This window comes from Lithobates pipiens, unplaced genomic scaffold (assembly GCF_037356315.1).
Source record: "Lithobates pipiens isolate NorthernLeopardFrog02 unplaced genomic scaffold, aLitPip1_a1.2 Scaffold_1, whole genome shotgun sequence".
Lineage (NCBI taxonomy): Eukaryota > Metazoa > Chordata > Amphibia > Anura > Ranidae > Lithobates > Lithobates pipiens.
This window is the reverse complement of record NW_027507685.1, coordinates 201,571,827-201,709,683: the sequence shown is the minus strand read 5'-3', so window position 1 is coordinate 201,709,683 and position 137,857 is coordinate 201,571,827. Positions and strand designations below refer to the sequence as shown.

Here is a 137,857-nt window from a genome sequence, read left to right as displayed (position 1 = left end):
ACAGTGGGGAACTCTGCAATCCCAACATGGGTTTCTCTCTACATACACAGTTAAATGTATACAACCCCCTCCCCTATACCAAAAAACAAACAAACACGCACACACACACACACACACACACACACACACACCTCATCTCCCACAAGACATAAGCACTTACCAGGCTTCACACCAACTACTTCTAGTTCTCGAGCATTGCTCTCATCTCCCACGGGCTGTTACGGGAATATGAAATAATCTACATTAGACATTGTGATGACCCAAAAATACTGGAAATTAAAGTTATTTTAAACAAAAAAAAAAAAATACATGTTACACCGTATTTATCGGCGTATAACACACACTTTTTTCCCCCTTAAAAGCAGGGGAAAATCGTGGGTGCGTGTTATACGCCGATCCCCCAAAATTATTTTCGCCCGCCTTCGGCCGTTCTTGGCAGCTTTCGGCCTGCCTTCGGCCGTTCTTGGCAGCCGAAAGCTACCGAGAAAGGCCGAAGGCGGCCGGAGACAGGGCTGCAATGGGGGACAAGACTGCATAAGGCTGCAACGGTGGACAAGGCTGCAACGGTGGACAAGGCTGCAACGGTGGACAAGGCTGCAACGGTGGACAAGGCTGCAGATGACACTGATGGGCATATAAATGTAAGTTTTTTTTTCCCCTTAAACTTCCCTCCTAAAAGTTTTTTTCCTTAAAATTCCCTCCTAAACTTGGGGTGCGTGTTATATGCCGGCGCGTGTTATACGCCGATAAATACGGTACTTACCTGCAAAACACCCGCACAGAGCAGGTAACTCCTGCTGGCACTCCTGGCCCCTCGCCCTCCTACACCTAAGTCGAGCTGCTGCTCAGTGTATCCATTCAGACACAGAGCCGTGGCTCAGCCCTGCCCCCTCTCTCTCCTCATTGGCTCACTGACAGGAGTGGGATTCAATGGCATCCGCTGTTGTGTCTCAGCCAATCAAGATGGAGAGTCCCGGACAGCCAAGACTCTCATGCAACATCGCTGGAGCTAGATGGGGCTCAGATAAGTATAAGTGGGGCTGCTACACACAGAAGGGTTTTTTATTGACAATTTTTATTACATTTTGATCATTTCAAAACAAAAAAATATAAGACACAAGTACAAGAGGGGGTGATGAAATAAAACACAGATAGAGAGGGGGAGGGAAATAGAAAGTAATGGTGTTTTTTTTTTATCTTAATGCATAGGCTGAATTAGGATAAATAAAATGTTCTGCCTTTAGAACCATTTAAAGAGTAGCACAATTCCTACCCTTATTTGGGTGTGAGAAGCCATGAACTTCAGATATGCTCTCCTTTACCATCTGAGGGCCACTAGTGAATTGGCAGAAGCTCATGAAGGAGACAGGGGAAGACATTGCATTTTTTAGTTCATCGATATGGAGATCTGACAGTATGCTACTCTGCACTGCAATTCACCACAGTCTGCAAAAACCTAAAAGTAGACAGGTCTATAGACATCTATAGACATCCACGGATGGCTGTCAGGAGTTGGCAAAGGAGAATTGCAATAAGGAGAGATAATACAGAAGGGCAACCAAAAATACTTAAAAATGTGATATCAGAACTAGGGCTGAAACAACTAATCTATTACGAAATTAATCGGCCAGTAACATAATGGGGTTAAAAAAATAAATTAAAAAAATAAAAATAAAATGAGCCGTTTATAGTACAAAAATATAATCACTACTACAAATATTACTTTCACTGTTCTACAGTAAAAAAAAAAATGAACCCCTTCCAGTAGTGATTATCTGCTTTTTTTGTACTATAAAGGGCTAATTTTAGTCTTTTTAAACCCATTGTTACTAAACGTCTTAGACCTGGTTCACATCTATATGTTTATTGGTGCTTTTTGTAGAAACGCACTACAGTTCATTTACATGGTTTCCTATGAGACACGTTCATATAAGTGCTTTTTTCAGCCGCTGCATATTTGGAAAGGGTCAGGGACTTAACGCAAAACTGCTTTTTTGGTTCAATATACTTCAATGGAGAAGCTGCAGAAAAGGATGTAATGTGTTTTTGCAGTAATTTGTGTTTTTTTTTTTTGGGCAGATTAAAAAAGGCAAAAATATGTAAATTGAAGTAAAATCATGTGCGCAAAAATCAAAACGCACAGCAAAAAGCACTGCAGAAACAGATCAAAAGCAAAAACTGCATAGGTGTGTACCGAGCCTTATGCTGGCCTCGAGGATCAATTTTCTGGTGAGAATATTCAGATGAAAAATCTTTGTACATTCACTGAATGAAAGAATTCTATTTCCAAATTTTCCCGTCACTGTGGTTGAAAATGAACGTAAATTTGACCGACATTTTTTTTAAGGTTATCAACCGATTAATCGAAACAATAAATCGGCCAACTAATCGATTATGAAAATAATTGTAAGTTGCAGCCCTAATCAGAACGCTCATAAAAAGGTGAGGAATGAGGACGTTTAACTTTACCAGGCAAGGTCAAGATTTACATTTTAAGGTGTTACTAAGCCCAGGACCCTGCATTCACTATATCTGGTCTCCCACAGTACACAACATGGAAATGCAATCATTTTTGTAAATATAAACTGCCAAATACCTTTTCTCATCAGCAGTATATAGCAGGCTTATGACTTCTATAAGTCTCTGGCTGAGAACTGGTTAAAGCTTGTAGGAAGAGTTTTCATTCTCCTCTGACTGTCCTGAGGCTGCATGACCCCTGACCCTCTGTCTGGACAGTGCTGATTGGCCCTGTGCTGATCACATGCACCCTCTCAAAAAAAAAAAAAAAAAAAAAAAAAAACCTCTCTAGCAATACACACCAAACTGAGCATGTGCAGAGTGCCTTCAATGCTCTGTTCTATATGATGAACTGGAGACTGTGGAAGAAGGGAAGGATCAGAGAAGACAGGATCAAACAGCCTTTTTACACCATGTGGAGGTCTAACCCCTTAGATTTCATAACAAGCAAGCTTTGCTGCATATACATTTGCATTTATTTTTTTACCACCCCCCCTTTTTGTTTTTACCACCCCCTCCCCCCCCCCTTTTATTTTTTATTTTTTCTCTTCCCCCTTCCCCTTTTTTATACAATAGTATGTTCCCTCTAGAGAGTATTGGGACAGAAAGAGGTTTGTATATACTCACGTATATACATGCGTTTGTTGCACATGTACATGTTGTACATGATGTTTTGGTCATGATATAACTTAGAAACTTAATATTATACCTAGCATAGAGTCCTCTCTTTCCTCCATTCTCACCATTTTATTAATTCATTATAATAATCAATTGATTTCCAAATTGCTAATAATTTTCTTAATTCATTTTTTAGTTAATTTACTTATAAAAATGTATTCATTTTAAATTTGAGGTATATTTATACATTTTATATTTATGTATTTAATCAATTAGTGAATTGATCGATTTCTGCAAACGTTATAAACTTATCTTCCACTATTAATCAGCAAGCTTCTTACTCATATTTACATTCTCTTCGGTCTCCAGCCATCTACAGGTCCTTCTCAAAAAATTAGCATATTGTGATAAAGTTCATTATTTTCTGTAATGTACTGATAAACATTAGACTTTCATATATTTTAGATTCATTACACACAACTGAAGTAGTTCAAGCCTTTTCTTGTTTTAATATTGATGATTTTGGCATACAGCTCCTGAAAACCCAAAAATCCTATCTCAAAAAATTAGTATATTTCATCCGACCAATAAAAGAAAAGTGTTTTTAATACAAAAAAAGTCAACCTTCAAATAATTATGTTCAGTTATGCACTCAATACTTGGTCGGGAATCCTTTTGCAGAAATGACTGCTTCAATGCGGCGTGGCATGGAGGCAACCAGCCTGTGGCACTGCTGAGGTGTTATGGAGGCCCAGGATGCTTCGATAGCGGCCTTAAGCTCATCCAGAGTGTTGGGCCTTGCGCCTCTCAACTTTCTCTTCCCAATATCCCACAGATTCTCTATGGGGTTCAGGTCAGGAGAGTTGGCAGGCCAATTGAGCACAGTAATACCATGGTCAGTAAACCATTTACCAGTGGTTTTGGCACTGTGTGCAGGTGCCAGGTCGTGCTGAAAAATGAAATCTTCATCTCCATAAAGCTTTTCAGCAGATGGAAGCATGAAGTGCTCCAAAATCTCCTGATAGCTAGCTGCATTGACCCTGCCCTTGATAAAACACAGAGGACCAACACCAGCAGCTGACATGGCACCCCAGACCATCACTGACTGTGGGTACTTGACACTGGACCTCAGGCATTTTGGCATTTTCCTCTCCCCAGTCTTCCTCCAGACTCTGGCACCTTGATTTCCGAATGACATGCAAAATTTGCTTTCATCCGAAAAAAGTACTTTGGACCACTGAGCAACAGTCCAGTGCTGCTTCTCTGTAGCCCAGGTCAGGCGCTTCTGCTGCTGTTTCTGGTTCAAAAGTGGCTTGACCTGGGGAATGCGGCACCTGTAGCCCATTTTCTGCACACGCCTGTTCACGGTGGCTCTGGATGTTTCTACTCCAGACTCAGTCCACTGCTTCCGCAGGTCCTCCAAGGTCTGGAATCGGTCCTTCTCCACAATCTTCTTTAGGGTCCAGTCACCTCTTCTCGTTGTGCAGCGTTTTCTGCCACACTTTTTCCTTCCCACAGGCTTCCCACTGAGGTGCCTTGATACAGCACTCTGGGAACAGCCTATTCGTTCAGAAATTTCTTTCTGTGTCTTACCCTCTTGCTTGAGGGTGTCAATGATGGCCTTCTGGACAGCAGTCAGGTCGGCAGTCTTACCCATGATTGCGGTTTTGAGTAATGAACCAGGCTGGGAGTTTTTAAAAGCCTCAGGAATCTTTTGCAGGTGTTTAGAGTTAATTAGTTGATTCAGATGATTAGGTTAATAGCTTGTTTAGAGAACCTTTTCATGATATGCTAATTTTTTGAGATAGGAATTTGGGGTTTTCATGAGCTGTATGCCAAAATCATCAATATTAAAACAAGAAAAGGCTTGAACTACTTCAGTTGTGTGTAATGAATCTAAAATATATGAAAGTCTAATGTTTATCAGTACATTACAGAAAATAATGAACTTTATCACAATATGCTAATTTTTTGAGAAGGACCTGTACCTCTTTGAATCTGTGTATTTGATTGACGGGCTGGCCAGCCCATCAGATCTCTCTGTTTCTATTTCCTCTGTAATATAAGACTGCCAGGTTTGCCAGCTAATCATGGTCTGATGAAGAAGCTGTAGCTTCGAAATGCATTACCATTCCTTGCCACTGTGAATAATCACACTTCCTGTTCCTGTGAAGTCACGACCAGCTGCTTCTTGTTTCCTGCCTCCTGGTTCCCAGCATTTTCTGGATCCCTGTAAGATCACACCAGTGCCCCAGGCTGCAAAGGGAAGACATTTATGAGACTCCAGGACTGGCGATTTTCACTGCATACTGAACTCATCTAATTTAACCTGTGAGTTACTACTTGTTTTTATTAAATATATGATTTATACTGCACTCAGTCTGGCGCCCCTCTGTTCCCATTTCTACACAGAGCTCATCGCTTCACTCTAAGGGAGCTGCCTCCAGGTGCTAATCATACAAGATCTCGGATCATTTATGGACATTATGTTTTAAACAAATGTTTTAATATCATGTGTGCTTATTCACACACATTTTATGTATACCTATATTCCAGTTGTTATATAATTTTATGTTATCACCATATCTAGCGCCGCTGTTCACCCTTGTTTTTACTGCATATACAGACTGATTTTACTGTTGTGGGTTTAGTAACGCTTTAATTATACCTAAAGCCAAAGTTCTTTTTTTTTTAATTTAGAAGTTTTGAATTACAAAAGGAATTGGGTTTATTTCAACTGGGGGAGATTTTTCTTCACACTCTGTCCAGAGACACAACAGGAAGTGAGAGGAAATCTCTCTCAAGTGCAGCAACTCCTCTTTTGAACAACTCTCACATGAAAGGTATCCCTATTGCAAGATCTGCACTTTAGTGACACCTATAATATATTCGATCAAACCATCATCTCCTGTGCTAATGACAATAGGAACCAGGACAAAAAAGACTGTCTTCAATAAAAGTGACCATCATATATTTTGACTTGTGCTTAAAGCAGAACTTCACCCAAATCGGGAAGTTCTGCTATTTCCCAATCTCCTTCACATTTGGCACTTTATTTTTTCTGGGGGGAGTACCTGGAATTGGCAGCTACCCGCTACCCCACTTTCAGTTGAATTGCTGCAGCAATTCAAGCAAAGCTTGGCCCTCCTTCCCCCGCAGCCTTCTGGGGCACGTCACAGGTCCCAGAAAGCTGCAGGACAATTCAGATAGCACAGCATGGCTCGGCTGGGGCATGTGCAGCGAGCAGCTGGCTGTAATGCCGCAAGCAGTTACAGGCAGCTGCCCACAGTTAGTATGACAGTGCCAGGGACCGAATCCCAGTAAAGAAACTGGCTGGGTGAGAAAAGCACTGGATCCCTGGACAGGCGAGTGTTTTTTTTTTATTAAAAAGCAGCAGCTACAGTTTTTGTAGCTGCTGACTTTTAATTTTTTAAAAGAGGACTGAAGAACTGTTTTAAAGTGGAAGTTCAGTCTAAAACTAAAATCTCTAAATCTACTCGCAGCCAACTTCTAAGACATACCTATCTAACCCTGTAAAGGAAAAAAAAAAAAAAAATAATTAAAAATCGCTAAACATACCTTTTCTGAAGCTGGACCAGTCAAATCTCCAGCGGCGGAAGATGTGTGCAGGAGACAAAGTCGACAATGGCTGGGAGGTGAATGGGAAGTGACGTCACCCATAGAGTTACTGTGGGTCTTCCGTTGTCAGCTGCCTCTTCTGCACACTCCTACACACAGAATCCGCTGCTGACAGCTCAGCGCAGAACCGGACCAGCTTCAGAAAAAGGTATGTATAGCAATTTTTGCTTTACAGGGCTAGATGAGTTAGTCTTAGAATGTGGCTGCAAGTAGATTTAGAGATTTTAGTTTTAAGCTAAACTTCTGCTTTAAATTTAAACTGCCCCGATTTGTAACAGGATTATCTTAAAGCGGGAGTCCGCCGGGACTCCGCGTTTTTTTTTTTTTATTTTTTTTTTAAAGTCAGCAGCTACAAATACTGCAGCTGCTGACTTTTAAAATAGTGACACTTACCTGTCCAGCGCGCCCGCGATGTCGGCACCCGAAGCCGATCTCTAGATCGACACTCGAGTGCTGCCGCCGCCATCTTGGGTATGGGAATCAGGAAATGGAGCCTTTAGGCTTCATTTCCCAGTTCCCTACTGCGCATGCGCGAGCCGCGCTGCGCAATGAGGACGGTCCCCACTGCCTCTGGGATCTGTGTGTTTCCCAGCAGGCAGCGGGGCACTTGCGGAAGGGGGCGGGCACTTGCGGAAAGGGGCGTAATGTACGCCCCTTTCAGCAGAGAGCTAGCCCGGAAGTGGGTGCAGTTACCTGGATTATCCAGGTAACTGCACCCCCTCCCCCCTGAAAGGTGCCAATTGTGGCGCCGGAGGGGGGGGAGGAATCCGATGAGCGGAAGGTCCATTTTAGGGTGGACCTCCGCTTTAAGGGGGATCTGTCAAACTGATAATGGAAGCCTCTTCTGTCAACTTGTTGGTACAGTGGAGTTCGGCTTAAAAAAAAATAAAAAATTTAAGTCAGCAGCTACAAATATTGCAGCTGCTGACTTTTAATAATCAGACACTTAGCTGTCCCAGGTTCCAACGATTCTGGGGATTGAAGCCCCGCTGGTCTCCCCCCTACGCTCAGCAGCACTGGCAATTTAACTGTGGGCGCCCAGCTGTGGCTTCACTGCGAATGCGCGAGCCGTGACTGGACGAGCAATCATCTGGGACCTGTGACGTGTCCCTGATGATTTCCTAGAGGGAGGGGGAAGAGGCGATCTTCCTTCCGGCGCTGAGGGTGTGCCAGAAGCAAGTGGGAGCTGGAACCCACGAGAGGGTATCCGCTCCCACCCCCCCCAAAAAAAAAAAAAAAAAAAAAAAAGCACACGACGTGCCAAATGTGGTATGTCAGGGAGTCACCTCTTAAAGCAGATTAGATTTTTGGGGGGGAACTCCGATTTAAAGTGGATCTTTACTGCATCTGAGCACCAAAAACAATATTTAATTCATTTTTAATATTCAAAGCAAGCTTCCCCCATTCATCCATGTCTCTATGCTCTATTTTAGTGAAAAATCTTTGAAAAACGCCCCCTAGCATTTCTGGCCCTGGCCATCTTGAGTAAGGGCAAATTATTCATGTAGCATTTACTTCCTGCCCTCAGCTCAAGTATGCATGCAGGGGAGTGTGTCATCTCTGAGAAAACCCCTACTGAATACTTCTGGGATGTATGACCTAATTTGCCTAGGCAGGAAGTAACTGAAGAAATGTAAAAAAAAAAAAAAGTTATGAGACGATAGAGATTAATATAAATTATGGACTTACTAATGCTAGCAGCAGAGTATTAAAAAAAACTATCAATGTTGATTGGGAGAGTGAATTTTCATTTTAAAAGTGCAAGCTTTGTAGCAGTCATCTGCATACTTAGTTATTTATTGTGCAGCTAAGCACTGAGGAAAAGACAAAGCCCGAAGCTTGCACCTGCCAAAAATCAATGACTGCTTTGGACTATTTATCCTGACAGGTTCGCTTAAATGAAATGAACACTTTTCCACTATAGAATACATCACATCAATTAAATCTAGAGAAATGTAGGAGGCCAAATTTGGCAACAGCTATCATTTCTTCCCCAAGAAGGATATTAGAAACTACTGAGGTCTGGTACTCACCGTGCCTGGGTGGGTTCTGTTTGGCAGCTTTAGTGCCCTGAGGTAGAAGGAATCCTCTAGAGCAGTCTCCTGCTGGTACAAAGTAGTAAGCTGTTGGCGGATTTCCTTTCCACGATTCCGCATGGACTGGAAGCTGGGAAGCTAAGACATAGGTAACATCAAGACAAGCTAATACTTTCCAGCAAATGCTGCAGCTGTGCTAAGATCAGAAAATGTCTTAAATTCACCTTAATTCAGAGTTTATTGTTAACAAATACCATGCACATACAGCTATATTAGTACTTTCTAACTCCTGTGGTTTTATACTCAATTCCTTGGCTTTCTGCATTTGCAATCGCATTCAAAATGCAAAGTTAGGTTTGAATCTAACAGTTGGCATCTTGTTAATTTTTCTAAGTGAAAGGTAGCAATAGGTCTGCAGGTTGTGCCCCAGCACCACAAACAGTTCACGATAGATCCATTCCACCCACGTACTTCTTTGGACTAGTATATTTTTGTGCATGCATGACACACACTGGTGATAGGATGATGTAAGCACCCTAGTTGAAGGAACAATTCACAACTAATCATTATGCAAAAAAATAAAATAAAATAAAAATCCTAAGCTAAAAGCTGTGCTGGGTCCAGAGTCTATTCTTCCTCATTGCAGAAGAGGAGGGTCCTTAAAGTGTCCATAATGCCTGGGTGACCTGGACACTTCCTATTGGCTGTTTAGCAGCGGGATCTCTCAGGCTCTAGAAGACTGCACACTGTTTTATAAAATGTTATAAATGGGATGATGCCCAGGTATAAGATTTAAATACATAGCGTGAGCAGTCAAAAAGTGGAAACAATATGAAAAACATGTAAATAACTGCCTATACCCCAGAAATTATAGATTAATTAAAAAAATATTATGAAACTTTGTATAGCTCCCAGAACCAAGAGGTAGAGATGTGGGATTTCTTTCTGGATTTGGAGATTCCTCGTCTCTCCAATGAGGATAGAGAGATGTTAGAGGCCCCCATAGAGCTAGAAGAACTCTGGCAGGCAGTGGCAGCATTAGCAAATCAAAAATCTCCAGGGCCAGATAGCCTGCCAGCAGAGATTTACAAAAAAATATGGATACGGACGTTTATGCCGTTAAAGGTTTTTAACAAACCAAAAGAAGAGGGAGGGTTACCTGCTTTGATGATGGTGTTTACTATTATAGTGCCACCAAAGGAGGGAAAGAATTCACTTAACCCTTCTTCCAACAGGCCAATATCCCTGCTGGGAGAAGATGTTAAGATCCTAGTGGGGATACTGGCCTCTAGGTTATGAAGGGTGATAACAAAATGTGTACATCCTGATCAATCAGGTTTTGTACCAGGTAGGGCAACTAGTATTAACATAAGAAGAGTATGCCTAAATGTACAAGTCCTGACAATTAATACAGGGTCAAGAGCTATATTATCATTGGATGCAACAAAGACTTTTGATAGCCTGGGGTGGCACTATTTATGTCAAGTTTTAGCGGTGTACCGATTTGGTCCAGAGTTAGTCAACTGCATGAAATTGCTATATAGGGAACCAAGGGCAAAAGTTAAAATAAATAACGAATGTTCAGAAACATTTCCGCTGATGAGAGGGAAGAGGCAGGGGTGCCCCTCTATCACCCTTGCTCTTCGCCTTAGCAATAGAACCATTAGCCATAGCTGTTAGAGCATCAAAAAGAATTCAAGGGTTTAAAACAGGAGAGGAGCAAAACTGCATTATACGCAGACGACATACTTTTATTTTTAGTGAATACTCAATCATCTTTACGTGCAGCAATGGAGGTGATAACGGAGTTTGGACGATTTTCAGGCTTAAGCATAAATTGATCTAAAACAATGCTCTTACCAGTGGATCCTATAGAAACCTCCCTATCTGCTGGATTTTCACAGGCAGGGATAGTTAAAATAAAAAAATTATCGGAGGATAGAAACAATCTTCCAAGAGTTAATATGGAAGAGAAAACAAGCTAAATAGGCTCGAGGGTGCTGCAGCGGCCAAAAGAGGAAGGAGGGCTGGCAGTGCCACATCCTTGGAGTTATGAGGGGGGGGGGGGGGGGGGGGGGATATGAATAGGGAAATTATGCTTTTTAGGAACAAAACAAAACTCATTAATAGAGACTTTGGACATTTTTGTTTAAGACCTCCACTTTTATGTTGATTAAAAAAACATGGAAAATAAGTAAAAAGATGTTAGGATGCCGGGGCTATACCGAATTTAGCCCTATATGGAATAACAAACGTTTAAAGGAAGTGGGAAATGTAGAGAGGAGCAAGGAATAGAAAGATGCTTTGAGGCGACTAGCCCAACTGTATAAAGATACAAATTGCAGAGAATCTCGCATTTGATGTTGCTTCACAGATCATAGTATACACTCCGAAAGTTATTTCAATATGGGAGATCAGATGCTAACTGTCCATGTTGAGAGATCAAAGTGGAGATCTTATCCATATGCTATGGAGACGGCCAAAACTATTTTGATATTGGGGGGATATTTTGGAAACTATAAAACAGACTTTTGGTGTGGCCCTTAAAGTAGATATAATATTGTGTATATTGGATAATATAGGGGGGGGGGGGGGTATTAGAAAAAGGTGGATGGCAACAATTAGATGTCCGTTTTTAGCAAGGAAACTAATAGTGAAGAGATGGTCAGCAAGGAGCCCACCGACACATACAGAATGGTTAAAAGTAGATGATATCACAATTAAGAGAGAGAGTGCTGTATATACAAAAGAGAAGAATAACGATGGATTTAAGATGATATGAGGAGAAGGAGGAGAAGAAAGAGGAGAAGGAGGAGAAGGAGGAGGAGAAGGAGGAGAAGGAGGAGGAGAAGGAGGAGAAGGAGGAGGAGAAGAAGGAGGAGAAGGAGGAGAAGGAGGAGAAGGAGAAGAGGCATCCACTTAAAATGTTTCTGGAGTTTCTCCAAAAAAAGCAAAGGACAGTTATTGTTCCTTCAACTGATGTGCTGTCGTCGTCGTCTTATTTCCAGCATCACAAGACGCTGTGCACGAGGTTCATCTGATTACCAGAGTGTGGTGGATTAAAGTACAATGATCATTCAGAATTTGTCTGCACTAGTTCAGTTATTTCAGTTCATCATTTTGATGAAAATATAGCGACTAGTCTGACCAGATCAGCTTCCACCACAACCTTTTATTGTGTCAAACAATTGGCTTCTATAGAAAGATTGTTCGAAACTATCTAATTTAGGATTGATTTAGTAAATTAATGCTTTCAATCTATCATTAATTACCGTATATACTCGAGTATAGGCCGACCCGAATATAAGCCGAGGCCCCCAATTTACCCCCAAAAAAACTGGCAAACTTATTGACTCGTGTATAAGCCGAGGGTGAGACATGCCCGTCCATCCCTGTGTGTGTGTCCGTCCATCCCTGTGTGTCCGTCCATCCCTGTGTGTCCGTCCATCCATCCCTGTGTGTGTGTGTGTCCATCCATCCATCCATCCCTGTGTGTGTGTGTCTCCATCCATCCATCCATCCATCCATCCCTGTGTGTGTGTGTCTCCATCCATCCATCCATCCATCCCTGTGTGTGTGTGTCTCCATCCATCCATCCCTGTGTGTGTGTGTGTCTCCATCCATCCATCCATCCGTGTGTGTGTGTCTCCATCCGTGTGTGTGTGTGTGTGTGTGTGTGTGTGTGTGTGTGTGTGTGTGTGTGTGTGTGTGTGTGTGTGTGTCCAGCCTACCTGCACCTACACCCGCAGCAGATCGCAAAACGCAGTGCGGAAATGAATAGGGTTTGCAGTGTTAGCTGCATGGCAATATAGTGTGAACCAGGGCTGAGGACCCATTCACTTTGGCAGGGAAAAGGGAATAGTTGAGTCGCAGATTTATTCCCGCTGGCCACCCACACAGAGAAGACCATCCAGCAGCCACTTTGCGTCATAGCCACGACAAAAATCCCATCATGTTTAGTGGGCAGTACAGGTGTGTGTGTGTGTGTGTGTGTGTGTGTGTGTGTGTGTGTGTCCAGCCTACCTGTGTCCCGAGCCTTTGTCCCGAGCCTCCGTGTCGTGCCTTGCCTTCGTCCCGTCCCGTCCCGTCCCGTGCCGTGCCTTGCCTTGCCTCCGTCCCGTGCCCTCTTCGTCGGCGGCCATTGTAAAATTCAAAAGCCGCGCCTCCTCCTTCGCCTGTGATAGGCGGAACACTGAATTTCCCAGCAGCCTGTGTTCCGCCTATCACGGACGTCGTATCATCCTCGTCCGTAGTACGAGGATGAGACGATGCCCGTGATAGGCGGAACACAGGCTGCTGAGAAATTCAGTGTTCCGCCTATCACAGGCGAAGGCGGAGCCGGAGGCGCGGCTTTTGAATCATAGAATGGCCGCTGTCTGTCTGCTCGACACGCTGATCGAGCGGGCAGACAGCGATGACTCGAGTATAAGCCGAGGGGGGCACTTTCAGCCTCAAAAAAGAGGCTGAAAATCTCGGCTTATACTCGAGTATATACGGTAGGTGGAAAACCGTACTACACTACAATTGTTGGTAAAGTGAAAGTAGATTTTATTTGTAACTGGAATGAAAATTGATTTTACCATGATATTGTAATAATGTGTGTCCAGCCTTCCTAAGGTATTTTCCCTAATCATAACGTTTTCCGCACAAAAATAATTCAAAATTATACCAGGACTTACCGATTGCAGACTCTGGCGATCATGTGTGAGCTGTGGGAGACGCACAATTAGAAAAATAAATATGAAATAGTTTACAAATATTTACATGGTTTAAAAACCATGATATTCTATGTACACACACTATATTGTCAAAAGTACCAGGACACCAGCCTTTACACACACATGAACTTTAATGGCATCCCAGTTTTAGACCGTAGGGTTCAATATCGAGTGTATTTACATTGTGATCAGCTGTGACTGGATGCAAACAGGTAATTATTCTCCTTCATTGATGTACGCTGATGAGGCGGCAGTGATGGGCACCGATAGGTGGCAGTGATGGGCACTGATCAGCACCACTGTTGGGCATTGATAGGTGGCACTGGTGGGAAATGGCAGGGGGTACTGGTGGCACAGATGAGGCAGAATTGCCTCTTCCTCTTCGGGACCGATGTCCCTTGCACATAAGCCGGTGATCGGCTTTAATTTCTCCTCAGCACGAGGAGAAAATAAATAAATGATTACCAAGCTTTTGTTTACATCATGTGATCAGCTGTCATTGGCAAGGGGCCAGGATTGCTCCCTTACTTGGATGTGTGATCACCTGAGTCTCAGTGACTCAGTGATCACAGCACAGGGAGCACGGGGTGCCTGCAAAGGGGAGGACGTCATACGACAGCCTCCTGGAAATTCAGGTCCGCTGTGTGGCCGTCATTCGGCTATAGTGCGGACACCAAGAGGTTAAGGTAAAAAAAAACACCTGGCAGCCCCCCCCCCCCCCATTTTACTTACCTGAGCACCAGTACTTGACCCAGCAGGGACACGCTGCCTCTCTGCAGGGGGTTCTTGGCTCTTGATTGGATAGATTGATAGCAGCGCATCCATTGGCGCCCGCTGCTTTCAATCCAATCATGTGGGCACTGGGGGGGCAGGGCCGAGTCATACATTCAGCGTCTATGGACTCGGGAGCACGCCCACAAGGTAACCCCCTTGGGAGAGCGCTTCTCCTGGGGGGTTATCTGATGTGGGGAGGAGCCCCGAGAGCGACGACATGGTTCAGGGCCACTCTGTGCAAAACAAGCTACACAGTGGAGGTAAGTACGATAGGTTTGTTATTTATAAAAAAAAAAGAAACAAACCCTTACAATCACTTTAAAGGTCAGTAGAAGCTTACTCTGTATGCCAAGCAGAAAAGCGCCTCTAAGTGTAGTACCTTCACACAATTTACTGACACACTAATGAGGGGCAACTCACATGTAATAAAAGATGATAAGGCCATTCCCTTCCTGTATCACGGTTCCAGATTTGAGGACCTTAGTCGTTCTACATCTTTGATGTTGACCAGTGTTGATAAGCATTAACCTCTTGTATGCCATGTGAGTTGCCCCTCGTTAGCGTGTCAATAAATTGTATAAAAGGTATTACACTTGGAGGCACTTGTCTGCTTTTTATTTCCTTGTTGGACTTAACCTTTAACTCTTGAGCCCCAGCTCCGCTGCATGACCTACAATAATGCAGAGCATTTCACAATAATTTGCCAAGACCAAACATTTAAGCAATGTAATGCGTTGAAAATGAAAAGCAATATGCTCATAGCACCCCCAAGTGACAGAGTACTCACTGCCAGTTCCTTGACCTTGCTGGCTATTTGCATTTTCTCCTCTTCCAGGCTGTGGATATCCCGCTTCACCCTCTGCAGTTGCTCCCATGAGCTCACCTGTGAAATCAACAAGATAGAAAATCCCTTTACATCGTTTTCCTCTGATAGGACAAAACACTCCTAAAGTTCGCACTGTCGCTGAATGAAACCTGACCCTGACCCCTTCTGTATCTGATTGGAATGGAGATCAGTCTTGTCTTCTGTAATTAATCTGTCTTTGAAATGTGCAAACTGTTATGCCCTGTACACAGTCGGACTTTCCGGCGAGCAAAATCCAGCGGATTTTTTCCGATGGATTTTGGCCCAATCTTGTCTTGCATACACACGGTCGCACAAAGTCGTTGGAAAAATCCAATTGTTCTGAACGTGGTGACGTAGAACACGTACGAGGGGACTATAAACGGGCCAGTAGCCAATAGCTTTCGTCTTGTAATTCATTCTGAGCATGCGTGACACTTTGTCCGTCGGAACGGTCTACACACGATCGGAATTTAAACGATTGGATTTTGTCGCAAAATTTCAGATCCTGCTCTCAAACTTTGTGTGTAGGAAATTCAGATGGAAAAAGTCAGATGGAGCGCACACACAATCGGAATTTCCGACAACGCGATCCGATCGCATATTTTCTGTCGGAAAGTCTGACCGTGTGTAGAGGGCATTACACTTGGCTGCCCAGGAACGCAGACACACAGCTCTGCGAACTCGTCAGAGACTTTGGGGAAGGAGGCGCAGCCTGATTTGGGACCAATTGGGTTGCTAATTTACTAAAAAGGAAAAAAAAAAAAAAGAAAAGAAAAAAGAAGTCTCCCCTCAATCTTCACTGATTGGTTATGCTGCAAAGAAAGGCTTCATACAAAAAAGGGGGAGCAAAGAAACAATAACATCAGGTGAGCAATTACATTTATTTTTTCCTAATAGGAGGGTTCATAATATTGCAAATCCAGACTGGTCATAGTTGCATAGAAGAGCAGGTAGGTACACAATATCAATCAGTGATTTTTTGCAGAAGTAAAAGTGTCAGTGAGGTAATTTACTGAAATTGGAGAGTGTGAAACTTGGTGCACTGTGTCTGGTAGCCAATCAGCTTATCTTCAGCTTGTTCAATAAAACTTGGACAATAATCCCTCGCTCACACTGAGGGCTGGTGTGAAGTTCTGACAGTTCAGCTGAACTCACACGATGTCACACCGGAGTTTCAGTGCTACTTCGGGGCGATTAGACAGCGATCTGTGCGGGTTCAGGCACAGACGTCTCTTCATATCACCCCCAAAGTCACCAAAAGTACTGCAGGGACTACTTTTAGGAGTCGGCGTGGGCCGCAAAGCTGATGATCATCGATTTGACTCTGGAGGAAGAGGGTCCTCCCTTGAAACACGTTAGCCACCCTGCAATACCGCCTGGTCCTCCGACATCTTTGGTTTGCACTATAGACCCAGAGATACCATTCCCTATCGCTGTAGCCCTGACATGCTGGCATATCACGCTTCTATGTGAGTATAGCCATTGCCGTGTTACTTTTATTAAAATGCTCTTTATACTGCACAAGGTCAGTACACCCTCCCTTCTTTTCTGTATGTGTCAGTCTGTGCCAGGTGTCAGTAAGGTGTAAGTGGCAAGTGTCAGTAACAATCAGTAAGAAATGTGTGTCAGTAAGCACCACGGGTAAGTGCTGTGTGTCAGTCAGTGGTGTGCTGAGTAGTCAGTACAGTGTCAGTAAGGGTTGGGTGTCAGTCAGTAAGGTGTCAGCCATGAGGTAGGCAGTGGTGGTGTATGGGTTAGTCAGTAAGTGTTGTGTGTCAGTCAGTAAAGTGTGTCAGTCAGTAAGATGTCAGAAGGTGCTCCGTATCAGTCAGTAAGATGTCAGTAATAATGTGTCAGTCAGTAAGTGCTGTGTGTCAGTCAGTGAAGTGTTGGGTGTTAGCGGTCAGTAAGTGTTGTGTGTCAGTCAGTAAAGTGTGTCAGATGTGAGCAAGTGTTGGGTGTCAGTCAGTAAGGAGTAAGTGCTGCTTGTCAGTAAGTGCAGTGTCAGTCAGTAAGGTGTACTGTGTGTCAGTCAGTGTTGGGCATCAGTCAGTAAGGTGTCATTAAGTGCTGTGCCAGTCAGTAAAGTGTCAGTCAGTAAGTGTTGGGACATCAGTCAGTAAAGTGTGTGTCAGTAAGGTGTCAGTAAGTGCTGCGTGTCAGTAAGTAAAGTGTCAGTAAGCTTGCAATCAGTAGTGTCAGTAAGTGTTGTGCGTCAGTCAGTGACGGGTCGGTCAGTAAATTGTCAGATGTCAGTCAGTAAGTTGCCAGTAAGTGTTGCATGTCAACAAGTGCTGTCAGTAAGTGCTGTATGTCAGTCAGTAAGTGCTGCGTGTTGGTAAGGTGTCAGTCAGTAAGTTGTCAGTAAGTGCTGTATGTCAGTACATTTCAGGTGTCAGTCTGTAAAGGGTCAGTAAGTGCTGTGTGTCAGATGTCAGTAAGTTTTGGGGGTCAGTCAGTAAGGCGTCAGTAATTGCTGTGTCAGTGTGTGTCAGTCAGTAAATTGACAGTGAGTACTGTGTGTGTCAGTAAAGTGTCAGTAAGTACTGTGTCAGTAAGTGATGTGTGTCAGTAAGTGTGTGTCAGCCAGTAAGGTGTCATTAAGTGCTGTATGTCAGTCAGATGTCAGTATGTTCCAGGTGTCAGTCAGATGTCAGTAAGTGTTGGGTGTCAGTAATTGCTGTATCAGTGTGTGTCAGTCAGTAAATTGACAATGAGTACTGTGTCAGTCAGTAAAGCGTCAGTAAGTACTGTGTGTCAGCCAGTAAGGTGTCAGTAAGTGATGTGTCAGTAAGTGCTGTGAGTCAGTAAGTGTGTGTCAGCCAGTAAGGTGTCATTAAGTGCTGTATGTCAGTACATTTCGGGTGTCAGTAAGATGTCAGTACGTGTTGGGTGTCAGGAATTGTTGTCAGTGTGTGTCAGTCAGTAAATTGACAGTGAGTGCTGTGTCAGTCAGTAGAGTGTCAGTAAGTACTGTGTGTCAGTCAGTAAGGTGTCAGTAAGTACTGTGTGTCAGTCAGTAAGGTGTCAGTAAGTGTTGCACATCAGTCAGTGTTATGTGTCAGTAAAGTGTCAGTCGGTAAGGCGTCAGTAAGTGCTGTATGTCAGTCAGCTGTCAATATGTTTTGGGTGTCAGTAAGTGCTGTTTGTCAGTCAGATATCAGTGTTAGGTGTCAGTCAGTAAGGTGTCAGTAAATTGACAGTGCGTACTGTGTGTCAGTCAATAAAGTGTCAGTAAGTGCTGTGTGTCAGCCAGTAAGGTGTCAGTAAGTACTGCGCACCAGTCTGCAAGGTGTCAGTAAGTATCAGTAAGCGTTGGGTGTCAGTCAGATATCAGTACGTTTCGGGTGTATGTCAGTAAGTGCTGTGTGTCTGTCAGATGTCAGTAAGTGTAAGGTGTCAGTAATTGCTGTGTCAGCCAGTAAATTGACAGTGAGTACTGTGCGTCAGTCAGTAAAGTGCCAGTAAGTACTGTGTGTCAGTCAGTAAGGTGTCAATAAGCATATGGCAGTCAATGAGGTGCCAGTAAGTGTTGTGTGTCAGTCAGTAAGGTGTCAGTAAGTACTGTGTCAGTAAGTGTGGCATGTCAGTGAGCAAAGTGTCAATAAGTGTTGGGTGTCAGTCAGTAAGGTGTCATAAGGTGTCGGTAAATGTTGGCGGTCAGGCAGTCAGTGTTGGGTGGCAGTCAGTGCTATGTTTCAGTCAGTAAGGTGTCAGTAAGTGTTGGCACAGTCAGTGCTGTGTGTCAGTGAGATGTCAGTAAAATATCAGTGTTGGGTTTCAGTCATTGGTGGTGTGTCAGTGAGATGTCAGTAAAATGTCCGTCAGTGGCGGGGTGTCAGTGAGATGTCAGTAAAATGTCCGTCAGTGGCGGGGTGTCAGTGAGATGTCAGTAAAGTGTCAGTGATCGGCGCCCCTCACCAGAGCTCTCAATTCCCCCTCCGGAGCTCTCCCGGGTCTCCTCTCTCTCAGCTCCCGCTCCGCCTCCTCCAGCTCCCGGCTCAGTCTCTCCATGTCCAGCTGAGGCCGCCCGCTGTATCCCTCCTTCACATGTCCGTAGAGGCGGCTCGCCGGTTCCCCCCCACTCAGTGCCCGGCTCCCCGCCGCTCCCCTCCACACAGACCGGGCACACAGCCTGACCAGCATGCGGGCTGCCATCTTCTCCGGGAACCCCGAAACTGACCAATCACAACGCGAACCGGACTCTCTGGCACTGCCATCGGCCAATCGTGGAACGTCCTAGAATTCTTCAATTGCTCTACCCAATCACAGGCAATCTGTATGCCTGCCGCACACACTGCGCCAATCATGGAACAAAAACTTGAAAACCTTGTAGCAGGCTTTTTAGTAGTGGACTGTCATTGGCGAAGAGACGTCTAGTTGCTTATTAGAGGGGCGAGGCTTCAATTATGTGATTGGGCGAGAGGAAAAGCTCCGCCCGGTATTGCTGTGACCCGGAAGTAGCCGCTCATGGTGTACTGAGTGTGTGGGTCGGGTGTTGGGGGTTCTTCAAGGTGAGTGAGAATCAGCAAGGCATGCTGGGACTTCTAGTGTGATAATGAAGTATATGACTATACAGCGAGGAAGATTGTAATCCCCAATGATAGAAGTACACGGGGAGCTCCGCTTCATGCTGGTAAAGGAGCTCCCTGTGTGTTGACTGTCCCCTTATGTGCAGCACATGAATGTCAGCATGGAGTCCTCCTCCCCGGAGAGACGCCATACACCGATTCCCCATAGTCTTCCTTTTAGTTGTGAGTCAGATTTATCAGCACAATTTTATACAGTATGAGAGATACAATCTGTATAATATATATGAATGAAATACTTGTATAGCGCACAATGCGAACTGAATCGCCTCTAGGCGCTGTGGCGAGCTTTGATCATCTGGTAAAAGAGGAAGGTCGAGTTTTTTCCTAAAAGCCAGGTGATTTTCTTCCAGGCGGATGTTGATTGGTAGAGCATTCCATAGCCGAGGCCCTTGGACAGCGAATCTCCGATCACCCTTGGATTTATACCGGGCTTTGGGCACGAGGGGGAGGTTTTTGTTGGCTGATTAAAGACTGCGGTTTGGTGTGTAATGATTTATTTTCTCCATTAGGTATTGCGGAGCTTCTCTATGCACGCATTTGTGGGTGAGGCAAAGGGTCTTGAACGTGATCCGATTTTTTACGGTTAGCCAATGTAAGCTCCTCAGCGAAGGAGAAATGGATTCCCAGGGTTTTTTTCCTGTTATCAGCCTTGCCGCCGTGTTTTGGATCAGTTGTAATCGCGCAAGTTGATATTGTGGTAATCCTATGTAAAGCGAGTTTGCGTAGTCCAGTCGTGAATTAATGATTGTTCCAACTACCACTGCTTTGTCATTCTTTGGGATAAAAGGGATGAGTCTGCGAAGCATGCGCAGCAGGTGGTGAGATCCACTGACTACTGCTCCTATTTGCGCATCCATTGACATTTGTGCGTCTAAAATAACCCCAAGACTCTTCGCTTTGGTCTTTGGGGAGATAGTCTGCCCAAAGACGGTTGGTGGAGACCAGGAGGTTTTGGTTGCGGGCTTATGATTTGGGTGTAAGATAAGAAGCTTTGTCTTTGATTCGTTCAGCTGGAGGGAGTTAGTGGTCATCCAGTCCTCTATTGATTTGAGGCAGTTTTCAAGTTGTTGTTGGTGATCTTTTTTTTTTCCATTGATCTGGAAATAAAGTTGCGTGTCGTCAGCGTAAGAGTGGAAGCAGAGATCTGAGCATCTGATGATTTGAAGGAGTGGGGAATGTAAATGTTGAAGAGACTGGGTGATAAAGGAGAGCCTTGAGGGACTTCGCAGGTGACTGCCCGAGTTTCGGAGAGGAATTTTCCTAGTTTCACTGTCTGTGACCGATTTCCTAGGAAGGACGCGAACCAATGGAGATCTATGTCTTGGACTCCGGCTACTTCTGTGAGGCGGACGAGTAGAGTATTGTGATCTACTGTATCAAACGCTGCACTTAGGTCTAGCAGTACGAGGAGACACGGCTCTCCGTCATCTGCTGCTTCGAGGGCGTCATCCCAAATCTTGAGGAGAGCGGTTTCTGTTCCATGACTCGGGCGGAAGCCTGATTGCAGCGGGTCCAGGAGTTTGTGAGTATCCAGGTGAAGTTGTAGCTGATTTACTACAGCTTTCTCCATGATCTTAGAAATGGTGTTGAGGCTTGTAATTGGCCTACGGTTGTTTGGATCCTGAGGGTCCAGGTTTGGTTTCTTGAGTAGAGGTTTGACGATGTATGCTGGGAACAATCCCTTCGTGGAATGATCGGTTTATGAGGTGGGTTATGGTTGGAGCCACGATGTCGGAGCATTCTTTCAGTAGTTTTGTGGGGATGATGTCAATAGGTGAGGTACTGTCGCGCAGTTTATTAATGATGTTTTTTGCGGTGTCTACGGTAATTGGGGATAGTGAAAATTTCGGCGGTTGCGGTATGTTGGTGCAGACATCCTCTTTATGTATTTGCTGGCTGAGGTCGGATGTTTTCTTCTGACAAATTGTTTCCCTGATGGTTTTGACTTTATCGATGAAAAAATCCGACAGTTTGTCACAGTAATCCTGGGATTCGCTTTCTGGGGGTTCTAGGCACACCGGATTCATTGATTAACCAGTTTAAACAGTTCCCGCGGTTGGTTTGCAGCCGTTGAGATTGTATATGAGAAGTGGTCCTTTTTGGCTTTGAAGATTGCTTTCCGATAATTCTCTGTGAGACCTTTGTAGTTAAAGTGGTTTTCCTCAGTGGGATTTCTTCTCCATGTTCTTTCCGCTCTTCTGCTTTCTTGCTTTAGTACGGCGAGGAAGCTATTAAACCATCCAGAGTTTTTCTTCCTGATGAGAGCCCTGCGTTTTGGTGCTACCGAGTCTGCTGATTGCAGTAATGCCTTGTTCAGGGAGTTGAGTGTTTCCTCCGTAGAGTGGTTTAAGGTTATTGTAGTTATCTTGTTGGACAGAGTGGATTTGAAGGATTCAGTGTACAGTTTTTTTATGTGATCTGGTCCAGTGCGTTGTTACAGGTTTCAGAGTTATGTTGTCGAGTATGTTGACATCAATGTTCTGTTTGAAAATGAGGTCCAGGGTGTGTCCTGACCCATGCGTGGGAGTCTTTATCAGTTGCTGGAGACCCAGTTCTTCTAGTTGATTGATGCAGGCAGTCGCGATGGGGTCTTTAGGCTCGTTTGCCCAAAGGTTGAAATCTGAGTGCCAGGAAATTTTTGAATTTTAGGGTGGGCATTGCAAAGGATTCCGTGAGGGGTGAAAGAAGATTGGACTTTGGTCCCGGTGGTCTGTAGCACAGTAGAATATGAGTGGTGTCATGGGGTGTTGGTTGAAGATGTAGCGTCAGGGTTTCCATAAAAGGCACTGGGTCTGAGATGATGGTTTAGTGAAATCCAGGTGACCTTTAAAGATCACTGCTAGGCCTCCTCCTTTTTTCCCTATCCGGTGTTCGGTTAGGATCCTGTAGTTTTCCGGCACCAATTCGGTGAGCATGGTGTTGCAGTCAGAGGTTAACCAGCTTTCGGTGATGAAGAGGCAGTCTACATTGTTCTCGATGATGAAGTTGTGTACTTCCAGTCTGTTTGACTGCAGACCTGGCGTTAATCAAGGCGCAATCTAATTGTAGTGGTCGAGTAGATGTCTTCCTGTGGTTGGGAGCTGCTTGTCGTCCGGTTTTTAATAGTTGTTCTCTTTGAAGAATTTTTTGTATGGAAGATGGCAATGTGGTGTTGATGTTCCTTAGTCTGTGCAGAACTTCAGCTGAGTATTTGAAGTAGCACATGGTTTGTGGATGCTGTTGATGGTACTATGGGCCTAAGATGATGATCCTGATCAGGGTATTGATCCTGAGGAGGGGCTAGGTATCAGACTTGCCGCCGTGCTTGAGGCTATTAGCGCGCAAGTTGATCAGGGGATGCCTATATGGATGCGGAAGGAGTTGTTGTATTCGGTTGCTGGCTGTTCCGGCTACCTTTACTTAAGGTGAAGGTCTCCGCTTAGAAAAGAAGTCTGGCTGTGATCTGGAGTAGTCGTCCTAGGATATCGTGAAAAATGGAATGGAGGCCGGAGGTAGGGGTATGCTAACCTACGGTTGTTCCTGATTGTTCCAAAGGAAGGCGAAAAATAGGGAGGTGGGTATATATATATATTTGTAAGGATGCGCCAAAATTTCGGCCTTTTTGGCAATTTGCCGAAAGAAAAAAAAGGCAGATATTGGAGCCGAAAATTGGGCGGGCAGAGCACCACCCCTGGTGCCACCCATCATGGGGGGGTGTATAGCGCAGTAGAGCAACCTCTGCTGCCTGGTTGATTAGAGAGCCGGGAATATCACAGCTTTAATTTCAATAGCTGTGTGTTCCCCGCCATCACATACAGCCCTTCCTCCTTGTCCGGGGAACTTTGATAGACAGATCCCCCATCCCAGGATTGGATCTAGACAGATCACCCGTCCCAGGATTGGAGGGTGATCTGTCTATCAAAGGGCCCGGAGAAAGAGGAGGGGCTGTATGTGACGGTGAGTGGTGGGGAACACACAGCTTAAAGCTGTGATGTTCTCAGCGCACTACTTGGGACACAGGCTGGCTGCATTTATGTCTTGTACCATGTCCCCGGTCTCTGACCACTTCCTGTATAAAAATATTTTTTTTAAATAAGTTTTGGTATCAGTGATGTTCGATATCAGTTTTCGACCTAGTGTATTTTTCATTTTCGGTATCGGTTTTGGCACAAAAAAACCCATTTGGTGCACCCCTAGTTATTTGAGTTACTGTTGCCTTTCTATCTTCTTGAACCAGTCTGCCCATTCTCCTCTGACATCAACAAGGCATTTTCCTCCACACGACTGCCGCTCACTGGATATTTTCTCTTTTTTCGGACCATTCTCTGTAGACCCTAGAGATGGTTCTGTGAAAATCCCAGTACCGTATATACTCGAGTATAGACCGACCCGAATATAAGCCGAGGCCCCCAATTTACCACAAAAAAACTGGGAAACTTATTGACTCGTGTATAAGCCGAGGGTGAGACATCCCTGTGTCCCGTCCGTCGCTGTGTCCCGTCCGTCCCTGTGTCCATCGCTGTGTCCCGTCCGTCGCTGTGTCCCGTCCATCCCTGCCTACCTGTGCCGATCTGCAGCCTCTGTGTGCCATGCTCTCCTCGTCTGACAGACGGCGGCCATTCCTCTGTTCAAAAGCCGCGCCTCCCTGTCTGTGATAGGCGGAACACTCAATTTCCCAGCAGTCAGTGTTCCGCCTATCACGGACATCCTCTCATCCTCGTCCGTAGTATGAGAATGAGCGGATGTCCGTGATAGGCGGAACACTGACTGCTGGGAAATTTTGTGTTCCGCCTATCACAGACAGGGAGGCGCGGCTTTTGAATAGTAGAATGGCCGCCGTCTGTCTGCTCGACACGCTGATCGGGCAGGCAGACGGCGATGACTGGAGTATAAGCCGAGGGGGGCACTTTCAGCCTCAAAAAAGAGGCTGAAAATCTCGGCTTATACTCGAGTATATACGGTAAATCAGCAGTTTTTGAAATACTCAGACCAACCCGCCTGGCACCAACAACCATGCCACGTTCAAAGTTACTTAAATCCCCTTTCTTCCCTATTACGATTCTCCATTTGAACTTCAACAAATCATCTTGACCTCGTCTAGATGCTTAAATGCATTGACTTGCTGCCATGTGATTGGCTGATTAACAATTTGTGTTACCAAACAATTGAACAGGTGTACCTAATAAAGTGATCAGTGAGAGTGTATATGTGTGTGTGTGCGTATATATTATATACATTTTTTTATTTTTTTTATTACACATACACCTCCTTGTAAAATAAGTATTGAACATGTCACCTTTCTTTCTTTCTATATATTTCTAAAGGTGCTTTCGACATGAAATTTTCACCACATGTCGGTAACAACCCATGCAATCCATACATACAAAGAAACCAAAGCAAATGAATGACACAGTGAAAAGGTATTGAACACATGAAGAAATGGAGGTGCAAAAAAGGTATGGAGTGTAAGGATGAGCTCAGGCTGGTTCGTAAGCCGCACGTGCCGAACCCGTCAGGAAATCGGCTCTGCGATAATCACAAGTAGTGAGACATTGTCCCGATCTCTGCAGTCGCACATCGGGACAATGTCTCACTGCCTGTGATTAGCGCTGTGCAGCGCCTACTTCCTGGCGGGCTTGGCACATGCAGCTTGCAAAACGCCTGAGCTCAGCCTTAATGGAGAGCCAAGCGCTTACTTGTTCATTCCACTAACTTAGTTGGGGTACGTGGAACACTTTGGTTGGGGTGGGTCACACGCTTTTGATCTCTGGGGAACAGTCTGCTGACCTTTGACCTTTTGAAGGAGGTTCCTATTCCAATCCCTGAGTCCTAACCTTGTTCTTTCAGGGGAAACCCTAACCCTATCAGTCTCAACTGATGGCCTATAAAAAGGGGTCTCATTACCAAGATGTCACACACACCTCATGATGGATAAAAGCAAAGAGCTCTCTCCATACCTTTGCAACCTTATTGTTGCAAAAGATAGTGATGGCATTGGTTACAGAAGGATTTATAAAGTCTGAATGTTCAGGTGAGCACTGTTGGGGCCATAATCTGGAAGTGGAAAGAACATAATTTCATCATAAACCAGCTATGACCAGGTGCTCTTCGCAAGATTTCCGACATGGTGAAAAAAATTATCAGAAGAGTTGTCCAGGAGCCAAGAGCCACTTGTGGAGAGCTTCAGAAAGACCTGGAATTAGCAGGTACAATTGTTTCAAAGAAAACGATAAGTAATGCACTCAACCACCATGACCTGTATGCACGCCCGCCATGCAAGACTTCATTGCTAAAGAAAAAGCATGTTGAAGCTTGTTTTAAAGTTTTCTGCACAACATTTAGACAAGCCTTGGAAATACTGGGAGAATATAGTCTGGTCAGATGAGACCAAATTTGAACTCTTTGGAAGCCATAATACACACCATGTTTGGAGGTCAAATGGCACATCACCCCAAAAACACCCCCCATACCAACAGTGAAGTTTGGAGGTGGGGACATCATGATGTGGGGCTGTTTTTCAGCATACAGTACTGACAAACTTCATATTATTGAAGGAAGGATGAATGGAAAAATATACTAAGACAATTGTTGATAAAGATCTGCTGCCATCTACCAGGATGATGAAGATGAAATGAGGGTGGACATTTCACCAAGACCATGTCCCCAAACACAAAGCCAAAGAAACTCTGTTGGTTTCAAACAAAAGAAAATAGCTAGAATAGCCCAGCCAATCATCTGACTTGAATCCAATAGAAAATCTATGGAAAGAACTAAAGATCAGAGTTCATAGAAGAGGCCCACAGAACCTTCAAGATTTGAAGACTGTGTGGAAAAGTGGGGCAAAAATCACACCTAAGTAATGCAGGCGACTAGTTTCTCCATATAAGAGGCATCTTGAAGCTGTCATTACCAATGAAGGATTTTGTACCAAGTATTTTAAATTTTAGTTAGCGTGTTTAATACTTTTCCCTGTATAATTCCATTTTATTATACATAACTTCATTTCTGACCGTAATTTGTTTTGGTTTCTTTGTATGTATGAGTTATTATCGACATGTGGTGAAAAATGTCATGTAATTGATTCACCTAGAAAAATGGTGACACGTGTTCAATACTTATTTTACCTGCTGTGTGTGTTTAAAAAAAAAAAAATGTGTGTGTGTGTGTGTATATATGTATATGTATGTATGTGTGTGTATGTGTGTGTATATATATATATATACCGTATATACTCGAGTATAGGCCGACCCGAATATAAGCCGAGGCCCCCAATTTACCCCCAAAAAAACTGGCAAACTTATTGACTCGTGTATAAGCCGAGGGTGAGACATGCCTGTCCATCCCTGTGTGTGTGTCCGTCCATCCCTGTGTGTCCGTCCATCCCTGTGTGTCCGTCCATCCCTGTGTGTCCGTCCATCCATCCCTGTGTGTGTGTGTGTCCATCCATCCATCCATCCCTGTGTGTGTGTGTCTCCATCCATCCATCCATCCATCCCTGTGTGTGTGTGTCTCCATCCATCCATCCATCCCTGTGTGTGTCTCCATCCATCCACCCATCCCTGTGTGTGTCTCCATCCATCCACCCATCCCTGTGTGTGTGTGTATCCGTGTGTGTGTGTGTGTGTGTGTGTGTGTGTGTGTGTGTCCAGCCTACCTTTGTCCCGAGCCTCCGTCCCGTGCCTTGCCTCCTTGCCTCCGTTCCGTCCCGTGCCTTGCCTCCTTGCCTCCGTTCCGTCCCGTGCCGTGCCGTGCCTTGCCGTCGTGTCGTGCCTTGCCTTGCCTCCGTCCCGTCCCGTGCCGTGCCTTGCCTTGCCTTGCCTTGCCTCCGTCCCGTGCCCTCTTCGGCGGCCATTGTAAAATTCAAAAGCCGCGCCTCCTCCTTCGCCTGTGATAGGCGGAACACTGAATTTCCCAGCAGCCTGTGTTCCGCCTATCACTGACGTCGTATCATCCTCGTCCGTAGTACGAGGATGATACGATGTCCGTGATAGGCGGAACACAGGCTGCTGGGAAATTCAGTGTTCCGCCTATCACAGGCGAAGGCGGAGCCGGAGGCGCGGCTTTTGAATAGAATGGCCGCTGTCTGTCTGCTCGACACGCTGATCGAGCGGGCAGACAGCGATGACTCGAGTATAAGCCGAGGGGGGCACTTTCAGCCTCAAAAAAGAGGCTGAAAATCTCGGCTTATACTCGAGTATATACGGTATATATAATATATATATATATTACACACACACACACACAATTTTTTTTTAATTAGAATGTAGCACTGTCACAGGACTTCTTCTGTAACCAAGGGAGCAGAGATCGTCTGACCTGGTCTTCTAAGGGTTTTCCCCTGGAAAAAGCTTCCAGAGTTTGGGGTAGGAGATTTAAAAAAAAAAAAAGCCTGAATATTTATCAGGCTCTCACTAATCCTAGGAGAGGAATGTCCAGAAGGGGGCTGGAATGATAATAAATAGTCTGAAACAGCAGGGTTCCTTCTCCCTAGGAGGATTTCAGAGCCAGAAGGGCTACTGCCCATGGAGCTGCTCTATAAGCACATTTCTGTCAGGGCTGAGGGCCTGGATGGATCTGCTTGGATGCTGATTGCAAAACCTCACAAGGGAGCTGGTGTGAAGAGGTGCCCGCTCACTTATTGGACTATGTCCAGAGTAAGCTACCAGGTGGCAGCTGTCCTGAGGATTTGTGAGTACAGACCCAAAACTGATCCCTGTGACTGTGTAGTGTTCTGGAAACTGCACCGAGTATCAGTAGGTGTGCAGAGGTGCCAAGGTAAGGTAACCAGATGCCAAAAATGTGCCCCATGGTCTTCAGCTGTGACTATACCAATCATTTTAGAGTATTCCATGCCCTAGCCCCTCTTCTGTTAAAGTTACTCTAGGCAATAAATTACTAAAGACATCCCCCTAGACTGTTTATTGGAGCCAGAACATGTAGACAGATAGCGTCTGCACTTTGGTGCAACTTTGATGTGACTTTGGCTTTGACTAGTGATAATAGACAACTGATGCATTGTATAACATTTTGAGGGTTTACATTGAAGTCTATGGTCCTGAAGTTGTGTGAAAGTCGGACCAAAGTAGTGCATGAACTACTTTGAAGTCACTGCAACTTTAGGGCACACATATACTATTCTACAAAAAGTATTGAGACGTCTACCTTTAAGACTGCAATGCCATTAAAGTTCATGTGCGTGTAGTCTGTAGGGTTCAATATTGAGTTGGCAGCTATAACGGCTTCAACTCTTCTGGGAAGACTGTCCACAAGGTTTAGGAGTGTGTCTATGGGAGTGTTTGACCGTTCTTCCAGAAGCGTATTTGTGAAGTTAGACACTGATGTTGGATGAGAAGGCCTGGCTTTAATTCATCCCAAAGGTGTTCTATCTTTGCAAAGGGTGGACCAACTCAATATTGACCCCTACGGACAGACTGGGATGTCATTAAAGTGTGTGTGTGTGTATGTATGTGTGGATAGAAAGATAATATTTTGATCCTAGCTGACTAATAATTGTTTAAAATTTTATATATATTATGTGTAATATATATACTGGTAAAACATGATGCTGGGCAATAATCCCAGGTCACAGGCTATCTATCCTTCTGTCTTGACAGATAGCATCTACCTGAGCCAGAATGGTCTTTGCTGGAATTCGGAGCCTGGTCTCTGCACCTTGGACATGGGGTAAGTCTGTTCTTCAGCATTGTCCATTGACACAGAGCCTAAGCACAATCAATGCTTGTACACAGAAGGGTTACTTAATACAGTGGAACTAAACTTTCTCAGTCAACATGAACTAGTTGTAATCCTTATGCTGCTAGCCTTAGAAAATACTGTAGATAAGAAGGTATTTTATATTTGCTTGTCATAAAATGTTTTTTTTTTTTTTTTTATATATTTCTTCGTTTCTTCCTGGTTTCTGGCCCAGGCCAAAATGATTTAATACATCCCTGGAGTCTTTATAGGCTTTCCCACCCCCCATCTGGAGGCGGGAAAAAAAATATATAAATGCACATCTATTTGCAGGTAAAAAAAAAAATATACATTTATTATTCTTTGTATAAGGAGCCTGTAAAGCATTACACCAGTGATCCGCAGATAGCTGATATCATGCAGGTCTCCCTCACGCTGGCAGTGTATGGGGGTTACCCATACATCCCGTAGGGCAAGCCAGTACTTATTGACAGGAAGATTTATTGAACTTCCACAGCAGCGGCTGCAGCACTCGGAACATGTAACATGTTACCAAAGGTGAACTTATCCTTTAAAGTAAAAAAATGTGAGTGGTGGCCCTCCGCACATCTTTCTGCAGGTAAAAAGGAAAAAATGTGCCTTGCATTATTTTTTTATTGTGCAGCTTATAAGGCATTGCACCCGCGATCTGCTGATCATGGGTGCAATGCCTTACTTACAAGCTACAGAGTAAAAAAAAAATTGCTGCACTTTTTTTTTTTTATTATTTTTTAGCTGCAAAAAGATGTGCATCTTATTTATTTATTTTTTGTAAAAGGTAAACTTGGCCTTTTTAAACTGCACCTGCAAAAAAGCATTTAATCTTCTCTCCTGCTGCCATGTTTTCTTCAGTGAAGAGAAATTGTCCGCGAGGAGTCTTCATAAACCAACACTTCAGCAGTGTGAACCTCCAGGTCCCCCCGAGCTCTGTGGTTCCTCCTGCCAACTCCTACATCACTAAAAGGCCGACACAGAGGTTGTTTTAGTGCTTTTTTCATTTTGCAGATTTGCACTACTGTCCATTTAGCATGGTTTCCTATGGAACACATTCTGTAGTGCAAATCTGGAAAATGCAAAAAGCACTAAAACTGCATTGGTGTGAATTCAGCCTTACTAAGCGCTGGCGCAACTGCACTTGCAGTGCACAGTATATTTTGGCTTCATTAAATCGACCCCATAGTATTGATGTAGAGGTTGGTGGAAAGAACCAATGAGCGCAGCAGGACCAGTAGTTCGTTTTGCTTTAGCAGCACAGAATTCTCAATGAAAATCTTTACTGGTAATGTTTTCTTTTCCTCATCGAAAGAGAGCACTCACTACTTGTATCCTTTTTTTTTTTCATCCTGAATATTTACAACATTTTGGTTATAGGATCCTCCTTCTTTCGGACAGTTGTACCAAATTACTCCGCTCTTCCACTCATAGCGTCCCGAAGCATGGCCACCTTAAATCAGATGCATCGAGCTGGCAAACCCAAGCTTCCTCCTCCCAAAGTGGGACCTTTAGGTGGCTGTCCTCAGTTGAAGGGTGTTGTCCTGAAGACCATGATCCGCAAACCCAAGAAACCCAACTCCGCAAACCGCAAGTGTGCCCGTGTGCGGCTTAGCAATGGCAAAGAAGTGGTGGTTTTTATTCCAGGAGAAGGACATAATCTGCAGGAGCACAGCATTGTCCTGGTGGAAGGTGGCCGCACGCAGGACCTTCCCGGGGTGAAACTCAAAGTGGTGCGGGGAAAATATGACTGTGCCCATGTGAAGAAAAAGTAGTAATGGACATTGGGCAACTTATCATTAACTCTCCACTAATTCCTGAACCAGAGGAGTATACGAAAACGTACAGCAAGATCAGAGATTTTATTTTATTTGGGGGCATCACGTGTCTCAACCAGCAAAATTTCTCTCAGCCAGTTATTTTGTGTTCTTGGAGTCTGACTGTTTGGTGCTGCAATCTCTGACATTAAGAATAAAACCTAACAGAAGCAGCAAGACTCTTATAATGGTTGGAGAAGATGGCCAAATGGGAAAATAGGGGGCAGAGATCTGACCTCTGGAACTACTAGAGATAGTAGGAGGCTGATGGGATGATTTAACCCACCTACATCCATCCAAGATCAGTTATGGACAAAGTGGCCCTTAGGTTTTCATGGACTTGAGGATTCAGTCTCTTGTGCACTTCTGTTTTCATGCAATTTCTGCTATTAAAATATGTGTATTTTGTAAATGTGTTTTATTTCAAACACACATTTTTGGGGAAAGAAAATTATATTTTGGGGAATATGATGGTGTATTTGGAGTGATTTCCATTTGAAAATTCACTTTCCCTATGTTTCCAGTATGGCGCTATGTTGCCAGACACTTGGCACTACCATATTATAGTATCAGTGTCATTTTATCAGCAATGTAACCTGGTTCCATGCTACTAGCTTCATTTGGGAAATGTTGCCATTCTACTCAATAACAATAAGGTTTGTACCATCCTCACTATCATCTTAGGCATTCTGCTTCCCTTGGTTATAGTTCTCTGGGGTGGTATTTCAAGTGAAAGAGGAACTGCAGTCTGCTCACATAATTTGTAATTAAAACATCTTTGCCATGCTGAAGCTTCCCTCCAACCACTTTTGCATATTATTTTATATATACTGTGATTCTGTACTTGCAAAGTATGCTGCAGGAATCTCCCTTCACTGAGACTGGCTCCATCCATTTTAACTGTGGGCAGCTGAAGCTGCTGCCTGTTCACTTCCTGGACTTACACAGACACGCACCTGCAGCTCTCATTAGCCCTCTTGTGACTCATTTCTATGCCCCCACCCTTCCTGGCAAACACTCAGGAGGGAGGGAGAGAGCTGTGCATGATGTCATAAGCCTTGGCTTTTTACCAGACAAGAAACAGGAAGTGGACTGTATAAGGTATGTACTGGCAGAAATTTTTTTTTTTTTACTGTCCTAATTTAACCACTTCACACAAAACGACATACCCATACGTCGGTACTTTGACGCTAAATACCGGGGTTATGGCACTAGCTAGCTGCCATACCCTGGTATTTTTGGGAAAATCGTGCGTTTCTCTAACTGCTTGCCAACCAGCACGCGACAATATATGTCGGCACGGCTGGGCAAATGGTTGAACCTGTTATCCCCTTTTTAAGACGTGGCTTAGTGGGCACGCATGCGCCACATACTCCATGAGCGTGCCATGGAGTGGCAGAACGGGGAGATGTAAACAAGGCTTTTCCCTGTTCTGCCTAACAACATGACAGGGATCTATTGATCCCTGTCATCAATAGAAGTGATCTCTGCCATGTTGCAGTGAGCCCATCCCACCCCCACAGTTAGAATCACTCCCTAGGGCACACTTAACCCCTTGATAGTCCCCTAGTGTTTAACCCTTCCCATGCCAGTCATTTACACAGTAATCAGTGCATTTTTATAGCACCGATCACTATATTAGTGTCAAAAGTGACCGATGTGTCCGCCGCAATGTTGTAGTCACGATAAAAATTGCAGATCGCTGCCATTACTAATACAAAAAATAAATAATAATAAAAATGCCATATATATATATATATATATATATATATATATATATATATAATTTATTTTTCCCCAATCGTCTTTCAGGACAGCCACCTTTGAGAGACACTGGCTCCTCCCCTCTTAGGAAACACCGCCTTCATTTTCATGATTTAAGCCTCCTCCTCCCTTCGTTCCTCAGTTATGGTGTTTCCTCCGGTGGGGAGACATCGCTAAGGAACCTTAGCTGAATTCGGTTGGTGAGACTGAAGCTATCCGAGCGGAGCCCCGGCCCCACTCGGTTACCCGACCGTCTATCGGTCGGCCCTTGACAGTCGGATCAGCGGGGAGCTGAAGCGTTCGTACTGTCTATACACCCTAAACTTCGCTTGGGGAAAGCAGGAAGTTTTACAGGGTCGTCCGTCCGTTCACCCGCGGGTGTTTTAACGGAACAGGCAGTCCGGTCGGCTGGGGAAGCTGAACTTTTGACTGACCTTTTTCTATATACGCACTCCAATCTTCGCTTGGGGAAAGCAGGAAGTTTTTGGGGAGGTTCATCCCTGCGTTTCGCCCAGTGGGGCGCTGCAACGAGGACGTCCAAGGCCCCCCGGTGTATCCAGTCGGCTGGGAGCCAGAGGCCGGACCGGTTGGCGGGCGACGTCAATTCCGGTGGGGGCGGACCTCTTCGTTGGATCCGCGTCTTCCGGTTCCGGACGCGGCACGTGGAGGGGAACCTAGCGTTCGGCTGGTGCAGCCTCTCTTTCTACAGTTGCACAGGTAGCTGTTGGAGGCACGTTCGTACCACTCTTCCTCAACAGGAGAATGTCCAAAGCAGTGGCTTCGGGAGCTCCAGGAGTAACGGCACCAGCCACTCAAAGGTAAAAGCCCTGGCGAGGGGTTCCCTTACCTTACAACCAGTAGCTCCACTGGTGTTTTTTCCCCCTAGGTGGTCGGGGGGAAGGGCAGTGCGTCTGGGATCCAGATGGAGATTGATCCTAGGGGAGGGCACTCCCGGTGGTCCTCTTAAGTAGTGCTGGTGTTTCTTTTTTTTAGGATTTTATGCTGCTCTTTTATCTCTAGGTCTCTGAAGGACATGAGCAAGTCTCCCCTTGGTTCTAGGAGGGAGCGTCCTTCATATAGAGCCTCTTTGGGGAATCCCTGGTTCAAAGGCACTTGGTAAAGAGTGTATTGAAGCACCGGATAGCTCAGTCAGACCTTTAACCTAAGGTTCCAGTGGCCTCAGAGGGTTCAGGTCCCTGTTTGAGCGCCATCAGGAAACAGGCAGCAGAACACGGTGCATATCTGGCGGCTTCTGGGAAGGTTCCAGTGGCCTCAGCTCCAGAGCACTCTTTCACCAGCACAGCAGAGTGTTCCACCTAACCCGATGGATGTTCCTCCTGCAGGTTAAGGGAGAGTCTAGAGGGTTCCAGAGAGGAAGTTGAGGAAGAAGTTGACAGTGCCGTCTCAGACTCCCAAGGGAATCTGATAAAGGTGAGGGCTTGGGTGGGGAACCCAAAAGAACCCCTCGATATAAACTTCCCCCTGGATGAAGTGGATAAGCTCTTGAGAGCTATTCATACCACTTTAGGAAGAAGGCATTGTCGCCCCACGATCAGATGTACTAGGACCTGGGGGAAGCGGGTGTTCTCGGTTCATGATGTCTTGATCGATGCCATCAGGAATGGCGGGGTCCCGAAGGAAAACCTTTCTTTTCTGGTGCATTAAAGCAAAGGTTTTTTCTTGGGCGGAAGAGGAAGCTCTTGTCTGGAATAGAATCTCCCAGGTTAGAGACTACCTTTCTTCAGACGTCCAGGCATACTGACCTGTCCTCAGGGACATGGGAATGCTTTCAGACCCTATGTTTGAAATGATGGACTCACTTCTGAAGGATGCATGGGCTTTTTCTCTTAAGAAAATATCTAAGCCTGCCATAGCGGCCACAGTGGTGGCTCATAATATGAAGTGTCGGCTTAGCCAGATTAATGCATGAAGCAATGACGGCAGAGGAGACTTTCTATCCTCCTTTCCCATGCTGCTTAAGGTGTTGGCATACGCTGCTTCGATTCAATCCAGGCGAATGTATGCAAGATCTTCGGCTCTGACCAACTCAGCCTGGAGGGCCTCAAGGCTGAAGACATGGCAGGGGGTCAAGGCATGGCAGGGGGACAAGGCGTCCAAAGCAAAGCTCTGGAATCCTTTTTACAGGAGGCTGCTGTTACTGCTACTGTTTACTGCTGTTTGGGCCAGGTCTTGAAGCAGGGCTAGATCGCACGGCTGATAAGAAAAAGGCCTTTCCCCTTAAGAAGAAATATGGGGAGCAGTAAAAAAGAGGCCTTCCTCCCCCAGTGGGAGATGATCACCTCCAATCAGTTTGTGTTGGGGATCATCGTAAGAGGTTACCGTTTGGAGTTTTCAGAACTCTCCTCTTTTGAGACTCCTTGTCACTGAGCTGCCAAAATGTGCCCTTCTTTCCTCTTCAGGAGTTAGAGGAACAGGAAGTGGTAATACAGGTCCCAGCAGGATATATAGAAAGGGCTCCTATTCTCACATTTTTGTGGTTCACAAGCCTTTGGGAAAAAAGTTCAGGCTCATCCTGAACCTGAAACGTCTGTGTGTCTTAGTCACCTACAGATGGCTTTCGTTGGTTTTGGTCACTGGGTGAGGGCACCTCTTCCACCAAAACTGTTTCAGGGCATGGATAGTATGGATGCATACCTGCATATTCCCATTGCAGAGAACCACCAGCGTTTCCTTAGGCTGGCAGTGATAACTTCTGTAGGGGTGCTACACATTCAGTTCAAAGCACTTCCCTTTTGGGCTATCCCTTTCCTCCTCCTATCTTCACCAAAGTGATGGTAGAAGTTCTGGCATTCCTGCGTCTCAGGGGAGTCTCGGTGATCGTGTGTCCTGAAGATCTTCTCCGGTTTGTACCTTCTCTGACGCAGTCGATTTGGGATCAACAGGTAACAAAAGACCTGTTAGTGAGCCTGGGTTGGCCTCTGAACCTAGAGAAACCCAACTGAAATTCCTTACCAGGGGGTCACCTTCCTGGGGTAGGTGCTGGGCTCAACAGAACAAAAGGTCTTCCCTCCTTGGAGAAGATCCAGAAGATAGACAGAGCACTGTTGTTTCTCCAGGGCAACTGTCAAAAACTCAGTTAGGCAGGTTGAGTTTACTGACAGCCACGCTCCTAGCAGTTCAGTGGACGGGGTCATGTTACCGTCCTCTGTAAACTATTCATCTTGAAGCTTTGGGACCACAGTCAGGGGTCTTGGGACTCTTTGGTTCCAACTCAGGTAAAGAGGTCCCTTTGGGAAAGGGAGCACGTTTGTTACAAGACCTAGAATGGAGTTTCCCAGTATCCAGGGTGGTTACAACCGATACGAACGGCTTAGGTTGGGGTACACACCTAGACTCCTGTTTGGTACAGGAAGGAATCTAAGAGATCCTCAAATTGGAGGGAGTTGAGAACAGTAGATCTGGTTCTCAGGACCTCTCAGAGTTCTCTGGAGACTTCATGTAAGAGTCATGGAAACAATCCCTTGGCAGTGGCTTGCGTCGACAGGACGGGGACTCCTGGAGCGGATCCTTATGGGTCCTGGCGAAGGCCATCCTCAGATGGGCCGAATATTAAAATCCTGTCTTTTCAGTGATCTGTCTTGAAGGAGAGCAAATCCTGATATTAGATTTCCTCAGAGCAACCAGGTTCTCAAGCAGGAGGTTCTTCGAATGGATCACCCAGAGTTGGGGGATTCCTTGCATAGACCTCTCTTTTTCTCAAGGGAAAACGCAAAGGAAGCCATCTCCTGTTCCATGAACAGGGGAGATGGGAGGTCGGGAGCAGACACACTAAAGCACAGAGTTAGGGTTTCTCTAAGTGCTATGCTTTCTCCCCTCCCGTTCTGATTCCTGCAGGGTCAGGGAAGTTTTCAGGTGGAGATTACTACCTATTTTCTAATCACACCTCTTGGGCCCAGGAGGCCGTGGTTCTCCATTCTGAAGGGCCTGTCAGTAGAACCCCCCCCCCCGGGTTTTCCCGGTCTAGGAGTGTCCCTTCTCCCAGGGTCCAGTCTGCGGTCCCCAGGTGGATTCTTGCAGCTTGGCTACTGAGAAGGAATTGCTGAAGGGCAAAGAGGTCTCAGACTGTTTAATAGCCACTCTTCTGAATTGCAGGTAAATAGAAACTCAGACCATTTTCTTGAAGGTATGGAGACGGTTCAACAGCTGATGCTCAGAGAACTCCTTCAATGTGCACAGCCTTGTAGCCGTTCTAGAGTTCCTGCAGTCAGGGGCAGATAAAGGTTTAGCCCCATAAACATTGAAGAGTCAGGTTTTCGCTTTTAGCGTATTCCTGGAAGGGCATCTAACATCAGACCTTGGTATAGTAAGGTTCCTAGAGCCTTAAGTAGGCAAAGACCAAGCCTTTGGTCGCCCCCTTCCCAGTCGGGGTCACTCATTAGTTTTACAGGTTCCCACAAAGGAACCTTTTTCAGCAATTGGAATCTGGCTGGTTATGGTTGATCACTCTCAAAACTGTGTTTTTTGTGGCGATCACTGCGGCAAGGAAAGTGAGTAAACTCGAAACCCTTTCTGTTAAGGCACTCCCTTTCCAGACCATTCAGTTTTTAAGATCATTCTGGCCTTTTTACCTAATGGTAGTCTCTAATCCTCAGAGAGTCCGAGAGATTATGCTGCCTATTTTTCGTTCAAAACCAGTGAGCGAACAGGAACACATCTTCTTGGACGTGTCCTTCATTATTTTGGTTACACAAAGCCAGTTCAGGAAGTCTGATTTACCTTTGGTGTTACTTCCAGGGGCTAGGAAGGGTTCCAAAGCCTTTAGACGTACGCTAACCAGATGATTAAGGTCAGCCATTGGGCAGACTTGCGCGGTTGGGGTATTAAAGCCTCCAGTTAGAATTAAAGCACACTCAGCCAGGACAGCGGCAACTCCGCAGACAATGTGGGCTGGTGTGTCTCCTGAACAGATCTGTAGAGCCGCAACGTGGTTCAAGTTTTCTACGTTCGTGAAGCACTATAGATTGGATCTTCTCTCAGCCAAAGACCAAGCCCTTTGGTCACAAGGTGCTGCAAGCAGTAGGTCCCACCCTAAGACAGGGTACTCGCTTATCCTCTCAAAGGTGGCTGTCCTGAAAGACGATTGGGGAAAAATGGAATTACGTACCGGTAATGTCCTTTTCCAGGAGTCTTTCAGGACAGCACCGGTTCCCACCCAAGTTTTTTGCAGATCATCGGGAACTCATTACATGAGGCCGTCAGGTAAGACTTAAAGGTTTGTTTATTTGACGTGTTCTTGTGTCTCCCCAGTTGGCCGGAGGTACTCTGGAAGAACTGAGGAACGAAGGGAGGAGGAGGCTTAAATCATGAAAATGAAGGCGGTGTTTCCTAAGAGGGGAGGAGCCAGTGTCTCTCAAAGGTGGCTGTCCTGAAAGACTCCTGGAAAAGGACATTACCGGTACGTAATTCCATTTTTTCCCCAAAAATATGTAGAAGATTACATATCGGCCTAAACGGAGAGAGACATTTTATTTATTTTTTTATAAATTTATTATACGAAAAAAAAAGTAAAAAATATAGCTGTTGCTTTCCCCCCCCCCCCCCCCCCCCCAAAAAAAAGGTGATCAAGTCTGTGGGAAATAGACGCATGAGTGTTGCCAGCATTGCTGCAGAGGTTGAACGGGTGTCAAGACTGTCAGTGCTCAGACCATAAGCCGCACACTGCATCAAATTGGTCTGCATTGTTGTCCCAGAAGGAAGCCTCTTCTAAAGATGATGCACAAGAAAGCCCAAAAACTGTTTGCTGAAGACAAGCAGACTAAGGACATGGATTACTAGAACCATGTCCTGTGGACTGATGAGACCAAGATAAACTTATTTGGTTCAGATGGTGTCAAGTGTGTGTGGCAGCAACCAGGTGAGGAGTACAAAGACAAGTGTGTCTTACCTACAGTCAAGCATGGTGGTGGGAGTGTGATGGTCTGGGGCTGCATGAGTGCTGCCAGCACTGGGGAGCTACAGATCATTGAGGGAACCATGAATGCCAACATGTACTGTGACATACTGAAGCAGAGCATGATTCTCTCCCCTTTGGAGACTGGGCTGCAGGGCAACATTCCAACATAATGGCCCCAAAAACACCTCCAAGACGACCGCTGCCTTTCTAAAGAAGCTGAGGGTAAAGGTGATGGACTGGCCAAGCATGTCTCCAGACCTAAACTCTATCGAGCATCTGTGAGGCATCCTCAAACGGAAGGTGGAGGAGCGCAAGGTCTCTAACATCCACCAGCTTCATGATGTCATCATGGCGGAGTGGATGTGGACTCCAGTGGCAACCTGTGAAGCTCTTGTGAACTCCATGACCGAGAGGGTTATGGCAATGCTGGAAAATAATGGTGGCCACCCAAAATATTGACACTTTGGGCCCAATTTGGATATTTTCACTTAGGGGTGTACTCACTTTTGTTGCAAGCGGTTTAGACATAGATGGCTGTGTGTTGAGGGATTTTGAGGGGACAGCAAATTTACACTGTTATACAAGCTGTACACTCACTACTTTACATTGTAGCAAAGTGTAATTTCTTCAGTGTTGTCACATGAAAAGATATAAAAAAAAAAAAGGTTTACAAAAATGTGAGGGGTGTACTCACTTTTGTGAGATACTGTGTGTGTGTGTGTGTGTGTGTGTGTGTGTATATATATATATATATATATATATATATATATATATAAATTTACACACAAAGGGGATGATTGGCTACCATGGACAGCTGCACCAGATTTTTACTCTCCCATTTTAGTTAATCATCCACATAATATATATAGTATAATGAAAAATGCAAGAAAAAAAAAACCAAGTCAATGGGGCATCTTTTTTTTTTTTTTTTTTAGCAAAACACTGATAACACTATTTTCAGCCGATTATATATCTCGGTGCATCCCCAAATGTGACAGTTCGTATTCCTGGGAAGAGAGCAGTTTTTTTTTTTAAACTGTTAAATGTATGGATTTAGTTCTGCTTTACTGACAGACAAGTATGCAGCTTGGAAATCAGAATTGCAGCTTGATCCGGGGCTTCGCAAAAAGGTATTTTGTTTTTGGGCGTATTCGCCACATATCCAAACATCAGAGGTATGCATTATTTCTTTTATTTTATTTTTTGTAGAAAAATGCATTTTAGATTTCCCATAAGATATTTCAGTGATATGCACTATAAGTAGAACAAAATACCACTATTTTTTAAAAATTTTGGATTAAAGAAGGATTTTTTTGCCATCTGTGTCCCATTGGGTAGGTTTTCTTTCACTTCCTGTCCCATAGCCAGAATGGTCACTGGGTCAAAAAAGAGAAGGTTGAATCTCCTTTACCGGGACAGAGAAAGCAATAAAAACCTGACGTGGGTTCTATGCCCTCTCCTCTAAGCCCTTGTACACACGGTCGGAGAATCTGTCGGAATGTGTCTCCTATCGGACCGTGTTGTCGGATAATCCGACTGTGTGTGGTATGCATCGGACTGATTCCGTCGGACCCAATTTTCCAACTTGGAAATATTTTCCGACCAACTGGTTCGATCGGACATACTCCGATCATGTGTAGAGAATTTTGATCGGACCAAGTGCCACGCATGCTCAGATCAAATTCCTACATCAAAGCTATTGGCTACTAGCCTGAACGTAGTCCCATCGTAACGAAATTACGTCATAACGTTCTGAATGATCAGATTTTTTGACAACTTAGTCCGACCGTGTGTATGCAACAGTTTCGGACAAGAGCCGACGGATTTGGTTGTCGAAATCTCTGACCGTGTGTACAGGGGCTAAAATGGTTCAACCAACTTTTTCCTGCCTGGCTCCTTTAATCTCTCAATTGATGTAGTGAGCCAGGTGGTGTCGGCAGGGCCACCCATGGCTAAAAAAGTTCACAATAACGGTCTGCAATTCAAGTCATGTATGTGCAGTTTCAGTTGGGTAGCTGGGAACACCCCCCCCCCCCCCCATGGCACTTCAAGGTCAGTTGGGGTGAATGCCCCATTCTGCTGAATGACACATCAGCATACAGTATAGAAATCACAATTACAATATTGACCTGAGGTTTCTCACAGAGGCTTTTTTGTGACATAACATTGGCAAAACAAATCAGGATCACACTTCGTTTTTGTGTGGAAAAATAATAAAAAAAAAATTTGTCATAAAATATTTAGTGGTATTAATCCCTTTAACATTAACTACATATCTACAGTACAATTACAAACAGTATTTACACCTTGAAAAGGTGACCCAGACAACACCACAATTATTTTATGAGCCGTATTGCTGGTACAAGGAGGAAATAATAAAACAAATGTGGCTCAAGGTGTATGTCTAGTCAGGAGAGGGCCGATTACTTATCACAGCCATTGTTTACTACTGTGATTTGTTCACATTGATTACAAGGCACAGAGCCACTCTGATTGGCTCTTTTAGATTTGGCCTGTGATCTGCACTGTCTAATGATCAGCATTGTAAGTACACAGTGAAACCAACATCCTCTCAGAACTGGTGTCCTGACTGGCTGTTAGACCCCTTTCACACTGGGGTGCTTTGCAAGCGCTACAGAGCTAAAAATAGCGCCCTGAAAGAGTCGCTGCTGTGTCTTCAGTGTGAAAGCCCCAAGGGCTTTCACACTGGAGTGGTGCGCTGGCAAGACAGTAAAAAAAGTACTCCTAGCAGCATCTTTGGAGCTGTGTATACACCGGTCCTGCCCATTAAAATCAGTGGGACAGTGCAACTATATCAACGGCATAGCGCTGCTGCAGTGGTTTTAACCCTTGGCCGCTAGGGAGGGGTAAAAGCGCCCCGGGCTCGGCCCACTAGCGCTGCAAATTGGTGGTAACGCGTCGCTAAAAATATTGGCGTTTTGCCGCCCCCGACCCAATGTGAAAGGGGTCTAAATTAAAACAGTCGGTCATGGGGCAGTTAAATAGTATATGAAAAACAAACCCTATAGCAAGAATCAAAACTGAATTAAGATTATAATTCCTCTTAAATTAACAGGTAGAAGTTGCATTAGTATTGTGAAAAAAGCTTTATTAAAAACAGCATTCAAAAACCAATCATCTGCGATAGCCATGTACTAATGATCAAATTATTATATCAACAATACTCCTTACTGTATATGTAAGCTGTGACCAGCCAGTTACATTGGTATTCTATCATATCTAATAATGTATGTATTTATATCAATAAATGCATGATAAAAGACCACAGATTTTTTTTTGTTTGTTTACAAACTATTTTTATTGGGTACAAAAAGCTTTTGTCATGTGCCATAAAAAGTACAATACAGGTAGTTTACACATAAAGATTATCAAAATGTGATAGAAATATATATAATTTTTTTCTTTTTCTACTTTTTATTTTTTTGGTAAATCAACAAATTAACAATAAACTCTGATTTATATATACACATATACATATATTATATTGTTCTTCGGACTTGGTAAAGTCATTCAGGGTTGAAAAAGATTGGCATGGTTAAGCCAAGGGTCCCGTTTTTAATTTTTTTTTATTGTAAAAATGATTAGTATTCTGTAGAGAGTATTTTATCCATAAGACCCCTTTCACACTGGAGAGTTTTTCAGGCACTATAGCATTAAAAATAGCACCTACAAAATGCCCTAAAACAGCTGCTCCATTCACGAGGGCTTTCACACTGGAGCAGTGCGCTGGCAGGGCGTCTGAAAAAGTCCTTCTTTGGAGCGCCCATTGAAATCAATGAGGCAGTGCTGCGATGCGGAGCAGCGTTTTAGCGGCAGATTTAACCCCTTTTCGGTCACTAGCGGGGGGGTTAAAACCGCCCTGCTAGCGGCCAAATAGCGCTGATAAAACGATGGCAAAGCGGCGCTAAAAAAACCATGTGCAGTGGGGAGTCGGATGTGATTCCTCAGGAAGTCAGTCACTCCCATATCCAAAATGGTGGCATGGGGACCCACAGCAGTAAGAAAAACCAGCTGCGGGAAGGCACCACTGGACCCCTGGCACTAGTAAGTACCTTACTGTAAAGTCAGCAAAAAAAAAATGGTTTTAATTTCTCTTTAACCGCTCAAGGACCAGCTCCTGCACATTTACATCGGCAGAATGGCACAGCTGGGCACAATCGCGTACCTGTATGTGGCTCTTTAAGTGCCCAGCTTTGGGTCAAGAGCGCTCGCGACCCGGTCCTAAGCTCCGTGACCGCGGGACCATGCGGACCCGATCGCCACCGGTGTCCCGTGATCAGGTCACAGAGCTGAAGAAGGAGAAGAGGTCTGTGTAAACAAACCTCTCCCCGTGCTTCCTACTGAGCCTGTCACTGATAGTCTGTTCCCTGATATAGGGAAAGAAGATCCGTAACGTCACATGCCAGGTCACACCCCCTACAATAAAAAACAAAAACAAACACATAACGTCACACAAACCCCTCCCCGCCCCCTAGTGGTTAACTCCTTCACTGCCAATGTCGTTTACACAGGAATCAGTGCATTTAAATAGCACTGATTGCTGTATAAATGACAATGGTCCCAAAAATGTCCGATGTGTCCACCATAATGTCGCAGTCACAATAAAAAAAAAAAGTCGCTGATCGCCGCCATTACTAGTAAAAAAATTTTTTTTTAAAAACTATCCCCTATTTTGTAAACTCTATAACTTTTGCGCAAACCAATCAATAATTGCAATTTTTTTTTTTTAACAAAAATATGTAGAAGAATACGTATCGGCCTAAACTGAGGAAAAAACATTTTTTTATATATTTTTTGGGGATATTTATTATAGCAAAAAGTAAAAATTATTGCATTTTTTTCAAAATTGTCGCTCTATTTTTGTTTATAGCGCAAAAAATAAAAACCACAGAGGTGATCAAATACATCAAAATAAAGCCTTATTTGTGGTTAAAAAAAGGACGCCAATTTTGTTTGGGAGCCAGGTCGCACGACCTCACAATTGTCAGTTAAAGCAACGCAGTGCCAAATCGCAAAAAGGAGCTTGGTCCTTTGGCTGCAAATTGGTCCAGTGGTTAAGAGGAAAGCAATGACTTAAAGAGTAACTCCACTTTTGTTGAGAAAAAAAAAACATTCCCTATGGGTAATCTATGTACATTGCAAGGATTTTAACAAACTTTGTTGCAGATTCCTGCCTTTGTTAATCTGAAGGAATAGCTGGTAGTCTGTGTCCATGTGCTCAGTGATCCTGTATGGGAGTGGTTTTATATTTAGTAATCAGCTGCTGCACCTGCAGAGCTTTAAAGAAGCAAGTTGCAGGGTCTGTAATCCTTTATACGGGAACTCCCTTTGAGCGTATCTCATCAAAAAGGACATTTTTGATGCAGGGGATGCTCAAAATCTGATTTGTATCGTGTAGACTTCTGGGAAAATCAGTGAGCTGATCACAAAAGCAGAAAATTACATTTCTGGGGGGCGTCCTGTACACATTCTGTATACAGCATTGCGTTTTACATAAAATTACAGAGCTGCAGATTGAAAGGGAAAGATAATTTTTAACAACATTCAATTAGAATATGACTTGTTGTTGTAATTGTATATGCTCTATATTTTTTTTTTTTTTTTTTTTTTTGCAATATTTTTTTTTTTTTCCGCACGAAAGTGGAGTTACCCTTTAAAGGGCAAGTTCACTGTTTCAGAAAAAAATTAAAAGGTGAACTAACTCCAAATTTAGCTGTTAGTGAACGTAACGAATATGAATTCATACAAAGTTACGAATTATCTGACAAATCAGTAAGAATAAATAATTTTTTTTATTATTATTAATTTGTTAAGTTCCATTCGTTTAGATGTGGCATTCGTTATTTCAGATAATTTGTAACTTTGGGTAAATTTGTATTTGTTACATTCACTTAACAGCCAAATTTGAAAGGAAATTCCAATACCTTTAATTGAATTGTTAGTTAGTTGTTATTTCAGATTTTCGTTCTTATTTATTTTTGGATTTTTGAAGTTTGGATTTTTACGAATGATCAAAATAACGAATACCGCATCTAAACGAATAAAAAGTAACGAGTCTGAATTTATTCGAAAATAACGAATTTTCGATAACGAATGACCCAAAAAAAGAAAGAAAGAATGAAATGAAAACTAACAAATTTTTCGGCAGTGCACATGTCTTTAGGGTGGTATTATATGCAGCAGGGTCCAGAGGGGTGGCCAAGATATTTGAAGTTAGCTCACCATTTCAAATGTGTACTTACCCTTTAACATATTAAAGTGGAGGTCCACCCTAAAATAAAAAATTACATTAACATTCTCCAAAAAAAAATCTATGAAAAAAAAACTGACCAGAAACGCCTGTTGCTAGGCAGTCTTCCTAATCTGCCTCTTCCTATTCCACGGAGCTGTTCGGTTACTTCCTCCTCTTTGGCAAGCTGCCCCGTTGTCTTCTGGGACCTGGGTGTGTCCCAGAATAAGACATGGCCATTCACAAAGCTCCGCGTGACTTGTGCATGCACAATAGGAAACGGGCAGTGAAGCTGCAAAGCTCCACTGCCTGTTTCCCTTAGTTAGGATGGTGGTGGCGGCACCCGATCCGATGGAAGGATCGGCCTCAGGGGGCCGACATTGTGGGCTCTCTGGACAGGTAAGTGTCCTTATTAAAAGTTAGCAGCTACAGTGTTTGCAGTTGCTGATTTAAAAAAACAAAACAAAACAAAAAAAACAGCTGGAACCACTTTAAATGTCATAGCCCTTGTAGACACGGTCGGACATTCCGACCACAAAATCCATTGTATTTTGTCCGAAACTGGTGTTACATACACACGGTCAGACAAAGTTGTCGGAAAATCCGATCGTTCGGAACGTGATGACATTCGTTCGTTATGACAGGACTACGTTCAGGCTAGTAGCCAATAGCTTTGGTCTCGTAATTTGATCTGAGTATGCGTGGCACTTTGCACTTTCCAATCGGAATTCTTTACAAACGATCGGACAAAGTCCGATCGGATCATGTTGTTGGAAAATTTTATATCCAGCTCTCAAACTTTGTTGGTCGGACATTCCGATGGAAAAAGTCCAATGGAGCCCACACACGGTCGGATTATCTGACAACATGGTTCGATCGGACGTTTTCCGTCGGAATGTCCGACCGCGTGTACAAGGGCTTACACATTCTCAGGTCACAGTTTCATATAGAGAATGTATTGACATTATAATGACCGTGTAGCTAATGATTTGTTTTTTGTTCCTAATGCAGATTTTCCTTGTCGCTAAAGGAATTATAATTTTGATTCAACTTTTTTTGTAGTCGGTTTTGAGCCTTAATATGGGGGTTGGTTTAATTTGAGGAGAATTTTTTAAAACAGATCCTGGTTAAAAAATAAATAATTTATTAATAGTAGAACAAGGAAACACCCTAAGTAAAAATGGCTATATAAATTTTAAGCGATCTTGGGTTTACTGAGTACAACAAAGTGCAGAAATCCACAACGGCCTATCCAGAATTCATCATTCACTGAAGAGACTTTATTAGGATAAAGCCAGATTGCTCTCTTTGCATGTACTTTACACACCATCATTGCTCCATGGCACAGTAGATGGAGGACCACAGGTAATGTCAGTCTGAAGCCAGTAAGAGTGGCATGATTATGAGCAGCATGGTTCAATGCCATCATACTTTATTATTACAGAAGAGTTGGTGATTCGGGCGCCGTACCGTCCCTTCCAGATCTGCGAATCCTTTCCTTTGTGCATAAACTTCACATAGCGTACCCCGGGTCCATACCCACGAAACTCATGAGAAACCTGTAAAGAGACAGTATTGTGTCAAAGCTTGTATGAACAAGTGTATGGCTACTGCATATATGTCTGAACTGTAGCATCATGTGTGCTACCATCAGAAAGTCAGAGTCGCATTTCCTGTGATCTATGCAATGTATGAATGTCTATCTGTAACCTCTGTATCATGTGGCATAGAGACTCTGACGCCAAAGCCTTTCTTATATACAGTGCCTTGAAAAAGTATTCATACCCCTTGAAATTTTACCAAAAACATAAATGTGTTTTTATTTTGATTTTATGTGATAGACCAACACAAAGTGGCACAAATTATAATTGTGAGGCGGAAGGAAAATGATCAATGGTTTTCCAATTTTTTTACAAATAAATATGTGAAAAGTGTGGTGTGCATTTGTATTCAGCCCCCCTGAGTCAATACTTTGTAGAACCGCCTTTCACTGCAATTAGAGACATTTGGGATGTCTCTACCAGCTTTGTACAATTCTAGAGAGAAAGTTTTGCCCATTCTTTTTTCGCAAAATAGCTAAAGCTCTGTCAGATTGGATGGAGAGCGTCTGAACAGCAATTTTCTAGTCTTGCCATGAATTCTCAATTGGATTTAGGTCTGGACTTTGGGAGATTCTAACACATGAATATGCTTTGATCTAAACCATTCCATTGTCGCTTTGGCTGTATGTTTAGGGTCTTTGTCCTTCTGGAAGGGGAACCTCCACCCCAGTCTCAAGTCAGACTCCAACAGGTTTTCTTTTAATATTGCCTGTATTTGGCTCCACCCAGCTTACCATCAACTTTAACCAGCTTCTCTGCTAAAGAAAAAAATTCCCACAACATGATGCTGCCACCACCATGTTTCACGGTGGGGATATTGTGTTAAGGGAAATGTGCATTGTGTTCATTTTCTGCCACACATGGCCTTTTGCTTTCAGGTCAAAAAGTTCAAATTTAGTCTCATCTGACCAGAGCACCTACTTCGCCATGTTTCCTGTGTCCCCCGCATGGCTTCTGGCAAACTGCTAATGGGATTTCTTATGGCTTTCTTCTTGCCACTCTTCTATAAAGGCCAGATTTGTGGAGAGCAGAACTAATAACTCTCCTGACAGATTCTCCCATCTGGGGTGCGGATCTCTGCAGCTCCTCCAGAGTTACCATGGGCCTCTTAGCTGCTTCTCTGATTAATGATCTCCTTGCCTGGCCTGTCAGTTTAGGTGGACGGCCATGTCTTGGTAGATTTGCAGTTGTGCCATACTCTTTCCATTTTCGGATGATGGATTGATCAGTGCTCTGTGAGATGTTCAAAGCTTGGGATACTTTTTTTATAACTTAACCCTGCTTTAAATTTCTCCACAACTTTATCCCGGATCTGTCTGGTGTGTTCCTTGGCTTTCACTATATATACATACATACATATATATATATATATATATATATATATATATATATATATATATATATGTGTATGTATTGCAAGCTGGTTCTTAAATGGTTAAGGTAATTATTTCAAGTAGCAAACTTTATCCCTAATCATTGTATCACATGTTAAATATTGCTTTGCAAACCAGCATTCTTGATATAGCGGACACTAAGACCCCTTTCACACCACACCGCTGCTAGTGTGGCGGTAAAACGCTGCCATTTTTATCGGCGTTTTAACGCCGGATTTGCGGCGCATTTTCGGCCGCTAGCGGGGCGCTTTTACCCCCGCAATAGCGGCGTTTTGCCGGCGGGATTACATCGCTGCCCCATTGATTTCAATGGGGAGCAGCGGTGGAGGAGCAGTAAACACACCGCTCCTTCACCGCTCCAAAGAAGCTGCTGGCAGGACTTTTTTCTGACGTCCTGCCAGCGCATCTGCCAGCGCACCGTTGTAGTGAGAAAGCCCTTTAGGGCGTTTTGCAGGCGCTATTTCTAACGCTATAGCGCCTGCAAAACGCCCTGGTGTGAAAGGGGTCTAAATGTAGGTTTTGGTCTGGGTAGCCATTCTTTTGGGCTGTATTAGCAGCACCACCATTTTCTGCCATCACAATTCAGGAGAGCACACTGGATTTGGAATCCTCCGGCGTCATCAGTATCCCCGTCCCATCAACAGAGCTCAGCCAACAGCATTGTACATGCCTGTGTCATTACTGAGTGTGGTCACATATCCATTTTCCTCCCAGGGTCATGTGACCAAGTCACATTTTACTAACTCCAAATCCAATGCCTCCTTCTACAAAGCATATTTTATAAAAAAGATGCACCACTATGAGGCCATATAACCCATACAAATACAACATTTCAGAAGTATAATTTCATGCACGGACCTGAGTGTATTTTTCATCATTCCACTGTGGAATAGGATCTGGTCTTATGGCGAACTCTTGGAGCACAGCTATCTTATCAACAGCCAGCAGTTGGACCTTTAGACTATACACACAGCCACAGTCATGTCGCCCACCATACCTACAGAAAAAAAGCATTCCAAACGCAATTAATTTTTTTGGAGAAAATACACTTTCATGAACTAAACAAAACAAAAAAAACAAACAGTAAAGTTAGCCCAATTGTATTATATATGTAAGATCACATATATGTAAGATGATGTTACGCTGAGTAAATAGATACCTAACAAGTCATGCTTTAAAATTCCGCACACTTGTGGAATGGCGACAAACTACAGTACTTAAAAACCTTCAAAGGGGACACTTTAAAAACTTCTACAGGTTGCCAGTTTAGAGTTACAGAGGAGGTCTTGTGCTAGAATTATTGCTCTCGCTCCACAGCGATACCTCACGTGTGGTTTGAACACTGTTTACATTTGCGGTCCAGACTTACGTATGTGTTCACTTCTGCACGCGACCAAGGAAGAATGGGGCGCTTTAAAAAAAGATTTTTTAAATATTTAGTTATTTTACACTGTCCCTTTGAAAAAAAAATGTCTAATCACTTTTATTGCTGTCAGAAGAAATGTAAACATGCATTGTGACAGTAATAGGCAGTGACAGGTACTCTTTATGGAAGGATCTGGGGTCTACAAGACTCCAAATCCCTCCTTTGCACTTAAAAGCATTCAGAATGACAAGGTTGGCTGTTTTGAATACTGTTGTTTTTTTTTCATTTTGGCACCTTTAAGTCTTCTGTAGACCGAAAGTGATGTCATGACATTGCTTCTGGGTGTCAGTACTAGAATCCCTTTAGGACCCAGCACAACTCACCTGACACAGCCTGTGTCTGGGAAACAACAGTGATTGGCCAGCTCACGTTTAAATCACCTGTATCAGCATTCAGTCAGCGCTCGTGTTAGAGTTCACTCGTGTTTGATCCAGCTGATATTTGCTCTGTGACTTTCTTGTTTGACCCGGCTTGTTTGACCTTCCTTGCTTGCTTCTGATTCTGTACCGTTTGGATTCTGATCTACCTGTGTATGACCCAGCTTGCCTAGACTACGCTTTGCCTGATTCTACTAGTACCCACATCTGCAGCAGTGAACCACAAGGTCCAGCAATCATCTATCCTCATCTACAACAGTGAACTACAAGGTCCAGCACTCATCTACCCTCATCTACAGCAGTGAACTACAAGGTCCAGCAATCACCTACCTTCGTCTGCAGCGGTGTACTACAAGTCCCAGCTGACCTGCTCTGCTTAGACCTGCTCATGGTATGTGCTTTGAACTCTTTGTATAATCAGCACACCTGAACTGTTACCTGTTATCTGCTCCTAGCCTGACATTAACACGAGCCAATACATAAAGGGATTGCTGACACTTTACCTCCTCATCGCAGTTATGATTGTCCCATTGACCTCTTGCCTGACACTACACCTCCTCGAGGGAGAGTCTTTCCACTGTCTGAACCAGAGAATCTTGCTTTGCAAGAATACATCCAGGAAAACCTAGCTAAGGGTTTCATCCGTCCCTCCACTTCTCCCGCAGGAGCAGGATGCTTCTTTGTCCCGAAGAAGGATGGAGGACTGCGACTTTGTGTTGATTACAGAGGTCTAAATAAAATAACCATTCCCAATCGGTATCCTCTCCCTCTCATCACAGAGTTGTTCTCTCAAATCCAGGGAGCCAAAATCTTCTCCAAACTGGATTTAAGGGGAGCCTATAATCTGGTGCGAATCCGTGCGGGCGATGAATGGAAGACGGCCTTTAACACCAAGGATGGTCATTACGAATGTCTTGTCATGCCTTTCGGCCTCAGGAATGCACCAGCCGTCTTTCAGAACTTCATGAATGACATTTTCCGTGACATGATGGGTCGCTTCATGCTTGTTTATTTAGACGATATTTTGATTTACTCTCCCAATCTTGAAACACATCAGAAGCATGTCTGCTCGGTATTAGCCCGACTAAAGACTCACTCCCTTTTTGTAAAGCCTGAAAAATGTCTTTTCCATGTTAAACAAGTACCTTTCCTGGGTTATCTAATTTCTGACACAGGCCTCACCATGGACCCAGCCAAGGTTCAAGCCATTCTAGACTGGGCACCACCTTCAGACCTGAAGGCAGTTCAACGCTTCCTGGGCTTTGCAAATTTCTATCGAAAATTCATTAAGAACTTTGCCACCATTGCACATCCCATCACCTCTCTCACCAGGAAGACTCCTAGTACATTTAAATGGACTACTGAAGCCCAGGCAGCCTTCACCCAGTTAAAGAAAGCCTTTACCTCTGCACCAATTCTACGCCATCCTGTTCCTGAGCTACCTTTTATTGTAGAGGTAGATGCATCTGAAGTAGGAGTGGGGGCGCTTTTGTCACAAAAAGATCCTGTAAGTGCTGCCATCCACCCTTGTGCCTTCTTGTCCCGTAAATATTCCCCAGCAGAACGCAATTACGATATAGGCAACAGAGAACTTTTAGCCATAAAGCTAGCTTTAGAGGAGTGGAGACATTGGCTGGAGGGAGCTCGCTATCCATTCATAGTTCTGACTGACCACAAAAACCTTGAATATATCCGTTCTGCTAAAAGACTGAACTCGCGTCAAGCCAGGTGGTCATTGTTCTTCTCCAGATTTGACTTTACAATTTCTTATTTACCAGGTCCAAAAAACATTAAGGCCGATGCCTTGTCTCGCAGTTTTTTATCAGAGTCTCCTCCTCCGCTTCCTCCTCAACCCATTATCTCTGAGGATAGGAGTTTGGCTTTTACCCAGACTGATATCTCTGAGGCCTTGTTACCAGCACAGGCTGAAGCCCCTCCCTCCACTCCCCCTGGTATGCTCTTTGTGCCCCTGGCTCTTCGTTTGCAGGTATTGCAACAAGTACATGCATCAAAACCTGCAGCACATCCAGGGTTTAGACAAACTTTTGAGATTGTCTCTCGCAACCTCTGGTGGCCATCGCTTAGGCAGGATGTGTTAGCCTTCGTCCAGGCCTGTGAAGTTTGCGCCAGAAGCAAGAGCAGTACCTCTAAGCCCCCCGGTCTCCTTCGTCCTCTACCAATACCTACCTGTCCCTGGACCCATTTATCTATGGACTTTATCACAGACTTGCCTCTGTCCCAGGGATGTTCCACGATCTGGGTGGTGGTAGACAGGTTCAGTAAAATGGCCCACTTTGTTCCGCTTCCGAAGCTTCCATCTGCTAAAGAACTGGCATCTTTATTCATTAAGCACATTTTCAGGCTCCATGGGGCACCAGTTAACATTGTCTCTGACCGTGGCTCTCAGTTCATAGCTCAGTTTTGGAAGGCCCTTTGCTCTCAGCTGGGGATTAAATTATCATATTCTTCAGCATATCATCCTGAGACTAATGGCCAAACAGAAAGGACTAATCAGACTCTAGAGAAGATGGTACGTTGTCTGATGGCCAAAGATGAGGTGGAGTGGGTCAACATCCTTCCATGGGCAGAGTTTGCCTTTAATAATTGTGCCAGCACATCTACAGGGACCTCTCCTTTCTTTTGTGTTTACGGGTTGCATCCTCGTGTGTGCTCCTTTGATCTTCCGCCCTCTGATGTTCCAGATGCCAACACCACGATTGAACATTTCTCCAAAATCTGGTCCGATGTAAATCATGCTATTTCTCGCTCTGTGCAGGCTTTTAAGAAAACTGCTGACAAGAAGCGCTCAAAGGCACCAGAATATAAAGTTGGTGACAAAGTGTGGTTATCATCTCGGAATCTGTCCCTGCATGTTCCATCTAAAAAGCTTGGCCCAAAATTCATCGGGCCTTATGAAATCTCGGAGATTGTTAATCCTGTGTCCTACAGATTAAAACTGCCCCCATCCATGCGCATTCCAAATGTCTTTCATGTTTCATTGTTGAAACCTGTTCATTCCAGCCTCCTAGTAAATGAACCAGAACCTGTGGATGTGTTGGACAGTCAAGAATATGAAGTGGCATTTATTCTTGATTCCAGACGAGTGCGCAATTCCTTACAATATCTTGTTCATTGGAAAGGGTTCGGCCCAGAGGATCGATCTTGGGTACCAGCTCGTGATCTTCATGCTGATCGACTTAAGAAGAAGTTCCATCTCCGTTATCCAAGTAAGCCTGGGGGTGCAGGAGCAACCCCTCGAGAAAGGGGGGGTACTGTCAGTACTAGAATCCCTTTAGGACCCAGCACAACTCACCTGACACAGCCTGTGTCTGGGAAACAACAGTGATTGGCCAGCTCACGTTTAAATCACCTGTATCAGCATTCAGTCAGCGCTCGTGTTAGAGTTCACTCGTGTTTGATCCAGCTGATATTTGCTCTGTGACTTTCTTGTTTGACCCGGCTTGTTTGACCTTCCTTGCTTGCTTCTGATTCTGTACCGTTTGGATTCTGATCTACCTGTGTATGACCCAGCTTGCCTAGACTACGCTTTGCCTGATTCTACTAGTACCCACATCTGCAGCAGTGAACCACAAGGTCCAGCAATCATCTATCCTCATCTACAACAGTGAACTACAAGGTCCAGCACTCATCTACCCTCATCTACAGCAGTGAACTACAAGGTCCAGCAATCACCTACCTTCGTCTGCAGCGGTGTACTACAAGTCCCAGCTGACCTGCTCTGCTTAGACCTGCTCATGGTATGTGCTTTGAACTCTTTGTATAATCAGCACACCTGAACTGTTACCTGTTATCTGCTCCTAGCCTGACACTGGGTTACTAGATCCAAGACCCAATCAAAGACAATTCTCCCTTTGTTCAGGTCTCAGGCCAGCCGTCGGAGGTGCCGGCTGGTCGGTCGGGGCTCCCGGTGGGACAGGAGAGTCCGGGCGAGCTGTGGAAGGTGGGGGGGGGGGGAGCTCGAGATAACAGCCAAGCAGCTTCTTAGCTGCATTGGTTGTTATCCCAAAAAAGCCAACCGCTGGCTCTAAAAAAACGGTACTGAGGTGATGCCTGTAGCTTCACCCCGGTATAGCCCCTTCAAGTCGAGGATGCATATTTGTGTGCGGTCGGTGTGAAGGGGTTAAAGTGGTTCTAAAGTCTGAAGGTGAAAAAACGTCAACTCGGTCCACAGCCCAAGCCTAATCTCGATCCAGTGATGTGCATGAGACCAACTGCTTTTTCCAGCTTTCTCCCTCATCATTGGCTCAGCACAGAAGTAGGGACCAGTGGCTTCCTCTGCTGTTGATCACAGCCAGTGAGGACAGAGTGGGGGGGGGGGGGGGGCTGAACTCCACAAAACAGGGCTTGGGAGCACAATTGCCCCAAGCAGCTTGCTATGGGGGCACTGAGCAGAGCGGAGGTGTCCACAACGCCAGCGCAGGACTCCAGAAGAGGAGGATTGGGGCTGCACTGTGCAAAACCATTGCACAGAGCAGGTAAGTATGACATATATTTGTTATTAAAAAAATCCTTTAGTATCACAAATGCTGCTTAAACGCGGGGTATTGACACACGTATGAATGAGCCCATACTGCATGTAAAGAACATAGAAATACTTGAAAGTCCATAGCCTGACCACCAGTTAACTCACTAGACACTAAAGTTTGAAAACATAAAGAACATTCATTTAAAATAGGAGACAGAAAACTTACCAATCAGAGACGCAGATGGGTGGTTGGTGAACATCCAGAAAGTGCTCCCATAACCCTTCTTTCACCAGATCTATTATCTGTTGCTTCTCGCACCACCTGTGTAGAGACATACAGGAGGGTCAGAGATGGTTCTGGCTGATGTTCTACAAAGGGTGAGCTGAACACTTACTGATAGGAGGTGACAAAGCAGGTCGGGCTCTCTGCATCTTCTAACGCAATGCGGCTCCTTTCTACTGCCCAGCCATCTCCTCCATTTTTGATGTCCCAATACTGCAATAGTTCTGCAGATGGAAGTGAACAAATTTTATGCCTTAATACCAAATTGCTTTTCACATTAACGCAGCTCATTGATAGTAGGTTTGGCATGTTTTATAGCCCAACTCTAGCCAAAAGTCGTATTTGTTTTTTTTTTTTTACCATTAAGACATGAAAATGTTTCTAAAGACTAAACATTTTTTTACCTTAAAGGGGAGGGCCAACTTTTTAAAAGTCAGCAGCTACAAACTCTGTAGCTGCTGACTATTAATAAGCGCACTTACCTGTGCAGGGTGCCCGCGATGTCGGCCGCCCGAGGTCGACCCGGCTCTCGGATCCCGGCGCCGCCATTCTATCTAAAGGAAACAGGCAGTGTAACCTTGCCGCTTCACTGCCTGTTTCCTACTGTGCATGCGCGAGTCGCATAGCGCTTTGTGAATGGGGTGCGCTGTGTTCTGGGACACACACAGTTCCCAGAACACACCGCTCCCCATTCCCCAGAAGAGGAGAAGACTGAAGATCACCGTGGAGTAGGAAAAGGCAAATTAGGACGATCTGCCTAGCAACAGGCATTTCTGGTAAGCTTACCCTTTTTTTTTTCAGATTTTTTTGGAACATTTTAATGTAAATTTTTTTGTTTTTTAGGGCATCCATCCACTTTAATGCAGTCCTTGTGGAGCAAGCACCAAAATTTTACCTCTGCTGAAATTGCACAGAAACCGGGAATGACATTGTGATTTCAGTACACATAGGTGTGAACCCAGATGCCAGGACACAATTTCTAGTCGCCTTGGCGCCTGGGATTTGTCGAGCCCTGTGTTACGGCAACCAAAAGTAAGGGAATAGTTTCCCAGTGTGGTCACAAATGTAAAAAAAAAAAACTGACAGTTGAACGCTATAATTTTTTTTGGTAAGGAGTCAGACTTTAAAGAGGAAATAAACTTCCTCTGCTGACATTTACCTATAGGTGAGCCTTTAATAAGGCTTACCTATAGGTAGTGTAAACATCTTCTAAACGGGTACTGTTTAGGAGAGATTTACATTACATGCAGCCAGTGACATGACTGGTGCATGCGCTCTGAAAGAACGGCCACCAGTGCCATTCCTTCAAAGCTCTGTGCTGTGATCTGCAGCTCCCGCGCGCATGCGTGAGAGTGACGTTATCGCGGCTCCGGCCAGTCATAGAGCCAGAGCCCGCGAACCCGGAAGCAAGACGAGTGAAAATGGAAGTGGCTGCAGCGCTGACATTGCGACGCTAGAACAGCTTTGTTCTAAGATCATTTTTACATAATGTGCTAATATGTGATGCATACTAGCACATTAGAACTTACAGGAAGAAAAAAAAAAAACGCTCAGCGGTATACAACCGCTTTAAAGAGGCCCCCAGCCTTAAAATTTCAGATAAATAAAAACACTTGAAATGCTTACTAGTAGTGCTTATGTCTTTTCCACAAAATATTCTTCCATTACGTCCCATGACAGCACAGTTGACAAATGGCCCACCTGTAGGGGACAGGGAATAGGTAATATATTTAGGATAACACCACACACTTCTCACCCAAGGAGGAGGGGGCAGGACTAGAGGGAGTACTACAATATGGGGGGGGTCCTTGGGCTCTTTTTTTTCCCCCCTCCCTGGTATGGCTGTTTTTTCCCCCTTCTCTTTCAAAGAATGTAGTACCAAACATAGATTTACAAACCTACCTCTAAATCAAGGAAGGAGGCTTAGTTCTTAACTGTAGGAATCAAATGCCAAACCATTTTTGTTACAAATGCAAGGTTAGGACAGCTGCAGAAGAATCATCTATGATCTGAATTTGCAAAATCGCCCAGCAAAGCGCTTCAAATACTCAAAAACAATCCATTAAATCCCCTTTCGGGTAAGTATATTTAGAAGATTCACTCCCCTAGACTCTTACCGGATTGATTGACCCATATATTAGTATTGGGTCAGCAAAAATATATCACTCTCAATGCCTTAGTGTCTTCTTTTTTCTCATGTTTCCCCCAAAAAAAGAAAACTTACATAGTGAAATACCATCTACACATCATTCACAACGTCCAAAAAGATGCGCTTCTATTTCATGTATAACACCATGCAGTGAGATCGCCAGTACTCTGCGATTCCTTCACCTGTATTCTTACCAGACGTCAAACTTTTTATAATTTTATATAACTCCAAACACCTTCCAGTAGATCTGTTTTTCCTCTTTTTATCAGTGGTTCTCAAAATTAAGAAAATTGATTAGTACAGTATAGCCATACGCACCATGTAACATAATATAATTATAAGGTGCTTACAAGTCCCACATTCCAAATGTGCCAAACTGTGACCATATATATTCAGCATAAAGTGCTCCTTTCCCAAATGCCAGAACACTGTACCCCCATATCACAGGGTTGGGTGATAAACAAGCTCAACCACTGCTCCTGGGTCCTTGCTTTTCCAGCACATACAATTCCTCAATCCCCAATAGGTCAAATAAACCAGGACACGGAAGAACAAACAAAAATACTCATACTGCAGAAATCTCCACTCAACTACATTTATTATGGTTAAAATTGCTTACATCACAGGTATACACAAAAATCCAATGCTCAAGATGGCGGAATGGGCACGTCCAGTTCTGGTGGCGACGTCCTGACATCACTTCCGGCCATTTCATCTAGAATGACTGCAGGCATGGCAGACTATCTTTGCTTTAGGGGATAAGGGACTGTAAAGCCTGTCCGCCTTGGCCGCTTCTCACACTGCTGGGATATTCAAGGATCTCCCCGATGCTCACTTCCCCACTCCACCCCGCCAATTCATAGACTAACACTTATCTATCTTATTATCTATGATGTGGCAATAAATGGAGTTTTGTAAATCAAGAGATTCTAAGCGCAGTTAAATCCCTACTGACTACTTCTTCCCAGGCTCTGCCAAGAGTGTCCTCCTTCCATACGCCTGAATTATTAAGCCGTGTACACATGACCGGACTTTCTGACAGCAAAGGTCTGATGGAACAAATTAGTTGGGCAATTCGATGTGTGTGGGCTCCATCGGACCTTGATATTATTATTTTTTATTTTATTTTTTTGTTGATGAACTGGATGGACTTGTGTCTTTTTTCAACCTGACTAACTATGTAACCTTTCCTTGCCAAAAATCCGACGGACTTTAGAAATAGAACATGTTTTTAATTTTCCTGCCGGAACTCTGCCGGCAGGAATTAAGTGTGCTGTGGCTTCCAACATCACATTGAAGATTGTAGTGCCCAGCAACACTTGCCATGCTTTTGCATGTCTACACAACGAAGGCTTTTACAAGTACATACCACACTTGATGAAATTAATGGTCTGGCGACAGGGTCGCTTTAGGCCAGCAGGTGATTAAACATGCATCACGTTCCTTTGATAGATTGTGTATAAGGTACATTAAAGACATCAATGCAAAATCCACAAATTACTGAAAGTTTTCATTTTTTGAGGTGATAGTATATCTAGGAGTAGTTAGTCACATTCATCTGTACTTGTTTCGTATTATGGAATGTGTTTTGTTACTCAACTATGTAGCTTCCCAAGTGTCAGGAAAATACCCCTACATTGATAACCACACATGTAACTCAGTTGCCTTGATCCAATTGCTATTGAATGTTTCAAGGCCAATGTTGACTGTCCCAGAAGATAAGGCAAGGTATAAAGGTTGTGAAATCACCTTGTTCTAATTTACATAATCCAATCACCATAATGCCATTAAGTCTGGGACAGTTATTAATCATTTGCATTACATGCCTAATGGTTATGTGAATTATTATTCACCTTGTTGTTCATAAGCATGTAACATTGCAAGTCCACATGGTGCAGTGTCTACCTGATTTATTTCCCTCCATCACTGGAGCTTAGTCATAGAGTCTATGACTAAGAGACAGGCATGGAGACAAATGTGCCAGTAGCCATTGCACTGGAAGGACTTTGAATGTTGCATTCTTCCAATTTATAATACATTAACAGTGTCTTTTAAGGTAGGCAGCTCTTTATTGTTTTGGAGGACTTGTATGTGGATGCCTGGTGGTCCATGACCAAGGATAGATAGTCTGCTCCTGCAGCCTAGGGAGAGGAGAGGCCTTGAGCCTATAGCGCAGTGCAGTTTTTTGATCACATATATGAATTGTCATCAAATCTCCAGAGCAAAGATGATAAATGACATGTGAATGACAGGCAGTTGCCCAATGCTGGGGTATGTTGCAGACACTTATTTTAAGTAAGGAAGCCACTTGGCCAAGGATGAGTAGTAAAAATGTCTTCAAGGTTACAGAACACACATTCACATGAATGTGGATTACTATACTAAAGGGAAAACTTGCCAATAGAACCTTTGAGAGATATACACATAATACACTGGATCGTGATTTTAACTTGGACTCTGAGCTTGTTTGCAAGAATGCACACTGAAGGTAGACATCCCCTGTAATAAGGCTGCTTTGTTTCCGGTGGGTATAAACATAATTTCAATATGGCCTTTTCTTGGTAGTGTCGCCAACCCCCTGCTGCCTTGCTTATTTAAGACTCAACCACTTTAGCTCAACGTCTTACCTGAACCACAAGGATTGCGCACCAAGTTCCTAGAAAACGGTTTCGCCAAATAAAGTCTCTTCCAGGGAGTGTTTTGACACATATCAGCCACGTGAAGCACATCCCTTCTGTTCATCCGCTGGCATTTTATTCTCCAAATTGTGGGAGAGTCAACAAGGCACTTCCAACGGCGGCTCACACACCTACAGTAGTCCAAGTCCTTTGCTGGCACGTAGCTGAGGATCAAAAGTAGCACCTCATCTGGAAGTTGATCTAAATCTTTATTATATACAATGTCGCTGAAGGAGGTATATTTTGGAAGTGGCTCTTCCTGATGGGAGCTTTGTTGGCCCATGCCACAGTTCAAATCAGGTACTCTGATTCCTGTGACAGAAGATATGTATGTAAATATGTGCAAAAATAAAAACACCAATTCTTATCTAGGTACAAAACAAGAACATTGTGACCATTTTGTAATTTAGTGTACATAAACATGACTATCCAGTTACAATCTTCACTCAGTAGGGGCAGACTTTAAATCTGACTGTAGAGCTGCGAATGGGCCCAGTGAATTACTGGGTCTGTTTATACTAAATGTGGGTAGTATTAGTGCCTATGATAGTAACATCTAGATCTAAAAAGGAAGAACACTAAAACAAATTCCCTTAAAATGGCTAGGACCATCCTACTCAAGTGTAGTATATACCATTATCTGCCAACAAAATCCGTAAGACCACCTTATCTGTGGAATTAGAAAGCAAAGACATGTATATCTTCAGACTGCCAGTTCTTCATATCACTGATATTAAGACCCCTGCTGCAAGGACAGACTTCAGACAGCCACACCCAAAAGAAGCACCTTGTACTGGGACTGAGAACTTGGCTAACAAAGATTATGGAGGAGGTTTACTAAGGCTGGCGCAGTTGTGCATGGTAGCCAATCAGCTTCTAACCTCAGCTTGTTCAACTAAGCTTTAGCAATAAAACCTGGAAGATGATTGATTTCTATGCAGAAGTGAGCCTGATTTTGCACTCTCCACGTTACTTTTTGGCTCCATTTCCAGCAAAAGCCAGGTACAGAATATTGACTAGGTGGTACAGAGTTTTACCTCTCATGCATAAAATAACTTTGTTAGTTTTCTCTATGTGTTGGAGGTATAATCAGGCGAGTGGTATGGTACTGCAGTGGGGAAATTAATTATTAGATCCCCTGAGGATTTTGTAAGTTTGTCCACTTGTCCACAAAGAAATGAAGGGTCTATCATTTTTTATCATAGGTGTATTTTAAATGATAGAAACAGAAAATCAAGAAAAAAAAATATACAAATGTTATAAATTGAGTTGCAGCTCAGTGAGTAAAATAATTATTTGATCCTCAAGCAAACCATGACTTAGTACTTGGTGGAAAAACACTTTTTGGTAAGCACAGAGGTAAGACATTTCTTGTAGTTGGTTACGAGGTTTGCACACATCTCAGGAGAGATTTTGGTCCACTCTTCTTTACAGAGCTTCTCTAAATCCTTAAAGGGTAAGTTCACCTTTTTGTACACTTTATTTCTAAATTCTAGCTCCCTTATGCACCAATATAGCATTTATGTACTTTTTTTGCAAATATATCTAAACTTTCCATTAAATCTACAGTCACTTACTTTTCTTGTCCTTGTCCTCATCCATGTTTCCATTAGTAATATCTTTCTTCCTTACAGACTGTAGTTCATGACACAGGAAGGAGTTGACCAGCTGACCTCATTAGCACACACCCTGCATCATCCACCCATCTACTCCCAGCTGCACGTTTTTTCAATGAAAAATTTTTGTATGTATTTTCGTGCTGGAAGGCCCATCTATGATCCATATTCAGTGTTCTGGCTGGGGGAAGAAGGCTCTCATCCAAGATTTTACAATACATAGCCCCATCAATTGGTCCCTCAATGCGGCAAAGTCGGCCTGTACCATTGGCAGAGAAACAACCCCAATGCATAAGGTTTCCACCTCCGTGCTTGACTGTAGGGATGGTGTTCTTAGGGCCATAGTCAGCATTTTTCTTCCTCCAAACACGGCGAGCGGACAATGCCAAATAGCTCAATTTTGGCCTCATCTAATTGCAGCACTTTCTTCAAATTCTTCTCTGAATCATGTAGATATTCACTGATAAATTAGATCAGATGTGCCTTAGCTGCCCAATAAAGAAAAGTTAAAACTTCTCCTGTGCTCTGGTGTCAAGGTCCTCAATATGTGGTGTAGCCAGCTTCACATAGTAATCTCTATTGTCTTGCAGCCCTCCTCAGAATAATGGGTATTCAGATACTAAAGGAAACAAAAAAAAACACACACACACACACACACACACACACACACACACACACACATATAGCGCTGTCCTTGCCTTGCCTGTTTAGGCTCTGAGGAAAGGGGTCCTCCCCTGAAACGCGTCATAATTTTTTTTGGGGTATTGCTCGATCTACTTGACATCAGGTCCAGGCTTGTTGATGTTTGGAGAAGTTGACCCTGCTGTATTAATTATGCCTTTTATCAATACTCTTTTGTGAGTATTTATTTTGCTATGTGTTCTATTGAATAAAGCTCTATTAGTGGTAATGCTCTAGGTCGGTGCGCCCTCCTTTTCTTTTTTTTTTGTTTCTTTTAGCTGCCCAATAACATTGTTGCCACATCCCAAAACAGAACAGAGAGCAAAACTATGGAAAGAATTGTAAAGGCACCAATAAGAACCAGTAATATAATAAAATACGAAAAGTTTATTGTATAGCAACTTAAACAATATGTGGGTTAAATGCCATACAAAATACATGTACATAACATTTAAAGAAAATTAAAAAGTCTCCATTCATCAAAGAAGCATGGATGACAAAGAGGGACCCCTATATGTTTCATCTCGCTGAGTCTTCTTCAGGGTGTTCCTTTTAAACAATAGGATGGATAGATTCTGCAAAGTAAATAACGGCCCACAAGTAAAACAAAACCAAAATAATATAGCTATAGAGCAATATAGCACTCACAATGTATCCCAATCATCATCACAATGGAGCCCAAATATATGCAGGCACCACCAGGAGCTCCCCAGATGACCCTCCAGCCAGGGGTAGTTCAAGGGACAATGGCCTAATATCAACAAAAATCTTTGTCATTCTTTGATGGATGGAGACGTTTTCTGTATAGGTTATGTACATGTATTTTGTGTGAATTTTAACCCACATTGTTTTTTAAGCTACTGTAAAATAAACTTTTTGTATTTTTTTATATTATTGGTTCTAATTGGTGCCTTTCAAATTTTGCTCTTTCTAGCTGTTCATTGACAGACTTCAGATGGTCCTGTACATGTGCCTTCTTGAGAAGGGGGACCTTGCGGACACTGCAAGATTTCAATCCATGGTGGCGTATTGTGTTACCAATGGTTTGTTTGGTGACTATGGTCCCAACTGCCTTGAGATCATTCACAACTCCTGGGTAGTTCTGGGCTGATGCCTCGCTTTCCCCATGAAACAAAATCTTGCATGGAGATCCAGACCCGGGGCGATTGATGGTTATTTTGTATTTCTTCCATTTACGAATACTCAATCCATCAGTTGTCTCCTCACCAAGATTCTTGCCGATGATCTTGTAGCTCATTCCAGCCTTGTGCAGTTCTACAATCTTGTTCCTGATGTCCTTTGACAAGTCTTTGGTCTTGCCCATGATGGTGAGGTTTGAATGGAAGAAAGAGATTCTGTGGACAGGGGTCTTTTATACAGAGATTCATTAGGAGTACCTTCTTAAATTGACAGGACTAATCTGTGTACCACATGAGCACATACTGTCTGCGGGAGCCAAAATATTGTTGGTTGGTAAGGGATCAAATACTTAATTTTACTCACTGAACGGCAACTCAATTTATAACATTTGTATCATGTTTTCTCTGGATTTTTGATTGATATTCTGTCTCTATCGTTTAAAATACACCTATGATAACAATTATAGGCCCTTAATTTCTTTGTAAGTGGGCAAACTCACAAAATCTGCAGGTGATCAAATAATTATTTTTTCCCACTGTGCATGTTTAATAGGAATGCCCATTGAAACAACCCTACTGGGAAGACATGACAAAATAGTTTAAACGGGTAAGCTCACAGGCGTGTCGTCCTGGGGAACAACCCTGCATCTTTCCTTTTACATCTTACGCTACGCCCCAGAAAACAATATAAATATTTCCTTCTAACTAATCTGGTGAATGAGGCAAGAGCATGTATTCCTTTGAATTGGAAGAGCACAGATCCTCCCATGGATATCTTTTTGCTTAAAGTATAACTACATTTTTGTTTTTCATTCTGGATAGAGCAAGGAATGGTTATAACCCCTGTTAGATTTTTTTCTTTTCGCCCTCTGTATCCTATTGTGGAGATTTCCCTTCACTTTCTGTCCCAAAGCCAAACAGGAAATGCCTGGAAATTAAAGGAATTCCTTGGGGACCCCAAGGTCACCGGAACTAGTGTCCCTTTTAGAAGATGTCCCCTCTATTACTTTTTTTGGAAATTTGAGATTTTCTTATACTTTCACTTTTAATGAAAATGGTAAACAGGATAAATTGAGAGGCTGAATCTCCCTAATGGGAGCACAAACAGCAATAAAAGCTGACAAGCATTCTAATCACTCTGCACTCAATTCAAAACTAAAAAAAAATAAAAATAAATATATGGGCTTTGTCTTCAGTTCTACTTTATACTTTATCTAAGCCATCTAGCAATAGTGCGTTGAGATGATCTGCATCCCTTCTTGGTCCCAGAAAACAAAACAAATAAAGAGTCTGACTTTCTTAATGTCTTGGTCAGCTCTAGGTACTAAAGGATACATCTTACAGGCAAAGAATTAAATTTCAAATCCCCTTCTCCTGAGGGGTTGGGACAAAATAAGGTTAATGCCGCGTACACACGTAGCAGACTATCCAGCGGACTTAGTCTGGCGGACTTTCCAAACTAGCTACTTGCCCACACACGGTACTTTTGCAGCGGACTAATACGGCGCACTAAGTCCGCCAGACTATCCGCCGTACTTTTGAAATGAACGGACTCGCCCACACACACGGATGAAAGTCCGCTCATTTTGAGCGCGTCTCCAGGTAGCCGGGGCCAGCGAAGGAGGCGTTGCTGGCCCCGTCACCTGGTATGGACTTAAAGGGGAATCCCTACGCTGAAAAAAAATCGACCTGGGGGTCCTCCCCAGGTCCAATTCAGACCCTTATCCGAGCATGCTACCCGGCCGGCCAGAAAAGGGGGTGGGGACGAGCAAGCGCCCCCCCCCCTCCTGAGCCGTACCAGGCCGCGTGCCCTCAACATGGGGGGGTGCCTTGGGGAAGGGGGGCTCATCCGGTGATGTCCCTATATAAGTCGCCGCACGCCACGTCCCTGTCTTTGTAAGCAGAGACAGTGATGAGGCAACATCTCCAGAAGAAGAGAAGAACAGAAGGCCAGAAGACAGCGGTGACAGAAGACCGGGCCACCGCTGGTAAAAGAGCTAGAAGAAGGCGCGGTGGCCCGGCAAGAAGAACCGAAGAGGGGGACAAGACCCCTGAAGTCGGAAGAAGAGGTCAGCAGCAGCGAAGAAGAAAGCCGGGCTCCTCCGCTAGTAAAAGAGCTAGCAGAAGATTGCGGAGGAGTCCGGCGAGAAGACCCCCGAAGACGGAAGAAGACCCCCGGAGTTGTGCAATAAACTATTTTAACCCTTGTGTGTTGTGTTTTTTACTTTTCTTTTACAGGTGAATGGGTAGGGGTACATTGTACCCCATACTCATTCACATAGGGTGGGGGGCCGGGATCCGGGGGCCCCCTTATTAAAAGGGGCTCACGGATTCCGATAAGCCCCCCGCCCGCAGACCCCGACAACCAACGGCCAGGGTTGTCGGGAGGAGGCCCTTGTCCTCATCAACATGGGCACAAGGTGCTTTGGGGTGGGGGGGCCGCGCGGCCCCCCTTCCCCAAGGCAACCCCCCCATATTGATGGCACGCGGCCTGGTACGACTCAGGAGGGGGGGCGCTCGCTCGTTCCCACCGCCTTTCCTGGCCGCCCGGTAGCGTGCTCGGATAAGGGTCTGATATGGACCTGGGGGGCCCCCACGCCGATTTTTTGGCGTAGGGATTCTCCTTTAAGTCCATACCAGGTGACTGGGCCAGTGACGCCTCCTTCGCTGGCCCCGGCTACCTGGAGACACGCTCAAAATGAGCGGACTTTTCTCCGGGCGGGAAAAGTCCGCTCATTTCAAAAGTATGGCGGACTGGCACACACACGGCCGTACTGTCCGCTGAAATGCGAGTCCGGCGGACATATTAGAGTGCAAAAATACTTTCTTAGCCCCCCGGACTTTTGGGTAAAAAAAGTCCGCCAGAGCCTACACATGGGCGGATTGTCTGGCCGACTTGAGTTCGCCGGACTTTTCTACCGGATTGTTTGATCATGTGTACGAGGCATAAGACTACCTCCTGGCTTCTGTTAAATCCTGAAGCCATTTTAGGCAAGAACACCGGATCAGTCTTGAAAATCATCCGATCTGGGAAAATAACACACAAAGGGGGTCTTATTGATAAGGCCTCAATCTCGCTGACCCTCTTAGCAGTAGTCACTGCAACTAAAAATACTGTCTTTAAAAGGTAAGTTCCTTTAGTAAACATCTCTCTAAAGGTTCGAAGGGGGCTCCTGTTAGGGTCTGCAACAGTAAAGATAGGCCCACGGGTTGGTGGCCAGAGATCTTTCTAAATAAGCACTGAGAGCTGACACTTGACTCTTAAGGGTACTTATGTATAAACCCTTGTCTGCCCCACACTGCAGAAATTCCAATACAGCTGTGGGGCTCTGCACCGAGTAGGAGCTTTCTACGCACCAACGTTGAAATGGAGCCAGACCTTTTTATAAATCCTGCGTGTGTCCTTTTTTTCTTCTATTGAGGAGGGTGGAGATTAATCTTTCTGAAAATCCCTTAGATTTTAATATACCCTCCTCAGTAGCCAGACGGCTAGTTTCCACTGGTGTACCTGTGGGCAGAGGACTGGGCCCTGTGAGAGGAGATCCTCCTGAGGTGGTAGGAATAGGGTAGGTTCTACTGCAAGTTGTTTGAGCTTTGAAAACCATGCTCTTTTGGGCCAATGTGGTGCCAACTAGAATCAGAGACGTGTTCTCTATTTGAAACTTCCTCAGAACTGCCAGCAGTAATACCGGAGGTGGGAAGGCATAGCATGTTTTGAACTGCCAGTTCTGGGTCAACGCATCCACCCCCAGTGCTCCTTCCCCTCCGCGTGCTTTTGCATTGTCTTTTAACGTGAAGAGGTCCACCTCCAGGGATCCCCATTTCCTGGATATGAGATTGAAGACCTCCTGGTTGAGGACCCTCTCCCTCCCTCAGCTTCTTTCGGCTGAGAAAGTCTGCGATCATGTTCCTCTCCCCTCTCAGAAAAATTGCTGAGAGTGAAAGAGTGTTGAATTCGGCCCAGCTTAGGATGTCTGTTGCTAGAGTTAGCAGGACGCCGCTTCTGGTGCCACCCTGTTTGTTTATGTAGGCCACGGCAGATGAGTTGTCCGACCGCATCTGAACATGGTGGCCCTTCTTTTTTGAAAAACCTGAGAGCTATCCCAACTGCCTTCAAATCTTTCCAATTGGATGATCTTTTTAGTTCGTTGTCTCTCCAGGTGCCCTGTTCTAGCAGGGATCCCAGATGTGCCCCCCAGCCCCTGCCACTTGCGTCTGTGGTTACCACCTGAGAAACTGGGATGAGCCACAGACGTCCCTGCGACAGGTTCGCTACCTTCCTCCACCACCAGAGAGATCTTTTTATCTGATGTTGAACATGTACTAAGGTGTCTAGATCCCTTTGACTGTGGTCCCACACCCTTAGTACAAAGGTCTGCAGGGGAAGAAAGTGTAGTCCTGCCCACTCCACTGCTGGAAGGGTTGAGGTTAGTAGGCCCAGCGTTCACATTAGAAACCTTTGAGATCTGTTGGTTGCTCTGGAGAGAAACTACTGCTCTGTCCAGTTTCAGTATCTTCTCCGTCGAGAGAAAAACTCTCAACAGCGTTGAGTCCAGCAGGTAGCCAAGGTACATGATACGCTGGGAAGGAATCGGGCTGGACTTTTTCAAGTTCAGCAGCCACCCCAGGTTTGTCAGGACCCTCTTTGTTAGATCGAGATCTTTGACTAGTTGCTCTGGAAATGCTGCAAATAGGTGCAGGTCGTCCAGGTACGCTATTATTGACACTCCCTGGAGCCGTAGAAAAGCCATGGCCTCTACCGAGACCTTGATAAATATGCAGGGCGAGGAGGATAGCCCGAAAGGCAGTGCTTAAAATTGCAGATGCACTATTACTCCATCTAAGTCTACTGCTAGTCAGAGAAACCTCTGAGAGGTTTCTGCAATGGGGACATGTAAATACGCATCCCCGAGGTCCAGTGAAACCATGAAGCAATTGTGGGGTAACAGGGCTCTGATCATGTAGATTGACTCCATGCGGAATCTCTTGTAGGTAATTGACCTGTTTAGGGGTTTTAAATTCAGAATCAATCTGAATTTCCCCGAGGGTTTTCTTACCACAAAAATATGTGAACAGAATCCCTCTCCTTCCTCCCCCCTTGGTACTATGCAAATTACATTCTAATCTTCTAGATCTCTTAGGGCTAATAGAGCCCCGGCCTTTGCCGTGCAGTTGGGTAGGCGTGTGAGAAGGAATCTTTGTGAGAGAGGTTTTTTAAACTCCAGAAGGTACCCCCTTCTTATGACCCCCAGGATGAATTGATTGGGAGAGATTGTTTCCCACTGAGGAAGGAAGGCCCCCAGTCTTCCTCCCACCGTGCCTGAATAGTCATTGACTTTTTTTACGGGGCTGTTCAGGAGGGCGAAAAATCGCTCCCCTTCTGCCCTTGCCTTTTTGGCCCAAGGTTTTCTGGCTTTGGATTCTCTCTATGCTTCTGCGAGCGAAAACCCTTCTTTGTCTGCGCTGGGGCTTTTCGGTTGAGTGGGAAGGACTTTTTTCTGTCTGCTGTACGGTCTAAGACTGTATCTAAACCTGGGCCAAAGAGAAGGTCACCTGTCAATGATATCCCACACAATTTGACCTTGGAGGCGCTATCGCCAAGCCATGTCTTCAGCCAGAGGGCTCTTCTGGCAGAGTTGGCCAGAGCCGGTGACCCAACATGCAGACTGGCTCTGCCGAGGTATCTACTATGTATGCGATTCCTTGCAGAATCGTGGGGAAGGATGATAGAATAGTCTCCTTGGCAGTACCTAATTCGATGTGATCCTGAATCTGGGAGAGCCAGTGCCCTAAGTTGCGGGCCACAACTGTAACAGCCATTTCGGGCTTTAAGTTACCTATTGTTGAGTCCCAGGTCTTTTTAAGCAGGGAGTCTATTCTTTTGTCCATGACAGCTGCCAGGGCCCCCATGTCCTCAAAAGCCAGATCCGTATGCCTAGAGACCTGTGAAAAGGCGGCGTCTAGTTTGGGACATTTGTTCCAAATGGACGCGCGATCTTCCGAAAAAGGGAACTTTCTCTTTAGGGACCAAGAGAAAAATGGTTTCCTTTCTGGATCCTGCCACTCTTTTTTAACTGTTTCAACCAGTAGTTCATGTACTGGGAAGACTTTTTTCTTTTGTTCCCCCAAGCCTTTGTACATAAGGTCATGGAGTGTCAGGGGTTTCTTGTCCGCCTGTATACCGAGGGTTGTGTAAATTGACCCTGGGAGTGCACTAGACCTACTTAACCTGAGGGTTCTGAGCCTCCCCCCGACCACCCAGGGGGTCTGCTCCCCCATAGCTAGGAACCATACATGGAGAGGCAATCCTGGATAGAGCGGACCTTTCCCCAGGGTGCTCTTACCTTAGGGAGGCTGGAGGTAGTGTCACTGTCGTATCATCTGCTTCCGACATGACTGCAGGCGGTTGCTTCTATTGAGCCTCATGCTGCCTGTGCACGTTCCCAGCTCTCTCCAGCCCGTGCCCGAACCCCTATCAGCACCGCGACCTGGAACCGGAAGTCGTGGGTCAAAGGAAAGCGTCCGCCGGAAATGACATCACCTCTCGTCCGGCCCGCTGGTTTCAAAAAAATTGCGTCCTATACGATGTACAGGTAGAGCAGACTGTTACCTTTCTGTGGCCCTGTGGACGCGATAGGGGTCCCCCACAACCTGATGCTGTGCTTGACGAGGAAGGGGTGGCTTCTGCTGGTGGGTATGTACCGCCCTTCTGCTCCCTGGAAGCCTCTGCTTCCCTTGGGGTTTTTTCATGGCCACAATCTCCCTGACTGTTTTAGCCTGGTCCCATGGACAGTGTCTCCACATCGGAGGAAACACTAATAACTGAGGTCTGGCAGGGGGAAGTGAGAATTTATGGGCTGGCACAGTGTTTCCTAAGGAAGAGGAGGAGACAATCTCTCATAGTGGCTGTCCTGAAAGACAGAAAGGGAAAAAAACAGCATAGCCCCCCCCCCCACCCATCAATACCAGGACCTTCGGGTCTCATCGAAGGCTCCCCGCCTGCTCTTCCATCTGACATTTCTTAAATGGGTTAGGGGCGGAGTCACACGATCACGTCATCAGGTGACCTTGCCCTCTTGTGACATTGACCCAGCATGCCCCTTGGTAAAGGGGGCTTCCAGATTCTGATAAGCCCTCCACTCGCAGACCCCCACAACCACCGCCCAGGGTTGTGGGATTAAGGGCCTTGTCCTCATCAACATGAGGACAAGTTGGTTTTGGGTGGGGGAGAAGAGCCATGTTGAAAGTACGTGGCCTGGTACAGTTCGGGGGGGGGGGGGGGTTGCTCGTTCTCCCCCCCCCCCCTTCCTGACCTGTGGGGCTGTGCATGCTCAGAAAAGGGTCTAATATAGATTGGATTATGGGGGGGACCCCACACTGGGTTTTTTTTTTTGCCGTGGGGTTCCCCTTAGAATCCATACAAGACCTGAAGGGTCCTCATCCTCCAGTTCCAAAAAGCTAAGGAGGCATGGAATATTGGTGAGTGGGGTGGGGTGTTCAATAGGGGAGCAAGTGTGAGCATGAGCAAAAGAGTTTGAAAACAGCACTTTATTTTTCTTTCAACACTTGAACATGGACATTTGCACAAGAGGCTTTGTTATGATAGTTTTATGATTGGTATATGAATTTAGTGTATGGCATTGAAATAGTAGGGGATTTTAAAGTAATGAGGGAGGTGTATTGTAGTACAGAAAATATTTTTCCCTACGAGTTTTTTTTATTTGTAGTCATTCAGGGATGAATTAGTGGGATACCACAGTACCAACAGAGAATTGTGAAAGCAGCCTTACTATCTTCCTGTCCTGGAGTGACCACTGAGCAGTGTGGTTACCCTAGGGCAGGGAGTGTGTCAGGACTACATACTACCTCCCTCTCCTCTTCAAAACGAGGGGGGGGGTTTGTAGTTCATGGAGATAGGAAGGGACAATGCTAACTGATAACTTCCTGTACTCTCAGCCTTTGTGTTGCTATCACCTCAGAAGATTTCTGGCAGGATTAACAGCTATCTTTATTTCCCCCCCCCCCCCCCCCCTTCAACAGATATAATAAAATACCTTTAATTGTATATTCAGCCGACCAAAAGGGAGCAAATAAATGTATATTTGGAGCTTACATGCATTTTAACCACTTCAATACAGGGCACTTTCACCCCCTTCCTTCCCAGGCCAATTTTCAGCTTTCAGCGTTCTTGCACTTTACACTGTACCCAAGTTTTTGATTTTCAGTTTTTGATTTTTTGCAAAATAAGCGGAAAAAAAGAGCGGAAATTTTGAAAAAAAAAAAAAATATTTTCTACTTTCTGTTTTAAAAGAAATGATTAAAATCTAATTTTGTCATAAAATTTAAGACAAAATGTATTCTACTACATGTCTTTGGTAAAAAAAAAATCCCATTAAGTGTATAATAATTGGTTTGTGTGATCATGGACATATGTACATAGATGATCACGGACATATGTGTGCAGATGATCATTGGGACATGTGATTTTACGGTTATATATGTGGGGGGCAGGTGTTTTGTGGACACTATTTGGGGACATTGTGTGAAGACACTGGGCCGGTGATCAGTGTGTAAAAGTCTGTAAAAAAAAACAGTTAATACTCACTGATCACCGGCCAGCTGCAGCGATTTGCTCTCCTCTATCGATCGCCCAGCAACCAGCTTTCTGTTTCCATCACATGATGGCTGTGATTGGACACAGCCGGCATGTGATCAGGAGGGCCAATCGATGATGCGCCAAGTCTGGGCGGCACAAGCGCATCAGGATCCTGAACGTCCATTCAGAAGGATGAAGCGCCCACCCGGCCGTATATATGTGCAGTGGCCGGTTGGGAGGTGGTAAACCTCCTCCTGCCTGCCGTATAGGGAAATGACGGTGGGCAGGATCCCCTCTTGTTCGCCCCCAGTGTCACCGCTCTTGTGCCACCGCACAGTGATCGCAGGTGCACCGTGTGTCGGGAAAGAGATGATGATGTGGCTCTTTACCCATGTGATCGGCTGTGTCCAATCACATTCGATCTATCTAAATGTGGAAGTGCTGTTTATCGGCTCTGCTCGCCTTGCACTGACAGAGTGTAAGGTAAGGGGAGCCGATCAGCAGCATCTCCTCACAGCAGAGACTGTACAGGTAATTGGCACACTGATCATCAGTGCCCTGATTACAGTGAAGCCCCAACAGTGCCCAGCAAGTGATGCCTGTCTGCCCAATCAGTGCCCATCAGTGAAACATAGTAGTGCTTCCTCATCAGTGCTACCTATCGGTGCCCATCAGTGTGGAATACTAGTACCTCCGCATCAGTGCCACCTATCGGTGCCCATCAGTGCTGCCTATCAGTGTGGCATACTAGTACCTCCGCATCAGTGCCACCTATCGGTGCCGTCTATCAGTGTGGCATATTAGTACCTCCGCATCAGTGCCACCTATCAGTGCCCGTCAGTGTGGCATACTAGAGTCTCCTCATCAGTGCAGGAAAAAAAAATTACTTATTTACAAAATTTTCTGACAAAAAAAGCCCAGTAGTGATTAAATACCATCAAAAGAAAGCTAGAAAGCTCTAATTGTGTGTGTGTGTGTGGGGTGGGGGGGTTATGATACAAATTTCACATGATTACAGCATTGCATGACCACGCAACTGTCATTCAAAGTGTGACAGCGCTAAAAATCTGAAAACTGGCCTGGGCAGGAAGGGGGTGAAAGTGCCCGGTATTGAAGCAGTTAAAGTATAACTAAAAGGCTAACTTTTTTTTTTTTAAAAGGTTTGAAGAGAATAAAGAAGGATTAGAACCCCTTTCAGGTTTTTATTGCTGTCTGTTCCCCCGAAAATTCACCTTCTGCAATTGTCTGATTTACCATTATTACTGAGGGTGGGAAAAAAAATCCCAAATTTGTCACCAGGAATAGATGGGAAATCTTCCAATGGGGGACACTAGTTCTGGTGACAACTTTCCCACACTTCCAAGGGATTTTCCTTCACTTCCTGTTTTGGCTATGGGGCAGGAAGTGAAGGGAAATCTTCCCAATGGGACACCCATGAATAGATAAAAAAATAATAAAATAAAAATTGTGTATATAATATTATTATTATAATTACGTTAATAATTCTAAACCTGTCTCATTCTATCCAAAAATGGACACAAAAATTGCCTTTGTTTCTACTTTAATGACAATCATCACTCTTTCCCCTCCCCCAGGCACAGCGGATCATGTGATCGCCTCCTGGTTGCTCATAAGTTCCTGGTCATGAAATTTGGGTGAATGTCACTGAGGTGGAGCCAGCCAATCGTCTGCTCTTCCCAGAGAAGTCCTGGAACATGTGGGGGGGGTTCTCTACACCCTGTAGATGGGGACACAGAGTCAGCACTGACTGATACAGCAATCCAGACTCTGCACAGTACAGTGGTGGATGTCAGTACACATCCCATAATAATAACATCGTCCTGAATGTAAACACAACCCCCACTCACCAGGATTCAGCCCGGTGTTCTCGACCTCCCTTCTATAACCATCAGCTGTTCTATGCTAACTCCGCCCATCCCAGTAACTCCATCGCCTTCATTGGCCCCGCCCCAGGGGCTTTCATCCAATCAGGTAGCTGGAGAAGTGCACAAACCTCTATAACCAGACGTGTCGTCCCCGGACTGCCAGCCCACTGTTAGGGGAGGCGGGGCTAATGGAATGTGGCGAACACGATTGTGCTATCATTTGACCTATCACAGGGCGTTTTGGCTGCGCTCCATTCTCCGAGACAGAAATACTGGATACTTCGTTTTCTGTTATGTGAACAGCACGCTCATCCTGGAATCTCTAACCCCGCCCTCCTTACACTTTGAGAGGACGTAAGTTCGATTCAAAGTTGACGCCCAAGGCGTGACTTTGGCTCTGAGAAGGCGTGACTTTGGCTCTGAGAAGGCGTGACTTTGGCTCTGAGAAGGCGTGACTTTGGCTCTGAGAAGGCGTGGCTTGGTCGCTGAGAAGGCGTGAGTTACCTTTGAAAGGGCGTAACTTCGGTACCGAGCGAAGCATAGAGTAGGCGTAACTTTGACGCTGAATAGGCGTGACTTAACCACTTGAAGACCAGGCCACTTTTTGTTTACATGTGAAAATAATTTTTTTGGGTGTTTTTTTTCTAGAAAATTACTTAGAACTCCCAAACATTATTATATATATATATATTTTTAAAAGCAATGGCCCTAGAGAATAAATTGGTGGGTTTTGCAATTTTTTTATGCCACAGCGGTTTTGAAACTCAGTTTTTGGGGAAAAAAGTATTTAAAATAAATAAAATTGCGCACGCCCGCACAATGGCGACAACCAACGTACATTTTACTATCCACAGGTGACACTTTACAGATTACCACTTTAGATGTACAGAGGAGGTCTGGTGCTAGAATTACTGCATGATCGGATGTTTGCCGCGATATTTCACGTGTGTGGGATGATCGCGGTTTGCGTGCATGCGGGCCCGACGCATGCATTTGCCTTTGCGTGGGGGGGGGTTCTAAGTCATTTTCTAGCAAGAAATACTAATTTAACCACTTGCCGACCGCGCAATAGCCAAAAGACAGCTACAGCGCGTCCGTGTTTTTCTGTGTGGGCGTCCATGGACGTCCTCCCAGAAGACCCGGCGGATCACGGTCAAATGATGGAGCGATCATTTGTAAACAAACCTGCGTCATTTCATGACGCTGGTTTCTCCCTCCCCTCTCTGTACCAATCGGTACAGTGTGAGAGGAGAGGCGGAGAGATGGCAGAAGCGCTGTGGGCTGAATGTGTAGTGCCCGCAGCGCTGCTTAGTGACAATACTCTCCCCATACTGTGCAAAACTCTGCAATAAACTTTAACGGAAACAAAGAAATATTTTTTTTTTTCATTAACTGAATTTTCAGTCTTTTTTGATTTATAGTGCAAAAAAATAAAAAAACGAGCGGTGGTTAAATACCACCAAAAGAATGTTCTATTTGTGTGAAAAAATAGGACAAAAATTTCATATGGGTACAGTGTTGCATGATTGAGTAATTGTCATTCAAAGTGTGAGAGCACCGAAAGCTGAAAATTGGTCTAGTTAGGAACGGAGTTTAAGTGCCCAGTGGTCAAGTGTTTAAACTTATAAACAAAAAGTTCAGGAAAAGGCCTGGTGAGCAAGTGGTTAACAAGTGAATAGGTTTCTAAGGATTTATGCACTATGGAAATCTTTCATGTATTGATGGGATAGCGGGTTGCTGTGTGGACATCTCGTCTGATACTGGAGTGATCGTTTCATTACCCATGGCATAGTCTATCTTCCCCGGAGGCCAGTGTCAGTGGATTGGCATTGCCAGAGAGAAAGAAACAAACACGTCTGGGCCTTGCTGGTGGGGCCAAACCATCTAGTAAGCTAGCTTGCTCACTTGTGCGGTGCAGGTCTATCGAAGTAGCTGCTAAGAGGTGACAGTTGATCAGCACTGATACAGTGCCTTGCAAAAGTATTCGGCCCCCTTGAACTTTTCAACCTTTTGCCACATTTCAGGCTTCAAACATAAAGATGAAATAAAATTTTAAAATTTTAATTTTTTGTGAAGAATCACCAACAAGTGGGACACAATTGTGAAGTGGAACGAAATCTATTGGATATTTTAAACTTTTTTAGCAAATAAAAAACTGAAAAGTGGTGTGTGCAAAATTATTCGGCCCCTTTACTTTCAGTGCAGCAAACTCACTCCAGAAGTTCAGCGAGGATCTCTGAATGATCCAATGTTGTCCTAAATGACTGATGGTGATAAATAGAATCCACCTGTGTGTAATCAAGTCTCTGTATAAATGCACCTGCTCTGTGATAGTCTCAGGGTTCTGTTGAAAGCGCAGAGAGCATCATGAAGACCAAGGAACACACCAGGCAGGTCCGTAATACTGTTGTGGAGAAGTTTAAAGCCGGATTTGGATACAAAAAGATTTCCCAAGCTTTAAACATCCCAAGGAGCACTGTGCAAGCGATCATTTTGAAATGGAAGGAGTATCAGACCACTGCAAATCTACCAAGACCTGGCCGTCCCTCTAAACTTTCAGCTCAGACAAGGAGAAGACTGATCAGAGATGCAGCCAAGAGGCCCATGATAACTCTGGATGAACTGCAGAGAACTACAGCTGAGGTGGGAGAGTCTGTCCATAGGACAACAATCAGTCATGCACTGCACAAATCTGGCCTTTATGGAAGAGTGGCAAGAAGAAAGCCATTTCTCAAAGATCCATAAAAAGTCTTGTCTAAAGTTTGCCACAAGCCACCTGGGAGACACACCAAACATGTGGAAGAAGGTGCTCTGGTCAGATGAAACCAAAATCGAACTTTTTGCCCACAATGCAAAACAATATGTTTGGCGTAAAAGCAACACAGCTCATCACCCTCAACACACCATCCCCACTGTCAAACATGGTGGTGGCAGCATCATGGTTTGGGCCTCCTTTTCTTCAGCAGGGACAGGGAAGATGGTTAAAATTGAGGGGAAGATGGATGCAGCCAAATACAGGACCATTCTGGATGAAAATCTGTTGGAGTCTGCAAAAGACCTGAAACTGGGACGGAGATTTATCTTCCAACAAGACAATGATCCCAAACATACAGCAAAATCTACAAAGGAATGGTTCACAAATAAACGTATACAGGTGTTAGAATGGCCAAGTCAAAGTCCAGACCTGAATCCAATCGAGAATCTGTGGAAAGAGCTGAAAACTGCTGTTCACAAACGCTCTCCATCCAACCTCACTGAGCTTGATCTGTTTTGCAAGGAAGAATGGGCAAGAATTTCAGTCTCTCGATGTGCAAAACTGATAGAGACATACCCCAAGCGACTTGCAGCTGTAATCGCAGCAAAAGGTGGCTCTACAAAGTATAAACGCAAGGGGGCCGAATAATTTTGCACGCCCCACTTTTCATTTTTTTATTAGTTAAAAAAGTTTCAAAAATCCAATAGATTTCGTTCCACTTCATAATTGTGTCCCACTTGTTGGTGATTCTTCACAAAAAATTAAAATTTTATATCTTTATGTTTGAAGCCTGAAATGTGGCAAAAGGTTGAAAAGTTCAAGGGGGCCGATTACTTTTGCAAGGCACTGTATGTATATGCAAGAAAAATGAACGGATTTTGATGAGCCTAGTTTACACCACTGCAGTGCTTATAGACAAATGAGGGCCGGGCAGAACATTAGTCGATCCAGGTTCACGTATGCTTTCTTTTTATTTAATGCAGATTAAGGCACCAAATGAGTTTAATTACCACCTTAGGCCCCTTTCACATATGCAGACATTATGTCCGTATTTCATCCATCCGTTTGCGGATGAAATACGGACATACATGCATCCCTATGGGATAGCGGGTGTCTGCGGATGAACATCTGCAGACATCCCATATCGTCCGCCTCCGCAATTGTCAGATTCTGCAGACGGAGGAAAATCCTATTTTTCTATCCGTCTGCAGAGCGGATCGGATGAACACGGACAGACGGTCCATGCTCATCCGATCCCCCATAGAGGAGAGCGGAGAGCTGACAAGGTGGTCCCTGCACAGTGCGTCGGGACTGCCCTGTTATCTGCCGGCTCAGCGGGGACAACGGAGCGATCCCCGCTGAGCAAGCGGATCATCACGGGGCGGATCATTACTGATCCGTCCCATGTGAAAGGGGCCTACGTCAGGCACAGAACCTGTGTAATTAATGTGTTCGGTTATAAAGGGATGAGGTGGCAACCCAAGGTGTACATCATATGCAGCGCAATCTGTTGCCTGTTGTGTCCACCGAACACAGCGGATGACTAATCAGTGTACCGGTTGCTACCAGTACCATGTGATCGCTGTGGCCAATCACAGCAGATCACATGACAATTGTACATCATTTGATTCATGCCATTCACAGTGTACAACTGTGTTGATCTCTATCACAGTGATCACATGGTACAGACAGGGCCAATCACAGCCCATCTGTACTATGTGATTACCTGGGGCCAGTCACAGCTAACCACAATAGTAAACACTTCATGAATCAATTTTATTCAGTAAAAATCATTGCTTAGAACAGTGAAATTTACTGGTATAAGCAATCATATTGTGAAAAAAATAATAATTCTAATCACTTCTCCAGAGTATTACAGTGTTACTGTGTACTATTTCTAGTCACAGTGTGTTTAAAAAAAAAATGTAAAAAATAAATACATTTTAAAAATGTAATACAAGATTGAAAAAATGTCCCCCTTCCGTGAATTTTCCATCAAAATCAATAATGCAACCATCAATCCTTCCCCTCCCCCCAGGGCACTAGGTGTAATCCTAGACTCTGACCCGTCCTTTCAGCCCCAAATCCAATCATTGTCAAAAGCTTGTAGACTTCACTTCCGTAATATCTCTATCATTCGCCTCTTTGTATGTAATGAAACCACCAAGCTCCTCATTCACTCCCTCGTTATCTATCAACTTGACTATTGCAACTGCCTTCTTATAGGCCTACCTGTCCATAGGCCATCCCCTCTTCAGTCTATCATGAATGCTGCTTCCAGACTTATCCACCTCACCAACCGCTCAGTGTCTGCCAACCCTCTCCTCCAATCCCTACACTGGCTCCCTATCACCCAGCAAATTAAATTCAAAATACTAACCACAACATACAAAGCCATTCACAACTCTGCCCCGAGCTACATCACCAATCTTGTCTCCAAATATCACTCAAGCCGTCCTCTCCGCTCTTCTCAAGACCTCCTACTCTCCTCTCCTCCTCCCAAGCTCATCTCCAGGATTTCTCCAGAGCCTCTCCCATCTTCTTAAACTCTCTACCTCAACCTGTCCAGCTATTTCCTATTTTAGCTGTGTTCAGGCGATCCCTGAAAACTCATCTATTCAGGGAAGCCTAACATGCCTTCAACTAACATTTTACCACTTCCATCAGCTCATGCCTCACAGTTACCTTTTGTACCACCTGCCCCAACCCTATTAGATTGTAAGCTCTTCTGGGCAGGGCACTCTTAATCCACTTGTATTTTATAGTATTGTAACTTTATTGTCTCCCTTTTTATATTGTAAAGTGCTGTGTGAACTGTTGGCACTATATAAATCCTGTATAATAATAATAATAATAATAATTACCTCCACACCAGTAATATGATGATGCTGTAATGCACTGGTGACAGTATGTAAAAATAAATTGTGAATAAAACAATTTTTTAACCACTTATGGACAGGGCCCATTTTGAGATTTGGTGTTTACAAGTTCAAATCAGTTTTCTTTTTTTTTTTGCTAGAAAATTACTTAAAAACCCCAAACATTATATATATATATATTTTTTTTTTTTTCTAACACCCTAGAGAATAAAATGGCAGTCGTTGCAATACTTTCTGTTACATCATATTTTCACGGCGGTCTTACAAGGGCACTTTTTTGGGGGGAAATACACTTTTTTGAATTAAAAAAATAGAACAGTAAAATTATCCCAATTTTTTTGTATTGTGAAAGATAATGTTACGCCGAGTAAATTGATATCCAACATGTCACACTTCAAAATTGCGCCCACTCATGGAATGGCGACAACATTTTACCCTTAAAAATCTCCATAGGCGATTGTTTAAAAAATTCTACAGGTTGCATGTTTTGAGTTACAGAGGAGGTCTAGGGCTAGAATTATTGCTCTCACTCTAACAATTGCAGTGATACCTCACATGTTTGAACACCATTTTCATAAGCAGGCACTGCTCGCGTGTGCGTTCGCTTCTGAACATGAGCTTGGGGCGCATTAAAAATATATATTTTTTAAATTATTTTTTTTATTTTTTTATTTTTACACTGTTCGCTTCCTCCCTGCAAAAAGTTATGGAGCCGAGCTGGGGCCATCTTCCCCTCAGTCAGCTCCATACCACAGACCGAGAAGGATCTGATCGCCTCCACAGCTACCAACGGAATACTAAAACCTGGACTGTCCAGATGAATCCTGGACAGGTGGCAACACTTTTTTTTATCACTGTTCACATTGAAGCGATTTTTCATGCAATTTGACAAGTTGCAGCCTATTGCAGCAATGGCACCATTCCAATCAATGCAATGCTGACTTTGCAGTGCCGCACCGATTTTCAAAAGTAGTTCATGTACTACTTTTGGCAATTTCTGGTGCAACTTCAATAGACAACTATGCATTAAGCCGCACAGATGTCTTTCAGGTTGCACCCGAAGTTGCATGGACAAGCTGCTTTGAAATTGTAAATGAAGTTGCACGATTTCAAAGCCGTGTTCAATGTGAACAAGGACTTACCATGATTTTACAACAAACTTTTTTTGGGGGGGAGGGGGGCAATATGTTGCTCTGCGCTCAGAGCCCCCCCTTTTTTGAAGCCTATGGCTCTAATCAGGTGCTTAAAAAAAACACCCACCCCGCATTGGAATCTATGGTCCTGTTCCCTGATATGTAGATCATGGGGGCAGATGCATGGATAGGGGAGGTGGTGCCCATGTGCCCTCAATGGACGGGCCGACCACTGTTGTCTCGGCTTTCCCCGATGTTGCCCCCCCCCTTCTCTCTGCAGTGCTGTTGGCTTCCCTCCTCTCCTCTTCCTCTGGCAGATGCTGGGGATGTTTCAGAATGGAGAGCAGGGGAAGGGGCTAGTAAATATGTAATTTACCATCCCCTTCATTTTCTAAATGTACACAGTGAACACATTCACTCACTGTTCATTCATAACTGAAGAATAGTAAACTGTATTTACTATTCTTCAGTTTGTGAATGAACAGGAAGCCACTCAGCACAGAGCACTTCCCATGCATTCACTGTCCAGTGCAACTGAGGCCGCAGAGAAAGGCATGTGTATTTAAACATTGAGGTGCAGACCCTAATGCAATAGGCTGCACACACTTATGATGTATGGTATTAATGTTGAACATGCACCCCAGACACAGATTTAGCTGTTGTGATTATATAACCAGCGTTAATTCTGAGGTCAAATTTGACTAAAATGTCATTTTAGTTTTAGTTGTAGTTTAGTCATCTGAATTGTTTTAGTCGTCTAAAAAAAAGTGTTCATTTAATTGATGAAAACGCAATAAAATCGCATTCAGGAGAGAAATGTTGGGGGGGGGGGAGCTCAACATGCCCAAACACGTATAAATGCATCTAAAAGCGTCTAAACTCTAGGTGCATTTAGTGCTTGAGCATTTATTCATTCAATGGCCAGAATAAATGTAATATTCTGGCCAAAAAAAAAGAATAAACACACAAATACTTGATGCACCTGAATGCATCTAAAGTCAGGAGAAAAGTGCTCCGAAGAACCTAGTATACAGGTGTAGCACTTACCCCCGATGGAGCGGCTGAAATTTTTCCGGGCTTACCGATTACCTCCACCAGCTCTTACTCGTTGTCCTTGTCTAGGGGTTCCCAGGGTTGATAACCCAGTAATTGTATAGACCGACACTTGAACTCCTTGTCAGGATTTTTATTTTGCATAAAACGGTTGAACAAACTCAGTCTCTACGTTGGGAATAGAGGGTATCAGGTAGAGTTTAGATCCGGTGCTTGGAATTGCTGACTTCAATAAAAGTCTCTCTCTATCTACACAGTCCAGGGAACAGCCGCTCGCAACTGGACTCTTTTAACTGTTGGATAAATCCTTAGGTTCTGGGTTTAGCAGCCAACAGTTAATTCTAGCATTCAAAGTCTCTCACACAGACTTGGTTGAAAACTTGCAAACTTAGTTACAACTGGAAGGATAGAAGTAGGAACTTTTCTTACTGTACCAGAATCTTTCAGCCGGTCCGACAATACCGTAAGAATTGTGGATTCAATCAATGTCCATGGCAGCTCAGCTTCCAGGCTCTTACCGAGCAGCCAGCCTTGTGCGTGGCTCTCTCATCGAAGAGTCCTCCCCTGGGCGCATGTAGAGTTGCTGGGCCTCTCCAAAACCCGAGACGGCACCGGAACACCTTAGAATCCTCCTTCCAGTTACTGCGCCTCGAACTAGCCAGTTTCGAGGCTCGGAAACGGATAGATCCGCACCCCAGGCCATGAGGGCCCCCGGGGGCTGGTCAGGTAGACCAGGACCATGGAGTCAGCAACAACCTCTGGACCGGAACCCCAAATCACGTGACTTCGGCACCTTAAGTACCTCTTCCCGTATTACGCAGTGAGACAAACTCCCACTGATTGGTTCCGAGACAGAGATTGGTACCTAATGTGTCCAACCAGACTGCGTTCTCCAACCTCCCGCAGGTGTACAACCCCACCTATGACCAGGCAGAACTTCTATACAGCCCAGGCAAACTGATGCCAAAGTATAATTTAGCAAAATTAGTCCTAAAACTCATTACAGTCACAAAAAAAGAAATTTAACAAATAGCGCGTACTCGTTAGGAGTACCGGCGCTACACAGGCATACCCCACTTTTAAGTACACAATGGGGTTTATTTACTAAAGCTGGAAAGTGCAAAATCAGGCTCACTTCTGCATAGAAACCAACGATGCTTCCAGGTTTTATTGTCAAAGCTTAATTGAACAAGCCAAGGTTAGAAGCTCATTGGTTTCTATGCAGTGAGCCTGATTTTGCACTTTCCAGCTTTAGTAAATAAATCCCATTGTGTACTTATAAGTGGGGTATGCCTGTATATGAGGCCTAAAGGGATGATTTACTAAAGACAAATGGACTGTGCACTTTGATAAATGCAGTTGCTCAAGAGCTTAATCAATGAGCAGAAGTTCACCCGACTTCGATCATCCAATCATGTGCAAGCAAAAATGCTTTTTTTTTTTTTCCTTGCATATGATTGGTTATTCCTTGCAAAGTGAAGCTTTACCTCATTTACTAAGCTCTGGAGCAACTGCACATGCAAAGTGCACAATCTATTAGCCTTTAGTAAATCAGCCCCTAATGCTTCAGCTTCCCATTGAAGAACTGGTTGGGCTGGTTTGGCATGCATTGCTACATCTGCTCACAAGAGGGCAGACATGTTTAACTCTGAATCTTGCTGAGCAAGTCTTCATTGTTTTGTTTCCGGCTTTGCCTATTGCCCAATCTGTGTCTTCAACCCCTTGTCTTGTGCTGCTGTTATTGGTAGCGACAGGAGCTTAGAAATCTGATGTGCCAACTGTATAAGGAGGACTGCAGCTAAAGTTCAGGTATGCCTTCTTCTCTTTCCTTATCCTCATATTTTATAATCATGCTGTACAGCAGGACAGAGATGGAGTGTTTAGCCCCAGCTGGGATCCGGAATGTCCTAGGTCCAGATCCCACCAAGGGACAGTACATGGAGGCTGCATCTCCTTTCAGTTGACGAAGGTTAATTGGTTCTATTGAGACCCCAGCATGTATAAGAACTGCGACAGATGCGTTATCTTGTATATTATATATATATATATATATATATATATATATATATATATATATCTCTATAAATATATCCTATATAAAATATAGGAAAAAACAGTAGAGAAAGCAGGACCTGCTTAGCAGGTGTGCAGATCAGGATGAAAAGATCTCAGCAATAGAGTTCCTGAGAGATATAACAAACTATCAGTGTATAAGACCTCTTCCCGCCAATGTGGCGCATATATGTGGTCTCTCGGCAGGTGGGTTTAACAATGAGAAGCCTCATATATGCAGCCCTATGTAAACACTTTTCTGTGTTGAAAGCACGCGCTCCAAACCTTGTGGACGGCCTTCCCAGAAGACTTGAAGCTGTTATAGCTGCAAAGGATGGGCCAACACAAAATTGAACCCTATGGACTAAGACTGGGATGCCATTAAAGATCTAGCCTGGGTTGTCTGTGTCCTAGCCTGGGTTGTCTGTGTCCCTATTGGGGAAGGGGTCCCCGAACTTTCTATCCAACCTGAGAGCAGTGACCTGTACAGGAAGCGATGGGTATCTCCCCAATGGGGACACAGAGAGTATTGCAAAAATAAATGGGGACACAGAGAGTATTGCAAAAATAGAGAGAATTCCACTCTTTCTCGCTTTATTTCAATTTAAAAAGTGTTGATGGTGTTCAACTTCAACACAGAAGATATTCCTTCCTGACCGTTAATGTAAATGAGATAATATATAGAGCTGCATAATTTATTGGCACTACATAAAAGAACACAATATACCCAGGTGCAGTTACACATTCCTTCTGTGGCTAAACAGCCAACATCAAGACAGAACAAACTAAATACAAAAAAGCTTCCTGTTTACTCATTGATGTTGTGCATTGTAAATGATTGTGTGAATTTGTCAGAGCAACAGCTGCTTTCCAAGGTCAGGAAGCTAAACACCTGTGTGACTGGGTAGCGATGGAAGCAGCCATTCCTGGACTCCTCACAGTACCAGAACTACTATGCTATGCAATCATTTTTAAAAAACAAAATTGTGTTTGAAAGACCGCTGAGCAAATACAGTGTGACATAAAAAATTGCAACAACCACCATTTTATTCTCTAGGGTCTCAGCTAAACATATATATATAATGTTTGGGGTTCTGAGTAATTTTCTAGCAATAAATCTTGATTTTAACTTGTAAGCAGCAAGTGTCAGAAAATGTTTTAGCCTTTAAAGAGGAGGTCCACCCTAAAGTAGGCCTTCCGCTCATTGGAATCCTCCCACCCTCCGGCACCACAATTGGCACCTTTCAGGGGGGAACAGTACAGGTATCTGCACCCACTTCCGGGATAGCTCTCTGCGGAAAGGGGCGTAGATTACGCCCCTTTCCGAAAGTCCCCCGCTGCCTGCTGGGAAACACACAGATCCCAGAGGCAGCGGGTCCATCCTTATTGCGCAGCGCGACTCGCGCATGCGCAGTAGGGAACCAGGAAATGAAGCCGAAAGGCTCCACTTCCTGATTCCCATACCCAAGATGGCGGCGGCAGCACCCGAGAGACGATCGAGAGATCGGCTTCGGGTGCCAACATCGCGGGCGCGCTGGACAGGTAAGTGTCACTATTTTAAAAGCCAGCAGCTGCAGTATTTGTAGCTGCTGGCTTTTTTTTTTTTTTTAACAAACCAGAATGTTCCTTTATTGCAAACAATTAAGGCACGTTACATCAGATAAGTCCAACATGGACCAAATCCAAAGCAAAGAAAAAAAACAGAACATAGTACTTGTACCGTAGGCAGACATAAAATGGAAATACACATCCAAAAAAAAAAAAAAAGGGAACGGGAAAGTTACAGGGAAAAAAAAAAAAAAAACAAAGAGAAGGAAAAAGGTAATTAGAAGGATGTGGGACTCCCACTCCCCCACCCGACAGCCCCACCCTCTATCCCGTCCATGCCATCCATACCTTGGAGAATTTTTGGGGACAGTGTCTGTTCATGTAGGTGAGTTTATATAACGGGAGCACCGCATTAATGGACTTTTCCCACATACCAACCGTAGGGGGGGACGGGGCACGCCACCTCAGTATAATTTCCCTTTTGGCATAGAACAGGAGGTAAGTCAACAGCAGTTTGGTATATCTGGGCCTCTGATCATCGTCCTGAATCCCCAGCAACGCCAACTCCGGCGACAGGGGGAGTTCCAGCTGGAGGCGACCATTAATAGTATCAACCACCTGGGTAGAGGTCGACCGATATATCGGCCGATATTTGCAGTTTTTTAATTAATCGGCATCGGCCGATTGTGCTGGTAAAAAGCCGATATAGAACTGCAGCAGGACTTTGAAATGACTTCTGTATAGAAGTCAGTGTAAGTTGCCATAGAAACGTCTTCCTCCTCTCTGGGCAGGCTGCCAAGAAAAGAACAGAAAGATACAATGTTTACACTGAATGAATGAAGTAATCTCTGTGTGTAGAAGTTCTCAGTTTAACCATTTAAAGACTAAATCTTTTCTGACACTTGTTGCTTACAAGTAAAAATCCAATATTTTCTGCCAGAAAATCACTTAGACCCCCCAAAAATTATATATATTTTTTTAGCAGAGATCCTAGGGAATAAAATAGCGGTTGTTGCAATATTTTATGTCACACGGCATTTGCACAGAGGTCTTTCAAATGCATTTTTTGGGGGAAAAAATACACTATTTAAAAAATAAAAATAATATAAAAACAGTAAAGTTAGCCCATTTTTTTTTTTTTTGTCCAAAAGTTTTGACTACCTGTTTTTATTTAATACATAGGTTTTTTTTTAATCTAAATCATACATACAAGTAAACTGATTGGAGGTTTGTTTTGTTTAATAAATGTTTAAATGTAAGAAATTTTCTGTATCACCTATGAAGGCTGCTTTCACACTGGAGCAGGCAGGCGTTGATGGTAAAACGCAAGTTTTAGCGGCTCTTTACCATCATTTTAGCCGTGCTATTTGGCTGCTAGTGGGGCACATATAACCCAGCTAGCAGCCAAGGAAGAGGTTAAATGCGCCCATGAAGCACTGCTGCCAAATCGCATTGCATGCGCTTCAGCAGTGGTGCCCATTCATATCAATGGGCAGGAGTGGTGGAGGAGCGGTATACACCACTCCAAACGTGCTGCTTGCGGGACTTTCTTTTAAGATCCTGCCAGCGCATCGCCTCAGTGTGAAAGCACTCTGTCTTTCACACAGACTGCAGAGGAGCCATTTTGCAGGCACTTTACAGGCGCTATTTTTAGCCCAAAAGCGCCTGAAAAACGCCCCAGTGGGAAAGGTGTGTTAGATCAAGGGGGATTAAAAAAAATAAATAATAATATATAAAAAAAGGAAAAAAATAAAGAAATAAAATAAAATCGGCCTAACATATCGGCCCAAAAAAAATCGGCATCATATATCGGCTATCGGCCGCCATGATTTCTAAATATCGGCATCGGCCAGAGAAAAACCCATATCGGTCGACCTCTACACCTGGGCCCAGTACTCGGCAACCTTGGGACAACCCCAGAACATATGTAAATACGTGCCCACAGCCTGTTTGCATCTGGGGCAGTCCCGAGATCGCTTGGGGTACAGTTTATGAAGCCTTTGGGGGGTGTAGTAGACCCTGTGCAGGAATTTAACCTGAATCAGCTTTTCCCTGGAGGATATCAGGATAGCGGCGCTATCCGCCAGACAGTCCTCCCAGTCTGACCTATCCAGGCCAGGCAAGTCTGCCTTCCACAGGTCCCACAATTTATGCATCTTAGCAGAGTCCGTCCGCAACAGGCCAAGGTACAGATCCGACAGGGGTCTATCCACCCTCTCCTGCACTAGTATCCCCTCAATAGGGTCCATCTGCAGTCTAATCGGGGAGGGGAACTGGGCCCCGATGGCATGGCGTAACTGGAGGTAGCGGAACAGCATCCAACCCGGCAAGCGGTACTTCTCCTGGAGGGCTGAGTAAGAGAGCAGGACTCCGTCCACGTATATGTTCCCTAACGTTCTGATCCCATATCTAACCCAAATACGCGGATCCGGCACTCTCTGTACATGGGAAAGACCAGGGTTGTCCCAAAGAGGGCAGCGAGGGGACCAGTCCCGCGGGCCAACAAGCCCTCGCCTGGCCACCATCCATGCCCGGAGGGTAGTTTTTGTAGGTGCCGGGAGCTCGCTGCGTGCCCGCCTCCCCTTATATACCAAGTCACTCAGCTCAGCAAATGACCCCACGACCTTGGCTTCCAAGCACACGGCAGCATTCCCTCTCGGGAGCGCGAGCCACCACCGAACCGATACCAACACCGCCGCCCAATAGTACGCCCGATAATCCGGTAACGCCAACCCCCCACAACGGGCAGGGAGCATCAGGGTTGCACGAGCCAGCCGGGGGGTCCCCCCTGCTGGCTTTAAAAAAACGCGGACTCCCGGCGGACTCCCGCTTTAAGTGGTTAAATTTCCCTCAACTACAAGCCGAAGTTCATTCCTTTGATCTAATGCCGCATACACACGACCAAACTTTCTGGCAGAAAAGGTCCAACGGAATCATTCCGTCAGGTATTACAATCATGTTTGGGCTTCATTGGACTTTTTTCTTCAATAATTCAGATGAACCTAGAAATGGAACATGTTTCAAATCTGTCCAACTGAATCAATTTATATCGGGAAAACCATTTGTCTGTATGCTGGTCCGACGGACCAAATATGACGCTAGGGCAGCTATTGGCTACTGGCTATTGAACTTCCTTTTTTAGTCCCGTCGTACGTCATCACATTCAAAACGAACAGACTTTGGTCCGTTCGTGTGTGGGCAAGTCCATTCGGTCGGAAGTCCGGATTCGCGGCGTTCCCGCATCGCAGCGGTGTGAACCCGGCCTAAAGGGGTTGTAAAGCCCAGTGTTTTTTCACCTTAATGCAAAAGGCCCCCCCCCCCCCGTTTTACTTACCTGAGCCCCTTCATCTCCTCGGCAGGGACGTGTTGTCCCTCTCTCCATGGGGTCCCGGCTCTTGATTGGATAGATAGACAGTAGCGCAGTCATTGGCTCCCGCTGCTGTCAATAAAATCCAATGATGTGGGGGCGGGGCTGAGTCCAGCATTCGTGTCTGTGGATGCAAATGCTGAACTCGGGAGTGCGCCCGCAAGGTAACCCCCTCTGGAGAGCACTTCTCCTATGGGTGGGTTTTATGATCTGGGGAGTAGCCGCCGGGGGACCCCAGAAGAGGATATTAGGGGCCACAAACGAAAATGAGCTGCACAGTGGAGGTAAGTATGATATGTAAGTTATTTAAAAAAAAAGATCCTTTACAATCACTTTAAGAGCACTAGGGGGGCACCGTGGTCACGATGTCTGCCAGACATCTGTGATCACTCCTGAGAGAGACAGACAGAACGGAGGTCTGTCATTGTAAACAGACAGATCTCCATTCTGTCAAGGGTGAGGAGACTGATCTGTTGTTCCTATTGCTTAGGAACAGCGATCGGTCCACCAGGCAGTCCCATCCCCCCACAGTTAGAAACAGTCCCCAGGATACACATTCAACCCCTTGATCGCCCCCTAGTGTTAAACCCTTCCCTGCCAGTGACATTTATACAGTAATCAGTGGCTATTTTTAGCTCTGATAGCTGTATAAATGTAAATGGTCCCAAAAAAGTGTCAAAGTGTCCGATCTGTCTGCCGCAATGTTGTAGTTCTGATAAACATTTCTGATCACCACCATTAATAGTAAAAAAAAAAAAATTATAATAAAAATGCCATAAATCTATCCCCTATTTTGTAGATGCTATAACTTTTGCCCAAACCAATCAATATACACTTATTGCAATTTTTTTTTTTTTTTTTTAACAAAAATATTTTTAAGAATACATATTGGCCTAAACTGAGAAAGAAATTATTTATTTTTTTAAATTGGGGGTATTTATTATAGCAAAAAGTAAAAAAAAATTTTTTTTTTCTCAAAATTGTCGCTGTTTTTTGTTTATAGCGCAAAAAATAAAAACCGCAAAGGTGATCAAATGCCACCAAAAAAAGCTCTATTTGTGGGGAAAAAAGGGAGTCAATTTTGTTTGGGTACAGCGTCGAAAGACCACACAGTTGTCAGTTAAATCTACAGTCTATCGCAAAAATGGCCCGGTCATTAAGGGGGCAAATCTTCTGTGGCTGAAGTGGTAAAAGACAGGGTAAGGATGATAGCCCTGTAGTTTCCACAAAAAAAAAAAAAAAAAAAAAAAGCTAACAATGGCAGCTCCTGTATTCCAAAACTGACAGCTTCCCTTCAAAGAATAGCAGATGGTGCTCTACTTTTGTTTCTAATGGCACAGCTCTTAAGATCTGTTTTTTGATCTCTGATTACCATGTAATGTAATATATTGTTTTTTAGGCACTATGTGGAAGCCCTTTATTTTCCTGTGTTCAACATTGTTATGTGTTCTCGGTGCTAGCATCGACCATTACCAACCTGAACAGGTTCACCTTTCCTACACTGGTAAGTAGCATCCATACAGCTAGCTGATTGCAAAAATAATGCCTTAAAAATGTTCTGCATAGCAATAGTAAGCCAATAAAGTTTTGTTTAGTTCAGGTTACAAAACGAGATTTTAAAGCAACTTTGTTGCTTGAAAAAATAAAGTTTCCCTGCAAAAAAAACAAACTGTTAATACTTGCAGTTGGCTAAATTTTAGTTTTTGGCCTCCCTGTATGTAACCAGGTGGAGCAACAATTGTTTAGTAGTGTCTTTTCTGGGTTCTGCTGGTGTAGGCTTGGTTACTTTCCTCTGCATTCCACTGAGTTATGGGATATAGTGGGTGGAAGAACAGACTCTGGCCTGCAAATTAATACCACTTCAGCCAATCCCTGTTGAGTGGAGTGAGTGACCAGCAGGGGGCTAAAAGGGGTATAAATAGGCTGTAACTCAGAACAGAAGTGTTATGTTCCTGGGGCAGTACAACCCAGTCTGTGGGCTATGGCATCCATGGGAGTTTACTTGCCACTGAAAGAATATTTTTTGGGGTCCTGTCTCCTGCTTTTGGCTGGGGGACCTCTGGCCGAGCCTCCTAAATTCCAGCAGAGAGCTCATCTAATGATCCAGGACACAGGCAATCCAAGTACAGAAACTGACTGATACTGCAAGTGGTTACACAGTATTCAGGACACAGCAGGTACCAGCTTTCTGGGCCTAGTCCTACAGACTTTCTTTGGCCTCATTTGAGATAGATTTTTCTTTGTACATTCATGACTATACTTCTGTTGAGGAGTGCCTGTTTAGCACCAGTTTACCTTCACTTTAAAGGGGGTGTGGCTCATCCTGAAGGAATAGATCAGTTTTAGCCTCCTCGATTACAGTTTGTTTTAAGTTTATTGGACTATCCCAAGGCTCGCCCTCACCTTATCCCAGTCCCCTAACAAAATAAAAAACACAAAAAGACACTTGCAGCCTGCTCTCTGACTTAAGTGACTGAACTACTTTGTGCCTGGCTGCTGTGTGCCTGGAATGGAACCTGGAATCAAACAGCCACACTAGTACCGGGTCCAGGGGCGTACCTAGAGCATTTGGCACCCGGGGCGGATCCTATATCTGGCACCCCCCCCCCCCCCACCATGAAATGTAAAAACACCCACTGTGTCCCCTGCATACCTCTGCATCCTTCAATATCTTTTTGTCACTACTGTGTACCCCCCTTCTCCACAACTGCACCTCTGGACCCCTTTAAATTACACAGCACCCTGCACCTCTGGACCCCTTTACATTACACAGCACCCTGCACCTCAGGCCCTTGCGCCTAAGGACCTCTTTACATTACACAGCACCCTGCACCTCTGGACCCCTTTACATTACACAGGACCTTGCACCTAAGGACCTCTTTACATTACACAGCAGCCTGCACCACTGGACCCCTTTACATTACACAGCAGCCTGCACCTCTGGACCCCTTTACATTACACAGCTCTTGTACCTCTGGACCCCTTTACATAACATAGCACCCTGAACCTCCTGACCCCTTTACATTACACAGTCCTTGTACCTATGGATCCCTTTACATTACACAGCACCCTGAACCTCTGGACCCCTTTACATTACACAGCCCTTGTACCTCTGGACCCCTTTACATTACACAGCACCCTGCACCTCTGCACCCCTTTACATTACACAGCCCTTCACAGCTCTGGACCCTCTGCATGTTACACAGACCCCCTACAGTGCAGACCCCCCTCCCTACCATACAGACCCCCATCTACAGTGTAGACCCCCCTACAGTACAGAACCCTCCTACAGTACAGACCCCTCCACCATATAGCGCAGAGCCCCCCCCTACAGTGTAGACCCTACAGTACAGACCCCTCCCCCTACAGCGCAGACCCCCCTACAGTACAGACTCCCCTACAGTACAGAATCCTCACCTACAGTACAGACTCCCCTACAGTGCCGAATCTTCCCCTACAGTACAGACCCCCCCTACAGTGCAGGACCCCTTCTACAGTGCAGGACCCCTTCTACAGTGCAGGACCCCCCCTACAGTGCAGACCCCCCTACAGTGCAGACCCCCCTACAGTGCAGGACCCACCACAGTAAAGAACCCCCATACAGTGCACAACCACCCCTAAGGACCCATAGTGTACCTCGAGCCCAAGGCAGCGGCATTGCAGGGGGGAGGTGCGAGCAGCACCCGAGTGGAGTGTCACCTGTCGGCTCAGTGATCCGGGACCCGGCGCAATAATCCCCTTCTCTCTGTGGTCGCGTGACTCACGTCGCGCCGTTCTGATCAGTCTCAGCAGCGGCCGTCACTCACAGCCGAGCAGCGTGAAGCCGCCTCCCCCTCCTTGTCTACACAGTGCTGTGCATGCAGGAGGGGGAGGCGGCTTCACTCTGCTCGGCTGTGAGTGACAGCCGCTGCCCGAGACTGATCAGAACGGCAGCACGACGCGACCACAGAGAGAAGGGGATTATTGCGCCAGGTCCTGGATCACTGAGCCGGCAGATGTCACCTCTCCACTCGAGTGCTGCTCGCACCCCCCCCCCCTGCAATGCCGCCCACTGCCAGTGCCTCGGGCTCTCTCTGTGTGGGCTGCGAACCCAAGGCACGGCGCTGTCTCCTCTTTAGTTGCGGAGGGGGGGGGGGCGCTGGCCTGACACCCCCCTCTGGACCCCTTTACATTACACAGCACCCTGCACCTCAGGCCCTTGCGCCTAAGGACCTCTTTACATTACACAGCACCCTGCACCTCTGGACCCCTTTACATTACACAGGACCTTGCACCTAAGGACCTCTTTACATTACACAGCAGCCTGCACCACTGGACCCCTTTACATTACACAGCAGCCTGCACCTCTGGACCCCTTTACATTACACAGCTCTTGTACCTCTGGACCCCTTTACATAACATAGCACCCTGAACCTCCTGACCCCTTTACATTACACAGTCCTTGTACCTATGGATCCCTTTACATTACACAGCACCCTGAACCTCTGGACCCCTTTACATTACACAGCCCTTGTACCTCTGGACCCCTTTACATTACACAGCACCCTGCACCTCTGCACCCCTTTACATTACACAGCCCTTCACAGCTCTGGACCCACTGCATGTTACACAGACCCCCTACAGTGCAGACCCCCCTCCCTACCATACAGACCCCCATCTACAGTGTAGACCCCCCTACAGTACAGAACCCTCCTACAGTACAGACCCCTCCACCCTATAGCGCAGACCCCCCCCTACAGTGTAGACCCTACAGTACAGACCCCTCCCCCTACAGCGCAGACCCCCCTACAGTACAGACTCCCCTACAGTACAGAATCCTCACCTACAGTACAGACTCCCCTACAGTGCCGAATCTTCCCCTACAGTACAGACCCCCCCCCTACAGTGCAGGACCCCTTCTACAGTGCAGGACCCCCCTACAGTGCAGACCCCCCTACAGTGCAGGACCCACCACAGTAAAGAACCCCCATACAGTGCACAACCTCCCCTAAGGACCCATAGTGTACCTCGAGCCCAAGGCAGCGGCATTGCAGGGGGGAGGTGCGAGCAGCACCCGAGTGGAGTGTCACCTGTCAGCTCAGTGATCCGGGACCCGGCGCAATAATCCCCTTCTCTCTGTGGTCGCGTGACTCACATCGCGCCGTTCTGATCAGTCTCAGCAGCGGCCGTCACTCACAGCCGAGCAGCGTGAAGCCGCCTCCCCCTCCTTGTCTACACAGTGCTGTGCATGCAGGAGGGGGAGGCGGCTTCACTCTGCTCGGCTGTGAGTGACAGCCGCTGCCCGAGACTGATCAGAACGGCAGCACGACGCGACCACAGAGAGAAGGGGATTATTGCGCCGGGTCCTGGATCACTGAGCCGGCAGATGTCACCTCTCCACTCGAGTGCTGCTCGCACCCCCCCCCCCCTGCAATGCCGCCCACTGCCAGTGCCTCGGGCTCTCTCTGTGTGGGCTGCGAACCCGAGGCACGGCGCTGTCTCCTCTTTAGTTGCGGAGGGGGGGGCGCTGGCCTGACACCCCCCCCAGTGTGTGGCACCCAGGGTGGCCCGCCCCCCCCCACTTAGTATGCCACTGACCGGGTCTGTGCTACATACTCATCTCTCTGGTGGACTGCAAGTCCTGACTTTGCTGTCTTCAAAATTTACATCCTTTAACATAATCTTCAGCATTTGACACTTCTGGATGTGTTTGATTCTTGATCCCCCACTCTGTGCTGTGGTTCCCCCCAGCAGCCCCATATCACTACTATGTACTGTAGTAACAAAGCAACCAAAGGGAGGAACCACAGCATGCAACAAAGGATGCAGGCACTCGATACACCTGGAAGTGTCAGATGCTGAACATTCTGTTGGAAGATAGGAAGTTGGGAAAATCCACCAGAAAGGGTAAGTTCAAAGAGCCTTTTTTTTCAGGCAGCCTTTTAAAAAAATATTTTCATTTAAAAAAGTTGGTTTAGAGTGGGGTTTCTCAACCAGAGTTCCATGGAACCCTACGGTTTCTCCAGAGTTGCTCAAAATTTGTAGAGCAATGAGCAATTTCTGCCTCTCAGATAAGTTTCCACTGACACCATTGATATATTTATCTATCTGTAAAGTGGTAATTCTTCCCAATGACCACAAGTGTAAGGACCATTCTTCCCAATGACCATCACACTAATGTATCATGAATTGTAGATATAGTAATTTGCAGCAGGAGTTCCCAGAAGAATGGAAAGTTATTTCAAGGGTTTCTCTGGGTTGAAAAGATTGTGAAAGGCTGGTTTAGAGTGTCACCTAGTTTTTGATAGAGTGAGGCAGGGCTGAGTCTTTATTGCTATTAACCACTTCCCACCCGGCCAATGCATATATACGGCCGGGTGGGAGCCGTCTACTCCTGATAGGCCGTTCAGGAACGTCCTTCAGGAGTAGCGGGATCGCGCGCGCGCGCGCTCGCGCAGCGGCGCGATCCCGATGTGCTCGTGTCACCCGGACACGGCACATCTCAGATCGGCAGGAGGGCTCTGTGATTGGCCCTCCTGATCACATGACGGCCGTGTCCAATCACGGCCATCATGTGATGTAAACAAACAGCCGGTTGCTAGGCAATCGGCTCTCCTCTCCTCACACGGAAGTCACCGCTGAGGAGAGGAGAGCAGAACGCTGCAGCCGGCTGATGATCAGTGAGTATGGGCTGCTTTTTACAGCTTTTTACTCACTGATCATCAGTGTAGTGTAAACACACAACACACCACACAGTACAAACACAGTCCCCACATATGTCCCCAAAACACACATGTCCCCAAAACATACATGTCCCCAAATAATAAAAACACATGTCCCTAATAATAAAAACATGTCCCCCACATATGTCCCACTAAAATCACATGTCCCAATGATTATCTGCGTACATATGTCCGTGATCACACAAACCAATTATTATACACTTAACAGATTTTTTTTTACCAAAAACATGTAGCAGAATACATTTTGGCTTAAATTTATGACAAAATTTGATTTTATTGGATTTCTTTTCAAATAGAAAAAAGAAAATATTGTTTTTTTTCCAAATTTCCGCTATTTTTGCGCTTATATCGCAAAAAAAAAAAAAACGAAGTCGTGAATAAATAACACCAAAATAAAGCTCTATTTGTGCGAACAAAATGATAACAATTTCATTTGGGTACAGTGTAGCATGACCGCGCAATTGTCACTGAAAGCGCTAGAGCGCTGAAAGCTGAAAATTGGGCTGGGAAGGAAGGGGGTGAAAGTGCCCTGTATTGTAGTGGTTAATTACCCTGGTTGAGAGATCCCCCATCTGCCAACTCCATTCCTACTCTTAAGCCTAGTACACACGGACCAGATGTCGAGTGGCATCGGCCAGTTCAATAGGGGAAGGTGCAGGACCAAAAAAGGTCGAACCAATCGACATCCGATTACAGCCAATGGCTGAGAGCACTGTCCGGGTGTTCTAGTGAGGGGGCCGTCTCCCTATCAGAACACAATAGCTCAGCAGGAGCGATCTCCCAAGCTTTCCAGTTTGTTTTTTTGTTCAGCCCTCTGGGTTGAAGAAAAAAAACTACTAGTGTGTGCTAGACTTTACAGCCAGGGCTGTGCTATGACTTACATGCTCTGGTTTGCGGTATTGCATGCATTCACAATTATTCATATATAGAGTCCACTAGTGGCTCAGTGACCCCAACATTATAGGTCCATCTCACAGTTCAGCAATGGCTAGAACTGGCAGTGGAGGAGGATTTCCCTGGCAGAATCTCTGACTGCAGTAAAGATCCAGTGGTTGATCAGATCCTTCCTCGCGCTAGTTAGCTGAATTAGATTAGATTTGGCACAGCGATAAAAAAAACAGTCTATTTGAATACCCACAGCTCTTCCTCCCCAGGACTCTTACCCCTTCCTTAAACCCTCTTTTCAACAATTCTCTTGTCCCCCTACTAAGCTGGCCATACACAAAGAGAATTTTGGATTGTACTTGATGAACCAGGTGGCTATGTTGACCCCTCCTGCATAACATCCTTTGATTAAAAAAAAATCAAAGGTGCCAGACATAACATTGTCTAATGAACAACGACTGCATCATATCGGATGCAGCAGCGACCTGGGTTTTTCTGCAGCCTATTCAACTACCTGCACTGTTTAGCATGGAATAGGGTAGTGGTTCTCAACCTGGGGTCGGGACCCCCTCTGGGGTTGAATGATGATTTGTCAGGGGTCACCGAATCCTGGGCTGTTCCTGAAGCTCGCACCGCTCTACCAGCCTTTTCGTGGCCACCCAGCAGGGCTGTCCCCGAAGCCTGTGGCTGCCCAGCTGGACTGTTCCTGGAGCCCGTGGACACCCACTCAGCCTCTTTGCAGCCGCCCGTTCAGTTCACGGCATGGTTGGGGGGCAGAGACTAGAGGTCAGCAGGGGAACGAGAATGAGAAAGAACAAGAAAGGTGGCTAGAGAGAGGGATGGGGGGGGGGCAGGAAATTAGGATAGAGAGAGATAAAAGGGAAAGAAAGGAGAAGAGAGTGGTACATCCTAAAATGTATCATAAGGGGTTTTAATACTGTACGAGTGGAAGGGATTTAGAGGGCGCTAAATGTCAATGGGTTAGGGGTGCAAATTACTTGTGTTGCCTTGGGTGCTGACAACCTGGGTTACGAAAATAATTTTACTCTTGGGGGTCCCCACAACTTTGGAAATTTGGGGTTTAGAACCACTTGAATAGAGAAAGGTGTTGGATATTTTTTTCACTCAGCCTTCAGACTGAAAGGGGGTGGGGAGTATGGTGGATACAAAATGTTAGACTGATGTTTTAGTTTTTGTATAGTTGCACATTGTATACAATGGTATCTACATCAATCAATGTATGCCTTTCAGGTCAGCCATCATCCATGACGGTGACATGGACAACCTTCAGTTGGACTCCTTCAATAGTAGAGTTTAGTTCTCTTCCAGGACCCCCTTCATTTAACTTCACAGTTTATGGTGAGACAAACTTATTCGTAGATGGAGGACCGATGAAGAGGAAAATGTACATCCATCGGGTTACTCTGAAGAACCTGATTCCTAGCCAAAGATATGGTGAGATCTGGGTCCTATTTAGACATCATGATGCTCGAGCGAATCTGAATGATAACACCTCCTTGTACAAGCTCTGCTCCTTGTTTCACCATTAATTAAAGAATATGTTACCCCAACATTTCTAATTCCTGAAATGTGCTTGCTGTACCATGTACTTGTATGAGAAAGTCCCCTGTTCTCTTTTTAATGCTTTTTTTGAGTAAAATCCCTGGTGTTCCTGCCAGTTACTCTGCTTTCCTATTAAAAACTGACCACACCATGCAGGGAAACACAGCATGCCAGTTCTCTAGCTGTGCTGGGAACTCAGTCTACTCTCCTTGAATGATCAGACTTGTCTTGACACACACCCCCTGCGAAGCCTTTCACTTGGAAGACCAGTGTCCTGCTGTTTTTCCTCCCTCAGTTAATGCAGCTGAGAAAATAGATTATGTGAACAGAGGTGCACTTGTAAAAAAAAAAGGAAAAAAAGCTATTTATAATTTTTGTTATAGCTATACACAAATAATTTGCCTTTCATTTCTATTTTAAACTGTTCTGCAAGGTGAGGGTTTACATATACTTTAACCCGCTTCCCGCCCACCGACCATCATATGACGTCCTCGGGTTTGAGCAGTGAAATCTGAATAATGCCTGCAGTTACAGACACCATTCAGATATCTTTTTCAGCCAGCGCTTCCCTACACCATAATAATGATCATAGCGGCTGTTCAGCTGCTTGATCTTAAGGGTGAGCTTAAGGGTGGTGTGAGGGGACGTCGGCGAACTGTAGAAGTGACCCGCTGGCACCGGATGCTGACCATAGAGATCAGATGGTCTCCGGAGTCTTTATGATTGTTCGGAGGCTGGGCGCCATGTTATGACGTCACGCCCGGCCTTTGCATTCGAAAAAATGGTGCCGCCTCGGCTGGAAAGCTGAGATCGTTTTTTTTTATTTTTTATTTCAGGCTTCCCAGCCTAGAGGTGAGATGTGGGAACTTATTAATTAAAAAAAAAAAAGTGTCAAACTAGAAAAATAAAAATAAAATTAAAATTATCAATCAAAAAAAAAAAGTAAAGTGCCCCTGTCCCCGGGTGCTCACACGCAGAAGCAAATGCATACATAAGTCCACATATGTAAACGGTGTTCAAATCACACATGTGAGGTATTGCTGCGAATGTTAGAGCGAGAGCAATAATTCTAGCCCTAGAACTCCTCCGTAACTCAAAACATGTAACCAGTAAAAAAATTTAACGTGTCACCTATGGGGATTTTTAAGTACCAAAATTTGGCGCCATTCCACGAGCGTGTGCAATTTTGAAGCGTGACATGTTAGGTATCTATTTACTCGGCGTAACATCATCTTTTACATTATGTAAAAAAATTGGGCTAACTTTACTGTTTTTTTTTCTTTATAGCATGAAACAGTTTTTTTTCCAAAAAAAAATGCATTTGATAAAATGCTGTGCAAATACCGTGCAACGACTGCCATTTTATTCTCTAGGTTCTCTGCTAAAAAGCATATAATGTTTGGGGGTTCTATGTAATTTTCTAGCAAAAAAATGATTTTAACATGTAGGAGAGAAACGTCAGAATTGGCCTGGTAGGCAAGTGTTGTATACAACTGCTGCAGTAATGCACTTTATACTTTGTACAAACCACAAAGAAAGGGTAGTGAGAAATGGGTTTATGGTTTATGTTTCTCCTCAAACCATAAAGTCTTGTGACTATTTTCAACATCCTGAAACAGCTCCTTCTCCGAATTGTTCATATTCTGAATTAAAGTAGAACTATGGGCAAAACTTTTTTTTTTTTTCATTTTGGATAGAGCAAGGAAAGGTTAGAACCCCTGTCATGTGTTTTTTTTTCACCATCTGTGTCCCATTGCGGAGATTTCCCTTCACTTCCTGACCCATAGCCAAACAGGAAGTGAGAGAAGATCCCTGCAAATTAAGGGAATTCCTTGGGGACCCCCGGGTCACCAGAACTAGTGTCCCTATTGGAAGATTTCCTCTGTACTACTTTTCTGGGGACAGCCCAAAATTTGGGATTTTCTTTTACTATCACTTTCAATGATATTGGTAAACAGGACAATGAGATAGGGTGAATGTCCTTAATGGGGGGCACAGATGGCAATAAAAACTGGCAGGTGTTCTAACCCCTCCCCACTCTATCCAAAACTAAAAAAAAATGTTTTGCCTTTAGTTATACTTTAAGCGGCAATGGAGGCCAGAAGTAATAAACAAAATACATTTTCAGAGTTTGTAAATGTCAAGGCTTTGTGCTGCCCCCTAAAACTCTGTCCCACAAGTGTCACTGGGGTAAATACAGCTGTAGTTCCTACTTACACAATCTGCCCTATTGCTACTTTTAAGACGGCCATACATTATTCAATTTCCTTTAGATTTACCTTCAACTATATAGTGAAAGGGTCTGCCTGGTTGTATACAAATTGGAAGTGTTTAGGTCAGACCATATTATATGGTTTTGGTAAACCTAAAGAAATATTCTACAAGAAAATGGTATAATGTATGACCATACTCTTATTCCATAGAATATGTTTGCTGAAACCTAAATTTATCAGATTCCTATACAGTGAAAATCTCTGTGGGAGAAGGGGAAAAAACAGAAAATTGTTCCATACTTACCGTAATTTTCTTTTCCTGGTGCCTATCCATGGCAGCATACCTGTGACAAGCTCCGCCTTGGCTCCTCCCTCAGGACTAGTGAATATTATAAAAGAAAAGGTTAGTACAGCCCCCGCATTCTCGTTAATATAGAATACCGAGGGTGGGAATGTATGCTGCCATGGATAGGCACCAGGAAAAGAAAATTACGGTAAGTATGGAACAATTTTCTGTTTTCCTGGTGCCTCCATGGCAGCATACCTGTGACAAATAACTAGCTGAGACGGGTGGGATAATGCTTAGAGGTTTATTTAAAGAATTTATTATTTAGAAGAGGCGAAGGCCGAAGTGACTGCCTGTCTGCCAAATTCCACTGAGGAGAGAGCTCCTGGGTCCACCCTGTAATGTTTCAGGAATGTGTGTTGGGATGACCAGGTTGCTGCCCGACAAATAGTTTCGATCGACACATTCGCTCTTGCCGCCCAAGAGGCAGAGACCGCTCTTGTGGAGTGCGCCCTGACCGCTGAAGGGGTCTCTAGTCCCTTTGTCCTGTACACCTTGTGGATGAGTTTGACGATCCATGAAGCGATCGTTCTGGCTGATGCCTCCTTTCCTTTACGTTTTCCCCAGGGAATTATGAACAGTCTGATGGAAGCCCGGAATGGAGCTGTGGCTTGGAGATAACATTTCAGAGTGGAGGCAATGTCTAATTCATGAAGAGTGACAGAGTCCTGTTCAGAAAATGTTGGGAGTGCCCAGGGTTCTGACATGCTCAAGGATGAAGCGACCTTGGGAATGAACCCTCGTATTGTTCTAAGTTCCACTCTATCTGGGTAAAAAATAATGTGATCCTGATCTGCTCCCAAAGCTTGGAGCTCTGACACCCGCCTGCCGGAGGTTATGGCTATCAGAAAGGCTAATTTTAAAGTTAAGTTCCAGAGTGATATTGAGTCCGAAGGGGCAAAGGGTGGATTGGCTAAGGACTCCAGGATGACCGTAAGGTCCCAAGTGGGAAAAGATTGTTTGGACGGTGGTCTGATCTTCCTGACGGCCTTAAAAAATTGGATTAACAATGGGTCCTCCGCCCATCTTCTACTGGTTGCTGCTGAGATCGCTGACACCTGTACCTTCAAAGTACTCAATGCAAGACCCAGGTCCAGGCCTGCCTGCAGGAACTCAAGAATTTGAGATGACGAAGGGGAACCTGGATCACAGTTTCTATCAAGCATGAAGGTCTTGAAGTTGTTCCATACTTTATCATATATGTTGTTTGTGGATGGTTTTCTTGCCTTGAGCAGGGTTGCGATCACCTTGTCGGAGCACCCTAGGGATTGGAACCTTTCCCTTTCAGTTGCCAGATGTGAAGGTCCAGCCTGCGGGGATCTGGGTGGGTGTGACATCCTTGTGACAGGAGGAGGGGTACTATTGGAACTTTGACTGGAGGACTGGTGCTCAGATCCATTGCCGTAGGGAACCAAGGCCTTCTTGGCCAGTATGGCAGAACCGCTATCACCGTCGATGTCTCCCTCACGAGTCTTGACAGGAACCTCGGTATGAGGGGCCGTGGGGGAAAAGCGTAGGCCCGATCGCATGCCCACGGGGCTGATAGGGCATCTGTTGCCTCCGCCTGGGGGTGCGGAAATCTCGAGATAAACCTTGGAAGTTTGGTGTTGGATGCTGTCGCAAAGAGATCTAGCTCGAGGGGCCCCCACTGGATCATTATCCAGTTGAAGATTTCCGGGTGTAAGGACCACTCGTTGGTGTCTGCGAACCTGCGGGAAAGGCCGTCTGCCCTTGAGTTGAGATGGCCGGGCAGATAGACTGCCCTCAGGTCCTTCAGATTCCTTTCGGCCCAGAGGAATATGGGCTCCACCTCGTTCAGGAGGGATCTGCTGCGCGTTCCCCCTTGACGGTGCACATAAGATACCGCGGCCCTGTTGTCCATCCTGAGGAGAACTGGTTTGCCCGAAATCTCGAACTCCAGGGCTAGCAGTGCAAGATAGGCCGCTCTGAGCTCCAGGACATTGGACACCACGCCTGCTGCATTGAAGGACCATCTCCCTTGTACTGAGGTCTTGTTGGAATGTGCTCCCCAACCAGCTGCGCTGGCATCGGTAGTAATTATGATCCAGTCGACATGCCCTAGCGGGCGAGACTTCAGAAGCGACTGTCTCTTCATCCACCAATGTAGACTCCTGAGCATCCGGGTTGTCAGGTGTATGGGTTGGGATAGATATCGTTTGTTCCACATTCTTAAGAACTCCAGCTGAAAATGTCTCAAATGCCAGTGGGCCCAGGGGACCATAGGGATGCATGATGACATCCGACCTATCAGGCTCAAACAATTTGAGGCTGTCAGGTAGGATCTCAAGCTCACCTTCTTCATCTGTTGGATAATGGAAGATACCTTCTGAGGAGGGAGAGACACTGATCCTTTCATTGTATTGAACAGGGCTCCCAGATAGACCATCTCTTGGGTCGGAGAGAGAAGACTTTTCTCGTAATTTATCTTCCAACCGAAATCCACTAGTGTTGTTAACAGGATATCCCTGTGTTCTAATAACTGGGTTGGGTTCTTCGCCAGGAGTAGAAGGTCGTCCAGATAGTGATACACCCGGAGCCCCAATTCTCTCAGAGGTGCTATGATGGCAATCAGGGTTTTTGTAAAGACTCTGGGTGACGTGCAGAGGCCAAACGGAAGGCTCCGAAATTGGAGATGTACTTGCCCCACCGCAAATCTCAGGTATTTCTGGAACGTAGGGAGTATAGGTATGTGTAAGTAGGCGTCTTGCAGGTCTATTGACAACATCCAATCCCCTGGTTGGACTACGCGAATGATCGTCTGAAGAGACTCCATCTTGAACTTTTCCAGAAAAATGTAGCGATTTAGCCTCTTTAGGTCTATCACAGGTCTCCACCCTCCGTTTCTTTTGGGGACTAGAAACAGGGTGGAATAGAAACCTGAAAATCTCTCGGATGGAGGCACTGGAACTACTGCCCGTTGTTCCTGTAGGGAAAGAAGAAATCGCTTCAGAGCTTCCGCGTTTTGAGGAGATCTTGACACCCTTGTCGGAGAAAAATAGTCCTTGGGGGGTTGGTTTAGGAAGGACCAGGAATGACCGTGTTTGACTGTTGCAACTACCCAGGGATCCCTGCATTTTTGTTCCCAAATCTTTGAGAACTGTTTCAACCTGGCCCCCACAGGGATCACTTGGGCTGGCCTGGCGTCAAAAAGATTTTGATGGCTCCTGTGGGGTAGGTACCGGCCTCTGCCTCCTGGACTTGAGAAACGTCGACTGTGTGCTCTTCCAGTTGTGCCTGAAGCCTTTCCCTTGTCTTGATTGTCGGTAGTCCCTATTTTTGGAATATTGGAACCTTGGTGCAGAGGATCTGAAACGTCTAGATCGCCTGCCTTGAGGAAGTAGGCCTGACTTTCCGCCGGTGACCCGAGAGATGGCTTTGTCGAGTTTTTCCCCGAACAAGGCTTTACCGTCAAAAGGTATCTTGCACCAATTTTGCTTCGAGGCAACGTCCGCTGCCCATGGTTTTAGCCACAGTGCCCTTTTGGCCATTACTGTGTGAAGCATTGCCCTTGCGGAGCAGCGAATGGAATCGATGGCGGCTTCTCCAATGAAGTCGGCTGAGAGCTTCAGCTCATCCAATGCCCTTATTATCTCTTCTTTAGGGATATCCTGTTGGATTGCCGACTCTATATTATCTGTCCAGACGCGTAGTGCGTTGGACACTGATGTCAGAGCTATTGCAGGTTTACAGGCATATCCTGCCATCTGATAGGCCTTCTTAAGGTCAAGGTCCATCCTTCTATCCAGAGGGTCCTTGAAGGAGGTTGAATCATCTAGGGGTAAAGTGACGTTCTTGGCCAGCCTTACCACTGCGGCATCTACCACCGGCGGGCCGTCCAGCATTTTGGAATCTGCCTCGGAGAGAGGGTATAATTTTCCCAATCGATTGGTGGAAAGTCTTTTGTCTGTCCTCCCCCATTCTTCCTCGATCACCTCCCTGATTTCCTCCATAAGAGGGAAGAAGGAGATCTGGCGCTTAAGGAAGGGGAAGTATGATTTGGACTTCCTGACCTCCACGTTGGAACCCTCCCAACCGATTGCTTGTTTAACGGCCTGCACATAGGGCTGGACCATGGCAAAGGCAAAGCCAGAGGCATCTGTGTCATCTGAGGAATCCTCTGAAATGGCCATTTCGTCCTGATGCTTAGAGGAGGAGGGAGGGAACAGACGACCACTTCCACTGGTGGATGGACCAGGAATGGAGGCCTCAGCCATCAGCTCCTGAGGAGGAGATGCCGGTTGTTGTGTCGGCCTTGTAGCGACCAATTCCGTAAGGGAGTCTTTTACTGCCTTTTTAAGGAGATCTGCCACCTGTAGGCTCTCAGACTCTCTGTCTGCTGCATAGTCTCTAAGGCAGTCTCGACAAATTAGTTTGTCCGGAAGTGGGGAGCCTCCGCAGGCCTGACATCTGGTAGGTCTAGGTCTCGGGGAGCGCGAATGACGGCGCCTCTTAGCTGAAGCTTTCCTGCCGCTTCTGTAATGCCCATGTCTGGGTGACCTGTCTCTGCTGTGACAGGAATCATCATCGTCATCTCCATATCGCCTTGAGGTCTTCTTAGACGTCTTCTGGCGTACAGGACTGAAATACAAAAGTATCGTCCTTAGTGCACTCTTTTTTTTTTTTTTTTTAAACTTACCTGGGCGTAGGTCCTTACCTTGGGAGTAGAGTAGGATCTTGAGCGGGCGGCGAAAGGCTCATGTTTAGGCGGCTTAGCAGAGGTAACGGCTAGGAAAGAGTCAGAGGAAAAAGGCGTCAACCAGTCGTGCGCTGATTCACGGAAAAGAAGGGAATTTGCCTACAAAAGTGACGATTCCCACCCCCCGTTACTGTGTGTTGTGTTTTTGTGTTTTTCTTTTTTTTTTTTTTTTTTTATCCATTTTTTATATATATATATATTTTTTTTTTTTTTGGAGGCTCCGATTTAAATAATTTAACATATTAATAAATTAATTCTTTTTAAGTGAAAAGAGACATTCCATCAGAGCTATACCAATATATTCGGATGATCACATGTACAAAAACAAATGCATTAAAACATGCCTTACCTTAACAGGGGTGGGAATAGCCTGGAACTCTAGAGTGTAATTCTCTTGTTGACCACAGGCATTTCACTTGTGCTGCTGGGGAAATAAATAGGAGGAGGGGAAGTGATGTCGTGCTAAAGCTCCTCCTCTGACACTCTGAGGGCAAAAAGAACCATTCGCCCACAAAAAAGATGGCCGCCGAAGCTTCCGACGCTACCGCGCACGCGCCGAACGTCAAAACTGACCGTCGAAACATAGGACCCGCCGGCGCATGCGCAGACGACGGCGGGAACGCTAGACTATTATAAAATGACACAGACTCGCCGTGCGCGGCCCCTAGTGAGTCTGGGAGTGACAAACACACATGGGAAAGGAAAGGGGGGCCTGCTAGGACTATGGGGACCGCGGAAACAGAGCGCAGGAGAGAGGAAGGACAGATGAGACTGGAGGGAAAAAACAAACCTCAGGGACAGAGCAAAGCTGCTACCTCTGCTGCCATAGACTGGAGCCTGAACGCCCATACTGCAGGTAAAGCTCTTACTTAAGAGACAAACTGCTTGTCCCAAAAGATCCTACAGAAGGGACTTCCAACCTTATAAGCGCATTTAGCTGCCCAAGAGAAGGAACTGCGTCCGGGAGAGGCTTGAACCCGGACGGACGCTGCCGAATGCAGAAGGTAAGGACGCCGACCAGGATTCACTGCCATGAGGTATGAGGAAAAAAAGGAGAATGCGGGGGCTGTACTAACCTTTTCTTTTATAATATTCACTAGTCCTGAGGGAGGAGCCAAGGCGGAGCTTGTCACAGGTATGCTGCCATGGAGGCACCAGGAAAAAAAGTTCACCCCTCTGCTGCATTAGTAAGTAGGGCACATCTATTTTAGACATGTGCAATTCATTTAATTACGAATTTGTTTTTTAACAAATTTTAACAAATTCATTAATTCTGGTATTTCCGAATTTTTCAATTTCCTAAATTACAAATTTGCAAAATATGAACTTTCGAATTTCCGAAATAAGAATTTCTGAATTTTCGTATTTCAGAATTTTGGAACTACAAATTTTTCGGAAATTCAATTTTTTTTTAAATTTTCGAGTTTTTGAGTCTCTAAATTTCCGAATTTTAGGATTTTCAAATTGCGATTTTCAAACTTCCAAATTTTTGAATTCCGAATTTACGGATTTTCAGAAACTTGAAAGTTCGGAAATTAAAGCGGAGGGCCGTTTAAAAAAAAAAAAAAGTCAGCAGCTGCAAACACTGCAGCTGCTGACTTAATCAGCTTCACTGCCCGTTTCCTACTGCGCATGCGCGAGTCACACAGCGCTTTGTGAATGGGACGCGCTGTGTTCTGGAACACACAGTTCCCAGAACACAGCGCGACCCATTACCCAGAAGACGCCGCATGGAGGAGAGAAGAAAGAAGATCTCCGCGGAGGAGGAAGAGGAAGATTAGGATTATATGCCTAGCAACAGGCACTTCTGGTAAGTAAAAAAAAAAGAATTTTCATTTTTTTTTTTTTTAGATTTTTTTGTAATTTTTAATATTTTTTTTTTTTTCAGAGTGGCCCTCCACTTTAAAAAATGTGAAAATTCAAAAATCTGAAAAAAAAGAAAATCAGTAAAATTCGAAATAATGACTAACTATTAAATTATTGGTATTGAAATTTCCTTTCAAATTTGGCTGTTTGTGAATGTAACAAGTACGAATTCTTCCGAAGTTATGAATTATCTGAAATCACAAATGTCGCATCTAAACTAATGGAACGTAACAATCTAATAATAATAAATAACAATGATAATAATAATAATAATACCTTTTTATTATTATTAATTATTATTAATTTGTTCCATTCCATTTGTTTAGATGTGGCATTCATTATTTAGTATAATAAAAGATAAATTTGTATTCGTTACATTCACAAAGAGCCAAATTTGAAAGGAAATTCCAATACCTATAATTTAATAGTTATTATTTAGAATTTTACAGATTTTCTTCCTTTTTTTCAGATTTTCAGATTTTTGAATTCTGAAAATCTGAAAATTCGGAATTTGGAAATTTCAAAATTCAGATATTCGAATATTCAGAAATCCAAAATTCAGAAATTTCAAAATTCGGAGTTCCGAATTTTTGCCTTTCTGAATTTCCAAATTTCCGAAAAAAGCAAAAAAAAAAAAGAATGAAACGAAAACAAACTTTTTTATGGTCAGTGCACATGTCTAATCTGTTTATAAGGTCTTTGCATTGCTGTCATCTATACCATTTATTTTCTTCTTTGTTTCTCAGTTTACCACTGTGGCAGTTCACTTGGCTGGAGCCCTCAGTTTTATTTCCGGGCTCTTTGTAATGACCCATCGTGGGGACCACACTTGGCTGTGTTTGGAGATATGGGGAATGAAAATGCTAAGTCACTATCTCGGCTCCAGAAGGAAACCCAAATGGACATGTATGATGCCATCCTCCATGTGGGTAGGTAAGAGTTTGGGAGTTTTCATGACGGTGTGCATGCAGACTGCAGTAGATGATAAACATGGAGTGTAGCAGATTGAGAACAGGAATCAGTAGGCTGTATGGGAGAAGAGTGGAGTCAATTGTCGGGGCAGATGTGGAGTGGACTTTGAGTGTAGCAGACATTAAAAGTAAAAAAAATGAAAAATTATCAGGGCAGATTTAAGCCTTTTGTCGCCCTAGGACAGCTGTGTCATCACCCACCCCCATTCTGTTGATCGTATTGTTCACTCTATGGGACCTTTAACACTGATCAGTTTTTCTTCCATTTTTGCCTTACAAAAGGCAAAAGAAAAATGCATGGCTTTAAAATCCTATGGAATTCTTATTACCAGTCAATTGCGGGTCATTTGCGTTTTTAAGTGTCTTGCATGCTGCATTTTTGGTAAATGTTTGGTGCAGTAAAAGAAACGGACCTCCATATTAAAATGAATGGAAAACACATCAAAAATGCTCCGGGCGGATGCGTTTTTGGTGATTTTTTTTGGGGGTCACATGTTCTCTTTTTACGGGTGCAGTCTGATTTCATACAACCACAATATGCACCAGAAATGCGGCAAAATGCATATGCATTTTACCACATTTTTTGCAATGGAGCAGTGTGAAAGCATTCTTTAACCACTTCAATACCAGGCACTTAGACACCTTCCTGCCCCAGCCAATTTTCAGCTTTCAGCGCTGTCGCAATATTAATGACAGTTGCGCGATCATACAACACTGTACCCAAACACATTTTTTTATCATTTTGTTCCCACAAATAGAGCTTTATTTTGGTGGTATTTGATCACCTCTGTGGTTTTTATTTTTTCCGTAACAAATAAAAAAAGACCGAAAATTTCTAAAAAAAATAGTTTTTCTTTGTTTCTGTTAATTGTTTTTGTAAATAAGTATGTTTTCTTCTTCAATGATGGGCACTGATATGGCTGCACTGATGGGCACTGATAAGGCAGCACTGATGGGTACCGATGAGGTGACACTGACGGGCACTGAAGATGGGCACTGATAGGTGGTACTGATGGACACTTATGGGTGGCACTGATGGGTACATATGGGTGGCACTGATAGGTGGCATGGATGGGCACTGATGGGTGGCACTGATGACACTGATTAGTGGCACTGATGACACTGATGGGTGTCATTGCTGGGCATCACTGATGTTACAGGTGTAGCAGCGGGCTCCTGAAGAGCACGCGCTATGTGTTTTTCAAAATTTTACTTTACCCAAACTACAGTTTGGTTTGGGTCTATTTGCCTAAATTTGACTTCTCTGTCAGTCTGACTGGGCTGTGAGATGTTCAGCCTGACCACAGGGGGGCGCTGTCTCTGGTGGCAGGCATGGAACTATGGTCTGGTTGGGCGTTTAATTTACCCTCTCTCGGAGTCAGGTCAGTGGAAGTGGCCCTCTCGCTGTGCCCTCTGGGAGAGGGTATTTAAGATGTGGACGTTACGTGGTTCGGGGGTTCCGGTCCAGCATGCTGTGCTGATTACATGGCCCTGGTCCTCCTGACCAGCTCCCAGGAAGGCTGCAGCGTGGGGTGCGGATCCACCCAACTTTAATGCCTCGGGGCTGGCTAGCCCAAGGCAAGGGAACTAAGGAAGGATTCCAAGGTGGATGGGTGCTGTCTCCGGTTCGGGAGAGAACCAGTAAACTTCAAGCATTCCAGGGGAGGACTCTTTAGAAGAACACCACGTGCGGGTTGGTTTTCTTAACAAGAGCCTGGAAGGGCTGAAGTAACCGAGAGAATCCGGTCTTGTGGATATCGCAAAGCAGGCTTAAAGATCCAGGTATCCTACAAGTGTTCTACAGCTTAGTTTCCCTACGTATTCTGCAACGGTGATAAAGACTTTGTTCCTGAGTAAACACCTGGTTGGCTGCTAGGCCTTGTGAGAGAGAGACTGTCCAATCTGAGTGATCATCCAGCTGCGAATGGCTATTCTCTGGATGCAGTCAAAGTAAGCAAGTTCTTTAACGTTTTTGGACTTTGACATTGAGAGTAGCTGAACTTTCCTTTCCAACCCTCTGATCCCAAGTTGAAAGACCGTTCAATGGTTTGAGGTTTTGCAAATAAAACCCATTCAAGTGGATCTATTGTCAGTCTCATGTTACTGGGTCATCTACCATGGGACATCCCCTAGACGTGAAACAAGGAGAATGAAAGGTAACGGTAAGGCCAAAAATAACCAGCATCTCCTTCAGGGGTTAGTGCTACACAGGTTATATAATGGTGCCAGTCAGTGCCTATTTGTGGGCACTGATTGGCACAGATTGGGCATCATTTTCACCAGGTATGTACCCCATGGCCATATACATGTTGTCCCCTTCCCTGGTGGTCCTGGCGGCTTCCCTGGTGGTCTAGTGTGGGCACTGTCAGGAGAGTCGCCAATCGGCTCTCCTCTACTCGCGTCTGTCAGACGTGAGTGAGGAAAAGCCGATCAACGGCTTTTCCTGTTGACATCGTGATCAGCCATGATCACGGCTGATCACGTGGTAAAGAGCCTCTGCTGGAGGCTCTTTACCAAGATTGTTGTGTCAAACTGCCACACCGCACCACCAATCGCTGTGATCCGCGCCCCCACTGGCACATGGCAGCTGTTATCCTGAAGGATGTCATATGATGCCCATTCAGGATAACTGAACCACCGCCCGGCCGTCATTTTGCTATAAGCCGGGCGGGACGTGTTTAAAGTGATTGTAAAGGATCGTTTTTTTAAAATAACAAACATATCATACTTACCTCCACTGTGCAGCTTGTCTTCTGGGGTCCCCCAGCGGCTCCTCCCGGCATCAGATAACCCCCCAAGAGAAGTGCTCCCCCGAGGAGGTTACCTTGCAGGCACGCTCTCAAGTCTAGCATTTACGTCCACAGACACGAATGCCAGACTTGGCTCCGCCCCCGGCGTCATTGGATTTGATTGACAGCAGCGGGAGCCAATGGCTGTGCTGCTATTAATCTATCCAATCAAGACCTGGGACCCAGTGGAGAGAGGGACAGCGTGTCCCTGCTGAGGAGATGAAGGGGCTCAGGTAAGTAAAACAAGGGGGCTGGGGGGCAGTGAGTGCCAGGTGTTTTTTGCATTAAGGTGAAAAAATACGAGGGTTTACAACCCCTTTAACTTTTTAAAGATTAACCGCTTGCCGACTGTATAACTTACATATATGGCGGCAAGGTGGCTCTGCTGCGCAGGATTGTGTACCTAGTATGTGATCCTGCACTTCCAGGTCTGGGGCAGATCACCGTTTTGTCAGTACAGAAGGTATGGATCCTGTGCTCTGCTAAGCAGGGGCACCAATCCATGGCTTCCCCTAGTACAAGCACCTCCCCTACAGTAGTAAAACACCAGCTAGGCACACAGTTAACCCTTTGATCGCCCTTGATGTGTAACCCCTTCCCAGTGTCATTAGTGCAGTGACAGTGCATATTTTAATAATCGTTCCTGGTCTCCAAAAAGTGTCAAAAGTCTCAGTTAGTGTCCGATTTGTCCGCCACTATTCTCAGTCACGCTATAAGTCAGTGATCGCTGCCATTACTTGTAAAATAAATAAATACATTTGTAGATACTATAACGTTTGCACCACCCAATCTTTTTACGCTTTAGATTTTTTTACCAAAAATATGTAGCAGAATACATATTGGCCAAAATTGATGAAGAAATAAATTTTTTTTAAAAAATTTTTTTTATTGGATATATTTTATAGCAAGAATAAAAAATATTGTTTTTTTTTTTTTTTCAAAATTGACAGCTTTTTTTGTTTATAGTGCAAAAAATAAAAACCGCAGAGGTGATCAAATGCCACCAAAAGAAAGCTCAATTTGTGGGGAAAAAAAGAAAAGACATAAAATTATGGGTGTTCAACCCGTGGCCCTCCAGCTGTTATGGAACTACAAGTCCCATGAGGCATTGCAAGGACTACAAGCATGACTCCCAGAGGCATGATGGGACCTGTAGTTCTGCAACAGCTGGAGGGCCAAAGATTGAGCACCCACAGCGTTACACAATTGTCAGTTAAGGTAACGCAGTGCCGTATCACAAAAAAATGCCTGGTCATGAAGGGGGTAAATCTTCTGGATGTAAAGTGGGTAAATGCACCTTTTGGGATGTGTTACACATTACCCCGTATTTTGGGTTTAACGTGTGACATGCTTCAGCACTTCCTCCCACAAACAGTCACTAAATACCACATAAAATGATGCAGTTTGCACTAAAGGTCAATTCACAAAAAAAAAAAAAAAAATACATTGGTTGATTAGCTTGTGGTTCTTCCTATTGTACGCTGAGCCACACACGTGCATTAAGCCACGCATGAAAGGGACTTACGTTGTCCTGGGCCAGCCAATCAAGATGGCTGAAGCGCTGGGGACATAACAAAGGGGAGATCACAGAGGAGGGCACTTCAGGGGGCAAATCGTTCATAATATATAACTATGCTGTTCACATTTGGCTCTGTTGGACCTGTGCATTCAGTTCTGCTTAAATGCTGCAATGAGGAGAGGCTGGTCAAGCAAAACACAAAGCACATGTGTAAAGCACACTGCTGTGCTTTGTAAATCTGTGTTTTGTGTGTTTTTTTTTAAACATCAGTCCAATGTTCTGACAAAATGTCAAACCTGGCAGAATGAGCAATCTGCGTCACTTCCGTTTTCTTTAAACCATCATGAATTGCATATTTTGACACATTGCTATTTAGACACAACACTGGTAACCGCGTAGAGTCCGGTTCAGGATATTATGAGCGGAGATTGTTACTCCGCTCCGAAACTAACCAAGAAAATGCCCACCTCCGAGGCGGCGACAACTTTGTCCTCATTAGCCGCTGTGCTGTGAAAACAGCAAAATCTTCCTGTACTGGACTGTATTCATTAGTCCTGTTGTTTCGTGCAATTCGGCCAAATCAGCAATTACTAATGGTTTAAACAAAGCAGACGTGACGTGGTTACATTTTCTGCCGAGTTGCCTATTTTGTCAGGAAGCCGGCCAAGGTTATACTGCTATATAAAATAGCCCCCCCCCCCCCCAAGGTGTTGTAAATGTAAAGTAGAGTAAGTAAAGTGTTCAATTGTGTATGTATGAAGAATATTGTCTTCTGTGAGTATTGATTGTATTAAATAATGAGTGTAAATGAGCAGCTAAACAAAATGAGGCAACCTTGGACTTTTATGGTACAGTATAGACTCACAATGCTCAAAACAATTGTAAAAAATACACATTAATTGAAAAATCATTAAAAAATACCCACAAAAGCAGACATATAACATACAGTATCTCACAAAAGTACACCCCTCAAATTTTTGTAAATATTTTATTATCTTTTTATGTGACAACACTGAAGAAATTACACTTTGCTACAATGTAAAGTAGTGAGTGTACAGCTTGTATATTAGTGTAGATTTGCTGTCCCCTCAAAATAAGTCAACACACAGTCATTAATGTCTAAACCGCTGCCAACAAAAGTGACAACACCCTAGTCCAAATTGGGCCCAAAGTGTCAATATTTTGTGTGGCCACCATTATTTTGCAGCACTGCCTCAACCCTCTTGAGTTCACCAGAGCTTCACAGGTTGCCTCTTCCACTCCTCCATGATGACATCACAGAGCTGGAGGATGTTAGAGACCTTGCGCTCCTCCACCTTCCATTTGAGGATGCCCCACGGATGCTCAAGAAGGTTTAGGTCTGGAGACATGCTTGGCCAGTCATCACCTTTTGCCCTCAGCTTCTTTAGCAAGGCAGTGGTCATCTTGGACGTGTGTTTGGGGTCATTATCAAGTTGGTTATCAAGGCTCTGCTTCAGTATGTCACAGTACATGTTGGCGTTCATGGTTCCCTCAATGAACTGCCGGCAGCACTCATGCAGCCCCAGACCACCATGACGCTCCCACCACTATGCTTGACTGTAGGCAAGACACACTTGTCTTTGTACTCACCTGGTTGCCGCCACACATGCTTGACACCATCTGAACCAAATAAGTTTATCTTGGTCTCGTCAGACCACAGGACACGGTTCCAGAAATCCATGTCCTTAGTCTGCTTGTCTTCAGCAAACTGTTTGTGGGTTTTCTTGTGCATCATCTCTAGAAGAGGCTTCCTTCTGGGATGACAGCCATACAGACCAATTTGATGCAGTGTGGGGCATATGGTCTGAGCACTGACAGGCTGACCCCCCACCCCTTCAGCCTCTGCAGCAATGCTGGCAGCACTCATACGTCTATTTCCCAAAGACAACCTCTGGATATGACGCTGAGCACGTGCACTCAACTTCTTTGGTTGACCATGGCGAGGCCTGTTCTGAGTGGAACCTGTTCTGTTAAACCACTGTATAGTCTTGGCCACCCTGCTGAAGCTCAGTTTCAGGGTCTTGGCAATATTCTTATAGCCTAGGTCATATTTATGTAGAGCAACAATTCTTTTTTTCAGATCCTCAGAGATTTCTTTGCCATGAGGTGCCATGTTGAACTTTTGAAATTTAACACACCTGCTCCCCATTCATACCCGAGACCTTGTAACACCAACTAGCCACATGACACCAGGAAGGGAAAATGGCTAAATGGGCCCAATTTGGACATTTTCGCTCAGGGGTGTACTCACTTTTGTTGCCAGTGGTTTAGACATCAATGGCTGTGTGTTGAGTTATTTTGAGGGTACAGCAAATTTACACAGTTATACAAGCTGTACACTCACTACTTTACATTGTAGCAAAGTGTAATTTCTTCAGTGTTGTCACATGAAAAGGTATAACAAAATATTTACAAAAATGGGAGGGGTGTACTCACTTTTGTGAGATACTGTATATGAGACAGCGGAATTGCTCTGATAGGAACTGGAAAGAAATAGATGTATCAACCCACAATGAGGGATTTGATATTCGTCTCTTCCTAGTTTGGAACTCAACATATTTCACTGTAAACTGCTTCTATAGGAGTATGATTCAGAGAGGGATTTGTTCTATAGAGACCAAACATATACATAAACAATATTGACATAGCAGAACATAATAATGTACTAAGATTGCAGAATATGGAGCAGACCACCAAATCACTGCCATAATGATGAAACACCCCATAACTACAATTGAACCTAGTACATCTGATAAATGCATTGCCTAATCCCCATCTGTAAAGGCCACCAGAAAGAATTTCCTGAGCAAAAATAGTCACCAGCAGGGCTGCCACCAACAAACCACCAAATAATGAGTGTAGTTAATGCATATATTAGACATGTGCACTGACAAAAAATGTGTTCATTTTTGTTTTCATTCCATTCTTTTTTGGAAATTCGAAAATTTGGAAATGCAAAATTTCCGAATCTTTGAATTTTCACATTTCTGATTTTTTTAATTTCGGACTTCTAAATTTCGAACTTTCACATTTTTGAATTTCCGAATTTTACAAATTTCTGAATTTTCGAATGCCGCATTTCTGAATTTCCGAATTTTAGAACTTTTTGGAAATTCAAAAACTTGAAAAACCAAAAATTCGAAAATCTGAAAAAAAGAGAGAAAATCTGTAAAATTTTCAATAACAACTAACTATTAAATTGTAGGTATTGGAATTTCCTTTAAAATGTGGCTGTTTGTGAATGTAACGAATACAAATTTATCTGAAGTTATAAATTATCCAAAATAACAAATGCTGCATCAAAACAAATGGAATGGAACAAATTAATAATGCATAATAACAAAAAGGTTTTGTTATTATTATTATTATTGTTGTTTATTATTATTAGATCGTTACGTTCCATCCATTTAGATACAGGATTCGTTTTTTGTAATTTGTAACTTCCGAATTTCCGAATTAGAATTTTCCAATTTCTGATATCTCCAATTTCCGAAATTTCACATTTCTGAATTCCGAATTTCTGAAATTACAAATTTTCCAATTTCCAAAATTTTCCAAATTACAAATTTTCCAAATTACAAATTTTCCAAATTACAAATTTTCCAATTTCCAAAATTCCAATTTTAAATTTTTCCATTTTTCTAATTCTCTGAATTCTGAATTTTGGAAATTGAAAAATTCGGAAATTCAGAGATTTTGTAATTAACTAATTTGTCAAAATTTGTTAAAAAACTAATTCATAACTAAATGAATTGCACATGTCTAGCATATATTATAATATTATAGAGAACTATTTCTATAGTAGATGTTGTAAGTATCAGTTGTATGATTCAATTTTCCAACATGAGTCACATATATGTATCAACTCCTTTTACCATTCTTTTGCAGGCGATTTTGCATATGATATGGACAAGGTAAAATATGTTCACGTTCTAATATATCTTAGTGCCCAGAATATGCAATGAACAAGCTTTTACAATTACCATCTACAATACTCCTGTTATTTTCCATGCTTTACTCCTTTTATTGCTCAGAGTCTGTCATTTGCACCCATTTAGTATTTCATGTGTGGCACCTAGGGTTAGAGTAATATGTTGATGCTTTGTAAATACAGAATACAAAAAAAGATGACTGTTCATTTTTTTATCATCAATAATACAGCTTTCTTCTTAATTTAAGGATAATGCTCGGGTGGGTGACGAGTTTATGCGTCAGATTGAGTCAGTGGCCGCCTACATTCCCTATATGACCTGCCCTGGAAACCATGAAGAGGCCTAGTAAGTGCATGGTAATTCTTGTATTCACACTTGTGTTTCCACATGTGACATTTGGTTAAATTAAATGCAGGCCTATCCACTGTTTAAAATGTTACTGTTTTAAATATTGTTCTTCAGCAGAAAAGTACTATTATTTTGAACACTAAATCTTCCAATTCTTAAAGCCCAATTAAACGCTCACAATTTATTTCTGCAACACAGTCAGGTGGCATATAGAGTAATAAATTCAGTTTTCTATTACATTTTTTTTTCTTAACAAAAAGTTTTAAAATGTAAAAAAAAAACTGTGTGGGGTCCCCCCCAATCCATACCAGGCCCTTTAAGTCTAGTATTACATTTTAGGTAAACCCCCACACCAAAAAAAGAATTATTCGAGCAAGCAGCCTGGCAGGCCAGGAAAGGGAGGAGGGAAGAGTGAGTGCCCCCCCTCCTGAACCATACCATGCCACATAAACTAAACATGGGGGGGTGGTTTGGAGCGGGGGGCACGCTTCCCCACAACCCTGACTGGTGGTTGTGGGGGTCTCCGGCCCCTAGATCCTGCCCCCTCTATGTGAATGAGTAGGGAGTACATGGTACCCCTACTCATTCACCAAAAAAAGTGTAAAAACAAAACAAAACTCATGCCATTTTTTTCATTACTTTTTTTTTTTTTACACTAACCAGTCGGCTTCCCAGCATGTGTCTTAACAACCAGCTAATGTTAAAGATGCCAGTGGCCGCCAGCTCCAAAAATCTGCATCTGAACCGCATCTCAAATCACAGCTGAACATCTGCTTAGGAAATTTGCTGTGAAAATGGAGGGGAAATTCTCACCGGACGTGTGTGAACCTAGGCTATATGTGATTTTTATACTTTACTCCAAACTTGTCCACTCTTCCACTCTTCACCAACACCAGCTGTGCTCTCATCTTGTATAGATGACCCACATAAAAATGTAAGGTCAAAAACCGCACAAATTCCCTTTAAATGGCATTCCATATGTTTAGTGGATTATCTGCAGCCTTACTGCACCAGTCCGCTTTACATGGAGTCCTGTATGCCCAGCAGGTCATACTAGTCGTGCTCCCCTCCTCAATACAGCAGCAAGAAAGAAAAGGGCAAACACCATAGTGCTTCACCTTTTACTTTATTCACACCTCTCACAAAGAATAATGCTCACATTATCATGTGCATTAAATGCAATCACAAGTACAAGCATCAAATGTAAATACACTTCTGGTGTTCAGCTCCAGCTGGCTATAGTAAATACCTCACTTCCTGGACTTACCTTTGCGTAATGACGTAATCCAAATGGCTCCACCTCTATGCGTTTCGTCACATTGTTTTAACACACATGGAAGTGTTATAAGGTGTGAGCAGCTTGTTTCATGTAAAGTCATTTTTTAGTGTAAAGAAAATAGCAGTCCAAAGGTTTATTGTTTACAGAATCACGGTTTTCCTGTAGGCTGACACAACCCCACCTGAACAGTGTGTTAATAAACCGTGCTCTTCAAGTAGTGAGAGTGCTGTTGATTTATACGCTGTTCAGAGCTAGAGAGCCAACTTTCCAGATCACTGTAGTATTGGATATTTTACTCCCCCCCCCATCCCACTTTTTGAGTTTTTTCATTTTATTTGAGGAGCAGGTACTTAGTTTTAACGGGTATCCGCTCCCACTTCTGCTCAAACTGCCTAGGCGATCAGATTTGACGTTTTTCTCCCTCTTCCTTCTGCCCACAACCTTCTGGGACACGTCACAGGTCCCAGAAAGCTGTGGGTTCATTCAGACAATATTATATATGGAGTACCCTCCAAGGAAATACTAAGGGACTTTAGGAGCAACTGAGCAGAAATTTTTTTGAAACAAATAGAAATGTATTAATATAAAATATGTGGTGCATACATCACCATCAGTAATTGCATAAAGCAACAAGAACAAAATCATATATCAAATATAAATGCAAATCCTTTAGTGTTAAGCCTGACGCGTTTCTTGACCTATGTAGAGTCTTTTCTTCAGGGGCATTTCATGCGAAATAGTGCTGCTATATTGATATTCTATAATGAGTCCAAGTCACGCATCAGAGTCAACATCAAGGTAATTTATATTTTAGATATTATTCTGTTCTTGACGTCTCATGCAATTACTGATGGTGATGTATGCACCACATATTTTATATTAATTTCTATTTTTTTCTAAAAATTTGCTGATCAGTTGCCCCTGATGTCCCTTAGTATTTCCTTGGGGGGGTATTCCATATATAATGTAAGTCATGGGGAAAAAGCGCTGTCTAATAATCCTAAACTAAATAATAAAAAAAATGAATTTCTGCTGCAACTTAATGTGAGATGCACACAATACACTATAAATTAAACAGAGAAAAAGCTGCTCTGAAAATCATAAAGTATATGTGATAAAATATATACAGTACTTATATATCAATGAGTGCTACAAATTGCAGTATAGTTAAATACTGCTACCATTCAATAAATATCGATCAATCTTGTTCACGTGTGTTATTATTCAATACCCAACGTGATATGAATTGGAAAATTAACAGTGAATATAAATAAAGGTAAATAAAATAAAAATATAAATATATGTAGGTAGTCTACAATTGAAGTAGAGAGTCCACAATTAGAGTAAAGAACTAGTGAGGTAGAACTTCAATCCTCTATAGTGACACTGCACACGACACCCTCAAAGAAGTGACAGAATACACCAAGGGTAAGATCCTCCACCAATAAACCTAATGCCGCTTACCAGCTGGCTAGATCTCTTTTTAGGGAGATCAAACGTGCCTATGGCTTATCCCCCAGCCTGGGTCTCTGGGCCAAATTGCATGCGGTATATCCCAATGGTCCACTTGGATCAACATAAAGGGCTCCTGCTTTAACCTCTCCTCACAACCATATTGGTATATGTTCTTTTATACAAATAAAAACAGAAGAATTCCCATAGTGTAATTTCGCAAACAAATTTAATAAAACGAATATGCATCAATCATGCACTTACATTTATCCTGTATTAAAAAGCGTGTATCCTATTGTCAAGCCAGCCAGCACTCTCTCACTGCCCGTCATTTCCTGGACAGGCGGGGAATGGTGGTGAGGTCAGCATGGATTTCTATAAACCTGGGTCCATTCAGAAAGCACAGCACAACTCATGCATCTTCATTAGGAAGCCGGCTATGATGCTGCAGAGTCACAGCCAACTTCCCTTAGTAAACATGTCAGCGCTGAGGACCCGAAGATTGGCGAGGAACCATCCTGGGTGAGGACAGTGCTGGATCCTTGGATAGGTGAGTGCCCTTTTTTATTTAGTATTTGTAGCTGCTGGCTTTTAAGATTTTTCTTTGTTAAGAATAAAGAACCACTTTATTATCTAAAAACTGTCATATTATATGATATTAAAAGATTTGACAATATCCTATTAAAACAGCAGTTTTTGTCACCTTTTTGTTTTTCAGCAACTTCTCCAATTATCGCATGCGTTTCTCCATGCCAGGAAACACTGAGGGCCTGTGGTACAGGTAGGAAAGCGCTAGGCAGAAATGACATATTGATGCATGGAATGTACATGTGACCTTAACATTTATACATCGTTCTTTCTCCAGCTGGGATCTTGGGCCTGCTCACATTATCTCGTTTTCTACAGAAGTCTATTTCTACCTGAAATTTGGCCAAGAATTGGTGGCGGAGCAGTTTAAATGGCTACAAAGGGATCTGCAGGTTAGATGAACAGTGTTGTTCTTCAGTCTCCACCCATGTCAGATCATGGTCTTGTTTTTACGATGTATACTTTTGGGATTGTGCTTTGAGTGGATTGTTTTTGTAGAATAGGAGAAAGGATATCTTTTAGTGTCACATTGAAAGCACATTCAGGTCAAAAAGTAATATCTTTCAATTTAAAACCCAACCTCAGCCACAACTTTTGATTTTGTTTGGGATACAGCAGGGGAGAGTTTTTATTGCTGTCTGTATCTCTATTGTTCAAAACAGGAAGTATTAGGCTGCTGGATGCAGGTTTATATGGAGAATAGTAACATCTCATCAATTATGAATAGTAGAGTACTTATGCACTGCCAAGTAGAAATAAAGGGTACAAACAGTGGAACAGCTACTACCATTGATTAGTGAACTCAAACATTAGCAAAAATATGTAAATGGGTGTATAATAGTGTGCTTGTTCACATAACTTGGATATATATAAAAAAATAACACAATAATCATTTAGACCTAAAACTTTCAAACTCCATATATGCAATCAATGATCAAAGAAAATAATATATATGTGCAAAATTAATATACCAAGTTGTAAAGCGCTACGTAAACTGTTGGTGCTATATATATCCTGTATAATAATAATAATATATAAACAAAGAATGTCTAAGTGCAAAACAATTATGTCCAGTTCATATCGTGATTATGATCAACCGTATCCAGTGAAAAAATATACACAAGGTGTAAGAAAAATATATCCGGTGAAAAATGTTGCTTCCACCGCCACCAATAGTTGAAATGGCTGCTCGCCTCAGGAAAAGGCCATAAGGCCAAACACCGCTTTGATATCCAAAAGGTGTCTGCTGGGCTTCACACTAGATATTTCCAAAGACTCAACTGTAATGTTTAACGACCACGACTCACGGTCCGCAAGCACTCAGAAAGGGCACAAAAACACCATAGCACAATATTGTCAATAGATATAATAAATGTAATAATAACTGCTTACATTACAATTCAATGACATCCATGATAAAAGAGAAATAGATCGCCTCCTCACCGCACTTCCACACACTGTGGACACAGGAAGTGACGTCACAGGCCCCACCGGATGCATTGTATCACTGGTCACGTGACCAGTGATGCAACGTGTCGGGTGAAGCTTGTGACTCACTTCCTGTGTCCACAGTGTGCGGGCGTGCGGTGAGGAGGTGATCCATTTCTCTTTTTATCTCGGATGTCATTAAATTGTAACTACAGTGTAGTCAGTCTTCACAGCTAAAGTGAAGTTCTGTGTATTGCCATGATCTTGGCCACATATACACCATAATTAAGGCTGGATTACCATTACTTATAGGCACCCAAAGCAGCACTTTAAATATGTGATAAATAATGTCCAACCTTCCCCTTTTAGGAGGCCACCAGCAAGGCTCGTCGTTCTGAGCGCCCATGGATCATCACAATGGCACACCGTCCAATGTATTGCACCAATTTTAACAGTGATGACTGTGCCAAAGTTAACAGCACGGTGAGTAGAATATCCAAACTTTTTGTAAATCTTAATTCCAGGACGCCATGAATATGGACATTTTTCACCATGCTAACAGATATATTTGAGTGCAAAATGTCCTAATAGTGAAAAAGCCCAAACATTTTTTTAAGTCTTGAAAAAAAGCGCAGAAAGTGAGGACAGAATCTTTTGAAAAACCGATTCCAGCTCTGTACAAAACTAGAAAAATAGGTTTTAACTGATAACATCTATGGAAACCTTTGCTTTATATTTTTATGGATGAAGGAAATTCTATCGCATTCAGCTAGCTGACACATCTTTTTAAAGCTACCGTGCATATTACAATTTGATTGTACAATCTTTTTTTGGATCTACCAGAAACTAATATGAGGGCCTAGCTAAAGCCGGTCATAGATAGATTTGAACCATGTATGGGCAGACTGAATATACCCAAGTTGATCGATCAGTCAACTTGGGTACAACTAGCCTGCTGGATTTTATGTTATAGCCACTAGCAATAATCACTGCTCTCCCGACAGGTATAGCTTCCCACCACAGGAGAACACAATGGCTCCACAGGGGGGGATTCTCCTGTCAGCACTGTCTTTGTTGATGGGGTAACAAAGCGAATTTGCTCCGTCTATGGCCAATCCAATCACGCAAGCCAACTGCGGAAGTTCCTCTTCTACATAGCTGTTGGCAGATAATTATGAGATTATGCATTTGGATTATAACATATATTGTTAGCTTAAAGTGTAAGGGCTAAACTTTTTTTTTCAGTTTTGGATAGCGTGGAGAAGGATTAGAACATTTATCAGGTTTTTATTGCTGTCTGTGCCCCTATTAGGGATAGTCACCCTTCTTGTTTTATTCGTCATGTTTATTATTATCTTGGAGAATGAAAGTGAATGAAAATCACAATTTTGGGTTGTTACCAGAACAGGAATTGAGGGGAAAATATTATATTGAGGATACTGGTGACAAACAGGGATTTTTTCACTTTAGAGGGGTTTCCTCACACTTCCTGTTTTGGCTATGGGACAGGAAGTAAAGGGGAATCTTATCAAAGGGAGACAGATGGGAAAAAATTTCATCTATGTGTAGCCCTCTCTCTGTGACAGAAACCAGTCATTAAAATGGTTCTGCCGGTAAACCTTCTTTGATAAGCAGCTTGCAGCCAATCGGCTATAGCGCTAATCAGTTTATTATGATGGTGGAGAATCCCTGCTGTCAAAATACAATGTTCCGGCAAAGGGGAATCCTGCATCCACATTGCTTGTGTGGATGAAGGAATCTGTTCGTTTTTTTTTCATTCAGCCACAAACAATTGTTTTCTATGTGCCCTTGTATTGAGCCTTAATGCACCTAGTGTGAACAAGCCTTCAAAGTTTGTGTAAAAAAAACTTGCATTTTAATGAATTGTATTAGGCCTCATGCACACTGGGAGTTTAGGCCTGGTTCACGCCTATGCAGTTTGCAGTTTGCATATTCCAGGTGCATTTTGCATTTTTCAATACACATTTTTGATTCATTAAAGTCTATGGAACCCAAAAAACAGAAAAAAAGTCCCTGGTCCGGTCTATAAAATGCAGAAATGTGAACTGCATCCATATGAAAACCATGTAGTGTGTTTCTGCAAAACTAAAAACGCACTAAAAAATGCATTGGTGTGAACCAGGCCTTAGTCCCAGTTCAGGAGGTTCCAGTGTTTAGCTGCAGGCAGAGGGCACAGGTGTCTCATCCTGCCCCACTGCCAGGAGTCTGACAAACACTATGAGAGGCTGAAAACAAATGTGACTAGATGGGACTGGATGGTACAAACCTTTAAGGCAGTATGTGCCCAGGGACGAGTTCTTGTATTACGGGCATTTGTCCCTGAGTACATTCTTTGCTAAATGTTCGTACCACATCAAGCTGCATCCAGCTGCAGTAGCTGCCAGCCTCTCATAGAGTCTGAAAGGCTGCCAGAAGCAGGGCTGAATGTGACACCTGTGCCTCTCCTGGCAACTAAACACTGGAACCTCCTGAACCGGGACAAGGGCCTGGTTCACACCAATGCATTTTTTAGTGCGTTTTTAGTCATTCCTCCCTGGGGACATACTGCCTTTAAAGGTTTGTACCATCCAGCCCCATCTAGTTTTCAGCCTCTCATAGTGTTTTGTCAGACTGCTGGCAGTGGGGCAGGATGAGACACCTGTGCCCTCTGCCTGCAGCTAAAAACTGGAACCTCCTTAACCGGGTCTAAGGCCTGGTTGCCACCTATGCATTTTTTAGTGCCTTTTCAGTTTTGCAGAAACACAGTACAGTGCAATTAACATGGTGTCCTATGGATGTAGTTCACATCTGTGCATTTTATGGACCTGCAGCTGAGCGCCAGAGCCCCATTGCAATGGTGCTAAATGCTCAGTGCGCATGGGGCCTTAGGCCTGATTCACACTTTGCATTTTGCAGATTTGCACCACAGAACGTGTTCCATAGGAAACCATTTTAAATGGACTGTAGTACAAATCTGCAAAATGAAAAAAGCACTAAAAATGCATAGGTGTGAATCAGGCCTTAAAAACAAGATTTTTGCAGGTGCTTTGATGCATTTGTAACTTGTGTTGTATAGGATGCCATGTAAATCCTCCTGTTATATATCTGAATTACCTTGTCTCCTATAAGGCTGGATTCACACCTATGCATTTTTAGTGCTTTTTGCATTTTGCAGATTTGCTCTACAGAACGTGTTCCATAGGAAACCATGGTAAATGGGCTGTAGTGCAATTCTGCAAAATGCAAAAAGCACTAAAAGTGCATAGGTATGAATCAAGCCTTAGTCACATTGTCTCCACTGCTGATGAGTTATCTTGCTGTGTGCTCTGTTTTTCAGATACGTACTGGATTACAGGGAGGCCAGTATGCACTGGAGGATTTGTTCTATAAATACGGTAGGTGTCGCTTGAATTAAAACATTGCCTAGTTAATATACCACCTATTCTGTGTTTTGTGTCATTCACCACATCAGTATGTAGTCAGATCTGAATTATCAGCTTTGGATAAACTTAATAGCTATTTATAAAAGATGGACAAATACAGACAAATTCTCCATAGACAACTGAGACCAATGCAGTTGAGTAATTGGGGCAAAGGCGTAACTACAACCTTCAGGGCCCGTTGCAAGAAACCATGAAGGGTCCCCTTGACCCTGGCAGGAGCCCTTTCCTCTGAGTCCGGGGCCCTCAATCTCCATCTCTGCAGCCTCAGCAGCAATAGGGCTTCCCATTGATTCACAAACTGAAGGACAGCTACTATGCTTCAGTTATAAATGGACATAGTGAGTGTGGAACCGATCACTCACTGTGTCCATTCAGAAAAGGAAGGGTCCGGAGGGGGGGGGGGGGCAATATGCCTTAGCGACGCTTTAAAGCCCTTGCAGATTACCACTTTAGATTTACAGAGGGGGTCTGGTGCTGCAATTACTGCCCATGATCTGACGTTCACAGTGATACCTCACATGTGTGGGACAATCGATATTTGCGTGCATGCTGGACTGACACACGCGGTTGCCTTTGCGTGCGAGCATGGGAGAAGGGGGCACTTTTTATTTTTTCACTATTCATTTATTTTATTTTTACACTTGATTTCATTTTTTTTTATTGCTGTCACAAGGAATGTTAAACATCCTTGTGATAGCAATAGGCATGTGACAAGTACTCTTTATGGAGAGATCCAAAATCCCTCCTCTGCACTTAAGAGCAAAGTCCAAGATCTGTGTTTTTGAATACTTTAGATTTGTAAAAACTGGCACCGATGGTTTCTCAGTTAAAAAAAAAAAAAAGAGGCTAAACTGGCAGGTTCCTTGATTGTACAGGAAGGTTTAGTTCTGCTTTGAAATAAGAAAGATAATGTCTAAATATTGAGGTACCGTATTTATCGACGTATAACACGTGCCGGCGTATAACACGCACCCCAAGTTTAGGAGGGAATTTTAAGGAAAAAAACTTTTAGGAGGGAAATTTAAGGAAAAAAACTTACATTTAAATGCCCATCAATGCAGCCTTATCAGTGTCCATCTGAAGCCTTGTCAGTGTCATTTGCAGCCTTGTCATGCAGCCTGTCCATCATTGCCGCCTTGTCATTCCGCCTGTCCATCATTGCAGCCTTGTCATTGCAGCCTGTCCGTCATGCAGCCTGTCCATCATTACAGCCTTGTGCATCTTGTGCGCCGCCGAGATGTCCTGTGTATCTCGTCGGCGCCCGGTAGTTCTCGGCGGGTTTTGGCCGCTTTCGGCCGCCTTCGGCCGTACTCGGCTTTTGACCGCCTTCGGCCGTACCCGGCGGCCTATGGCCGCCTTTGGCCGTACCCGGCGGCTTTTGCCCGCCTTCGGCCGTACCCGGAGGCTTTTGCCCGCCTTCGGCCGTACTGGGTGGCTTTCGGCCGCCTTCGTCCATACTCGCCGGCTTTCGGCCGCTCTCGGCCCTTCTCTGCGGTTTTCCGAAAGCTGGCGAGAAGGGCCGAAGGCGGCCGAAAGCCGCAAGAAGGGCCGAAGGTGGCTGAAAGCCGCCCAGAGCCCAAAAATTGCTCGGAAATCTCGGAGGATCGGCGTATAACATGCACCCGCGATTTTCCCCTGATTTTAAGGGGAAAAAAGTGCGTGTTATAAGCCGATAAATACGGTATTTTAAAAGGTGATTATATTTTAGCATCCAAGTTGCCTATGAAATCTAAATGTATTTATAAAAGGGCTAAAAAGTTGGGTTTAGAAATTGCACTATTGGGGAAGAATAATAACTATAGTGGTCAAAAGGAGGTTTCAGGCAAACTGGGAGGTTTTATTAGATGTGGTTCATGTATGGCCTGTAGGACAAGAGGGAACAAAATGAAAAGGAATTTGCTTGCCCTAGGACACAAGTTATTATTATTACTGGTACTTTCACATATATATATATATATATATATATATATATATATATTAGTTCCTAAATCGCACTCATACATACACATACTAGGGCCAGTTTAGACAGGAGCCAGTCAACCTACCAGCATGATTTGGAGTGTGTTGAAGAAACCAGAGTACTCAGGGGAAACCCATGCAGACACAGGGAGGACATGCAAACTCTAGGCAGGTAGTGCCGTGGTTGGGATTCAAATCAATGACCCTAGCGCTGCTAAGCGTAAGCTCTAACCACTTAGCCGCTGTGCTGTCCAGTTTATGGAATCAAGGAATTTCTAACCTGTGCAACTAAAGGGGTAATTTATCAAATACAATTCTATAGTCGGAAACTATACATAGGGCAACCAAAACGACAATTAACAGTCTGGAATCAGGAACATTTTTGTAAGGTTCTACAAGGTAATGACAAGCATCCTCTCTCCAAACACTGCAGTGAATTCCACAATAGGGATTTGAAAGGGACTCGTTTTTAGGGGGGCAAGATAGGGGGTAGAAATAGTTAAACCAGGTTGGCGAAGGAAAAGTTTGTTAAGAAGATGTCTAGATGCGAATCCAAGTGGATTATTAAACGTAACACTATTGCTCTTACTGGATTAAACTTTAGCTTTGAACTTTTTGACATGCTTTCTTTTTCCCACAGTAAGGAGAAGCTGTTCTTCAATAGTTAATAAAGTATATTATGGATTTAATGTTTTATGACATGGGAAGTGGTTATATGAAGTTTTAGCTATTAGGGGTTAAGGAACTTGGAGGCGGGTTGAGAGCGTTTTTAAGGAGTGATTCATCCACCAATAGCCTTCCTTGAGAAAGATTGGTGTTTACCAATCGAAGTGTGTCGAATTAGCCTTCAGAACGCCTGAATTATTTTTGGCATCAGTTCGGGAAGGTAATGGAAATGCTTATATTTAGGTCCATGCTGACTTGATAGAAACATTTAGGGCCAGCTCTCACCATAGAAACGCAGTCCGGAAGCGTTCCAGATGCTTTTCTGCATGCATGTTTTTGATGCGTTCCAGTGTGTTTTTGGTGCAGTCCAGTGCATCCCCACCCTCTTTTTTCTTAACCTTAAATAAGGACATGTGTGTTCCAGTGCATTTTAGGTGTGTTTTTGATCTATTTTACCGCGTTCCAGTACAGCCCTGTGCAGAAAAAATGCAGCATGTTCTATTTTTTATTTTTTTATTCTGGAACTGACCACACTGGTGTCAACTATGCCATTGAAAACCATATAACCCTCTATCCATGTTTTTGATGCAGGAAAAAAAAGCACACTGCACTGAATGTGCTGTGAACTCCCTGTTCTGCCTCATATTAAAGGACTGTAGTCTCAAGTCTACCTATTCATCTCTAACCTTCTGAATGTAAGCCTAGCTAATATTTTTTTATTTTGTTGTGGGTAGAGCGGCAAGGGTTATATTACTGTTTCATGTTTTTTTTACTTTTTGCCTGTGCCTTCCTGTCCCAGTGACCACTACACCCCACATTTCTTGTTACAGGAAGTTGCCAAGAGCATGAATCCTTCCCATTGTAATATTAAAGTACAACTATATTTCTTCATTACATTTGAAGTTTTTTTAATGTTTTGAGCTGGAGCCACGTGATTTGTGGTTTGGCTGAAAGCAGGTTTACCTAATAAAGGGGCCATTGATTACCAGTTTGCAGTGCAGGAACAGAATAGGTAATGCATTTAAAGATAATCGGTTACACTTGCCTCTAATTTCAGGGGTGGATCTAGAAATCTGGGCACATGAACATTCCTATGAGAGGTTCTGGCCTGTATATAACCTCAGGGTAAGTACTCCAAACTCCAGTTCTGAGCTCCTGGTACAGACATTTTCAACTAGGGTTCCTCCAGAGGTTGCTCGGTGCTTCCCTGAACTGTGAATGATTGACCCCCCCCCCCCCCCCCAGCTGATGGTGCCTGCATAGTTCCAGGTCCAGTGCTGCTTGGCAGAGCCAGTGCCAGGAGCTATCTGTATGGGCTCATTTACACTTCCTTCAAAACATTACTTTGGACATGCTTTTTTAAAGCTCTATGGATGCCAGTCACAGCACTTTTTACTAAATAAAATGGTTAGCTTAAAGTCCTGTTTACACCTTGTGTTTGCTTTGTTTCAAAAATGATACCCCATGTGGCTTTAGTGGTTCTTCAAAGCCTCCATAAAAGTCCTGATGAATCTCGCTTAAAGCACCTGAAGCTTTTGAGAGGCTTTACTTCAGCTTTAGCTGCGCTTTGTTTTGGAGAAATTACATATATGAGATATGAACATACACAGGGCATTTTTTAAAGCTTAAAAAAAGCACCACTGAAGCATGATTGAAGCACCACTGAAGCATCATCAACCACCAAAGTATCAAAGAAGCCCCACAGAAGCATTGCAGAAGCATCAAAAACACATTAGAAAAACATGTTGAAGCGGTAGTTGCTTTAATGTGTGTTGAAGTTGAAGCAAGTGTAAATGAGCCCTAAGTGTGGCATTCTGGTCACCCCTGTAAGAGGGTCATTCTTCCAGTAACCACTAGTATAAGGAGCATTCTTCCCACTGGCCACCAATGTAAGGGGCATTCTTCCCACTGGCCACCAATGTAAGGGGCATTCTTCCCACTGGCCACCAATGTAAGGGGCATTCTTCACACTGACCACCATTGTAAGGGGCATTCTTCACACTGACCACCAATTTAAGTGGCATTCTTCACACTGACCACCATTGTAAGGAGCATTCCTCACACTGACCACCAGTTAAATTTTTTAGCAGGGTTTCTGTGAGATCTAAAAATTATTTCAAGAGTTTCTCTGGGGTAAAAATGTTGAGAGAAGATGCCCTAGTATCTTAACATTCCTAGGTGCCAGACAGAACCAGAAAATACATTGGACCCGATAAACTATTGGTGGTACAGAGGCAGGAAACTGATGTACAAAATTGTCAGAAAATTCAGATTCAGATTTAGAATACTTAATAAAATCACAAAGGGAAATGATTAATTATGACATCAAATTAACTATTATGCCATTTTTCTATTTCTCTACCTTCATACTCTTGATCTGACTATTTGTTTGCATCTGAAATGTTCATGAGTGACCTGACGGCTTGACATTTATACCATGTGCAGCCCGATCCCCAAGGGGTAAAGACAATTTTCTTCCAGTGCTATACCATCATATTTTTGGTCTATTTGTTTATTTGCACCTCAAACTTTCATAAATGACCAACCTGCATAGAAACTGTGTAAATGTTTTATATTTGTATATGCCGCATTCTATCCTTATCTGCGTATAAAACTTTAAAAAACTCAGATAAGAAGTGCTGTGCTGCCTACTGCTTGGTGAACTAATGCATTAATTTTATGCCCAAAAACTGTAGGCAATCTTTTCAATTAGAAAAAAATATATAAACCGCGCTGTTGTGTATGTCGTGCAAATTGCAACATTTCCATGAAATCTGAGAAATAAGGATTTTTCTATACCTAATGCACATGTCACATTCAACAGGAACATCAATGTATTATTTGTCACACAGAAAAAAATATTGCATCGCTGGTAGTTTATCAGGCCCATCATGTTGCCAGTCCAGTTAAATTCCACCCAGAAACTCCACACTTTTTATCCAAAAACCCCCAAACTGTGCCAAGTTTTGGTGGTGGTCACCTCCTCGTCCAGCTGAATATGAGATAAGTCCTGCAAATATTGATTCTGTTCATTTTATAAAGCTCCAAATACATCCACAGAGCTTAACAGCCTATTCAGACCAGTCTATTTCTCCTTGCAGTCTAATGTCCATGTCACATTGATCAAACTCATTCTAGGATCAATATTAAAGAAGATCTTCATTCGAAAACGAAAAGTACCGCTCATCTCTCTATCCACCCCACCCCTAACACATTAGAGGTGTTATTTTTTTCAGAGAGCGAGTACTTTTTATGACAGATACCCAATCCCACTTACTCAATTCTTGCCAAGGCGTGAATGAGGTCATTCATCCTGCTCCCCCAACCTTCTGGGACACGTTATAGGAGGCTGTAGGACCAGTCTCACTGTGTAATCACCCTCATGTGCAGTGGGGAGCATAAGGGAGTACCAACCAGCTCCCAAATTCAAGATAGCAGTGCCAAGGACCAACAGTAATCAGAAGAATAGGCTAAAGTAAGACCGCTCTGGACTCCATGGACTGGTAAGTACCTAACTACATCAACATGGGTCTCAGTGTCAAGAGCTGACCATTTGTCGATAACTGCTCCATGAGTGTTGGCCATGAACAGCCGGGGGAGCTGTCAGCATCCCATTGCTTCCATTTGGGCTTCCCACTTGCAGATTAATGCAGGGAACCCCCACTGGATTTCTATCTAAACGCAAATGGTCCCATTTGCAAGTGTGAATGGGGCCCTAGACCTCTTGCAGGCAAACAAAAGGAAAATGTCTATGTTGCCCATTGCAACTAATCCAGCTGTTATTTTGCTACCGCAGGTTAGAAATGCTAACATCTGATTGGTTGCTGTGGGTGACAGATTCTTCTGGTTTCTATGTAAATTATCCAGGGCATACAAAAGATCTCATTCTGATATGTTTTTGGTTGCAGGTGTATAATGGATCCATTGATGCCCCATACACCAATCCCCGGGCTCCTGTCCACATAACCACAGGATCTGCTGTGAGTAAAATATAGATATAATAATGACAAATACATTACTAATATAATATAGGAATACAGCAGTAATGGTCCCACACACTCAGAAGTTATTTATTTTTATTAGGCTAAAATTACATATATAAAAGCCTATAGATGTTTTTTTTTGCCAAGTCAGAAAAACCATCCAAGTTTTTTCCGATGGAAAATCCGGTCGTGTCTACGAGGCATTACAAGAAAATCTCCACAAACCATGCTAATGTATCATGCTCTGTATTTTGTTTCTGTTTTTCTTCCCAGGGCTGTAATGAGAGGTTGGATCCATTCTTTCCTCTACATCGGGAGTGGAGTGCAGTAAGGATTGAAGATTATGGCTATACTCGGATCCACATTGCCAACAAGACTCACATACACATTCAGCAAGTGTCCGATGATCAGGTACACGCATTGTGTTAGTGTTTGTACATGTTATGGGCTCTATATGAATTAATAATGACAACTAAAGAAGTGTAAGGTGCATAAGCTAATTCTACATGGCACCCTACATTACTTTTTAGCCTAGGTTCACACTACTGCAATGCAATGTACTGCGAATTTGATCCAGTTTTTGTCCTGTGTGAGGTGCAATTTTACTGAAAATTTACCATGATCTTACCATACATTTCAGGAGGACAATATCCAGAGATGTGAACTGTGTGCTGCGAGTTTACTTCAAGTTCAATTGAAGCCTATGAAGATAAAATTTGCATTGCACCATAGGAATTCGCATCGCACCCGCAGTCCGGGGTTGCCAATCTCCTGCAGCATTTTTTACTGACAAAACATGGAAAATATACTGGCAGAGCACATTTTTTACTGGCAAACTGAGAAATGACAGAACTCCTGTATGGGAAGACTCCCCCAGGGGGAGTTTTAGGCAGCAAGGTAAGTAATTCAAATGAGTAATGTACCGTATATAGATTCTTCTATATATATTACTCATTTGAATTACTTACCTTGCTGCCTAAACCCCCCCCTGGGGGAGTCTTCCCATATTGTACTATTCGGAGTGAGCAGCACCAGTACTTCTCTTTATATGTGTCTTTCCTATATTACAGAACTCCTATTGAAAACTAACACAGTGAATATTTGAACAGTATAAACATGATAAAACATGATATGGAAATACTGACAATACCTATAACAAAGTAATTTGCTTGATTTATACTTAAAATGTGAACACCACATGAAATTATGAGTCCCTGATATTTACTGGCAGTTGTAAAAAAATCACAGATTTTTACAAACTGTCAGTAAATTTACTGGCGGTTGGCAACCCTGCCACAGTCACCAAGCACAGGACCCTTTTTTTTTTTTCTCTCGCACCAAATTCGCAATGCATAGATGTGAACCAAAGCCATGGAATACTATGATTTTTACATGAGCTGTGAATCTGTGTGTTCCTAAACGCATCAAACCCGCTGTAAATTCTCATCAGCGTGAACCTAGGCTTGTAATCAAGTTCTCTGCCATTTTCTAGTAAGACCACTGGGGGGAGCTGTGTCATTGAGACTGAAGGATGATGTCTTTATAGCACTTTTGCTGAGCTTTATAATAGAATCAGATATGCTTAATGGATAAAATATATATATATATATATATATATATATATATATATATATATATATATATATATATATATATATATATATTACAGCTTCCCATTATATTTCAAGCGTATTTTGCTTTTTTTCCCATCTGGTAATCCGGAGAATAACCCGCTTCCTCTACCTTGGCAGAAGGGGGGATTCCCTCAAAGAAGAGAAACTTGAGTCCGGTGGTGAAACCCTCTAATCTTTTTGAGTGTTCATAGACCCCAGAAAAAGCGGGGGTCTATAAATGCTCAAACCCAGGGAGTGTCTTTAGACTGAGACACCTGATATGCATGTTTTTTTCTAATATGCAGCTCATTAAGCAGGGATAACTATGACAGCCCCTGGGTCTGCTCTTGTCAGCCACAAATTAGCAGTGGCAGAGTGTGTATCCGCTGTCTTTATATCTTTCATTTGAGCAATATTAGTTTTTCACTTTATAATGGTTGTAAACCCTAACAATTAACTTGTTTGCTCCTTTTTGTTCTTTTTAATATACAATTGAAAATGTTTTATTATATTCATGCAAAAAAAAAAAAAAAACTGTTTTGCGATTTTAGTCCAGAAAAGGCTGAATACAAAAAGAATGAATAAAAAAAATTTAAAAAAAAGGATTTCTCCATCCAAACAATTAAAGAGTAGGGCCGCCTTAAAAAAAATGATTAAAAGTCAGCAGCTACAAATACTGCAGCTGACTTTTAATAAATGGACACTTACCTGTCCAGGATGTCGGCAGCAGATGACGAGCAATCGCTCGTCTCTCGGCTTCCCCCGCCGCCATCCTCTGTCAGGGAATCAGGAAGTGAAGCGTTGTGGTTTCACTGCCCAGTTCCCTACTGCGCATGCGCAAGCATGCTGCGCATCTTCACTGGTCCCCATTGTGTTCTGGAAACTGTGTGTTTCCCAGAACACAAAGGGCGGGGGCATCTGCAGCTAGCTATTCCCAGAAGTGGGTGCAGATACCTGGATTATGCAGGTATCTTCACCCCCCTCCCCCCTGAAAGGTGCAAATTGTGGCACCAGAGGGTAGGGGAACCGATGAGCGGAAGTTCCACTTTAGGGTGGAACTCCGCTTTAAGGGACATGACAGCATGTCCCTTCAACAGAAGTTAATCAAATGATTGGCTTTTGTTGAGCTGGGACAGATCCCTGGGCTGATCCCTAGACTAATTTTGGTCAGTGCATAGCCAGCTGTAGGAGCTGAGTACATGTCTGACAGGTCTTTAGGTATTTTTCTGGACTTGCTGAGCCTCTAAGGCAAGGGTAGGCAACCTGGGGCCCTCCTGCTGTTGTGGAACTACATTTCCCATGAGGCATTGCAAGGCTGGCAGTTACAATTACTCCCAGAGGCCATGATGGGACTTGTAGTTCTGCAACAGCTGGAGGGCCCTAGTTTGCCCACTCCTGCTTTACAGGATTAAACATGGAGGAATGTGCATGTACTGCAGAGATTTTTCCCCAACGTTTAGTTGAAGCTCTAAATACGCATGTATGCAAGCATGTAATCTCTTTGTGTTTTCCCCTAGGATGGAGAGATCGTGGATGATATATGGCTGATTAAAGACAAGCGCTAAAAAAAAAATTTACATTTCTGAATAGTAGCAAACCTCACAAAGCTCTAAATACAAATCTGGCCTTCTAGAGATCCCTGGTGTCCCCAACCTGTGGCCCTTTGGGGGACCCTGCCGATTGTAGTCTGTATTTATTTTATGTAGATTGTTTCTTTGCATGACCTTTGGCAGGAAGATTCCAGAACTCATTTCTAGGACAGACTGCTGATGCTGCCTTCGGTTAATCCCCTGTTGGACTCATGAACTTCATTTTTGTGAACTACATTCTATATGAACTTCCGGTATTGCTTCATGAGTATCAATAATCACCATTTATTTACTTCTGAGGGACAGCACACTGGTTTTATTCTTTTTGCACTGGGTTTCCAATATATCCCCAATTGGAGATAGATTTGATATTGTTATTCACTTTGGGTATGTATAGTGTGCTTGTTTTTTCCAATCGCACACTTCTATTTTAAAATTATTTTTAAGATGGCAGCAGGTAACACAAACGTGAAAGCATTGGCGCTGTAATAGCAGGTATCTTGGGTACCAGATAATGTTTCTCCAGACTTAGCCCCTGTACACACGGTCGGAGATTTCGACAACCAAATCCGTCGGATTTTGTCCGTCGGATCTTGTCCGAAACTGTTGCATACACACGGCCGGACAAGGTTGTCGAACAATCCGATCATTCAGAACGTGATGACGTAATTTCGTTACGATGGGACTACGTTCAGGCTAGTAGCCAATAGCTTTGATGTAGGAATTTGATCTGAGCATGCGTGGCACTTGGTCCGATCAAAATTCTCTACACATGATCGGACTATGTCCGATCGAACCAGTTGGTCGGGAAATATTTCCAACATGTTGGAAAATTGGGTCCGACGGATATTCCAACGGAATCAGTCCGATGCATACCACACACAGTCGGATTATCCGACGACACGGTCCGATAGGACACATTCCGACGGATTCTCCGACCGTGTGTACAAGGGCTAAGACTGTCTCCTGAAGCATATCCCCAGTCTCCAACAACTCCTATAGAATGTATGCAGTCATTGACCATCTCCTGTTGCATGTATGCAGTCTTAGCCTAGGTTCACATTGGAGCAATATGGCTTGCGATTTGACATGCCAAATCGGCGGCTATTGCCGGCAAAAGCACCGTCCGAATCTGTGCGGCGCCACACCGATTCCCAAAAGTATTTCCTGTACTACTTTTGGCGACTTTGGGGCAATTTGTATAGACATCTGTGCAGGAACCCACACAGATTTCTGTCAAATCGCCGCTGAAGGCGGACTGCATTGCCGGGTTGAAATCGTGAGAGGGATTTCAATCCCACAGCAGTGTGAACCTAGGCTTATAGCTCTTCAAAGCATTACATTCACTAAATTATGTGTGCCGCCCTCCGGTGATGTTTGGTCATACTTGAGGCCCCCTATATCAAGAAAATCGACCACCATCATTCTAGATCAATGAGTGAGATGCATCCCCAGCAGTGGCGTCGCTACAGGAGGGCAAGGTGGGGAAATTGCCCCGCCCCAGGTTATTCCTTGCTTCCCTACTAAATTAGGCTGCTGGGCAGAGGTAGGTGCCTGGATCCCAGTGCCGTAACTGCCTGAATTCCTGTGGAACTTCGGGAGGTGGCTTCAGTCCCTGCCCCGCCTGTCAGACATGTAGCACAGAGCCGAGGGCTCTGCTACTCTTACTTGGCTCTGTGCTATACTGCACCACGTTTTCAGTGTGTTTCTGCTGCGGGCAAAAAATTCCCTGACCTTTTCCAAAAAATGCACCAGTTGAATATACACAGATGTGAACCATGGGAAATCATGTTAAATAGACTGTAGTGCGTTTCTGCAAAACACATAGGTCTGAACCTAGCCACAGAGAGCATCAACATACTTTAGGACTCGTACACTTGGTTGGGATCAGTTTAGTTTTTCTTTTTGCAAGGTTTTTTTTTTTCCTCAAAGAGAGAATGCTATGATCAGTATTTGCAACTCAAGGAGTGTTCAGGTCAACTGACTCTCAGCAGGATATGTTTCCGTTGGCAGATACCCCAGTCGCAATTGCAGGCCTACTTTATGGATGAAAGAGACAGCCAAGGCCTTAATCAACTATATAAAGGGGATTTCCACTAACTGAAATATCCCTCTGTGCCTGGGCCCCCTCCCTGTAGTAACACAGCAAGTCATATTTGTAAAGAATTGCCAGGTAGAATCCTCATTGCTAATTTTACTGATTGCCAGGTGACTCTCCACCAAAATTGCAAAATATTTATTACGAGTTCGCAGCGCACCTGACTTTGAAGTTGGACCCCAGTGTGACTTTGGCACGACTTGCATGTGACTTCTGTAACAGAAGTCAATGCAAGTCATGCCAAAAGTCAGACCAAAAGTAGTGCAGGAACTCAAGTCGCACTGATTAGAACGGTTGCATTGCACAGAACTGGGTCCAACTAGGGTTTAACTTCTGATGCGACAAATGCTCCAAAGTTGGAGCAATTATTGCATCAGTGTGAACCAGGCTTTAAAAAGCAGCATTAATCCAGCATAGTTTTAGTCTGGGTTCACATAAATGTGGATTGGATGCATTTTTAACAGCATTCAAGTTCATATAACATGTGAATGGAGCCGGTTCACACATGTGTGGAGCGGCCGACCGGCCGGCCATGATGTCCCTTCTACCAATCACCACTTGTGTTGTGCATGGATGGTGAAACTACAAGTAGTTGGGAAATACCCCTCCAGGATCATCAAATCTGTGCAATATTATGTTATATGTTTCTAACTATTTGTACTCTCTTGTTCATTTGCTAAATATTCATTTTTAACCATGTCAAATTGGTATGAAAATAAACTATTTTAGTATTTAAAAACTTTTTCTTTTCAAATTGCCTTAAAAATCCAGTTTAAGCAGTTGCCACGGCCGGCATGTGCGTCGAGAGGGCGTAGCGTTCGCCGGGGGGAGGGGCCGCTCGCGCTAAGCACACCGCTCCGACGAACAAGATGCAGGACATGGCGTGGAGCGGGGAGGTGAGAGATCCCAGCCCAGCCATGCGAGAGCCCACGGGGCGGTAGTTCGGAGCGGCGTTGCAGGATTCCACAGCCCCCGGAACAGAGCTCTTCCTGGCCCTCACAACTCTTCGGCTGCCCCCTCCCCAGTTTTCCCGTACAGCTGATTCTCCCCCCTAGCATCGGAAACTGCAGAGGCATACGGAAGTGTTGTTATGCCCAGAATCATCAGGATCCAGCAGGAGACACAGCAGTGAAAAGGACGGTAACCTTATTAATATCTTAATGACTTGGCTGTGTAACATATATGTTTAAAGGGGAAAGAATCAACGTGAATAAGGAAATAGCATATGCTGGTGAAGGCAGTCCTGTATATATATATATGGCTGAAGTTTCTGATGCTGGGTGTGCACTCATGTGACTGGGTGTCCCCGCTGAGTAGATTTGAGCCTAGTGTCCTAAAGAGAAGGTGCACGGATAAACCATAAACAGGACTATAGTTATACCATTCATCCCTACGTTGAATGCTGCTTGGTATATGTGAGTCGGGATCTCAGAAGGCACCTTCCTAAAACAGTGGTAGATCCGCGGGGTAGCTTGATTTTTATCCATGCAAACAAACCAAATAAGATATTATAGGCTACTCAAAACTGCCTATAACAACTGTATTTGTGAAACACATGCTGGAAGAGTCGCATAGTACTA

The 137,857-nt window shown here is 44.1% G+C and overlaps 4 protein-coding genes across 9 annotated transcripts in view; 2 read left to right on the top strand and 2 right to left on the bottom strand.

Moving 5' to 3' along the window:
• Positions 1-19,430, bottom strand: part of SARS2 (seryl-tRNA synthetase 2, mitochondrial) — a 48,949-nt gene extending 29,519 nt beyond the window's left edge. Inside the window, exons 1-5 of the mRNA XM_077480098.1 lie at positions 19,071-19,430; positions 15,090-15,185; positions 13,490-13,519; positions 8,808-8,948; positions 161-215 (exon numbers count right to left, since the gene is read on the bottom strand). Of these exons, the coding sequence (XP_077336224.1) occupies positions 161-215; positions 8,808-8,948; positions 13,490-13,519; positions 15,090-15,185; positions 19,071-19,307 (559 nt within the window). The 5' untranslated portion in view covers positions 19,308-19,430. The remainder of the gene's footprint in view (positions 1-160; positions 216-8,807; positions 8,949-13,489; positions 13,520-15,089; positions 15,186-19,070) is intronic.
• Positions 19,431-19,513: 83 nt separating this feature from the next.
• MRPS12 (mitochondrial ribosomal protein S12) lies at positions 19,514-31,672 on the top strand. Of its 4 annotated transcripts, XM_077480118.1 has the most exons (4): positions 19,605-19,663; positions 25,045-25,140; positions 29,335-29,404; positions 30,824-31,672. In XM_077480118.1, the coding sequence occupies exons 3-4, from the start codon at positions 29,356-29,358 to the stop codon at positions 31,216-31,218; spliced, it is 444 nt and encodes a 147-aa protein (XP_077336244.1). In that variant the 5' UTR covers positions 19,605-19,663; positions 25,045-25,140; positions 29,335-29,355; the 3' UTR covers positions 31,219-31,672. The 4 variants fall into 4 exon arrangements, with proteins under 4 accessions (XP_077336237.1, XP_077336244.1, XP_077336262.1 ...); XM_077480111.1 differs by lacking the exon at positions 25,045-25,140 and having other exon boundaries at positions 19,514-19,663; XM_077480136.1 differs by lacking the exons at positions 19,605-19,663; positions 25,045-25,140 and adding an exon at positions 19,761-19,785.
• A 14,774-nt stretch (positions 31,673-46,446) lies between these two features.
• On the bottom strand, positions 46,447-73,592 carry FBXO27 (F-box protein 27). Of its 2 annotated transcripts, XM_077480236.1 has the most exons (7): positions 73,483-73,592; positions 59,532-59,894; positions 56,382-56,456; positions 54,868-54,979; positions 54,699-54,794; positions 49,042-49,180; positions 46,447-46,747 (listed from the first exon to the last, which is right to left on the bottom strand). In XM_077480236.1, the coding sequence occupies exons 2-7, from the start codon at positions 59,863-59,865 to the stop codon at positions 46,589-46,591; spliced, it is 915 nt and encodes a 304-aa protein (XP_077336362.1). In that variant the 5' UTR covers positions 59,866-59,894; positions 73,483-73,592; the 3' UTR covers positions 46,447-46,588. The 2 variants fall into 2 exon arrangements, with proteins under 2 accessions (XP_077336362.1, XP_077336370.1); XM_077480244.1 differs by lacking the exon at positions 56,382-56,456.
• Positions 73,593-73,684: 92 nt separating this feature from the next.
• Positions 73,685-137,016, top strand: ACP7 (acid phosphatase 7, tartrate resistant (putative)). 2 transcript variants are annotated; one of them, XM_077480225.1, is made up of 14 exons: positions 73,685-73,995; positions 89,687-89,791; positions 97,146-97,349; positions 107,346-107,528; positions 115,788-115,813; positions 116,079-116,176; positions 119,629-119,691; positions 119,776-119,890; positions 121,296-121,409; positions 124,264-124,321; positions 128,052-128,119; positions 130,903-130,974; positions 131,251-131,388; positions 134,108-137,016. In XM_077480225.1, exons 2-14 carry the CDS (start codon positions 89,692-89,694, stop codon positions 134,153-134,155), a joined length of 1,287 nt encoding a protein of 428 aa, XP_077336351.1. In that variant the 5' UTR covers positions 73,685-73,995; positions 89,687-89,691; the 3' UTR covers positions 134,156-137,016. The 2 variants fall into 2 exon arrangements, with proteins under 2 accessions (XP_077336351.1, XP_077336341.1); XM_077480215.1 differs by lacking the exon at positions 73,685-73,995 and adding an exon at positions 82,978-83,129.
• The last annotated feature ends 841 nt before the right edge of the window (positions 137,017-137,857 follow it).

Excerpts from the sequence above, each read along its gene's own strand:
- MRPS12 (XM_077480111.1), top strand. The coding sequence starts at position 29,356 with ATGGTCTTTGCTGGAATTCGGAGCCTGGTCTCTGCACCTTGGACATGG. Across the intron at positions 29,405-30,823 it reads CTCTGCACCTTGGACATGGG|GATCCTCCTTCTTTCGGACA; the intron begins GTAAGTCTGTTC and ends TTTTGGTTATAG.
- FBXO27 (XM_077480236.1), bottom strand. The coding sequence starts at position 59,865 with ATGGGCCAACAAAGCTCCCATCAGGAAGAGCCACTTCCAAAATATACC. Across the intron at positions 56,457-59,531 it reads GCGCAATCCTTGTGGTTCAG|GTGGGCCATTTGTCAACTGT; the intron begins GTAAGACGTTGA and ends TGTCCCCTACAG. Across the intron at positions 46,748-49,041 it reads ATGATGAAAAATACACTCAG|GTTTCTCATGAGTTTCGTGG; the intron begins GTCCGTGCATGA and ends GTCTCTTTACAG.
- ACP7 (XM_077480225.1), top strand. The coding sequence starts at position 89,692 with ATGTGGAAGCCCTTTATTTTCCTGTGTTCAACATTGTTATGTGTTCTC. Across the intron at positions 124,322-128,051 it reads GGATTTGTTCTATAAATACG|GGGTGGATCTAGAAATCTGG; the intron begins GTAGGTGTCGCT and ends CTCTAATTTCAG. Across the intron at positions 130,975-131,250 it reads ACATAACCACAGGATCTGCT|GGCTGTAATGAGAGGTTGGA; the intron begins GTGAGTAAAATA and ends TTTTCTTCCCAG.